The sequence below is a fragment of the Oncorhynchus mykiss genome, chromosome 24 (assembly GCF_013265735.2).
Source record: "Oncorhynchus mykiss isolate Arlee chromosome 24, USDA_OmykA_1.1, whole genome shotgun sequence".
Classification (NCBI taxonomy): Eukaryota; Metazoa; Chordata; class Actinopteri; order Salmoniformes; family Salmonidae; genus Oncorhynchus; species Oncorhynchus mykiss.
Genome location: NC_048588.1, coordinates 12075461 through 12219639, shown reverse-complemented (window position 1 = coordinate 12219639; position 144179 = coordinate 12075461). Strand labels below are relative to the sequence as shown.

The 144179-nt window shown below is 42.3% G+C and overlaps 3 protein-coding genes and 1 long non-coding RNA gene across 18 annotated transcripts; all 4 read right to left on the bottom strand.

Moving 5' to 3' along the window:
* Positions 1–76670: 76670 nt before the first annotated feature.
* Positions 76671–115194, bottom strand: ubash3bb (ubiquitin associated and SH3 domain containing Bb). The gene is made up of 14 exons (XM_021582276.2): positions 114746–115194; positions 97631–97684; positions 96796–96982; positions 96003–96201; positions 94774–94943; positions 94238–94446; positions 93841–93988; positions 88571–88694; positions 88262–88384; positions 88051–88143; positions 82981–83125; positions 81648–81754; positions 79587–79696; positions 76671–79350 (listed from the first exon to the last, which is right to left on the bottom strand). The coding sequence occupies exons 1-14, from the start codon at positions 114871–114873 to the stop codon at positions 79213–79215; spliced, it is 1935 nt and encodes a 644-aa protein (XP_021437951.2). The 5' UTR covers positions 114874–115194; the 3' UTR covers positions 76671–79212.
* A 153-nt stretch (positions 115195–115347) lies between these two features.
* On the bottom strand, positions 115348–126200 carry gkup (glucuronokinase with putative uridyl pyrophosphorylase). 5 transcript variants are annotated; one of them, XR_005039396.1, is made up of 23 exons: positions 125983–126200; positions 124425–124531; positions 123148–123192; positions 122804–122957; positions 122629–122700; positions 122410–122498; positions 122109–122265; positions 121748–121825; positions 121436–121527; positions 121200–121305; positions 120986–121065; positions 120828–120896; positions 120606–120666; positions 120312–120328; positions 120055–120112; positions 119870–119962; positions 119679–119739; positions 117268–117407; positions 117015–117072; positions 116492–116560; positions 116130–116193; positions 115957–116028; positions 115348–115695 (listed from the first exon to the last, which is right to left on the bottom strand). XR_005039396.1 is itself a non-coding variant. In XM_036961921.1 (23 exons), the coding sequence occupies exons 1-23, from the start codon at positions 126037–126039 to the stop codon at positions 115597–115599; spliced, it is 1872 nt and encodes a 623-aa protein (XP_036817816.1). In that variant the 5' UTR covers positions 126040–126198; the 3' UTR covers positions 115348–115596. The 5 variants fall into 5 exon arrangements, 4 of the variants coding, with proteins under 4 accessions (XP_036817816.1, XP_036817819.1, XP_036817818.1 ...); XM_036961921.1 differs by having other exon boundaries at positions 117294–117407; positions 125983–126198; XM_036961924.1 differs by lacking the exon at positions 125983–126200 and adding an exon at positions 124765–124783 and having other exon boundaries at positions 117294–117407.
* Positions 126201–127094: 894 nt separating this feature from the next.
* On the bottom strand, positions 127095–133491 carry LOC110503757 (upstream stimulatory factor 1). Of its 11 annotated transcripts, none has more exons than XM_021582271.2 (11): positions 133344–133491; positions 132527–132592; positions 132293–132342; positions 132062–132180; positions 131738–131851; positions 131299–131452; positions 130620–130707; positions 130309–130367; positions 130042–130154; positions 129713–129841; positions 127095–127637 (listed from the first exon to the last, which is right to left on the bottom strand). In XM_021582271.2, the coding sequence occupies exons 2-11, from the start codon at positions 132532–132534 to the stop codon at positions 127548–127550; spliced, it is 924 nt and encodes a 307-aa protein (XP_021437946.1). In that variant the 5' UTR covers positions 132535–132592; positions 133344–133491; the 3' UTR covers positions 127095–127547. The 11 variants fall into 11 exon arrangements, with proteins under 11 accessions (XP_021437946.1, XP_021437941.1, XP_021437939.1 ...); XM_021582266.2 differs by having other exon boundaries at positions 132029–132180; positions 133344–133362; XM_021582264.2 differs by lacking the exon at positions 133344–133491 and adding an exon at positions 133240–133339 and having other exon boundaries at positions 132029–132180.
* Positions 133492–136490: 2999 nt separating this feature from the next.
* Positions 136491–143395, bottom strand: LOC118944089. Its single transcript, XR_005039397.1, has 4 exons — positions 143276–143395; positions 140766–140828; positions 137672–138025; positions 136491–136686 (listed from the first exon to the last, which is right to left on the bottom strand). It is a non-coding gene; the product is annotated as an uncharacterized LOC118944089 (long non-coding RNA).
* Positions 143396–144179: the final 784 nt, after the last annotated feature.

The window sequence follows — 144179 nt, the reverse complement described above, 5'->3', positions numbered from 1 at the left end:
GACAGCTTGGCTGTGCAGATATGTCGGGAGAAGTATTCCCCTTAATTGAGACACTTCACAAATGAAGCTGTCAAGCCTAGTACAAACAGAATACAGTCCGAGTTGAAACTGGATTTCGTGGAAAGAGCTACGTTGGAGTCTTCACTCTTCACACATGAAAAAGTACAGCGTATAAAGTGCTAAAGTGAGGTTCGGAGCTGATCTTACAGAGCCGTTAGGCCGTAGCGCACAGATTATCTCTCCCTACCTTGAATATAACCACTGGCAAGTGTACATGGCCCATAAGCAAAGCAAAAGAATAGGGTGTTATTTATGCTACTGTAACGGATGTGAAACGGCTAGCTTAGTTAGCGGTGCGCGCTAAATAGCATTTCAATCGGTGACGTCACTTGCTCTGAGACCTTTAAGTAGTAGTTCCCCCCAAAAGTCACGGCTTTTGTGGAGCGATGGGTAACGATGCGTCGTGGGTGACTGTTGTTGATGTGTGCAGAGGGTCCCTGGTTTGCGCCCGGGTATGGGTGAGGGCCGCGGCTTTTGTGGAGCGATGGGTAACGATGCTTCGTGGGTGACTGTTGTTGATGTGTGCAGAGGGTCCCTGGTTTGCGCCCGGGTATGGGCGAGGGCCGCGGCTTTTGTGGAGCGATGGGTAACGATGCTTCGTGGGTGACTGTTGTTGATGTGTGCAGAGGGTCCCTGGTTTGCGCCCGGGTATGGGCGAGGGCCGCGGCTTTTGTGGAGCGATGGGTAACGATGCTTCGTGGGTGACTGTTGTTGATGTGTGCAGAGGGTCCCTGGTTTGCGCCCGGGTATGGGTGAGGAGACGGTCTAAAGTTATCCTGTTACACTACTCCAAAGAAAAAAAACGTACCTGTAGAAGTGGTATGAAATGGGGCTGAGGAGTATCTCTGTCTATAATAAAGCCCTTTTGTGGTGAAAAACTCATTCTGATTGGCTGGCCATGGCTCCACGGCGGGAGGGCCTTTCTGCCAAGTGGACGGACCTATGTCCTCCCAGGCCCACCCATGGCTGCACCCCTGCCCAGTCATGTGAAATCCATAGATTAGGGCCTGATACATTTATAAAAACGTCCTTATTTCCTTATATGAACTGTAACTCAGTAAAAATATAGAAAATGTTGCATGCCGTGTTTTTTACATTTTTGTTCAGTATATCAGAGTCGAGGTGGAACTTGTCTGATTGAAACAGGTGTAAAAGGTGCAAAAACCAGCACATTTCTACCAAAGTAGCAACCTGTTCTCTATTGTCATTGTTTACATGAAGTCAAGCCTTGAAAACAGCAAACTAGCTCAAAGTGTGATTCTCCTTTCTACATGCAACACAAAGAGGGCGTAAAATAGGAACTATGATTACATTCAGTACAATACGTCACAAAACATGGCGTGTGCGTGTCCTACAGAAGGCACCTTAAAAAACTGGAGCGCCAGCATCAATAGTTCTAGAGGGAGATACTGAGCATCAGATGAGAGGATTGACGGACCGACGTCAGCGTCCTGACCCAGGCAAACATCCCCAGCAAAGAATCCCAAATTATCGGTCACTCCAATGGACAGGAACGGTGTCTGCATGCTGACTCAAGGCTGCCCGAACATCTTCAGGTCCATGTCCACGCCAGTGTGGGAATCTAATTAGCATAATCCCCATCAAAAAACGCCTGTTTAACCCTCAAACTACCGAATGGGGTCATTTTGATCATAGCCCAAAGGTGGTTTATTCAATTCTTCAAATTTTTCATGACTTGGTCAATAAAATTGTTCTTAATAAATCCAAAATAATTGTTTCGTGATTCTGTATTAGTATGGACTTTTGGGGGAATTCCTAAATACCCTTCAATATTCTATATTTGAAACTTGTTATGGTATTTGGGTTGCTATAACATTTGGTTTGACGTGACTGAGGATTTGGGCAGGCTTTTTGAAGGATCCTGGCTCTACCACTCCCATTGTTTCACTAGCAGTGAAATCATTTGTTATTGGGGTCAAAATGACCCCAGTTATTAATCCATATATGCTAAATATGTTGGTATTAAGATGGTCAAAGGCTTAAACTCTTAGGGGTTATGAGGACACCTGCACCACACTGGCCATTGAAAAAATGACAGAAACGCACAGACCAACCCGCCAAGAAACCCATTCCCCTCCCCTCCAAAACTCACTTGCAGCGTCTGTGGACAGGTCTGAGACTCCAGAATCGGCCTGGTCAGCCATAGCTGGACCCACGACAATCAAGGCACCTAAGAAACCTGTGAGGAAGAGATTATCCTTGAGGGATTGCCGATGATGCGCATGTGTATGTGTGTGTGTTTGTGTACATGTGTGAGCATGTACAGTAAATGTTTTCATGCATGCATGTGTGTGTGTGTATGTGCATGCATTTGTATGTGTGTGTGTGCATGTGTGAATGCATGTGGACTGGAATGTTTAAGTGTGTCCATATGTGTGTGTGTGTGTGTGTGTGTGTGTGTGTGTGTGTGTGTGTGTGTGTGTGTGTGTGTGTGTGTGTGTGTGTGTGTGTGTGTGTGTGTGTGTGGTATATACAGTAGAACATAAGTGGTGCAGGGCAACAGCAGATGAGGGGAAGGCCAGAAAACAGGTCTGAGAAAAATGAGGTCTGACAGAAAACAGACCAGCCAGGAAGAGGCAGTGCTGTGGCCTGGGGGGTATGAGTGTTGTGCAGGGGGACAGACGGAGAAAACTGAGCAGCTCTCACTGGGAAACAATATGCAGTTTCATCTGGGGGAGACATTTTGCAGCTCTCTCTCTCTCAGAGCCAGAGAGCCGACAGCACAAAGAGCTCCATTGTCTCTTCTGCAGCAACCTCACCGCTCCCAACTAGAGCAGCAGGGTCGAGGCCACACAGGACCTGCCAGGGGCTGTTAGAACCTGCTCCCACTGTGTGTGTGTGTGTGTATGTGTGTGTGTGTGTGTGTGTGTGTGTGTGTGAGAATATTGTTTCTCTTCAATATAATGCTTCATTCTAGTTCTTGGTCAGGATTATCATACCGTTACAGTACATTCAGAAAGAATTCAGACACCTTAACTTTTTACAAATTTTTTATACGTTACATACTTATTCTAAAATCCATTAAATAGTATTTTTTTCCTCATCAATCTACACACAATAACCCATAATGAGAAAGCACAAAAAGGTTTCTAGAATTTTTGGGAAAAATACAAAAAAAAAACTGAAATATCACATTTACATAAGTATTCAGACCCTTTACTCAGTGCTTTGTTGAAGCACCTTTGGCAACGATTACAGCCTCGAGTCTTCTTGGGTATGACATTACAAGCTCGTCATACCTGTATTTGAGGAGTTTCTCCCATTCTTCTCTGCAGATCCTCTCAAGCTATCCGTCAGGTTGGATGGGGAGCGTCTCTGCACAGCTAATTACAGGTCTCTCCAGAAATGTTAGTTCTGGCTGGGCCATTCAAGGACATTCAGAAACTTGTCCTGAAAACACTTGTGCGTAGTCTTGGCTGTGTGCTTAGGGTCGTTGTCCTGTTGGAAGGTGAACCTTCGCGCCAGTCTGAGATCCTGAGCGCTCTGGAGCAGGTTTTCATCAAGGATCTCTTGTATTTTGCTCCGTTCTTCTTTCCCCCGATCCTGCCTAGTCTCCCAGTCCCTGCACCTGAAAAACATCCCCACAGAATAATGCTGCCACCACCATGCTTCACCATAGGGATGGTAATAAGTTTCCTCCTGAAGTGATAGTGACGCTTGGCATTCAGGCCAAAGAGTTCAATCTTGGTTTCATCAGACCAGAGAATCTTGTTTCTCATGGTCAGAGTCCTTTAGGTGCCTTTTGACAAACTCCAAGTGGGCTGTCATGTGCCTTTTACCGAGGAGTGGCTTCCATCTGGCCACGCTATAAAGGCCTGATTGGTTGAGTGCTGCAGAGACGGTTGTCCTTCTGAAGGTTCTCCCATCTCCACAGAGGAATTCTGGAGCTCTGTCAGAGTGATCATCAGGTACTTGGTCACCTCCCTGACCAAGGCCCTTCTCCCTCGATTGCTCAGTTTGGCCGTGCAGCCAGCTCTAGGAAGAGTCTTGGTGGTTCCAAATGGCCACTGTGTTCTTGGGGACCTTCAATGCTGCAGAAATGTTTTGGAACCCTTCCCCAGATCTGTGCTTCGACTCAATCCTGTCTCAGCTGCTCTACAGACAATTTCTTCAAATTCATGGCTTGGTTTTTGCTCTGACATGCACTGTCAACTGTGGGACAGAGCTCAATTTCGAGTCTGAGCTCAATTTCGAGTCTCATTGCAAAGGGTCTGAATACCTATGTAAATAAGGAGTTTTCTGTTTGTTTAATCCATTTTAGAATAAGGCTGTAATGTAACAAAATGTGGAAAATGTTAAGGGGTCTGAATACTTTTTGAAGGTACTGTATCCTGTGTTTTTTCTCTACTGTATAAATGGAAGCGAGTTCTAACACTGTGCCACACACTGTATGTGGTTCTAATGTTTCATACAGGGATGTGTTTCAGCGGGTTGTGTCAGTATCAGATCATGAACAGGTAGGACAGATATGCCTCCCTCTGTCCGTCTATCGCTCTCTACCCTGGTTCACCCTCTACCACCGTCTCTCTCTAACACACACTTACAGTACTCGAGCACACACACACTCACACATATACACGCGCACACACACACACACACACACACACACACACACACACACACACACACACACACACACACACACACACACACACACACACACACACACACACACACACACACAAGGCTACAGGACATAATGGAAAATCCTTTCATAAAGAAGTGCAGGTCACATCCTGAGAGGATCCAGCAGAATTCTAGTTTATAATGCTCTGGCAGGCAGGCTCGGTATGTGGAGAGTGGAGGGGAGGAGAGGTAGAGGGAGGGAAAGGGAGAAGAAGGGAGGGGTGGTGAGGTCAGGAGAGGGAGAGAGGGAGGGAATAGATAAGATCAAAGGCTCGATGAGAGAATTCTTCAAACTCAAGGGGCGATGAGAAAATTAAGAGACATGGAGGGCCGCGACTAATCAGCAGTCGGAAAATCCTAATGTTCCACGACCGGGTACGACCGTACTCCCCGTAAAATGTAGAGAGACAAAGGCTTGCATCATTCAGTGAAGTCGAATTCCAATTTCAGAGAGGTGAAAACTAGTATGAGTGTAATAATGAAGGTGATTCGGTGAGCCACGGTAGTGTGTTGAGTAACCTTGTCTGAGACTTGTTGTTCGCTCCCCGAACGAATGCCTAGGCATGAGCTCAGCGAGCTAACAGAGTCGAATAATGAATACAAGTTTTTCTTCAGTACATACAGAGGAAATAAAGGTTTCTGCTATCAATCATGGGTTGATAATTCTGTTTGATCAACTAGTTTAGCAGATGGGAAGTAGTTAGCTGTGTGTGTTAGGAACGGTGCGGTAGTGTTTAGCATGTTAGCCAACACCCAGTATTTTGTCCTCACCAACCAAGACCGTGGTTTTGGTAGGGTAACGGTTAGAATGCTAGCTTCATTAGCACAAAGTCTCATTGTTGTTGGTGATTGAATCCCGGGTCGGCCTTAAGCATTTATCAGATTCCAAGAACGTGTCCGTATCTGTACAGCACTGTTCTAGAATATCGGACCGTTGGCTTTCATACTTTCCCGAAGCAATTTCTCCAACCTTCACCCCATTCAAATGAATAGAAGAGGCGTATGCAGAACCCCACTGGTTGGGAATTTTGGGGGTGTACGGGGTCAGGCTGTGCGGGGTCTCAGAGCAGTGCACCGTAGTTAGAGTACAGTGCATTCGGGAAGTATTCCGACCACTTTTTCCACATTTTGTTACGTTACAGCCCTATTCTAAAATGGATTTAAAAAAGTATAATCCTCATTAATCTACATACAATACCTCATATTGACAAAGCGAAAACAGGTTTTTATACATTTTAGGAAGAACATGTAAATGCATATGGAAAGGTTCAAGGGGTCTGAATACTTTCCGAATGCACTGTATGTCACAACGGGCAACAGACTATGAGGTGTCCGCATCTTTGAACTCAACTGAATTACAGTTTACAGGCATGGTTCACTTCAGGGGTTCTCAAAGAAGGGTTCACGGACCCCTTGGGGAGGTACGGCAGGGGGTCCGTGGTCAGTAAATATATATATATATATATATATAAAATATGAATTACATAAATGTTTTTATGAATATTACTAACAACAACAGATTCAACTAATTTTGGCAAAGGTATCATGGAACAAGTTTTGAGGTTGTAATACAATACAACTTAAAATTATTAAAGGAGCTATATATTTGTTTTGATTCATTTAACTAGGCAAGTCAGTTAAGAACAAATTCTTATTTACAATGACAGCCTACCCTGACCAAACCCAGACCAATTATGCACCTCCGTACCCCGCCCAATTACAGCCAGATGTGATACACTCTGGATTTGAACCAGAGACCTTTTGCCCTGAGATGCAGTGCCTTAGATGGCTGCACCACACAGGAACCTGCATTGCCGTGGGAGGTTCACAGGGATATTGGCTTCCACAGTACTCCACCAATAATAAATTGTTCAACTCAATCATTTTCATAGTCCAGTTAAAATAATAATAACATCAATGCAATGTAATTTAAGCTTTAAAACTGTATGTCTTTTTCTCTGCCTCATGGCAAAAAAATAAATCATTGCAGGATATTTGCTTTAAAGCCGTAACAACAAAGAGTCTCTCTGCCCCATGATAAAATTTGTAGAATTGAAAGAAAAAAAATAGCTTGAAAACTGCAACATTTCTCTCCGATGCCAAGAGGCGGGCCTTTAACATGTTCCTTCCCAGGGAACCAAGACTTGGTTTGTCCGGCCATGCACTGCCAAAGTCATAGTAGAACTCCTTGTATGCTATTTTTTTTTATCTCACTCGAGTTGTGTTCTGATTATGAGGGGTGCCCTGATGAATTTGCTATCACAAAAGGGTTCCCTTGGACCCCAAAAGTTTCAGAACCTCTGGTCTACCTAACGTTACTCTACCAGTATCAACAATGTTTCAGGTCATGGTCTTTACTATTTCTTTCCTTAAATGCTGATTCACTCATGACAAACATCAAACCTTTGGTAAGTGACGTAGACGCTAGACATGCCACCCTCTTTGCCATTATTATCTGAATTAATAGTGTTTCCCTGACCACAGCATACCAAGTAGTTTGCAACATAAACCAATAAAACAATGACTGTATTGGGTATTAGGATTCTGAGTAGAAATGACAACCACATCCTCTGTCAAAAAGAAAAATGCAGACATTCTTGTTTTAAGAGGCAATGGAAGTTCCCCAGCTCTTATTGGATAATGACAGATTATCAGATTCTCTGACTGCCCTCACACAGGCAAGCACTTGAACACACACACACACACACACACACACACACGCGCACACACTCACACACAGGGAACTGCGCTGGTGGTCTTGCTATGGAGGCCTGGTAATGCACAGCACCATGCCAAGCCAGAAGAGAGAGTGCAGAGCTAGACGGATGCTATGAGGGGGAACAGATACAGTAGACTATATTACATTGAGCCCTTTTTAAACTGACAAGTCAACAGCTGTTCCCATAGTAATATCCTTCATCAGAAACATGCTCAGAACTGCTCTGTCTCAGTAGAGTTGTATGTTAATGCCAATAAAACGATGAGCACTAATCATAGTTGTTTTTTCTTTTCTTAATTATCTATTGTTGGAGCCTAGATATTTTGCTGCTTTGCAGAGGTTCGCCGCCATATCAGCGGTAACTATTCACAAAAGTTATGCATTACATGTTTGGTGCTTAACTTCTCTCATTAGGTTTCAATAACACATTTTCACTTTGCCAGGTTCATTAAAGCCTCTCGAAAATATTCTAAATGTGCCATTGTACATTTAATCTCCAACCAACGCTGCTGCTCCTCTCTGTTATTATCATCTATGCATAGTCACTTTAATAACTCTGCCTACATGTACATATGACCTCAATTACCTCAACTCTGTACCGTAACCCCCTGTATATAGCCTCGCTATTGTTATTTTACTGCAGCTCTTTAATTATTTGTTACTTTTATTTCATTTTTTTTTTTTAGGTATTTTTCTTAAAACTGCATTGTTGGTTAAGGGCTTGTAAGAAAGCATTTCACTGTTGTATTCTGCGCATGTGACAAATAAACTTTGATTTGATTTGAGATCCATGTCTCCCTGTAACCAGCTCCTCTCTGTTACCATTTCAAAGGCTCTCTCTAATTTCCTTTCTCTCTTCCTCTCTTTTCATTCTCTCTCCTCCTCTCTCTCATTCCCTCACTCCCCCCTCTCTCTTCCACCCTCTTTCTCTCTCTGCCACAAAACACAGTCAGCTCTTATTGGCTGATAGTCTGTCTCGAACCACGCCAATATTCCCTGACTCATGCGTGGGTATTGGCTGGTGCTGGCTCAGCTAATGGCAGGTGAGGCAGTAGCGCTGTGCTGTGCTGTTGTGTGCCACTTAATCAATGCCCTGCAGAAGTGCCAGACAGCTCAGCACTGGCAGCTCTCTCTGCGTTGGGCATGGCTAACCTTCTGGAGTCAGCAGCGCTGGGGAGGGCATGGCATTTCTACACACAAACAAACACACGGGCATACACGTGGACACACACATACACATTAGTGGTGGACGCACACACGCACACACCCAACCCCTTCCTCTTCAAAACACCCCGCCCCCGCCCCCAACCCCAAACCCCACATCAGCTCTAGTGGTGGGTTGTCGGGTACAGGCAGCGTATGCCAGGCTGGTCTGACGTACCCTACAACCCACGTCGCCCATCCTGCCTTGGATCAGGGACAACATCCAAGATGCCATCTCTCTCTCTGTCTCTCTCTCTCTCTAGCAGCTGCAGTAGCCATGAGCTGCAGTAAACAGTGGCTCTAGGCCCCAGACTGAAAACCCCTCAGCTTAAAGCTTGCAGCATTATCTCTGTAACCCCAAAGCAATTTGCTAGAGGCACTTGGCCTTTCCCGCCGTCATCAAAATGTATTCCTGGCACCAGGTCTTTATCCCACTTCTCTCTCTTTCGACGACGTGCTGCTGGGCTTTAACCTTGCAATGACTCCTCCTCCTCCGCACCAGGTTAATGCCTGGGATCGTTTGCCACGCTCATTCAGTCAAAGCCTTTCAAGCGTTCATCTGCTCAATTCATTGTTCATTTACAAAGAGTTGTAATGGATGTCTGTGGTTGCAAGTGTTGTAGACGACATGTACTTGAGGCTGGTTAGTGGGAGATGCCAAAAACAATAAACAGACTGCATTTTAAATTATGAATACTAAAGGTAAAGGACTCGTCCAGCTGCTGCTGTCAGGGGCAGCAGGCAAACTCTGCTGGTGTTAGCATTGTGTGTTGGTACAGGAATTGTGTTATCGCTCACAAATAACATCCACGTTATTATTATACAGTACTTGTGGTTTGGTATGGTAATGAATATACACAACATGACCAAAAGTATGTGGACACTTTGTTCGTCGAACATCTCCTTCCAAAATCATGGGCATTAATATGGAGTTGGTCCCCCTTTGCTGCAATAACAGCCTCCACTCTTCTGGGAAGGCTTTCCACTAGATGTTGGTACATTGCTGCAGGGACTTGCTTCCATTCAGCCACAAGAGCATTAGTGAGGTCGGGCACTGATGTTGGGCGATTAGGCTTGGCTCGCAGTTGGTGTTCCAATTCATCCCAAAGGTGTTCAATGGGGTTGAGGTCAGGTCAACGATCTCGAAAAGCCATTTCTGTATGGACCTCGATTTGTGCATGGGGGCATTGTCATATTGAAACATGAAAAGGGCCTTCCCCAAACTGTTGCCACAAAGTTGGAAGCACAGAATCATCAAGAATGTCAATGTATGCTGTAGCGTTAAGATTTCCCTTTACTGGAACTGAAGAGCCTGAAACATGAAAAAAAGCCCAAGATCATTACTCCTCCTCCACCAAACTTTACAGTGGGAACTATGCATTGGGGTAGGTAGCGTTCTCCTGGCATCCACCGAACCCAGATTTGTCCGTCGAACAGCCAGATAGTGAAGCATGATTCATCAATCCAGAGAACACGTTTCCACTGCTCCAGAGTCCAATGGCGGTGAGCTTTACACCACTCCAACCCAGCGATGCTTGGCATTGAGCATGGTGATCTTAGGCTTGTGTGCGCCATGGAAACCCATTTCATGAAGCTCCCGACGAACAGTTCTTGTGCTGTGGTTGCTTCCAGAGGCAGTTTGGAACTCGGAAGTGAGTGTTGCAACCGATGACAGACGAATTGACCGCAAGAAGCCCAAGCAGATATAATGATTGACTAAAACATCATCATTTCAAACCTTGCTTACAACCCCTATGTGAGAATGCTGTTCATTGACTACAGCTCAGCGTTCAACACCATAGTGCCCACAAAGCTCATCACTAAGCTAAGGACCCTAGGACTAAACACCTCCCTCTGCAACTGGATCCTGGACTTCCTGACGAGCCACCCCCGGGTGGTAAGGGTAGACAACAACACATATGCCACACTAATCCTCAACACGAGGGCCCCTCAGGGGTGCGTGCGTAGTCCCCTCCTGTACTCCCTGTTCACCCACGACTGAGTGGCCAAGCACGACTCCAACACCATCATTAAATTTGCCAATGACACTAGGCGGTAGGTAGCCTAGTGGTTAGAGCATTGGGCCAGTAACCGAAAGGTTGCTAGAGCAAATCCTTGAGCTGACAAGGTAAAAATCTGGCTTGCCTACTTAAACAAAGGTTATATTTTAAATAAAATGTCAAAACTATGGTACTATAGGCCTGATCACTGACAACAATGAGACAGCCTATAGGAAGGAGGTCAGAGACCTGGCAGTGTGGTGCCAGGACAACAACCTCTCCCTCAACATGAGCAAGACAAAGGAGATGATCGTGGACTACAGAAAAAGGAGGGTCGAATACGCCCCTATTCACAGCGAAGGGGCTGTAGTGGAGCAGGTTGAGATTTTGAAGTTCCTTGGTGTCCACATCACCAACAAACTATAATGGTCCAAACACACCAAGACAGTCGTGAAGAGGGCACAACAACATCTTTTCCCCCTCAGGAGACTGAAAAGATCTGGCATGGGTCCCCAGATCCTAATAAAAGTTCTACAGCCGCACCATTGAGAGCATTCTGACCGATTGCATCACCGCCTGGTACGGCAACTGCTCTGCATCCGATACAGAGGGTAGTGCCTACAGCCCAGTACATCACATGGGCCAAGCTTCCTGCCATCCAGGACCTATATACTAGGCGGTGTCAGAGGAAGGCCCAAAAAATTGTGAAAGACTCCAGTCACCCAAGTCATAGACTGTTCTCTCTGCTACCGCACGGCAAGCGGTACCGGAGTGCCATGTCTAAGTCCAAAAGGCTCCTTATCAGCTTCTAAGCCAAGTTTTTACACTGCTGTTACTCTGTGTTTATTATCTATGCATAGTCAGTCACTTTACCCCTACCTACATGAACAAATTACCTCGACTAACCTGTACCCCCGCACACTGACTCGGTACCGGTACCCCCTGTATATAGCCTAGTTATTGTTATTTTATTGTGTTACTTTTATTACATTTTTTACTTTAGTTTATTTAGTAAATATTTTCTTAACTCTATTTCTTGAACTGCGTTGTTGGTTAAGTGCTTGTAAGTAACCATTTCACGGTAAGGTCTACACTTGTTATATTCGGTGCATGTGACAAATACAATTGTATTTTATTTGATAATGTGTCTCTCTATTATGCGTGGGAATACTTGGGAACAGATTTCTTAAATTAAAATCACTTGGAGCTGATTTCCAGGTGTTTTTATGGTCTTTTATGTCCAACTTTTTTTTAATTGTATTTTTGGCTCAGAAAACTTGCGGGCCAAATAAAGACAAAACCTGTCATAGACGTTTCCACTTCACAATAACAGCACTTACAGTTGACCGGGGCAGCTCTAGCAGGGCAGATATTTGACAAACTGATTGTTGGAAAAGGTGTGCTCGATTATATACACCTGTCAGCCGAATCCACTCATTTGAGGGGGTGTCCACATACTTTTGTATATATAGCGTATGTGTGTGTCTGTGTGCATGTCTGTGTTTGTGTGTGTCTGTGGGTGTGCAAGTGTGTGCGTGTGCATGCGTGTGTGTGTGTGTGCAAGCGTACGTGCGTGCAAGTTCTTCTGTGCGTGCATGCATGCCTAAGTCTATGCATGTGCTTGCGTGCTTGAGAGTGAATGTGCATACGCAAGTGTGTATTTTCTGTGCATGCATGTGTGCGAGAGGGCATGCATGTGCTTGTGTGTGTGTGCGTGTGTGTGTCTATACATGTGCCATGGGAAGGCTGTCGGTGGCAGCTGTTGTATTCATAGGCTGATGACCACAGAGAGTGTATAGCTGCAGCAGCTGAACAGAGCTGAGAGGAAGACAGGAGACACTGAGGGAGGAGGCCCAGACCCTTCACCGTGTTTGTTTACCATCTCAGTAGACCGTTCAAGGTACATTCCAGCAGGGTGGCGAGCTCCAAGGACTGCTCCAATACAGATTCTACAGGCACACTTGAAATGCGGTCTGGTAAAAGTAGCCTTTTGAGAAGTGTATCTTGGTCCAAAGAAATGTTTGATTTCACCAAATGTAAAACATTCTGTCATAAAGAGCACATGTTCAACTTAATACAGACACATTTTCCCATCTCAAAAAGTCCAATAAAAAAATACTATAGTAATTGTCTATTAAGTGCCAAATAAAGTAACAGGGTTGATTTCATATTAAATCAAGTCATAAATCCCCTTCAATTGTTAAAACATGTCTAGCCTGTCTATCTATGGGTAACAGGGTGGGACGGTTTCTGCCACAAAACACCAGAAAATGGCCAAAAAGAGTAGAACCAGCTTACCTACCTTTTACACTATGATTTGATTTTTAGATGTTCAATGTTTTGTCTTTTTTTTTTTTTTTAAAGGAATAGTTTTACCGTTTTAAAAAGAGAGATCAGTTCAAGCAACAGGGTTGATCTTAAAATCAGTGACAGTAAATGAATCACTAATCACATTAAGTAAATAATACTCTTCAGAAATGACTTTGTCAAAGCAACAAAACAAAGAGGGCTTTACAAGGTTGTGGTTAAGTGGGTTAAAAGCCTGAAGTCACAGAGGAAAATGTAAAAATGCTGAATTTTGTTAATTTCTTTACTCACATTTCAAAAGTAGCGAATTCTCCAGGGCACTTAATTTAATATAGCAGGGTTTTAAATTAAATATTGGTGCACAATTTCTACTTAAAATATCAAAGGGATGCAAAAGGCACTCTTTTCGTGGAACGACCCAGCTAAGAATACTCACAGTCCAGAAGTGGTGCGAATGATCTTGTGAGGCTGCTCTCTTCCGCTCATGGCTTCTGTGGATACTGTCTCTGGTTCCTGAAAGACACACAACATGAAACAAGCATATATCTTATCATCATGCCACTACGTTGATATATACTGAGTGTACAAAACATTAAGAACACCTGCTCTTTCCATGACATACTGCCCAGGTTAATCCAAGTGAAGCTATGATTCCTTATTGTTGTCACATGTTAAATCCACTTCAATCAGTGTAGATGATGGGGAGGAGATGGGTTAAAGAAGGATTTTTAAGCCATGCAACAATTGAGACATGGATTGTGTGTGTGTGCCATTCAGAGTGAATGGGCAAGACAAAATATTTAAGTGTCTTTGAATGGGGTATGGTAGTAGGAGCCAAGCACACCGGTTTGTGTCAAGAACTGCAATGCTGCTGGGTTTTTCACGCTCAACAGTTTCCCGTTTGTATCAAGAATGGTCCACCACCAAAAGGACATCCAGCCAACTTGACAAAACTGTGAGACGCATTGGAATCAACCCCTTGTGCCCCGATGAATCGAGGCTGTTCTGAGGGCAAAAGGGGGTGCAACTCAATATTAGGAAGGTGTTCCTAATGTTTGGTATTCTCAGTGTATATCGCATAAAGGGACTAAGACAGATGAGCAGTGTCTGTTTTCATACACTTCTCCCTTGATGCTTCACTAGGTTCAGTTTATGCACAGAACTGCCGAATCACATGCAGAGAGAAGGTGGTTTACACAGTGCACTCATTTCCATAGAGGAAAAACAGACACTTTCAAAATATGATCTTCACATTGACAGAGTGAACATTTCATAAAACAGCTCTGATGCTAATAATCATTGTTGTAAATGATTGTTGCATGACACACTACATTCTCGACTACATTAGGCAGCCACGATGTAGAATACAGTGGAAACAAGTAGTGGTTTATGGCTATCATCTTGATTGTAATAATTACAACCCAAAGAAAAATGAAATTCCGTTCATTCCTGGAAAAAATCTGTGAATCCTTCAAAGGGGAAATTCAAATTTTGAATGTTTTTCTCCGTACATTTCTGAAGACGAGTGGTCTATTCTGGGCACCGCTTCAAAAACACAGAGAGAAAAAACCTCTCTCTCTCTGAATTAGCCGGCGGTTCCTTTTATTGGAGTGGATTCTGTTCTAATTTTAAAGCCTTTTGTAATAAAAGGTCTTAATTATGACCTTGAATTCCAAGTAGCGGCGGTGTAACCAGAGAGCTATTACAGTGAGGCTCCTACTGGGCGTCCATTAGCCAATAGCCAGGCACTACACTGCTAGTCTCCCACTAGACAGCCTCTCTGCTTTACTGACAGCCTCTGCGTGTTCCCTCCCAGCCTACCTGGTAACACAGGTAATCAAAGTAGCAGTTAATGCCATGTACTTTGAGTTAATGTCTATAGCGTTGTTGTGTAATTATGTGTGGCCTGGTCATGACTCAAACACGGCTCGACTGTCAACAGTAGAGCGCTCCTCTGTCTGGACTAGAAGACACAGCCACCGGTGTAAGATGTAATGGTAATGTACACCAGAGCAGGTAATGATGTCATACTGAGTGTAGGGTAAACAGGGAAAGGGGGAAAAGAGTGAGTATTTCAGGAACATTTTAACTGTGAATGTGTGTGTTCTGTAGATCCCCACAGGTATAACAGCTTGTCAACCTGATTGTATCCTAAATGGTACCCTATTCCCTAATATTGCAGTACTTTTGACCAGAGCCCTGAACAAAGTACACTACAGTATATAGGCTTTGGAATAGGGTTCCATTTCAGACAAAACCCCTGTCCCAATTTTGTGGGTGGTGAGGACTGAGGGTGAGGATGGCTCCATTCTGAAGCCGAGGTGTAATGAAGTCATCATGGGGGCTGTGAGAGATGTCAGTATGAGAGAAGTTTTTTTGTGTGTCCTCAAATGACCTAATGTTCCCACTCTCCTCTGTGCCTCTCTTTCTCCACTCCACCCTCCCTCCCATCCTATCTTCGTCGCCTTCCTTCGTTCCCGACTCCTAGTATCGCTTCACTTAACTCTCCATCCTTTCTGCCAACCTTCCACCCCTGTTTCTCCTCAGCATCTCTTCTATCAGAGGTTTCCACACCTCTCCCCCCGTCTATCACTCTATCCAATGAGTGTCAAACATAGGGGCTCCAATCCAGCCCGAGGGTGGTTAGATAAAAAAAAATATATATATACTGTACTGTATATTTTCTGGGGGAAAACAAACTCAATATACTTTAAAATGAACCACTGAAATTAAAGCTAGTTAGGGAGTATTGAAAATTCCAAAAAGTATGTATAGAATACAATTTTTTTGCTAATGTTGATGACAAGGAAATATAAACAATTTTCAGTGGGGCCCTCCAGACCTCGTTGAAGACCGAAAGCAGTCCGCAGGGCAAAATGAGTTCGGCACCCCTATCTTTTATAGGACACCCACCCAGAGCACAGCGCTATAGCTAGCTTGTAGCTACCTTCAGGCTCTCCTTTCCTCTCCCTCTGCTACAGTATTCAGATTCATCGCATAAAATATCCCAATAGATTTATTTACATTCTCAAATATATTTTTATCTATAAGGCTAATATAGACATACCTGTACCCCCCACCCCACCTTCTATCGCTCTCTCACACTCTCTCACTATCTGCCTGATGGAGGGAGGGTGGGGTAATCCACACTAGTTGCCATGACACCAGACAGCCCTTGCTCAGTGAAGGCTCTCTGCTCTATTTCCCCTGAGCCTTCCACAGAGGAGTGAGTGTGTGTGTGTGTGTGTGTGTGTATGTCTGTTTGTTTATGTGAGTGTGTGTTTGTGCTCTCCCTGTATGTAGCTCCATTCTTGTGTATTAAATTACTATTTTTATTTTCTTCAAATTTTTAAAACTCTGCATTGTTTTGAAGGGCTCATAAGCAAGCATTTCACAGTAAAGTCTACACCTGTTGTATTCGGCGCATGAGGCAAATATAATTTGATTTGTGTGTGTGTGTGTCTGACTGAGAGTGACAGAGTGAGAGCGCATCAGAGTGAGAATGCATGTCACCCATATAAAGGGACAGAAGGACAGAATTATGTCACTTGTATGTACAATGCTTTCAGAAAGTAGTCATACCCCTTGACTTATTCCACATTTTTCTCACTCATCTACACACAACACCCCATAACGATAAAGTGAAAACATGTTTTTAGAAATGTTATCAAATGTATTGAAAATTAAATATTCACACCCGTGAGCCAATAATTGTAGCAGCACCATTGACAGCAACCATTGACAGCAAGTCTTTTTGGGTAAGTCTCTAAGAGCTTTGCACCCCTGGATTGTACAGTATTTGATCATTATTCTTTTAAAACTTCTCAATCAAGCTCTGTCAAGTTGATTGTTGAGCATTGCTGGACAGCCATTTTCATGTTTTGCCATAGATTTTCAAACCAATTTAAGTTAAAACTGTAACCAGGTCACTCAGGAACACTCAATGTCGCCTTGGTAAGCAATTCGCCCAGTGTCTGTTGCAAAACAGACTGAACCAAGTTTTCCTCTAGGATTTTGCCTGTGCTTATAGCTAGCTGTATTCCGTTTATTTTTATCCTGAAAAACTCCCTAGTCCTTCCTAATGACGAGCATACCCATTACATGATGCAGCCACCACCATGCTTGAAAATATGAAGAGTGGTACTCAGTGATGTGTTGAATTTGCCCCAATCATAACACTTTGTATTCAGGACAAAAATGTATTTCCCACATTATTGCAGTATTTAAGTGCTTTGTTGCAAACAGGATGCATGTTTTGGAATATTTTATTCTGTACAGGTTTCCTTTGTTTCACTCTGTTATTTAGCTTAGTGTTGTGGAGTCACTCCAATGTTTTCTCATATCACAAACATTCAACTGTTTTAAAATCATCATTGGTCTCATGGTGAAATCCCAGAGCAGTTTCCTTCCTCTCCAGCAACTGAGTGACTGGGTATATTGATACACCATCTAAAGCCTAATTAATAACTTCCCCATGCTCAAACGGATATTCAGCATCTGTTGTTTTTTGGTTGTTGTTTTTTTACACATGAGCCATTGAAAACCCTTCCTGGTCTTTATGGTTGAATCTGTGCTTGAAATTCAATACTCGATTGAGGGACCTTACAGATAATTGTATGTGTGGGGTACAGAGATGGGGTAGTTCTAAAAAAATATATGTTAACCACTATTATAGAACATGAAATGAGTCCTTGCAACTTAATATGCGGTTAAGAGGTGTGAATACTTTTTGACGTCACTGTATGTCTGTCACAAGGGAGGTAACTCCGACCCGAGTTAAATGCACGTAAATGGAACGGAGTTCCCTTTTAATGCACTTTTCTCTCCAAGTGTATTCTGACCTTGATCTTAAACTCCACGAGAAAATCTGTTGGCCAGCAAGTAGGAGGGTTTTCAGGGGTTTTCAGCGCTCGCAAGCGAACCATGCCTGCAAAGCCCGTTATGCACCTGCATAAGATAACAACTATCTGGAAGTGTGTAGGGAAAGCGTGTGTAGGAAAAGCGTCTGAATCGGGCCCAAGGTAAATAAGAATACACTTAACGTGTTGTGCAGCGGATGCAGCAAGGAGGGGAAATGTATCATGAATAAAGAATAATGCCATATTACTTAAACACCATGTAACAAGCCTCGCTTGAAACATTGTGTATAACCACGCTCATCCCATTTACAGTAATGCAGACAACATGCTTAACAGTAAGGGGCCGATTCTGACTTAAGAAATGTTCGCCTTTCCTAGGCTTTTCTCAGATGAATACCTTATTCAGGTGAGTAACGGGCTTTGCAGGCGTGGTTCCCCTGGCGCACGCTGAATACATTTAATTAAACTGCTGAAAACCCTCCCACTTAGTGGCCATGAGATTTTCTCGTGTAGTTTTCAGTACATTTATCTTAACCCATCCCTTTAAATACAATGTACATTAATTATAATTTTGTCGACAGACTAGAATAGATTGAGAGAAGAGTTCAGAAAGTAGGGATCAATGAAAGAATGCCATTAATTCATCTTTGCCTCCGTTTCAGCACCAACTGGTAGATTAATAAATACTCTGATCTTGTAGATTATTTTAGGCACATTTTCAAAGTTAAAAGTTGTGTCTATATCCTCTTTCGTTGGCCTAGTCTTGTTAAATGTTTTTAGAATGTATAGTTTTTCATGAACTATTGGAAGGTGGAAAAAAAGTGCACAATAGAGGTTGAACAATAGTCCTATAAATCTACCCTCATTCTGACTAATCATGGAACTGTACGAACCATACGCCAGGCTCCAGGTTTAACCTGCTACGTGTGGTCTGTTCCATAATGATTCTGATAGGCTACATGTCCTAAATTACTGTACAGCGTTAGCCTAATATGATCCAGTAATGCTAGTGGCCCTCAGGAACAACTGCACAGACGTGACAGAGGAAAGAAAGGTCAATGGAATGGAATGATGCGAAATGTAAGCTACAAATTGAAGAAAACTAACACTAAAGTTACAGTTATAAATGTATGTGGGTATTACTGACGGTGGCTCCCGATAGTGGCTAATATTTAACATGCTAAAAATTGTACAGTAAAATGGAAAAAACCCGTGTATATAATTGAAACATTCTAAAGCACATGCATCAACTCGGCAAGTTCAGCACAATAGAAGCCTATATAGAAGCCTATATCTTGTCCATATTTCATCCACGCAAATTATGAGGGCACACAATTACAATTCGGAATAACGCCACATCTATTTATAGCCCATTTCACTGTGGAAAAGGGGCCCAATACATGTGGCTGGTTTCACATTGATCTCCAGGGATCATAAGGAAAAATGATCTAAAACAGTTGCTGTGTGTATTATCACTAGCTCTTATCTTATCAACTTAGAAATGATAGTGCATGGAGAACGCTGTTATTCAGTTTCGAAAAAATTAAGTAGATGCTTTTCCCAATTGGAAGAGGCAGGTTTGCTCGACCTTGCGAGTGAGGTCAGAATACAGCGTGTCTGTAGACAACTTCGCCACACCTTCACTTCTTACATCTCCAAGCCAAAATAATAGTGTGAATAGCAAGTTATTTTCAGCTTAAGTTCAAGGTCAGACTACACACAGAGAGAAAAGTGCATAAAATGGGAATGATGTTCAATTTAGTCACACTTAACTATGAGTGCAGAACAGCTTGTATCTAGACCGTCTACAGTATCTCTCCCTCCCCACTCTCTCACTCCCTCTCCCCCTCTTTGTCTCCCCCCCCTCTCTGTGTCCTCCACCGACTCCTAGCTAATAAAACCGTCCACTCTAGCTAGCTTCCCATCCATCCCAAGGCTCCAAACCTGATGAATAATTTAGCAGTCTATATTTCCAGCCATCTGGTTCTCTTTGCCTGGCCATCAGTCCTCCTCCTAGTCTACGGTCACTGGCTGCTTGCATTGGCTTCAAACGTGCACATACATATTTCACACTCATAGACGTATACAGTACATAGGTACATTCATATACATTGACATACATATTCATACTCAGTGTTAATATGCATAATTTACTTGAAATGCTGTGCTTCTCATTCGCATAGCCGCAATACAAGGAATCCCGGTGTAAAAGGTTTGAGGAGGAAGGTAGCCAAAGATAATTATAATGATAAAGCCATGACAGCCATGTCATGAATATTTATGAAGGTATATTTGTATGGATTAACTATACTTCTGTGAAGTAGCTGACTTTTACTCAACATGCTACAAAAGTTCAACTTAAGGGAAATGGACAAAAAGTGCAAGAATCATAATTTTCCCTCTGTAATGAAAATCAAAAGGAATCGCTGTCATATGATCACCTTAAAGCTATATTGACTTGAACCAAATTATACCGAAAAGGAACACATTCACCAGGTCATGAACCTGTTGCACTGGCCAACATCCACCAGCAGAGGACAGAGTAACCCCTCTGTCCCCTTTAACAAATTATTCTCCAGGGAGGACCATACCAGGTTCAAAGCTATACAAAAAAAATGGGTTAGGCTTCTGATCAGTCAGGTTCATGATGACAACAACAATCATAATCTAAAAACATAATTACATACAATTTAACAATGACACAGCATATGGTCTTGAGCAAATAAAATTGGCGGACATTTTGAAATTACTGTTTAGATAGGGTTGCTGTGCTGAGGTTTTGCTTACTGAAAAAGATAATGTGAGAAAAATCATATGATGGGAAAATCTGGGATCTTTCCCTCTTTACATCCCTCTCTACATCCCTCCCTCCATCCCTCTCTACATCCCTCTTTATATCCATCCCTCCATCCCTCTCTACATCCTTCCCTCAATCCCCCTTTACATCCATCGCTCCATCCCTCTCTACATCCCTCCCTCCATCTCTCTCTACATCCCTCCCTCCATCCCTCTTTACATCCATCCCTCCATCCCTCTCTACATCCTTCCCTCAATCCCCCTTTACATCCATCGCTCCATCCCTCCTCCATCTCTCTCTACATCCCTCCCTCCATCCCTCTCTCCATCCCTCTCTACATCCATCCCTCTATCCCTCTCTACATTTCTCCCTCCATCCCTCTCTACATCCTCCCTCCATCCCTCCCTACATCCCGCTCTACATCCCTCCCTCCATCCATCCCTCTCTACATCCCTCCCTCCATCCCTCTCTACATCCATTCCTCCATCCCTCTACATCCCTCCCTCCATCCCGCTCTACATCCCTCCCTCCATCCCTCTCTACATCCCTCCCTCCATCCCTCTCTACATCCATCCATCCCTCTCTACATCCATCCCTCTTTACATCCATCTCTCTCTACATAGAGATATCAGCTGATGTACGAAGGGCTATATAAATACATTTGATTTGATTTTGATTTGATTTTGTATTTTGATTTGATTTACATCCCTCCCTCCATCCATCCCTCCCTCCCTCCATCCATCCCTCTTTACATTTCTCTCTACATCCCTCCCTCCATCCATCCCTCTTTACATTCCTCCCTCCATCCCTCTACATCCATCCATCCCTCGCTACATCCCGCTCTACATTCATCCCTCCATCCATCCCTCTTTACATTCCTCTCTATGTCCCTCTCTACATCCCTCCCTCCATCCCTCTATATAATCCCACCCTCCATCCCTCTCTACATCCCTCCCTCCCTCCATCTCTCCCTCCCTCCATCCCTCTCTTTATCCATCCCTCCCTCCATCCCTCCCTCTACTGAACACTGTCCTTTTCTCTGTTAAATGACAGCTCACAGAGATCAAGCCCCTGGTGGAGTGTCAACACAACCAGCCTCTTTGTTCAGGTGAAATTCTTCCCTGGTATCTCCGGCTCCCAAACTCCCGAGCTGCGTTTACTCAGCTTAAAGAAATGAGACGAGTCTTGTAGCTAGCTGCTTGGCGCCCACCCTCTTCCCCAGCCATCTCCATAGACAGAGGATGCGTCCCAAGTGGCACCCTATGTCCTATATTATGAACTAAAAAGCATACAGGGTGCCGTTTGGCAAGCAACCATAGACAGAGAGGATGTAACAGCCAAGATAATCCAGTCATACTTAGGGTGTAGGCCTACACTGTAAACATGATTTAAATGGTGATGGCATAACGTAGACATACTAGTGGAAAATTATATTAGGGATCATAAAATGCGCCGTAGAATTGTAACATATGTCTTTGTAGGTTCATAAAATGAAATCCCAGGGTAAATAATGTTCATAAAATGAAATCCCAAGGTAATCTAGGTTCATAAAATGAAATCTCAAGGTAAACTAGGTTCATAAAATGAAATTCCAGGATAAACTAGGTTCATAAAATGAAATCCCAGGATAAACTAGGTTCATAAAATGAAATCCCAGGATAAACTAAGTTCATAAAATGAAATCCCAGGATAAACTAGGTTCATAAAATGAAATCCCAGGGTAATCTAGGTTCATAAAATGAAATCCATGGATAAACTAGGTTCATAAAATGAAATCCCAGGGTAATCTAGGTTCATAAAATGAAATCCCAGGGTAATCTAGGTTCATAAAATGAAATCCCAGGGTAAACTAGGTTCATAAAATGAAATCCCAGGATAAACTAGGTTCATAAAATGAAATCCCAGGGTAAACTAGGTTCATAAAATGAAATCCCAGGATAAACTAGGTTCATAAAATGAAATCCCAGGGTAATCTAGGTTCATAAAATGAAATCCCAAGGTAAACTAGGTTCATAAAATGAAATCCCAGGGAAATCTAGGTTCATAAAATGAAATCCCAGGGTAAACTAGGCTCATAAAATGAAATCCCAGCCTAAATTATGGTCATAAAATGAAATCCCAGAGTAAATAATGTTCATAAAATGAAATCCCAGGGTAAATATTGTTCATAAAATGAAATCCCAGGGTAATCTAGGTTCATAAAATGAAATCCCAGGGTAATCTAGGTTCATAAAATGAAATCCCAGGGTAATCTAGGTTCATAAAATGAAATCCCAGGGTAAACTAGGTTCATAAAATGAAATCCCAGGGTAATCTAGGTTCATAAAATGAAATCCCAGGATAAACTAGGTTCATAAAATGAAATCCCAGGGTAATCTAGGTTCATAAAATGAAATCCCAGGGTAATCTAGGTTCATAAAATGAAATCCCAGGGTAAACTAGGCTCATAAAATGAAATCCCAGCCTAAATAATGTTCATAAAATGAAATCCTAGGGTAAACTGGGTTCATAAAATGAAATCCCAGGGTAATCTAGGTTCATAAAATGAAATCCTAGGGTAAACTAGGTTCATAAAATGAAATCCCAGGGTAATCTAGGTTCATAAAATGAAATCCCAGGGTAATTAATGTTCATAAAATGAAATCCCAGCGTAAATAATGTTCATAAAATGAAATCCCAGGGTAATCTAGGTTCATAAAATGAAATCCCAGGGCAAACTAGGTCATAAAATGAAATCCCAGCCTAAATAATGGTCATAAAATGAAATCCCAGAGTAAATAATGTTCATAAAATTAAATCCCAGGGTAAATATTGTTCATAAAATGAAATCCCAGGGTAATCTAGGTTCATAAAATGAAATCCCAGGGTAATCTAGGTTCATAAAATTAAATCTCCGGGTAAATTGTGATGTGTATGAAATGACAGGACCTAAGGAAACCACAGTGAAAACACTTTTAGCGAAGTGAAAAAACAAACACATTTATCATACCTGTTTATTGTATGAGAGGTAGCCCAGTGGGATGAATGTGTGGCTCACTGTGCTCCCTGCCCTGACAGCTTCCCCACCCATCCCAGACACATTAACTATTAGCCCTCCAGCCTCGGCAGCTGTGTGTGTGGTGTATGTGTACAAGCATAAATCTGTGTCTACACACGTGTGCGAGCGTGCATGCATGCACATTGGTCTGTGTGCATGTACAGCATGTGTGTAGGGATGGCTTGCTGTGTCTGCTAAAAAATGGCCGAGCCCAATCTGGCTGGCTTAGACAGAGGGAGAGAAAGAGAGGTCAAGCATTCATTTTACACTACCTTTACACACACTGACAGGTGAGGTCTGCTTTGATCTAACTTCAGCTGATCCACTCCTGTCTGTCAGTTCGCTGGTGGTGACTGCATGGTCAGGAAGCAGCTTAAAGGTTCTACTTCTCCTGCGCCACAGAAAGATAAGCTACGCAATCTAACACTATGGGGAGAGGTCCAAATCACAGGCAAATACAAACACCAGTAAGGCAGTAACCCTTTGCTTTTCAATGCTTTACAGCTGCCTATCAGTGCACAACCAACCGCCCAGGCAGGGACACTACCTGCGTCTCCGTACCATATAGCATATCTCCAGGAACCGCAAGCCACTGTGAGCCACTGCGGTGGGGCTCGGTGTGGACGTAATGGGGAGTTGTGGGGAGTGACAGTTAAAGGGGAGAGGGAGAAGGGGGGCATTGGGGAAGGGGGTTTGCAGTGTGCAGAAGTGTGTGGGGGGGCTGTTCATGTGTGCCATGCACTGCACACAATGGGGTCCGCCCGCTACGGAGAGAGAGCAAGAGCAGGAAGGAATCTGGCCGCTCTGTTTCTCTCTACCGCCCTCATTCATTCTCTCTCTCTGTCTCTCACTGAGTCAAATAGGAGAGGAGTGGCGAGGGGAGAGGGGCGAGGCGAGGGGAGAGGGGCTGGCTGCACTCGGAGCACAGCACGGCCAGGCTGAACCGAGTGAACTGCACCAGAGTGTTTGCTGTGAGGTCAGAGAGTCCAACATTCCTCTGGAGCTGTGTGTTTACACTGCTCGGGAGAGAGAGAGCGAGAGAGCGAGAGAGAGAGAGAGGGGTGGGGCGCCAGGGGGGAACGAGGGGGCTTACAGAACGTGGAACAAATCAACGTCCCGTCCCTCTTTGTGCCATACAGTCCCGTCCTGCTCTACTCTACTCTACCGCTGAGCCAATGCAACACTACACTATCACTTCAACCAGGCTTTTGAATCATCACAAACTTTGCATTATCTGTGAAGAAAAGCAACAGGCTGATAGGGTGTTTATTATCTACAGCCTGGGATCTAGTACAGATTTTTGTTTGTTTGCTAGATGTGTGGTTTATTTAACGTTAATCATTTATGTGTTGAAAAGTTGGGGGAAAACTCTAAGGAGCAGAGTTAGATCTGGTAATCAAACACATATTTCTCTGTGCCTCTGGAGACACACATGGAAAAGGACGTCCAACACTCCAATCATGTCAAAAACAATTGTACATTCTGCAGAGTGAATTTCATAATTCTCACAAAGCGAGATTCTACATAAAAACTAGCTTGGCTTAACAATTCTGAAAACCCGGAGCCTATGGTAAAAGTAGAAACTATTTATATTGGTATTTATATTTATATTGATTCTGTTTATTTTACATTTACTGTAGTATTTAAAAATATATATATATATTTTCCATCGAACAGTCTTCAGTATCATTTTATTCCATTCACTACAAATGTAATGCTATTTGTTAGTATGTCATTGTACAATTCAAACCAATTATCTGGTCAAATAAACAACATCGGCAGCAACATTCCATCTCCTTCATAAAGTTTTCATTTCTAATGAAGAGACCGAGTACAGTAAGTAGTTCCTATGGAATAATCTCAACTTTAAAACTAAACTCTTTACAAAATCCTTGTATTATTATTATTAGAAATATGTGTTAAGTAGAAATTCTATATCATGTTCTTGACTAAACATGACTATGGCTTAATAGTAGGCAGAAATATGCCATTCACCATTCTTGTATATTGCTCACAATTATTGAAGAAAGGTCAGTTAAAAAAAATGATATTTAAGAAAAGGTTATTTAAGAAATGTTATTTAAGAAATTTTATTTAAGAAATGTTATTTAAGAAAGCATAAAAAAAAACTGCTTGGCCAAAGATACAATTGTTTCATGATAGAGCCCCTCTACCAATAAATCAACCAGGCTTCTCTCAGATCTGGGCCTGTATTCATAAAGCACTTCATAAATTAAAGGACATGGGCAGGGAGGAGCTGATCCTAGACCAGCACTCTTAAACTGAGAAGTTTTGTGAAAATGAGTACTGGTATGCTGTACTGGGACTAAGAGCTGGGACGATCAGAAGTGCAGTTCATCGGGGAGATTTCTATTCATTGAATAAAGATATCCTTTCCCCCTCTCCTGGACAGTCAGACATACTACACTCTAATCACAGCACACTTCTGCACTGCAGATTCCACAACGCTGAGCACTAACACTTTCGGTAAACGAAATGAATCTGTCCACTTTTGTAAATAACATGTAGTATTATCTCTCAGTTGAAAGTATTCTTACAATATCAGAGGCTACAATGAAGAAAGTATATAGTTTACTGACTATACACTATAGAATTCTAACGGGTTTTTTTCTACAGTAATCCAACAAAATTCAGTGAGTTAAAAGAATACGTCAATGTAAAGATATTTTCTTTATGCTATATTTACTCCTTTAAAATATGTATATTTAATTGTACTTCCAATTTGTAAAGTACAAAGGTTTCTCTCCCCCCTCTCTGTCTATCTCTCTCTATTCTCCCTTAGTTTTCCATCAAACACTGTTTTTTGTGGCTAAACTATCCCACAATTTCTCAACAAAAGAAAAGGAAAATGTATTTGCCAGTGTTTTAGTAGTATATATAACAGGGGTCACCTCAGAACCAAAGAGTTCAGATTGCTCTCTTTCGGAAGCCTTAGCAATTGTGATAAATAAATCACATTAAATCCACATAAAATAATCAAATGTTTTTATTCCAAATGATTTATTCCAGAAATAGTCTCTGTTTCATCTGCCATGCCATTATGTGCAATAATGATCAGGTTATAAGGATCAGGCTATGAGGACTTTGATGCAAAAATGACCGTTTGAAAATCATCCCATCTGGCATCAGCTAGAATGTAATTCCAGCCAATCAAACCTGAGTGTGAGACTATCGGTTGTCTGGCATTCCAGACTGTTTAATCAATTTAGCTTCAGACTGCTGCATTGCAACACCAGTTGGTAGGAGCTCAACTGCGCACGCCCTGACAAAAAAAAACAAATCCAATACTGAACTGCAGGGGAGAAATATGGCAAAATCCTGAAAAAGATTTAATCAATTTGAAATCTGCTGACTAAAGCTGAGGAATATCACGAGTTACAAAGTTGCTTAGATCTATTTTACATTTCAGAAGCTGAAATATAGGAGATTGAAAAGGCATTTTACTAGCTTCAGATATACAGCTACAATGTCACAGTATATTTTCATTCAAAACTGGGTTTAAAAGAACAGTAAACATTTAGAAACAAAAACAACAGCAGCTTATGGGGAACAAACAGGCACCAGACTATACAAATTTACTGAACCATCAAATTCTCTCACTTTTTTTTTATACCAACTTTCAATTTCATCAACATGTTTCAATATCACTGTAAAACAAACGTTTGCTCTTTGGTGTAACACGTAATTCAATTCAGAACAATTTGAGTTGGTACCAAAACATTTGGCTCTGTAAATCTATCAGTTTACTTGAGCTCTGTCCTTCAAATTATGAACGTCTACAGCAATAGAAACAAAGTCACAGTCAGAGACAGGAAATGAGAGGAGGAAGTGTGCTTTGCATCCAAAGGTTGAGCTATCCTTCATAGTCGTCTATTCTTTGGTAAAAGTCCTCATTTACAGTAACAATACAAAAGATCCCAACTTACACATTGTGTGTGTGTGTGTGACTGGTGGTTGTGTGGATACGTTTACCAACGGCCCCAAAATGCTCACTGATTTACTAAACAGAAGCATGCACTCTTTAGTCCCACGGCCCCTATAGGTGAACGGCTCTAACACTACATTTTAACACTCAATTGAAGGGAAACATGCACTTAAAAAGCACTTAGTAACTACTGACAGGTAAGAGATCATTAAAACGTATCTTAACCCAGTGAAGAGCTGGAAAAGGGGGATGAGAGAAAGAGACGGTGGTGGTTTTGGCAGTTCAGCTACCGGCTAAGGGGATAGGGGACGACGGGAGAGCAAGAGGGAGAACTCACTCAGGCTCCGAGCAGTATACCTGGGGGCCAGTGCCTCAGAGCTCTGGCCAGACCACCATTCCTCAGCCCCCTAGGGGGTATAGCCACATTTACAGCCCCAGCAGCCAGCCCTGCCGCAGGGGAGCGTAGCCAGACACCCACTCAGGACACCCGTCGACCAAACAAACCACTCCGGGAGGGAACTACCGCAAAAGAAGAGGCGGCAGGAGGTTTCCAATGCAGCTGGGCACCGGGCAGCTGCCAAATTGACGCCACGCTTCTCTTCTTCCTTTCTCTCACTCTCTCTATCAATCCCTCGCTCCAGAGCTGAGAGAGGCCCAGGATTGGGAGAGCGGAGGGAGAGAGAGAGAGAGAAGGAGAGAGGGAGGGTCAGGCACACAGACACAATAGATAGCCGTGGCTTTGACAATGCCTTCCCCAAACACCAGAACCTTTGCTCCCTCTCCATGACACCCGCATTCAGCCAGAAAGACTACGCTGGACACAGACAATGGCAAGAAAAACGTAAGAACAGAAAGAATAGAGAGAGAGCAAGCAGGGGATACTGGAGGGGGAAAAGGGGGTTAGGATGAATGGTAGGGTAAGATCGGCGAACTGCACTCACCTTTTGTCCGACTCTTTGTTGTTTGTGTGTTTCGTTCATTTTCCGAATTTTTGCATAGTAATCCGTCACAAAGTTTGGGACAGAGTACCGCGACCGTAATGCGATGAGTACTGTTACGTATTTTCATATTCAGCCCTGCGCACTTTTTGGAATATGGGAAGTGTTTTTCCCCCTGCTTGCGGTCATTGTCCAGTCCTAGTTGGAGATGACATAGAAAAGGAGTGTGAGATGGTCAGCTCAGCTGTTGATGTTTTGCTGTTGTTTCCCCTGAATCCCTCCTGCTTCTCTACACAGTTGCGGCATAAGGACTTTCTTGTCCCCCTCCCTCCCTTTCCACTCACAAGTATAACAGCAAGTATAAGTAGTGCCAATGAGTGAGTGTGTGTGTGTGTGTGTGTGTCTGAGTGTGTGTGTGCCTGAGTGTCTGAGTGTGTGTGTTTGTCTGAGTGTGTGTGTGTGTGCTTGTCTGAGTGTGTGTGTTTGTCTGAGTGTGTGTGTGTGTTTGTCTGAGTGTGTTTGTCTGAGTGTGTATGTCTGAGTGTGTGTGTGTGTGTGTGCGCGTGTGTGGGGGGGCGTGATTGCGTGTCTGAGTGTGTGTACCTGTGTGTGTGTGTGTGTGTGTGTGTGTGTGTGTGCTTGTCTGAGTGTGTGTGTTTGTCTGAGTGTGTGTGTGTGATTGCGTGTCTGAGTGTGTGTATCTGTGTGTGTGCATCTGCTCATGCGTACATCCAGTGTGTTTTAATAAGGCACCGGGTCAGGTGTGAAGACCTGTCCTCAGCAGCTCATTACATTACTCACACCAATCATTCAACAGGAGCCTATAGAACATGGGAAACTGGGAAACACAGGAGAACAAAGGTATGATGCAGACAATAGCATCTCCGCTACGCTACCCCGACAGAACAGACACACTTCCCTTTCTCTCAAACAATCGCAGCTTGGCTGTGCACTATGGGCAGTAACAATTCCCTTGGTAAAAGTGTAACAGACAGGTATGCCCGCTCCACAATATATTGTAGCTACAGGGGCTTTGCATACAAGTGTAGGAACTTATTTTGAACACCCTATTGCAGGAGAACTTTCCTGAAATGCAGAAAATGTAAAAATGTAGATTTAAAAAGCCTTCTGAAGTTTGTAATTTCCACTTTGAAATTTCAGGCTTGATTTTCTCTTACAAAAAATGCATCAACCCCTACAAAAATATCCAATAAATATAATTCACATAATTATTCACATTTCATGTTGTTGCAGGATTATTTTCCTGCTGTAGCAAAACTGGCTCAAATTAAGATCCTGCATCTGCAGTTCCATACAGACAGACCAAGCCGAGAAAAAAGCTTGGTTTTAACGGTTCAGCAGAGAGAGGAAGCCAGGAGGAAATGTGTTACATTGCGGGAGGAACTTTTCTAGTGAACTTGGTAAGGCAAATACTGTACATGGCAATGGAGGAGAGACTATGTAGTCTGAGCATTTACCGTCTCTCAATGACTAGGATGTAGGATTTGATTAGAAAATGATACAAATACATAGAAATACACAGTAGCCAAGTCAAAACTATTCTTACCTGCTCTTCATGTTCAACCTGTGGTCCAAAACAGACCAATACAATATTTATGGGATTTGTTTATCAGGTCTGTGTTAAATCTACAATTTCAGAAGAAATGACTGTCAGTTGTAACTATCTGTGATCCATACAGTATAATTGAATTAAACATACATATCTTATAGATCGTATATATAATAGATAGATATATATATATATTTAATTAAAATGCATGTGATCTAATTATTCCCTTTGAATAATGTTACTGCTCTCGAGTGGTACAGCGGTCTAAGTCACTGCATCTCAGTGCTTGAGGTGTCACTCCAGACCCTGGGTCGATTCCAGGCTTTATCACAACTGGCCGTGATTGGGAGTCCCATAGGGCGGTGCACAATTGGCCAATGTTGTCCGGGTTAGGGTCTGGCTGGGGTAGACCGTCATTGTAAATAAGAATTTGTTCTTAACTGACTTAAAAAGTTAAATAAAATAAAAATACAAAATAAACTACAAGGCATGGTCTGACAGCGTGGCCATATCATATGCATGCAGGTTGTGTACAAATATGATGTGTGTGATGATGGGGTCAGTCTGTCTCCAAAGACAGGGAGAAAGAGGAAGGGAGAGATGAAGAGAGAGAAGAGACAGGAAGACAGAGGGAAAGAAAGAAAGAGAGATGAAGAGAGACAGAGGTAAGGAGACAGCGAGAGAAAAAATGAGAGCGAGAGAGAAAGGGAGGGAAAGCGGGAGGGAGAGTCAAGGCGAGGCCAGGAATAAATGAGGTGTCTGGTGCACATGCCCAGAGGAATAAGGCTGCTCGATACTTCTAAAGTCTTCACTTGTACTCCATGTATTATTTATATTCCCCACTGCAGCTGTCTCAGAGGAAAATTGAGATGTGTCTCTGTCTGATTCACAGCAGCTATGGGCCCCGACACAGTGCACTGAAGAGCCATCGCCAGCCGTTTGACCAAAAACACAGTTTGTTGAGGGGGACATAGACTCATATTAATGAGTTCTACTCTTCGGGGTGTTAGCCAACTTGCTTACTTTAATGCTGGCATAATGTATTATGATTCAAATGCGTTGTAAGACTTGTCATAAGCAGTATGACCTCCTCACGATATGTTATTATCATCTCACAATGATTCGGGATAAATAGCAGACATTTTGAGTCAAGTGACATAGAGGGGGATAACATATTATAAGATTTATCATAAGACATTAAAAAAGGCTCATGCATGTTTATAACAAGTAGGCCTAATGAAGCATTATACATATCGCCATTAAGTAAATAAAGTGTTACCAGTGACAAACTTTCTGTGGTTCTTTTCTCAGACAATCTTTCATCACCCGGGAAGGTGATGGAACTTTCCGCCCCCTTCTAAAATATGTTGATCCTACTTTAATTAGTTATTAGATCGTGATCATTCATGAGGATGACGACATCACAGCAACATTCCGCGAAAACGTAACTTTTTTTATTTTTATTACCAGAGCTTTCACTTGAAGACCACTGAACACATCACAAGACCTGCTATTATTACAATATCATAGCATGATCATATATGTCATGATGTTCTGTCACCTTCTCATCTACAAACTCAAATCACCAAATTACTCACTACAATTTTGCCCATATGCGACAAAAAAACAAAACATAAATTCCCCCCTGTCTGTACGCTCTGCCCTCAGGGAACTGCTGGCACACTTGTCCATAGCCTGGAAGTACCCAGAGGTTTTCTCCTTCATCATTATCAGGCATTTTGTGTTCACTGAATTTAACATACAAGCAGAGAAGGATTTGCCAGCTAAACAGCAGCCAAGAGAATGGTTGCCTTACAATGGCAAGCCCCACACACTCAGCACCATCAGAAATGTATTTATTTATTCATGGACATACTGTTGCTCAAGTTGAACTGCATATTTCTTGACTCCATGGTACAAAATCTGAGAATATTAACATATGGTCTATTTTTTTGTATTTTGTTTCTTGTGAAGTAAAAAATGTGAAAAACGTTGATGTATGATGTTCCAGCGAACCCACAGCTCAGCGGTTGAGGCAAGCCTCATAAAACAACTGCTCTAAACATGATTAGTCCAGACCAGACAGAAGAGGGATTTCAATGGATATTTGGGTAAAAACGGCAGGGAAAAAAGCCGCCCCAAAAAAGAGAGAGAACGAATCTCCTTTATGTCTGCTCAAATCCCTCAAAAAGGAGAGTTCATTCAGAGTTCGCACACAAGTCGACAAAAAACAACATTCTTGGTAAACATAGCATGGGTAGAAAATTGACTTGGTGCATCTTTCACGAATAAGATTCTCGCTTTTTGGGATCATTTTGGGGCAGCAGCTAAAAGCCAAGCTGTGTTCGAAAACATCAAATCAGGTGGAGGCACTTTGAAACTAAGTGTAATTAAAGTAATACATCATAGCTAAACAGGCCTCATTTCATTACAACAGGCCTTGTACATCGCACAGGCAGACTATTGTCTTTGCACCAAGGTGACAAAAGCACTGCAATAATTAGCATGAAGACAAGATGGCCGCCCGTATTGGTGGTGGTGGTAAACGAGCAGTGAGCTCATGCAGTGTTGACCACCTTCCAGATGTGTTGATCGATACAGTGTCTTTTGACTGGACAGCCGTGCGGGCATTCTGCATTCAGAGCCTGCCGTTCCCCCAGCGCTGGGGAGAATAAGTAATAACAATGGTGGGTCCCGAGTGCAGGCTGCAGAGGAGAGCAGCACATCTGCACCCAGCCAAAGCGGAGTGTGTTTGCCGGTGTGTGTGTGTGTGACGCACTGTGTGTGCAGGGCCATCAATCACACCCACCACAGCCCCTACACACACTTACATGCACACGCACACGCTCTCACACACACATGCTCTCACAAACACACGCTCTCACACTCAACACGCTCTCTCCCTCTCATTGGACTAACACACACAAACACAAATGCAATCTCTTATCTCCCAACACACACACATACAATCCTGCACTTAGTGTCACTGTAGTCAGATCGATTAAAGTGAGAGAGGGGTCAGGCTTTCCTTCGCATTTCTGCACCTATTAATTTGCTGACTAACTCAGGCTGACATGTTTGGGGGGAGAATCCAGTTAAGTGTGTGGGAACCATTAAAGCTACACCCAGAGACATACAGTAGACCACTGTTCTACAGAATGCCTCTACTTTGATGAAAGAATGAGGTACTTTGATCAAAGAACAGCAGTAGCTTTTCACATGTGAATCCTGAAAGCCTGTGTTCCATACAGAATGTGTCTAGCAGGTTCTGAAGTAGGCATACAATCTCAGTGAGCTTCTTTGAGATCCAGTAGAAAGTCAATTAACTTCAGTTTTCATTATATATCTTGACGCTGGTCCTTGAAAACATACTCCTTAGATGCACTTCATCTTACAGCTATGGCATACACTACCTTTCCAAAGGTACCTTAGACTGCTCTGTGTGATTTCCATGCTACGTGTGAAGTGACTGAGATATGCAACATAAAGACAGACGGACTCAGACAGACAGATAGACTCAGACAGACAGACGGACTCAGACAGAGAGATAGACTCAGACAGAGAGATAGACTCAGACAGACAGACGGACTCAGACAGAGAGATAGACTCAGACAGACAGATAGACTCAGACAGACAGACGGACTCAGACAGAGAGATAGACTCAGACAGACAGATAGACTCAGACAGACAGACGGACTCAGACAGAGAGATAGACTCAGACAGACAGATAGACTCAGACAGACAGACGGACTCAGACAGACAGACAGACTGTAAACGCTGTAAAAAAGAGCTCTGCTTTTCCCGTCCTTGCCATCGCTCCTTGCCATGCGTCGGAGGCACTACCACACAAAGCCGTCTCTCACCGCACTCCTCTCTCTCTCTACAACCTGACAAACAGCTGGAGCCAGGAGGAGTTGCAATGTCACCAGCAGTCTACCAGCAATGAACCGACTGACCGGCCCTCTGCTCCTCTATCTGTGTCCCGTGTCCCTAATGTCCAAGAACCCATCGGCAACAAACAAATCACATCTGTCCCCTGTTTAAGTATCATCAGTCGATTTGGGATTGGGGAGAAACCTGATATGAGCCCCTGAGGCGCTGTACAAAGAGACACTTAACCTGGGGGAGCCGACTGTTCTCTGGTCTAGACTGCATCTCAAATGGCACCCTATTCCCTATATAGTGCACTACATTTGATCAGAGCCCCGGGGAGCAATTTGGGACTCATCCCTAGATCTGTTTACACCAAATATAAAAATAACATACGAACAACAACTTACAGACGAACACAAACAACGACTACATCTCCTCTGCCCAGACCCGCATGTTCACACCCCCCTCCCTAGTGCCTGCATGTTCACACACCCCTCCCTAGTGCCTGCATGTTCACACACCCCTCCCTAGTGCCTGCATTATGGTTTGCCACACGGCCTTAAATGTTGATGTTGCTTTAGAAGGCACATATTCATACAGTATCTACTCAGACTCTGGGAAATGCTTTTGACTCCATATAATGAGAGGAGGGTGACTGTCACTGATTAGCAACATTTTCGTCCCAGTTTCTCCCTCCTCCCTTCCATCTCTCACTTCCCACTAAACATATGATAAAATATGAGCAGGAACTGGCCCAGGTCCACAGGCCTCCAGGCTCCCCTATCCCGGTGACAGGCAAGGAGAGGAGACCAGGACCCACACACCAAAAGCAGCACCCACCGCTGCCCCACATTCCTCTCACTTATCTGGGGCAGCTGTGGCTGAGCTGAAACTCATTTGCCAGCCAGGGCCTTGAGAGAGATGGCTGGGGAGGAAGCAGAGGAGGAGGAGGAGGGAGGTGTACGGCTGGAGCTCCAGACGTAAATAATTACCTGTCACGAAAGCGATTGTCTGAGTAGCAGTCATTTTTGCATGGGGAAATAAAAAAAAATGGTCCTGGAGATGAATGGCTCTCTCGTTCCTCTCCTTCACTCGTACTGATGCTGTCAGAATGGCCGCTGCACATTGAGACAGCTGAACAAGTTGAATATGGAGCACACAAGATGGACGCTAAACGATCTGATATGATAGGGCTTATGAGTGGCAAGGACCTATTATCTGAACGAATTACACAAGAAAAACACACACACACACACACACACACACACACACACACAGTAAAGGCTGTATATAAAATCATATTGACCTACTTTGATATATTGTTCAACCTAGGCCTGTAGTGTTATTGTCTCATGAAATGTTGGTCCTGAAGGGTATATTGTATATGGTGAGCTAAGAGAAGTATTTTATGAACAGTGGTGTGTCTTCATGCTCTGAAGTGCTGTATGTGAGCGCCGGTGTGTGTTTGTGCGTTTGTGTGTGTGTGCAGTTGAAAATGAGCCTGCTGGCTAAAACCGGCACTTTTAGAGAAATGTCGATTAATGTGCATGGTCCCTGTAAAAATACATGTAATAAGGTCAAGTAAGTAAAGTGTATACGTGGGTATGTGTGATGTTGGTCTATAGACGGCAGCTGTGTTGGGGCGGGAGAGCACATCAGTCATTCCACAACGCCCTCTGAGACAGATTCGGTGCCCATTGCCGCTCACGCCCTATGACAAAACAAACATCATTTGTGATGTTTGGTCCGCAGCCAGGATTTCAGAACAAAAAGGAATAAATATTTCCCAATCAGTCTCGTGCCACCCTGCCTAACCGCCATCAGAGAGTTGTCGCGGGGTCGAGATCAGCCCCCCCCCCCCCCCCCCCCCAACAAACTCCATCAGGACGGGGGAGGTTTGTTATTTATGTTTAAGAATGCAGCTAGTTCACTTTTCTTTCCACCAAACCAAAATGGGCTGCCTTATAAAGGCTCCTATAGTCTTACTGCACGTTGTGTGGCTCGGGCATAAATATTCCAGCATGGTAGGTAGCACACTGCGTACACACAGTGGTGTAAAGTACTTACAGTCAGTAAAAATACTTTAAAGTAAGACATAAGAAGTTTTTTAGGGTATCTGTACTTTACTTTACTATTTACAGTATAATTTTGACAACATATACTTCTTTCTCCACTACATTCCTAAAGAAAATAATGTACTTTTTTCTCCATACATTATCCCTGACACCCAAAAGTACTTGTTACATTTCACATGCTTAGCAGGACAGGAAAATGGTCCAATTCATGTACTTACCAAGAGAACATCCTGATCTGGCAGACTCACTAAACACAAAATATTCATTTGTAAATTGTCTGAGTGCTGGAGAGTGCCCCTGGCTATTTCGTGAAATAAAATAACAAGAAAATCGTGCTGTCTGTTTGCGTAATATAAGGAATATGAAATGATTTATACATTTACTTTTGATACTTTAAGTATATTGAAAACCAAATACTTTTCGATTTTTACTGTTGAAAGTTCGCAACAAAGACCGTAACAAAAAAGTTAGTTCCTAACAAATTTAGTTCCTAACAAAGACCGTAATTCATTTGCCAGAATTGTACATAATTATGACAACATTGAAGGTTGTACAATGTAACAGCAATATTTAGACTGATGGATGCCACCCATTCAATAAAATACGTAACGGTTCCGTATTTCACTGAAAGAATAAACGTTTTGTTTTCGAAATGATGGTTTCCGGATTTGACCATATTAATGAACAAAGGCTCGTATTTCTGTGTGTTTATTATATTATAATTAAGTATATGATTTGATATTTGATAGAGCAGTCTGACTGAGTGGTGGTTGGCAGCAGCAGGCTCCTAAGCATTCCTTCAAACAGCAGCTCTTAGCAATGCCTGAAGCACAGAACTGTTTATGACTTCAAGCCTATCAACTCCCAAGATTAGGCTGGTAATATAAAGTGCCTATAAGAACATCCAATAGTCAAAGGTATATGAAATACAAATGGTATAGAGAGAAATAGTCCTATTATTCCTACAATAACTACAACTTAAAACTTATTAACTGGGAATATTGAAGACTCATGTTAAAAGGAACCACCAGCTTTCATATGTTCTCATGTTCTGAGCAAGGAACTTAAACGTTAGCTTTTCTACATGGCACATACTGGTCTTTTACTTTCTTGTCCAACACTTTGTTTTTGCATTATTTAACCAAATTGAACATGTTTCATTATTTATTTACTAAATTGATTTTTATTTATGTATTATGTTAAGTTAAGTTAAAATAAAAGTGTTGATTGTTCATTCAGTATTGTTGTAATTTGCATTTAATACAAATATATATATAAAATAGGCCAATTAATCAGTGTCTGCTTTTTTTGGTCCTCCAATAATCGGTATTGGTGTTGAAAAATCATAATCGGTCAACCTCTATAATAAACATTCAACCACTTGTGGCTGGGCAGCCTTGTTTTCCTTCTAACTAAGCTTTAATGATACCATTCAGTTATTTAACTTCTCAACTCCTGGCGTACGCAAACACGGGTTCTATATCACTATATTATTGATAGATACCACTAGTGTAGCCTCAGGGCAAATGCAGCAATCACTGCCTGTTTCAGCACACCCAAGGGCATGGGCAGTACTCATGCAATTCATGTTTCCCTACTGAGGAATTATCTGATTCCTCAAGGTAACACAGAGAATGGACTCTCATAAAACTATTTTTGTTCTCCTAAAATGTAAGTATAACCTAAACAAGTACTTTTACAAAACCACCACTTATCAGCCACCAACCTTCAGCTGACTGCCTTTATGACCAACTCCGCTGAAATTTCACGTGTCATTTGTCTCTTACATACTGTATAGGCCATGCAATTCTGACGCAGTTTCTAAAAATGACCCACGATTGCGAGGCTTGGCAAAGTGGTTAATCATGCTTACAAAGTTAACTTAAGGACAACCCGTCAGAACTGAAATGGATGCAAACTCCTAACTCCAGAAGCTATTTAGAGGCCTATGTACAAGAAAAATGTAGGAGCTCAAAATATGTATTTTGTTACCGTATTTCGGGCTCCAGAGTGGCGCAGGGGTCACTACAGACCCTGGTCCGATTCCAGGCTGTATCACAACCGGCCGTGGGGAGTCCCATCGGGCGGCGCATAATTTCCCCAGCGTCGTCCGGGTTTGACCAGGTGGGCCGTCATTGTCAATAAGAATTTGTTCTTAACTGACTTGCCTAGTTAAATAAAGGTTAAATAAGAGTCCTCTTTAATTCTGTGGATCTGCAAGCATCCACAGAAACACTAATCATCACCAATCTGCTGTTTAGCTACTGATCTTCCTTTTTCTCCCCAATTTCGATCTTGTCTCATCTCTGTAACTCCCCAACGGGCAAGTCATGCGTCCTCCGAAACATTACCCACCAAACCACGCTTCCTAACACCCACCGCTTAACCCGGAAGTCAGCCGCACCAATGTGTTGGAGGAAACGCTGTTCAACTGATGACCGAGGTCAGTCTACAGGCGCCCGGCTCGTCACTAGGAGTCGCTAGAGTGCGATGAGCCCATCCCGGCCAAACTCTCTCCTAACCCAAACGACGCTGGGACAATTGTGCACCGCCCTATGGGACTCCCGATCAAGGCCAGCTGTGATACAGCCTGGGATCGAACCCAGGTGTGTAGTGACGATCTCTGCGCCACTCAGGAGGCCCCGTTCTTCCTTTTACTGAATAATAATTACAAAGTCAATGGACCTTTGTCCAAAGTTCCAACATATCCCTAATAGGTTCATCCTTGGCAGCTCTAGAGCCTAAAGCCCAGCTCCAGCCCCCTACCACAACCCCAGCCCAAACCCCAGACCCCTGCCTCTGCAAAGTTCCAGCCCAAGCTCAAACCCCAGCTCAACCCAAACCCAAAACGCAGACCAAATCAGCAACCCAAGCCCAAACTTAGGCAAGTCTAGAAAAGGCCAACCCCGACCAGACCTTCCCCAGGTGGTCAGCCCCAGCCTGTAAAGCCAGCCCATGCCCCAGCCCAAGGCCAATCCCATTGGGGAATTTCAACAGACATTCATTTCAACTCTGGCTTCTGTCCCAGCAGCTTGAGCCACAGCCACACAAAGGACCCAAGTTTCAAGTTGAACGTGAGAACCACCTCATCTCCTGACCTCTATTAGCATTTGAATGGTCCAGAAAGGAACTAAAAGCAAAGAAAGATGAGGGAAAGGGAGAGTGACCAAACACAGCTCACAGTGTGCCCTTGGCCGACTCTCCTCAGTTTCAGTTACGGTGAAAACAAACTATGCCCTTTCATACAGATCTCTTTACAGGGTGACACGCTCTGACAAAGAGCTACGCCCAATAACATGTTGCTCCAACGTTGCACACACATTTTGGCAAATATGATTGGATACACAAAAACTTTGCAAAGGTTTTTTTTCTCACTGTTAATATGTCTGAAATTTGGTTGAATGTATCTAATTAAATGAACCCTGTGGAAAAACATCAGCGCAAAGACCATACAATTCCTGAAGAAAGTGCCTATTGGAAGTAATATTCAACACGTCTAAATCAAAGACCATACATTTCCTGAAGAAAGTGCCTATTGGAAGTAATAATCAACACATCTAAATCAATGTCATGACAGTTTAGTTGCTCTTATTTTCAGTTGTGTTAATGGTGGTAAAGCTAAGGTGAAAAAGGCCAAACAATTCCTGGTGTAGTAATATACTGTGAGAGACTCATTGGTTAATCTGCCTACCCAGCAGTCCCCAGGACGATACTATTCATTGAGTTTATCTGGGAGAGGGCGGGGGAGTCAACCACACGGACCTTACTCTCAGCCCACTAACAAAAGGTCACGCTCTCTCCGCCCTCAGCTCCAGCTGGTTAGAGGAAGAAATGGAAAGGAAGATAAAGACACAGAGAGATCACTAACTCATCAAAGAAATTCTATCAGTGCAAGCGGGGTCCAATGTCATAAGCAAAACAGTTCATTCGGAAACCAACGACAACCACAATGCCCATGTGTGGTAACAACACATCCAACAGTGTCACAAAAAAAATGCAATGACCCAACTTTAAGTGAGAGACTGGGGCAGGAGTAGAGAGAGGAGGAAATTACAGCAGAGGTGTGGACTTGAGTCTCATGACATGGACTCGAGTTTGACTCGTCAGAAATTTGATGACTTGAGTTTCAACTAGAAAGAACAGAAAATAACTTGAGACTTGAAGCCTCAAGACTCGAGACTTTGACTTGAGACCGATGACTTTAAATTACCTGTGGATTACTCTCCACGCAGCTGTAGACTGCAGCCACAGCAACGCACTTGCCAATTGTTCTTACAACAGATTGGCTAGTGAAACGCACATTGGGCATTTGATTGGACCAGCAAACTGTCAAACAACACAGGTTGGGTAGCTATTGAACATATTGCTGATGTGATCGGAAGCAGCGCAAATGCCAAATTGTAGGGAGAGAGGATTGCCATAAATACATATGCAGTTCCAAACATTTTGGGGGGTCAAGAATATAAACTGTTTAATTGGGAAGCTCACCAGCAATGAGGCATCAAGTGTCAATTACAGGTCTTTTGGTATGTCAAAATTTGCTTGAAATTGATAATTTAATTTTGAAGCTTGCATTTGGAATTGTTAAAATGTATTATTGAATAATCAAAATGTGTTGTAAACAAAATAAATAGACAAATATTTGTAGTCATTGCATGTATACATTTTCTTTAACTTCACTGGACTCGATTTGCTCTTAGAATGCACCACTTGGATTGAACTCAAAACTTGACTTGTTCTAATTGAGACTTGGACCTTGTGAATAGTGACTTGGTCCCACCTCTGAAATATAGCGGCAGGCAGGAAGAGGCATATGAACGTCAAAGACATTGGCTGCTATGGACATACAGTATGTTTTATGTTTGGTCTTCCAGTCCTCAACAGGAAACAAAGCTCTGTAAATATGTTCCCTTCGTGTCCATTATCCACCTCTCTCTCTCTCTCATCCCCCCCTATCCTCACCTTGCCTGCCAGTTACACACCACTCCTGCATTAAAAAAATGATTCATATTATTGTCAGAGAAGTGAGAGCAAGAGAGTAAGCTGAGAGCAAGAGAGTGAGCTGCAGGGAGAGGCAACATTTCAAAGGCACAATACATTTCAGTCTTTGTTACATATTATCTAGTTGCTATCTTCTTACATTTTTTGAAAATCACCAGTATCGTTTTACCCAGACAAGCACCTGATGCCCACAAACGCCTTTAGTGGCACAGAAAAGTATGTCTGTCTGTCTGTGGTAGATTATGTCCTGTGAGATGTGAGTGGACAGGGCTTGGAGGAGCATCCGTCTGTGCTGTGCCATTATTGCTCTCCTCCACTGCTTTTATCATCTCTATAAATCTCCACTGTCTGAGCACCAGCCTCCCCATAAAGAGCCAACCTGTGAGTATCACCCCAAGCAGAAGAGAGAGAGATAGAGAGAGGGCAAAGTAGCCCAAACCCAGACGCATTCCATCTCACACACCTCTGTCTGGAACAGGCAGACAGACGGACACGCCAGGTACAACTGAGATATGAACTTTATAACATTTATCACATACATCCAATAGTATACCACTTTAGACCCAAAATAATCAAATCAAACTTTATTTGTCACATGCGCTGAATACAACCTTACAGTGAAATGCTTACTTACAAGCCCTTAAACCAACAATGCAGTTCAAGAAATAGAGTTAAGAAGATATTTACGAAATAAACTAAAGTAAAAAATAAAATAAAATGTAACGCAATAAAATAACAATAACAAGGCTATATACAGGGGGTACCGGTACTGAGTCAATGTGAGGGGATACAGGTTAGTCTAGGTAATTTGTACATGTATGTAGGGGTAAAGTAACTATGCATAGATAATAAACAGTGAGTAGCAGCGGTGAGTAGCAGCAGTGAGTGAGTAGCAGCAGTAACAGTGAGTAGCAGCGGTGAGTAGCAGCAGTGAGTGAGTAGCAGCAGTAACAGTGAGTAGCAGCGGTGAGTAGCAGCAGTGAGTGAGTAGCAGCAGTAACAGTGAGTAGCAGCGGTGAGTAGCAGCAGTGAGTGAGTAGCAGCAGTAACAGTGAGTAGCAGCGGTGAGTAGCAGCAGTAACAGTGAGTAGCAGCAGTAACAGTGAGTAGCAGCGGTGAGTAGCAGCAGTAACAGTGAGTAGCAGCAGTAACAGTGAGTAGCAGCGGTGAGTAGCAGCAGTAACAGTGAGTAGCAGCAGTAACAGTGAGTAGCAGCGGTGAGTAGCAGCAGTAACAGTGAGTAGCAGCAGTGAGTAGCAGCAGTAACAGTGAGTAGCAGCAGTAACAGTGAGTAGCAGCGGTGAGTAGCAGCAGTAACAGTGAGTAGCAGCAGTAACAGTGAGTAGCAGCGGTGAGTAGCAGCAGTGACAGTGAGTAGCAGCGGTGAGTAGCAGCAGTAACAGTGAGTAGCAGCAGTAACAGTGAGTAGCAGCGGTGAGTAGCAGCAGTAACAGTGAGTAGCAGCAGTAACAGTGAGTAGCAGCAGTAACAGTGAGTAGCAGCAGTAACAGTGAGTAGCAGCAGTGAGTAGCAGCAGTAACAGTGAGTAGCAGCGGTGAGTAGCAGCAGTGAGTAGCAGCAGTGACAGTGAGTAGCAGCGGTGAGTAGCAGCAGTAACAGTGAGTAGCAGCGGTGAGTAGCAGCAGTAACAGTGAGTAGCAGCAGTAACAGTGAGTAGCAGCGGTGAGTAGCAGCAGTAACAGTGAGTAGCAGCAGTAACAGTGAGTAGCAGCAGTAACAGTGAGTAGCAGCAGTGAGTAGCAGCAGTAACAGTGAGTAGCAGCAGTAACAGTGAGTAGCAGCGGTGAGTAGCAGCAGTAACAGTGAGTAGCAGCAGTAACAGTGAGTAGCAGCAGCGGTGAGTAGCAGCAGTAACAGTGAGTAGCAGCGGTGAGTAGCAGCAGTAACAGTGAGTAGCAGCAGTAACAGTGAGTAGCAGCGGTGAGTAGCAGCAGTAACAGTGAGTAGCAGCAGTAACAGTGAGTAGCAGCAGCGGTGAGTAGCAGCAGTAACAGTGAGTAGCAGCGGTGAGTAGCAGCAGTAACAGTGAGTAGCAGCAGTAACAGTGAGTAGCAGCGGTGAGTAGCAGCAGTGCGTGAGTAGCAGCAGTAACAGTGAGTAGCAGCAGTGAGTGAGTAGCAGCAGTAACAGTGAGTAGCAGCGGTGAGTAGCAGCAGTGAGTGAGTAGCAGCAGTAACAGTGAGTAGCAGCAGTGAGTGAGTAGCAGCAGTAACAGTGAGTAGCAGCAGTGAGTGAGTAGCAGCAGTAACAGTGAGTAGCAGCAGTAACAGTGAGTAGCAGCGGTGAGTAGCAGCAGTAACAGTGAGTAGCAGCGGTGAGTAGCAGCAGTGCGTGAGTAGCAGCAGTAACAGTGAGTAGCAGCAGTGAGTGAGTAGCAGCAGTAACAGTGAGTAGCAGCGGTGAGTAGCAGCAGTGAGTGAGTAGCAGCAGTAACAGTGAGTAGCAGCAGTGAGTGAGTAGCAGCAGTAACAGTGAGTAGCAGCAGTGAGTGAGTAGCAGCAGTAACAGTGAGTAGCAGCAGTAACAGTGAGTAGCAGCAGTAACAGTGAGTAGCAGCAGTAACAGTGAGTAGCAGCAGTGAGTGAGTAGCAGCAGTAACAGTGAGTAGCAGCAGTAACAGTGAGTAGCAGCAGTAACAGTGAGTAGCAGCAGTAACAGTGAGTAGCAGCAGTAACAGTGAGTAACAGCGGCCATTTGATTAATTCTTCAGCAGTCTTATGTCTTGGGGGTAGAAGCTGTTAAGGAGCCTTTTGGTCCTAGATTTGGCACCCTGGTACCGCTTCCCGTGCGGTAGCAGAGAGGACGGAGTCTTTGATTCCCTGTTCACACCGCTACCATCCAGAAGGCGAGGTCAGTACAAGGGAATCAAAGCTGGGACCGAGAGACTGAAAAACAGCTTATATCTCAAGGCCATCAGACTGCTAAACAGAAATCACTAACTCAAAGAGGCTGCTGCCTACACTGAGACCCAATCAGGCCACAGGCCACTTTAAATGGATCACTAGTCACTTTATACAATGCACTCTAAATAATGCCACTTTAATAATGTTTACATTATTCATATCACATGTTTATACTGTATTTTATACCATCTATTGCACCTTACCTATGTCGCTCGGCCATCGCTCATCCATACACTTAAATGTACATATTTTCATTCACCCCTTTAGATTTGTGTGTATTAGGTAGTTGGTGGCGAATTGTTAGATTACTTGTTATATATTACTGCACTGTTGGAACTAGAAGCACAAGCATTTCACTACACTCGCATTAACATCTGCTAACCATGTCTATGTGACAAATAAAATTTGATTTGATCATATTTGGGGCCTTCCTCTGACAATGCTTAGTATATAGGTCCTGGATGGCAGGAAGCTTGGCCCCAGTGATGTACTGGTCCGTACGTACTAGAGGTCGACCGATTATGATTATTCAACGCCGATACCGATTATTGGAGGGCCAAAAAACCTGATACTGATTAACTTCTTCGATATAGGGGGCGCTCTTTTAATTTTTGGATGAAAAACGTTCCCGTTTTAAACAAGATATTTTGTCACGAAAAGATGCTCGACTATGCATATAATTGACAGCTTTGGAAAGAAAACACACGTTTCCAAAACTACAAAGATATTGTCTGTGAGTGCCACAGAACTGATGTTACAGAAAAAAAACAGATACAAATACAATCAGGAAGTGCCGCATTTTTTGAAACCGCCTCATGGCAATGACTCCTTATATGGCTGTGGAGGAGCTAGGAGTCAGCTTACCTTTTCCACGTTTTCCCCAAGGTGTCTGTCTGCAGCATTGTGACGTATTTGTAGGCATATCATTGGAAGATTGACCATAAGAGACTACATTTACCAGGTGGTCGCTTGGTGTACTCCGTCGCAATTATTGCGTAATCTCCAGCTGCAGTATTTTTCCGTTTTCTTCTGATGAGAAGCCAGCTGCCACCACTGATAGATTATCGAATAGATATGTGAAAAACACCTTGAGGATTGATTCTAAACAACGTTTGCCATGTTTCTGTCGATATTATGGAGTTAATTTGGAAAAAAGTTTGGCGTTGTAAGTGACTGCATTTTCGTTTTTTTTTCTTAGCCAAACTTGATGAACAAAACGGAGCGGAAAACGGAAAACGGAAAAAATGAACATTTGCTATCTAACTGAGTCTCGTCATTGAAAACATCCGAAGTTCTTCAAAGGTAAATTATTTTATTTGAATGCTTTTCTTGTTTTTGTGAAAATGTTGCCTGCTGAATGCTAGGCTTAATGCTATGCTAGGCTATCAATACTCTTACACAAATACTTGTGTAGCTTTGGTTAAAGCATATTTTGAGAAAATCTGAGATGACAGTGTTGTTAACAAAAGGCTAAGCTTGTGTTTCAATATATTTATTTCATTTCATTTGCGATTTTCATGAATAGGAAACGTTGTGTTATGGTAATGAGCTTGAGGCTATGATTACGCTCCCGGATACGGGATTGCTCAACGCTAGAGGTTAATCGGCCGTTTAAAAAAAAAAACGTTTTTATTTATTTGTAATAATGACAATTACAGCAATACTGAATGAACACTTATTTTAACTTAATATAATACATCAATAAAATCAATTTAGCCTCAAATAAATAATGAACCATTTTCAATTTGGTTTAAATAATGCAAAAACAAAGTGTTGGAGAAGAAAGTAAAAGTGCAATGTGTGCCATGTAAGAAAGCTAACGTTTAAGTTCCTTGCTCAGAACATGGGAACATATGAAAGCTGGTGGTTCCTTTTAACATGAGTCTTCAATATTCCCAGGTAAGAAGTTTTAGGTTGTAGTTATTATAGGAATTATAGGAATATTTCCCTCTATACCATTTGTATTTCATATTCCTTTGACTATTGGATGTTCTTATAGGCACTTTAGTATTACCAGCCTAATCTCGGGAGTTGATAGGCTTGAAGTCATAAACAGCTCTGTGCTTCAGGCATTAACCTTTGACTATTGGATGTTCTTATAGGCACTTTAGTATTGCCAGTGCAACAGTATAGCTTCCATCCCTCTCCTCACCGCTACCTGGGCTCGAACTAGGAACACATCGACAACAGCCACCCTCGAAGCAGAGTTACCCATGCAGAGCAAGGGGAACAACCACTCCAAGTCTCAGAGCGAGTGACGTTTAAAACACTATTAGCGCACACCCCGCTAACTAGCTAACCATTTCACTTCGGTTACACCAGCCTCATCTCGGGAGTTGATAGGCTTGAAGTCATAAACAGCGCAATGCTTGACGCACAACAAAGAGCTGCTGGCAAAACGCACGAAAGTGCTGTTTGAATGAATGCTTACGAGCCTACTGCTGCCTACCACCGCTCAGTCAGATACTTGTATGCTTGTATGGTCAGTCAGATTATATGCAACGCAGGACACGCTAGATAAACTAGTAATATCATCAACCATGTGTAGTTAACTAGTGATTATGATTGATTGATTGTTTTTTATTAGATAAGTTTAATGCTAGCTAGCAACTTACCTTGGCTTACTGCATCCGCGTAAGAGGCAGTCTCCTCGTGGAGTGCAACGAGAGGCAGGTGGTTATAGCGTTGGACTAGTTAACTGTAAGGTTGCAAGATTGGATCCCCCAAGTTGACAAGGTGAAAATCGGATGTTCTGCCCCTGAACGAGGCAGTTAAAACTTATTGTAACTCCCATCCCGTGAACGGGATTGTTGTCATCATCTGACACTAATTAGCATAAGGCAACGGACATAAATATTACTAGAAAATATTCCTATTCATGAAAATCACAAGTGAAATATATTGAAACACAGCTTAGCCTTTTGTTAATCACCCTGTCATCTCAGGTTTTCAAAATATGCTTTACAGCCAAAGCAAGACAAGCATTTGTGTAAGTTTATCGATAGCCTAGCATAGCATTATGTCCAGCTAGCAGCAGGTAACTTGGTCACGAAAATCAGAAAAGCAATCAAATTAAATAATTTACCTTTGATGAGCTTCGGATGTTTTCACTCACGAGACTCCCAGTTAGATAGCAAATTTTCCTTTTTACCAAAAATATTATTTTTTTGGAGGCAAAATAGCTCTTCACGTTTGGCTGAGAAATCGACCGGAAATTGCAGTCATGACAACACCGAAAAATATTCCAAATTAGCTCCATAATATCGACAGAAACGTTGTTTATAATCAATCCTCAAGGTGTTTTTCAAATATCTATTCGATAATATATCCACCGGGACAATTGGTTTTTCAGTAGGAGCGAGAGGAAAAATGGCTACCTCTGTATTTTACGCAAGAATCACTCTGAGAGCCATCAGGTGACCACTTGCGCAATGTAGCCGCTTACGCTTATTCTTCAACATAAAGGCGTGAAACTACGTCACAATGCTGTAGACACCTTGGGGAATACGTAGAAAACGTAATCTGGTTGATAGCCCATTCACTGCTCAATAGGGACGCATCGGAACGCAGAGCATTCAAAACATGAGTCACTTCCGGATTGGATTTTTCTCAGGCTTTCGCCTGCAATATCAGTCTGTTATACTCACAGACAATATTTGTACAGTTTTGGAAACTTTAGAGTTTTTTTCTATCCTAAACTGTCAATTATATGCATATTCTAGCATCTTGTCCTGAAAAATATCCTGTTTACTTTGGGAACGTTATTTTTCCAAAAATGAAAATACTGCCCCCTAGTCACAACAGGTTATTAACCCACTGTTCCTAGGCTGTCATTGAAAATAAGAATATGTTCTTAACTGACTTGCCTAGTTAAATAAAGATTAAATAAATATGTATATATATTTTTAAATCGGCCAAATCGGTGTCGAAAAATACCAATTTCCGATTGTTATGAAAACTTCTGATTAATCGGTCGACCTCTAGGACGTACTACTCTCTATGGCGCCTTACGGTCAGATGCCGAGCAGCTGCCATTCCAGGCGGTGATACAACCAGCCACGATGCTCTGGATGGTGCAGCTGTAGAACTTTTTGAGGATCTGGGGACCCATGCCAAATCTTTTCAGTCTCCTGAGCGGGAAAATATTTTGTTGTGTCCTCTTCACGACTGTCTTGGTACGTTTGGACCATGATAGTTCGTTGGTGATGTGGACACCAAGGAACTTGAAATTCTTGACCCGCTCCACTACAGCCCCGTTGACATGAATGGGGGAGGGCGTGTTCAGCCCTCCTTTTCCTGTAGTCCACGATCATCATTTGTCTTGATCACATTGAAGGAGAGGTTGTTGTCCTGGCATCACACTGCCAGGTCTCTGACCTCCTCCCTATAGGCTGTTTCATTGTTGTCGGTGATCAGGCCTACCACTGTTGTGTCGTCAGCAAACTTAATGATGGTGTTAAATTCGTGCTTGGCCACATAGTCATGGGTGAACAGGGAGTACAGGAGGGGACTAAGCACGCACCCCTGTGGGGCCCCCATGTTGAGGATCAGCATGGCAGAGTTGTTGCCAACTCGTACCACCTGGGGGAGGCCCGTCAGGAAGTCCAGGATCCAGAACCAGAAGGAGGTGTTCAGTCCCAGGGTCCTTAGGCTCATTGTCAAGCAGGGTCCTTAGACCAATTTTCCACCAGAAAAGCGCATTTTGAACACTTGGACTGATTATATCAGTGCAGAATTACTGGTATGATGATGTTATATGACACGCTACAGCAGTACAGTGAAAGGGAAAGAGCAGATAATAACAGAAGAGTGGATTGATACAGGGTTCAGAGGAAGTGCATTGCCACAGGATCTCTCCAGGGTCAGTCAATCAAAAAGGCTCAGCTCTCTGAAAATGAGAAGCCACACAGATAAGTGACCCAGGTGCTTCCGAAGATTGTTTCGCCTTTCACAAAGCCCAGATAACTCCTACACAGCGCAAACCGCAACCAAGACCAATTGACACAATCTATACCAAACGACTGTTGAAAACGACCTGTCGTTGTATTGTGTGCGTCAAATATGTCCACCTTCTGTTAGCAAGTAGAAAGTAGAACCTAACTAAGATGGACCAATGTTGACCTCAAACAAAGCACAATATTCTGTGTTTATGTTCCCTCTACAGGCATGCCGTTAGCTTTATGTCAACAGACGACTGAATCCTTTTACCCCGCATTCATAACACAGCCCTGATGTCACTGAGATAACCTTGCTTAACCACTGATGTGGATCTGCTAACTAGACACTGTTCGTTTTCAAGCCTTGCTCCCGCTCACCACTCTGCTTCTCATTAAATGTTCCTCCAGACAGTAACAGCCACCGCGTCAGATGGAGACTTGCCGTGCAGCTCATACTGAAATAAAAATAATCAATCCACTCCACCATCTTCCCACCTATGAGCCTCTTTCTACCCTTCAATCTCATTACCACACGACAATTCTCTGACAAGCAGGAGAAAACATGGTTTAAAACATTGAACAAACCCCCTTGAGGTTGCAATTTGAATATCAGCCACATGTACCGAGACTCAGGACTCCCCAGATGGGATACTTCAGTATCTGCCCATCTAAGCTCTGGCTTCATTGTTAGGATCACCATGGTGATGAGAGGCTGCCCTGCTCCCATCATGCATCTGTCTACCCATCATGCCCAAGCCTTTGTCCTCTCCCCAGGAGAGATGTGGCATTAGATTGATGCATCTATTTCCAACCATCAAACAAGCCCTAGTCCCAATGAATGGAGGCCAATAGTCATTGGAGCATTTCAATGTCCCTCTCCCCGGGACTGAAAAGTAACAAACAGCGAAATGTGACAGGGAGCCGAAGGGAGTTGACAAGTTCACAGCACTTTCAGAGAATATGGCTTCATACTGTTTGAATGATCCTGGACCTGCAGAGGGCAAAGATTGGGTTGGCATTCACTGTGCACTTCAGAACAGGGTGGCATCCCTAATGGCACCCTTTTCCCGACATAGTGCACTACTTTTGACCAGAGTCCAATGGGCCAAGGTCTGGCCTCATGCCTCCCCAGGCCTCTGGCCTCCATTCTCCTTCCTCTGGCTCGCTCTCTGGGGTGATGTTTAATGAGGATTCTTTATTGGAGTTCTCTGGGAAGAGTTGGGCCACGTGAGGTTTCTACTCATCCCAAGTTTAATTGTGAGCTGCTTGCCTGGCTCATGGCCTAAGTGAGGCTACCCAAGTACAGTGCCTTGCGAAAGTATTCGGCCCCCTTGAACTTTGCGACCTTTTGCCACATTTCAGGCTTCAAACATAAAGATATAAAACTGTATTTTTATGTGAAGAATCAACAACAAGTGGGACACAATCATGAAGTGGAACGACATTTATTGGATATTTCAAACTTTTTTAACAAATCCAATCATTATTCAGCCCCCTTAAGTTAATACTTTGTAGCGCCACCTTTTGCTGCGATTACAGCTGTAAGTCGCTTGGGGTATGTCTCTATCAGTTTTGCACATCGAGAGACTGACATTTTTTCCCATTCCTCCTTGCAAAACAGCTCGAGCTCAGTGAGGTTGGATGGAGAGCATTTGTGAACAGCAGTTTTCAGTTCTTTCCACAGATTCTCGATTGGATTCAGGTCTGGACTTTGACTTGGCCATTCTAACACCTGGATATGTTTATTTTTGAACCATTCCATTGTAGATTTTGCTTTATGTTTTGGATCATTGTCTTGTTGGAAGACAAATCTCCGTCCCAGTCTCAGGTCTTTTGCAGACTCCATCAGGTTTTCTTCCAGAATGGTCCTGTATTTGGCTCCATCCATCTTCCCATCAATTTTAACCATCTTCCTTGTCCCTGCTGAAGAAAAGCAGGCCCAAACCATGATGCTGCCACCACCATGTTTCACAGTGGGGATGGTGTGTTCAGCTGTGTTGCTTTTACGCCAAACATAACGTTTTGCATTGTTGCCAAAAAGTTCAATTTTGGTTTCATCTGACCAGAGCACCTTCTTCCACATGTTTGGTGTGTCTCCCAGGTGGCTTGTGGCAAACTTTAAACAACACTTTTTATGGATATCTTTAAGAAATGGCTTTCTTCTTGCCACTCTTCCATAAAGGCCAGATTTGTGCAATATACGACTGATTGTTGTCCTATGGACAGAGTCTCCCACCTCAGCTGTAGATCTCTGCAGTTCATCCAGAGTGATCATGGGCCTCTTGGCTGCATCTCTGATCAGTCTTCTCCTTGTATGAGCTGAAAGTTTAGAGGGACGGCCAGGTCTTGGTAGATTTGCAGTGGTCTGATACTCCTTCCGTTTCAATATTATCGCTTGCACAGTGCTCCTTGGGATGTTTAAAGCTTGGGAAATCTTTTTGTATCCAAATCGAGCTTTAAACTTCTTCACAACAGTATCTCGGACCTGCCTGGTGTGTTCCTTGTTCTTCATGATGCTCTCTGCGCTTTTAACGGACCTCTGAGACGATCACAGTGCAGGTGCATTTATACGGAGACTTGATTACACACAGGTGGATTGTATTTATCATCATTAGTCATTTAGGTCAACATTGGATCATTCAGAGATCCTCACTGAACTTCTGGAGAGAGTTTGCTGCACTGAAAGTAAAGGGGCTGAATAATTTTGCACGCCCAATTTTTCAGTTTTTGATTTGTTAAAAAAGTTTTGAATATCCAATAAATGTCGTTCCACTTCATGATTGTGTCCCACTTGTTGTTGATTCTTCACAAAAAATACAGTTTTATATCTTTATGTTTGAAGTCTGAAATGTGGCAAAAGGTCGCAAAGTTCAAGGGGGCCGAATACTTTCGCAAGGCACTGTATATTACTATGTCTAAAACAATGCCAATGATGACTTTTACAACTGTAGATAAGCTTATGAAATAGACAATAATGTGTGATTTGATCATGTCCACTGTCATATCCGAATAAAATCAGTTTTAATATTTTACTCTACTCATAATCCCTGCTGTCATTTGGTCAAAACCAGCCTAACATGTCTCTGCTTCAAGATTAACTATTTTTCTTAAATGTATGAAATGATTCAAAGATATATAATATCCTCTTGGGGATTCATCAGGCAATAACAAGCCTGCCATCTGTCAAACCTATGCCTAGTGGTTAAGAGCATTGGGGCAGTAAGGTGGTGGAGGTGGTGGAAACATTTGCTGTTCTTGTCACGCCCTGATCTGTTTCACCTGTCCTTGTGATTGTCTCCACCCCCTCCAGGTGTCGTTTATTTTCCCCAGTGTATTTATCCCTGTGTTTCCTGTCTCTCTGTGCCAGTTTGTCTTGTATGTTTCCAAGTCAACCAGTGGTTTTCCCATTCTCCTGCTTTTTGCATTCTCCTTTTTCTAGTCCTCCCGGTTTTGACCCTGGCCTGTTTCTGGACTTTGTACCCGCCTGCCTGACCATTCTGCCTGCCTTGACCATGAGCCTGTCTGCCACTCTGTACCTCCTGGACTGATCTGGTTTTGACCTTTTTGCCTGTCCACGACCATTCTTTTGCCTACTCCTTTTGGATGAATAAACATTGTAAGACTAACCATCTGCCTCCTGTGTCTGCATTTGGGTCTCACCTTGATAGTTCTGCCCTTGAGTAAGGCAGTTAACCCCCAACAAAACATCTTGGTGCTGTGAATGTCAATTAAAGGCAGCACACTGCACCTCTCTGATTCAGAGGGTTTGGGCTAAATGTGCAAGACGCATTTCAGTTGAACGCATTCAGTTGACCAACTGACTAGGTATCCATAGTGTCGATGGTGGTTCATGGTCATGGGAGTCTGTTGAACTAACACAAATACTCAGTGTAAAGAGGACAACAGGGTGTTTCAAAGAAATGCCTGTTTCAGTCAGAGCATAACCTGACAGTGGGGTAGCTGAGAAGGATAAATATGTCTGGTATGCCACAGTTACCGAACAGCATGTTCAGTGTACTGAAACCACCGCTCATCTCTACCACACCTTAGTCAATAGGAGGAAATGAGAGACACAGCTGTCAGTACCCAAGGTTTTTTTTTCCATTACCTTTTTCTGTCACGACCAAAGAAAGGAGTAGACTGACTTAGAGAATGGAAGGGCGATCATCAACAGGTTTCTCCGAAAATGGTAGTGAACAGGCGTCATAGCTGACTATGATACTAGGATATACCTACATCTATGTAGTAAGAAAGGGCACATCTGTTAGATACTATTGCATCCTCTGTATGTTGCTGAATTTCTGCCATAGTGTGTATTGGAAAGCTACAACCAGAACCACTATGAGCTTGGATTGAACTAAACAGATACCACATACCTCCTTTAGGAAGGTCTTGAAATACTATCAACGTTGCACGTTGTCTTGAAATTCATAAACCCACAAAAGCATGATGATTTTGTGGTGTTTAATTCTATGCCTTATTTAGTGAGTAAATAACAAGGAGGTTATAGGGTAATGTACACAATGTTCAGCTCTATCAGCACTAGCACACTCTCCCCCGGTGACATATTCTGCCCCAGTTCTAGAGGCATAAATTATACATCTGGCAACACAACATCCGTGGGGTGGTCACCACTGACACCAACCAGTAGCAAGACATGAAACATGCTGGGATATACATGGGTAGTGTTCATTAGGGCACACACCGGAAAACGATTTAAAAATGAAAAAAACTCAAATGTGCATTTCTTATGGAGGTAGTCCCGCTCCTGTTTGTCCCTTTTCTTTCATTTGAACCGAACGAACAAGACCCAGGAAATATACCTTCAGTATTCACACAGCCAGATAAACTGCCTAATGCCACGAATAGTAAAACGACAAGTTCATTATTGTATTCTCTCTCTCAGGCGATCATACCAAGATGCTGTTTATTACTGCAATACAATGACATGTTATTCAAACAAGTCTCACGATTTCAGGGCGATCTATTCCACTACTATGCTGAAGTTCTTGTAAAATTGGGAGAATACAATAGAATAAAACAGAATGGAATAGGGATGTAACATTGTGACATTGAGTGTATTAGGATAAATAATGTGAGTTGAAAATAGGCAATCGTTCAAGGCTGCAGAATGACTGTGTGTATGCCAACTATGATCATTTGTTTGAGGACATCTGAATGTGTGGTAGTGAATCAACAAAACAGTAAATGTGCTCTACACTATTAGAAAAAAGGGTTCCAACTGGGTTCTTCAGCTGTCCCCATAGGAGAACCCTTTTTGGCTTCAGGTAGAACCCTTTTTGGTTCCAGGTAGAACTGTACAACCCTTTGTGTAAAGGGTTTTACCTGGAACCAAAAGGGTTCTGCCGGGAACCACAAAGGGTTCTTCAAAGGGTTCTACTATGGGGACAGCCAAAGCCGAAGAACACTTTTAGGTTCTAGATGGCACATTTTTTTCCTAAGAGTGTAGTCAAGAAAAACAGTTTTCACTCATTCAATGACCACTGTCAAATGATATTGACCAGAGCCGTATACTATATCTCTACATATTGCTCTGCTAGTGCTATTAACCACGACAAGAAACAACCTCCCTGACCTCCATATATCCAACCTGCACGCCCACGCTGTAGTCATTTCTCAAAGTGATGTTTCCTCTATCACAACCACATGGTTTCAGTCAAGACACCAAGACAAATCCCTCTATGGCTAAGGTTGTGGACTCCTATTCCAAGACATGCAAACGTCTGAAGTCTCCACACAAATTGGTCACATAACGCGCTGTGGTAGAATGCAGGCAGCTAAACCAGTAACAGACTACATACAGTAGGTGCCACTCAGCAACATTGAAGGGCATAAAGAGAGTCCACGTGTTCGTCCGCCCACCCTGTAACACTGCACAATTCCTAGCCAATAAGGATTTGCACCACACAAGCACCCTATAACACCACATACAAGTAAACATGAGATAAACTAACTTATACTGTGCAATAACCAGGAAAGATGCATGAAAAGGGAACTCCTGTCCCTTGCTTGAGAACCTCATAGTACTGACCTGAACAGAAGATCCCATGTTTCTCATCTCTCCTTCCTGCTCATATTTCACACCAGCTCCCTCTTGCCTTTCTTTTGAAGTTAGTCCCTCCAGATCCACTGTTTCTGAGGCAAAGTCAATGCGGGAAATAAACAGACAAACTCTGTTCATTTTTCTTCTCTTCATTTTCTTTCTTCATTCAGTTGTTTTGTCTAGTTGAAGCTGTCTTCCTCCCTCAGCCATCTCTGAACACCAAAAAAAAGGGTTAAATAACACAAAAAGAGAGAGCTGTGCAGCGAGAGAGCCTGACAGAGACAGAGAGTGTGTGGCACTAAAATCTGCTCGGACACAGTCACCTCACCTCCCTCCTGTTCAAATTTAGAGGCTGGAGCTGGTAGAGCAGAGCCAAGCCCCACTGAGCATGCCCAGAACTGAGAAGCACACTTTTAAATGAACATTACTTCCTTTCCAGTCCCTGGCTTCTCCCCCCCTCTCTCCAATCCCTAGCTTCTCCTCCTCTCTATCTCTCTTTCTAACAATTCAATTCAAGGGCTTTATTGGCATGGGAAACATATGTTTACATTGCCAAAGCAAGTGAAATAGATAATAAACAAAAGTGAAATAAATAATACAATATTTACAGTAAATATTACATTTACAAAAGATCCAAAAGAATAAAGAATGTCATATTATGTCTATATACCGTGTTGTAATGATGTGCAAATGGATAAAGTACAAAAGGGAAAATAAATAAACATAACTATAAGTTGTATTTGCAATGGTGTTTGTTCTTCACTGGTCGCCCTTTTCTTGTGGCAACAGGTCACAAATCTTGCTGCTGTGTTGCACACTGTGGTATTTCACCCAATAGATATGGGAGTTTATCAAAATTGGATTTGTTTTTGAATTCTTTGTGGGTATGTGTAATCTGATGGAAACTGCCTCTCTATCTCCCTCCCTCCCTCCTCATGCCTGTCTCTCAGTTGAACAGGAATCAGGAATGCTATTCTCATACCAAAGTCAAGCAATTTGCCTTACCCACCAAGGAACATGCCAACCTCTCTGGATCAACGAGCATAGCCCTCCCCTGACAGACAAACATACAGACAGACAGTGGAAACAGTATTTTAGTAATATTGGAGCAAGACATGCTCTACTTACTGGAACTCATAGCCTCAAGCTAATTTTCAATCCAGATCACTTGCAACAGTCTTTTCATCTCTCTGTGAAGTCTAAACAGGAATGATAGTTGATGTGAGGGTCTCTAAGACTAGAACCAGCCCAGTGTTCCATAGGTCATAAATAAAGTCAGAATGATGTCAAATGTGACCTTTCTCATTTTCCCAACATATCTCCTCACACAGCTCCTTCCTTGTTAGTCATCACAAAAACACAATTGCTTGCAAATGCTTTATAAAAACAGAACATTTTAAACAATCATATATCTATGTATCTTTCTCTCTCATTCTCTCTCGCTGGTCCCTTATACCTGGGCTTGACTGATAACAACATAATCTTTTCCTATGTGTGAGCCCCCTATATGGCATCAGACTGGTGATCCAGCAGGACTTCAGCTTTCTGTTCACTGTGTCCCACACCACTGCCTCACACAGATGGGTGACTTACTCCCACCACTTATCACTGTTCCCCTGAACACACATACAGACACACACAAACACCCTGGAATCAGTACAGTGTACGTACCCACACTGGGCTGATAGCAGAGGCCGGGGAAATGGAGAGTCATTCTGAAGAGAGGGATTACATTGCACAGTGAGAGAAGAAGCGAGCTACAATCCTGAACAGGGAGCACTAATACTGACCAGTACACATGGCACATAATGCACTAACAAAAACCTAAGAATTTTTTAAACACTGAGCCACCTTAACACCATTACATAAAACAATATGTCTTCCAGAACTAAATTACTTAACTGCCTAATACAGCCGAAAGGTAGAATTATTGGTTATTCATTTAAGTTGTTTATCTTCTGAGACCATGTTATGCAGTTAGGTGCCTGTGTAATCTCAAGACTCCTCCATGCTGACCCAAGTCCGTTAATATGGGGGGGGGGGGGGGGGGCAAGATGGGGAAGAGGGTCGGGGGAAGGGGGTATCAGTCAAGCCTGAGCTCCAGACGGCTGTGGACTGGTCCTAGAGATCAAAAGTCAATGAAAGGTCGTGGGAAAGCACAGGTCAATATGGTGATGTCAGGCTGGTGCTCCAACTTGCCAGGGAGCAGACAGACAGACAGACAGGCTAGGGGGGAGAAGGGTCCTAGCTACTAATTAATTACCCTCCCCCCTTCATTTTTGACGGTGTGTGTTCGAGCTGCTCGTCCCCTGCGGTTTTCTCAGAGCCGCATCACTACTGTATGTCACAATGGGATGCCGGACTAGCGCGTCTCGGCGTCTATGGACTATGATTTACGCTTTAAGGATTGATTAGGATAGCTGTTTGGGGTATTTTGGGGCATTGTGAGGTAGTTTTGGTCATTAACAGGACCTGGGGAGAGAAGGAGGCGAATCGTCAACAAAGTGACTGAAGCTAAGACCCTGAGCCAAGAGGGCTTCAAAGGTGGGGCTTGCTATGCCTATCTGAGCTTCAGGAAAGCCCCAGTAGGAGAGTGGCCAGTTCCTCTTAGCTCCATGCTGCCTCATTAGCTTTCTTTTACAGAGGTTTGGGGGCAGGAGGCCGAACATGACCTCTGACATTGTGTGCCGACAAGCTGTGCATCGAGAACAAAGCACTGTCATTAAGAGCAGCCCAGAAGGGGCTGAGCCTTACAATGTGCAGCAGTGTCAGTCTGTAATTAAATGAAATGGCCGAAAGCATTAGTTCACCCAAACGCACTGCTTGTCAACTCAAGTCTGGCACTGAAAAGGGAAGGCAGGCGGCAACAACATGTTGTTAATGGACCACACTTAACGTCCACCTGTTCCTGTGCAAATACATGTGTAAAGTCCATTGTTTGTTTGTTTTTGACCATCCAGTGCCTAAAACCCCATAATCATGGTAGTCCACAGTAGTATATTTCCCTCTCTTTAAATCAATAAATCAAGAACCAAGAAAAAGAATACATGTCTAAGCGATGTGCAGAGAATCTAAAGTCAAGAGCCATTTAAATTGGAGCTCAGAGCAATCTGATCTTAAGAGTTTGTGAGCAAGCCTAGTGCTGGTTGTCGAGAGCGGTAGTTGAATTGAAAACATTGAGGAGAAAAACATGTTTGGCATTTCAATGACCACTTCTACCATAAAGAGAGACGGGGTCAAGAAAGGTTCACTAAGGTCTGCTGTGTTTTCTATGTGAAAAGTCCCCATAGCAATAGTAAAATGAGGGAGATGGAGAGGAAATTCATTGCGTTCTACTGAAAAATGCTACTGTATGAGGACCTAACCTCAGAGTCCACTGTATGTATTGAAAGAGCAATTAATTGATATACAGCTATTGATATCTGTGTTATTAATGAACTGCATTGATAATGTATTGATAATGCACAAACATTCCCATTAGCCACAGATCTCAAGTCAACATCTCCAACTTACTTTACATAACATTGCTGCAATATTTACTTCTGGATCAATTTAGTGTCTTAAGGAAATATTATTTATACCATTATCTTGATATAGGGCATTGTTTGTGAAACACCAAGCTCACAGCTTAACACCTGTAGTTTTAATGCATTATATTGCATTGCAAGACTTGACAAGAGCATGTTTACTGAACAAAAATATAAACGCAACACGCAACAATTTCTAATATTTTGCTGAGTTCCAGTTAATATAAGAAAATCGGTCAATTCATTAGGCGCTAATCTATGTATTTCACATGTCTGGGCAGGGGCACAGCCATGGGTGGGCCTGTGAGGGCATAGGCCCACCCACTTCAGCTCATGAAAACATGGAACCAGCACTTTACATATTGCATTTATATTTTTGTTCAGTGTATAAGCCCATGATGTAAGGGATAATCAACAAGAGACTATGCGTTCTATGGAAAATAATGAATGACGTGCAACCAACCTTCCACAGAGTTGCATTATTTTCCAGAGAGCGCAGAGAGCCACGACTTGATTATCCCTTCTATACCATGGCTATAATTTAACACTTTTGCCGCTATAAATTATTACTAGATAGACAGTAGTTACCTTGTAGAAACCAAACAAACAGACTTGCTAGTTTAGCTAACCAAACCATCAGTCCCAGCGTGCTATTATGAAAATCGAATTCTACAATGACAATAATGTTCTCAATTCACTATTGCTTTCAAAAGTAACTCAAACATAGAACATGTAAGAATGAACTATAACCATCGAATTCTCACGAGCAAATATACTGTGGGTTATGGAAATAATGCACGCTCTAGAATGTCCTTCAAGCCAATCAGAAAAGAGTATTCAACAATACCATGGTATAAATGTAAATATAAACTGGGTAGTTCGAGCCCTGAATGCTGCTTGACTGAAAGCCGTGGTATATCAGACAGTATACCATTGGTATGACAAAACATACATTTTTACTCTTCTAATTACATTGGTAACCAGTTCATAATAGCAATAAGGAACCTCGGGAGTTTGTGGTATATGATCAATATTCCACGACTAAGGGCATGTATACTGTTCTAATTACGTTGGTAAACAGTTCATAATAGCAATAAGGAACCTCGTGAGTTTGTGGTATATGGTCAATATACCACGGCTAAGGGCTGTATCCAGGCACTCCCCGTTAATTATCTCATAGTGATCCAAGCCATTTTGAGTCATTTGAATTGTCATACAGAAATATTGTAGGCCTATTACAAAAAAAATGTCCACCTTTATTTAACCAGGTAGGCCAGTTGGGAACAAGTTCTCATTTACAACTGCAACCTGGCCAAGATAAAGCAAAGCAGTGCGACAAAAACAACAACATATAAACAAACGTACAGTCAATAACACAGAAGAAAAGAAAAATCGAAAAATCTATGTACAGTGTGTGCAAATGTAGAAGAGTAGGGAGGTAAGGCAATAAATAGGCACCAGAGGCTAAAATAATTACAACTTAGCATTAATACTGGAGTGATAGATGTGCAGATGATTATGTTCAAGTAGAGATACTGGGGTGCAAGAGGGTAAGTAATAATACGGGAATGAGGTAGATGGGTGTGCTATTCACAGATTGGCTGTGTACAGGTACAGTGTGACAGCTGATGCTTAAAATTAGAGAGGGAGAAATAAGTCTCCAGCTTCAGAGATTTATGCAATTTGTTCCAGTCATTGGCAGCAGAGAACTGAAAGGAAAGGCAGCCAAAGGAAGTGTTGGCTTGGGATGACCAGCGCAATATACCTGCTGGAGCGCGTGTTACGGGTGGGTGTTGCTATGGTGACCAGTGAGCTGAGATAAGGCGAGGCTTTACCTAGCAAAGACTTAAAGATGACCTGGAACCAGTGGGTTTGGCGACGAATATGTAGTGAGGGCCAGCCAACAAGAGCATACAGGTCGCAGTGGTGGGTAGTATATGGGGCTTTGGTGATAAAATGGATGGCACTGTGATAGACTACATCCAGTTTCCTGAGTAGAGTGTTGGGGGCTATTTTGTAAATGACATCGCAGAGGTCAAGGATCGGTAGGATAGTCAGTTTTACGAGGGTATGTTTGGCGGCATGAGTGAAGGAGGCTTTGTTGTGAAATAGGAAGCCGATTCTAGATTTAATTTTGGATGTGAGTCTGGAAGGAGAGTTTACAGTCTAACCAGACACCTAGGTATTTGTAGTTGTCCACATATTCTAGGTCAGAACCGTCCAGAGTAGTGATGCTAGTCGGGCGGGAGGGTGCGAGCAGCAATCGGTTGAAGAGCATGCAATTAATTTTACTAGCATTTAAAAACAGTTGGAGGCCACAGAAGGAGTGTTGTATGGCATTGAAGCTCGTTCAGAGGTTTGTTAGCACAGTCTCCAAAGAAGGGCCAGATGTATACAGAATGATGTCATCTGCGTAGAGGTGGATCAGAGAATCACCAGAAGCAAGAGTGACATTGTTATATACAGAGAAAAGAGTCGGCCCGAGAATAGAAACCTGTGGCACCCCCATAGAGACTGCCAGAGGTCCAGACAACAGGCCCTCCGATTTGACACACTGAACTCTGTCTGAGAAGTAGTTGGTGAACCAGGCGAGGCAGTCATTTGAGAAGCCAAGGCTATTGAGTCTGCCGATAAGAATGCGGAAGGTACGGTTGGATTTGTAATGGTCGGTGATCTGTTTATTAACTTGGCTTTCAAAGATTTTAGAAAGGCAGGGCAGGATGAATATAGGTCTATAACAGTTTGGGTCTAGAGTGTCTCTCCTTTTGAAGGGGCACTTTCCAATCTTTGGGGATCTCAGAAGACACGAAAACTTTCCAATCTTTGGGGATCTCAGACGATACAAAAGAGAGGTTGAATAGGCTAGTAATAGGGGTTGCAACATTTTCGGTGGATAACTTTAGAAAGAGAGGGTCCGATGGGGGACAAAATGGCGCCGTAGATAGAACACTGTGTTTCAGCGAGCTCCCGTGGCATTCGTAAATGTATATTTTTACATTAATCTCCTAGCTTGAAAAAGTGGTATAATTGGCTAAATAAGTTATCCTACAATGAGTCTTGACGGCTATTTCTCAAAAATCTCTGACAACGTGCCCAACAGAACTACTAAGAACTCGACCAAAACCATCATCCCTGTAGATGTGCAGGAGGAGCTAGCTAACGTTAGCGAAGCTAACACCATTGCGGATCCAGGCACAATGGACCTGGTGATTCAAAAGATGACTGATAACATTACTAAAGTGATCGATGTAAAGATAAGAACGGTCTTGGAAGCAATAGCAGGCCATTCAGTTGAACTACAGAGGGTTGTGAAACGTGTTGATGAGGCGGAAGGAAGAATTGCTGCAGTGGAAACTTCAACTACATCTATGGACACTAAGATAAAAGCACTTGAGAAACAGGTGCGTGAAATGGCGGAGCACATTGACGACTTGGATAATTGAGAACGCAGATGCAATATTCATGTTGTGGGACTCCCGGAAAATTCTGAAGGGACACGTTCAGTAAAATTATTTGAGGAATGGATCCCTGGCTACCTACAAATGGACACTAAGGCTGGTCGTGTGAAGCTGGACAGAGCCCATCGCTCTCAAGCACCGATACCCAGTCCCAACCAGCGCCCACGGCCGGCGGTTATAAAGTTCCACAACTTCACCAACAAGCAGCGCATCATGGATGCGGCTAGAAACATTGGCTCTGACGGTAGTCAACGTAAAGGTCCAAAGGTCTCATTCTTCAATGATTATTCCACAGCAGTTGTACAAAGACGCAAAGCGTTTGATGAGGCGAAGGCTCGACTCAAGAGAATGAAGATGGACTACACACTGCTGTACCCGGCCACATTGAAGATTATGTTCAACGGATCGCCTAAAAAACCCTACACACCTGAAGAGGCTGCTGCGTTTATTGACTCTCTCGGGTAAATAACTTTAAGCTGCACCTCCGCAGCATTGGATACCTTTTTTTATTCTTAGTTGAATCTGATCATGAAACAGTGGTGTGAGTTCTCACATACTCCGGTTCAGTAATATTTGAGTAATAGCCACTATAGCTCAGGCTGAGATATGTGTGAATCCATATTGGTGCCCAGGCTTGGTTTTAGGTGGAAGATCCTCAATCTTCTTCTATTGATTTTCATTTCCATATATACAAAGGATGAGGCTATTGAGTGGCAATGCGGACTTAAGAGTCTACATTGGAAAGTTGAAATCCCCTGCATGTTAGCTAGTGGGAAAACCCCCTTTTGGATCTTTACATGTTTAATTTTTGGGTTTAGTATAGTTCGAGTTCAGGGTTTATATCGTTTAGATAGAGGAGAGTTCAACACATGGAAAAAGGTACCACCCCACTTTTACAGTAGGATTCAGTCTGGATATTGAATGGTCAAGGCACAGTGGCAGGTAACAGACTGCGTGTATGTACATGGAACATTAGAAGGAGCCATAACCCCATTAAAAGGAAGAAGGTACTGCCTTTTTTGAAAAAATAAAATATTGATATTGCCCTGTTGCAAGAACCTCATTTGGATGATAAGGAGCACCTGAAATTACAACAAGGGGGGTTTGGTCAAGTGTTTTTGTCATCATTTACATCCAGAAGGAGAGGTGTAGCAATTCTGGTGAAAAATAACTTACCACTTAAGGTCTTGAATTGTGTGAAAGATAAATTTGGTCGCTTTGTTATAAAATTGCTTTCTAAACTTCTAGCCACAAGATTAGAGGACTCACTGCCACTAATTGTGAAAGGAGACCAAACTATCTTCATTAAGGGCCGTAAGTCATGCAACAATGTCAGGCGGCTTCTTAATGTAATTCAAGCCTACCAACAAAAGCTATGGATGGTCTTGTGCTCTCCCTAGATGCTGAGAAAGCATTTGATTGTGTGGAGTGGTCTTACCCATTATTTGCTCTAAATAAATTTGGTCTAGGGGACAACTTTATAAAATGGGTGAAAGTTTTATATGATGATCCTCAGGCTGCTGTCCTTACTAATGGGCTACGATCAAATAGCTTCTCTATACACAGAGGTACCAGACAGGGCTGTCCTTTGTCTCCTCTCCTCTTTGCACTCGTTATGGAACCACTGGCCGAGGCCATCAGGGTAACGCCTGCTATACAGGGGCTGCTCATTGGTGATGTTCACCATAAAATAAGCTTGTATGCTGATGATGTCCTGATATTCATCCCGAGACTTCAATTACAACTCTTATTAATATTATTGAATTATTCAGCGAATTCTCAGGCTGCAAGATTAACCTAACTAAGTCAGAGGCTATGCCACTTGGTAGCCTACACTCTATACCTAATACTTCTCCCCCTTTCCCTTTTAAATGGTCTCCCTCAGGTTTCATGTATCTGGGTATATTTGTAACTCCTAAATTCCTGCAAATGTACAAAGCCAATTTTGTTCCCTTGTTTGATACAATAAGACAGGAGCTGGAGCGCTGGAACTCTCTCCCGATTTCTTGGTTGGGTAGAATATCCCTCTTGAAAATGAACATTTTACCTAGACTACTTTACCCAATCCAAATGATCCCAGTATTACTCTCCAATAAGGTAATAAAGGATGTAAATGGATGGCTAAGTTCCTTTATATGGAGTAAACACAAGCCAAGACTTAAGATGGCAATATTGCAGCTGCCAAGTTCTATGGGCGGCTTGGACCTGCCCAATATCAGGTTCTATCAATGGTGTGCCCACCTTTGTTATATTTCTGACTGGATCACAAATGATGACTCCTCTATTTGGTTAGACATTGAGACTTCTCTTTCAAAATACCCCTTACAGGATATTATATTTTTCAGAAGTTTCAAGTCTGTAGAAGATCACTGCAATAATCCCGTTACACTTAACACACTCAAAGTATGGAGGTCAGTTCAACGCTTCCTGGGAAGGTCCAAACTAACCTCTGCTCTTACCCCAATTCTTAACAACCCAGATTTTAGTCCAGGATTGCTGGATGCTGGCTTTAACTTATGGCTTAATAAGGGCATACACAGACTAAATGACTTATTTGCTGATAAGATTTTATTGTCATTTAAGCAGATGGTCGAGAAATATCGACTGCCAAAGCAGGACTTTTTCCGCTTCCTACAAGTAAGACATTATATTCTGAAGAGCACCACCTTAATTGGTAACCCTGATGTGTCTGTCATTGAAATAATGCTTTTTTTCCCACAAAGCATAGCATAAAATGTCAGCATAAAATGTTTGTAAGTCTGTTTTATGATGGTTTAAGGTCCTTTTCTGCTGTCAACAAACAGAGGGTGAAACAAGTGTGGGAGAAAGAATTGTCTGTTACTATTGACGAAGAGATGTGGGAGGACATTTGGAGATATGCAAAAACAATCCCTATATGTAATCGTACTAGAGCAATCCAATTAAGAATAATACACAGATTGTATATTTCCCCAAATCGCAGACATGCTTTTAGCCCCACTTCCTCTTCTCCTCAGTGTCTTAAATGCAAAACTGATACAGGCACCCTAACACATTGTTTATGGTCATGTACCAAAATACAAAGATACTGGTCTGGTGTTCTGCAAGAAATTGAAAATCCTAAAGGTTGATCTAGAATTGGACCCAGTTTCTTTACTGTTAGGTCTCCCTAGTAGGTCTCCCTAATCTCTATTAAAGATTGGCATAAGATACTATTTGAATGGGTGCCTCTGAAATATCTGACATGTACATTGCATTCTAAAACAGACCAGTTCTACAAAGTATGGGAACCTTATCTAAATTACCTAGAACCTGAGGTATCAGCTATTATGCTGCAAGGATTCTCTTAGAATGGCGGGGATCTATGTATTTCAGAACTACGCTGTACGTTCCATGTGTGGAACCTAACTTCTTGGTTTAAACTGAGCTTTTTTGTTTAATTTCTGTTTGTAAGTTTGTTTAAAATGTATGTATTGAGAGACGCAATGATGAGGATGGGGTGAGAGAAGCACCGAGCGGGAAGAGGAAAATGGTGTACATATGTATGTGGGTGTGTATGTATGTATGTATGTACAGTATGTATGTATATATATATATATGTATATGCATGTATGTATATATATATATATATATATATATATATATATATATATATATATATATATATATATATATATATATATACGTAGGTATGTGTAAGTGAGTGCTGTTTTTTTGTTGCTTTGTCTCTGTTGTTGTATCTCTTAATATGGGTGAAAATTGTGAAATTACAATAAAAAATACTGTTACAGAAAGAGAGGGTCCAGATTGTCTAGCCCAGATGATTTGCAGGGATCCAGATTTTGCAGTTCTTTCAGAATATCAGCTGTCTGGATTTGGGTGAAGGAGAAGGAGGGGTTGGGCAAGTTGCTGAGGGGGGTGCTGAGATGTTGGCCAGGGTGGGGATAGCCAGGTGGAGAGCAAAAATGCTTATTGAAATGATTGATTATCGTAGATTTATCAGTGGTGACAGTGTTTCCTATCCTCAGTGTAGTGGGCATCCTGGGAGGAGGTGCTCTTATTCTCCATGGCCTTTACAGTGTGACAAAACTTTTTGGAATTAGTGCTACAGGAAGCAAATTTCTCTTTGAAAAAGCTAGCCTTAGCTTTCCTAACTGACTGAGTATTTTGGTTCCTGACTTCCCTGAAGAGTTGCATATCGAGGGGGCTATTCGATGCTAATGCAGAATGCTACAGAATGTTTTTGTGCTGGTCAAGGGCAGTCAAGTCTGGCATGAACCAAGGGCTATATCTGTTCTTAGTTCTACATTTTTGTAATGGTGCATTAAGATGGAGAGGAAAGCACTTTTGAAGAGCAACCAGGCATCCTCTGCTGACGGGATGAGGTCAATATCCTTCCATGATCCCCGGACCAGGTCGATTAGAAAGGCCTGCTTGCTGAAGTGTCTTAGGGAGCATTTGACAGTGATGCGGATTGGTCGTTTGACCGCGGACCCAGTACGCACGCCGGCAAGGAGGCAGTGATCGCTGAGAGATCCTGGTTGAAGACAGCAGAGGTGTATTTAGAGGATGACATCTAAGAAGGTGCCCATGGTTATGGATTTAGGGTTGTACCTGGTAGGTTCCTTGATGATTTGTGTGAGATTGAGGGTATCTAGCTTAGATTGTAGGACGGCATGTCCCAGTTTAGGTCACCTAACAGTACGAACTCTGAAGATAGATGGGGGGCAATCAATTCACAAATGGTGTCCAGGGCACAACTGGGGGCCGATGGGGATCTATAACAAGCGGCAACGGTGAGAGACTTGTTTCTGGAAAGGTGGATTTTAAAAGTAGAAGCTCGAATTGTTTGGGCACAGACCTGGATAGTATGATAGAACTCTGCAGGCTATATCTGCAGTAGATTGCAACGCCGCCCCCTTTGGCAGTTCTATCTTGTCGGAAAATGTTATAGTTGGGGATGGAAAGTTCAGGATTTATGGTGGACTTTTTGGTGGTCGGGCTCCGTGACGGCAGAAGAGGTATTGAAGCCCAGGAATTATCTGATGGAATTCTTCGGCTAGCCGGGAGAAGGGCCTAGCTCGAGGTTAGCTCCAGGCTAACTGGTGCTTGCTTGAGGGACAGAAACCCCCTCGGAAGGTTACGTCGGTAGACCAGTCATGATGGATTGGTGGGGCTCTGTGTCAGCAGCAAAGGGTCCAGGCCAATTGGCAAAAGTGGTAATTGAAGCCCAGGGATCGTTTGATGGAATCTCTTCGGACTAGCTGGGAGATAGGCCTAGTTCGAGGCTAGCTCCAGGCTAACTGGTGCTTGCTTCGGGACAGAGACGGTAGACAGGAGTAGCCACTCGGATAGCAGCTAGCTAGCTGCGATGATCCGGAGTAAAGGTTCAGAGCTTGCGGTAGGAATCCGGAGATGTAGTAGAGAAAAGCTGTCCGATATGCTCTGGGTAGATATCGCGCTGTGCAGGCTGGCAAGAGTTGCCCGGGCTGAGGCTGGCCTGTGCGAGTAACGGTGATGACCGCTAGCAGTGGCTAACTGACTACTAGCTAGTAGCTAGTTAGCTGGCTAGCTTCAGAAGGGGGTTCTGGTTCAAAAGTGTAAAAATAGCAGATCCACACCACATTGGGTGAGGCAGGTTGCAGGAGAGTATGTTCAGTCAGTAGATGGAAAATGAGATTTAATAAAATTATACAAATATATACAAAATATATATGAAGAAAAACGATGCATACAAGGGACGGGACAAGACAATCAAAACAGATATCCCCACTGCTATGCCATCTTGGAAGACAAATAACAGTATTATACATACAGTATTATGCCTTGTTATAAGACATTATAACAAGTTATACAACATTAATGCATACCTGCATGCTAAAATACAATTCCACAACCAAAAAAATTTTGACCACTGAAATTTTGGCCAATCAGTGTCATTTTGTAAAGGCCGGATCTCTATGGCAAGACAGATACATCACTCACCCAAGTTTCGTCAAAATCGGGCCAGCGGTGTCTGAGATATTGCGTGTGACTAACATACGAACGAACAAAGACAGATCCATAGTACCCCTTCGGATTTCATTGTGATGGACAATAACAATGTTTTACCCCTCCACCATTAAAATAGAAATAAGAAAGAAATTATGTAAAGAAAAATGACACAGCTCTACACATGACCTCTCCGATCAGAGAGCTTGGTGACAGCTTGGTGAGTACTTTCTGCCTCGTATGACTGCAGGATGTATCAATAACCATGATCAAAAAACGTCAACATGTAGTCCCCCACTAATGATGCAGTTCCCCCCTTGGGCCAATCAGCGTAATTTTGTAAATGAGTGATCTGGATGGCAAGGTGCATCATTCACCCGGGTTTTGTCAAAATTGGGTCAGTGCTGTCTGAGATATCACGTGTGACTTATGTACAAAAAGATGGACTGAGACCAATCCACAGTCCCCTCCCCAATTTCATTGTGGGGGAAAATACAAATGTAGGCCTACTTACTGTACATTCTTTCCAAGAATACAGTGCATTTTGAAAGTATTCAGACCCCTTGACTTTTTCAACATTTTGTTATTTTACAGCCTTATTCTAAAATGGATGAAATTATTTTACTTCCTCATCAATCTACACACAGCACCCCATAAATGACAAAGCAAAAACAGTTTTTTTTTTAAATATCACATTTACATAAGTATTCAGACCCTTTACTCAGTACCTTTTACTCAGTACCCGATCTGACATGGTAAAAATTGGTTGTTCTGCCCCTGAACAAGGCAGATAACCCACTGTTCCTAGGCCGCCATTAAAAATACGAATTTGTTCTTGCCTACTGACTTGCCTAGTTAAATAAAGGCACAATACAATACAAAATCTTTACTGAAGCACCTCTGGCAGCAATATCAGCCTCAAGTCTTATTGGGTATGACAGTACAAATCTTTGCACACCTGTACTTGGGGAGTTTCTCCCATTCTTCTCTGAAAATCCTCCCAAGCTATGTCAGGTTGGGTGGGGAGCGTCACTGCACAACTATTTTCATGTCTCTCCAGAGATGTTCGATCGGGTTCAGATCCGGATTTTGGCTGGGCCACTCAAGGGCATTTAGAGACTTGTCCCAAAGCTACTCCTACAGTGTATTGACTGTGTGCTTAGGGTAGTTGTCCTGTTGGAAGGTGAACCTTCGCTCCAGTCTGAGGTTCTGAGTGATCTAGAGCAGGTTTTCAACAAGGATCTTTGTACTTTGCTCCGTTCATCTTTCCCTTGATCCTGACTAGTCTCCCAGTCCCTGCCGCTGAAAAACATCCCCACAGCATGATGCTGCCACCACCATGCTTCACCATAAGGATGGTGGCAGGTTTCCTCCAGACATGATGCTTGGCATTCAGGCCAAAAAGTTCAATCTTGGTTTCATCAGAACAGAGAATCTTGTTTCTTATGGTCCTTTAGGTGCCTTTTGGCAAACTCCAAGCGGGCTGTCATGTGCCTTTTACTGAGGAGTGGCTTCCGTCTGGCCATTCTACCATAAAGGCCTGATTGATGGAGTGCTGCAGAGATGGTTGTCCTTCTGGAAGGTTCTCCCATCTCCACAGAGGACCTCTAGAGCTCTGTCAGAGTGACCATCAAGTTCATGGTCACCTCCCTGACCAAGGCCCTTCTCCCCCGATTGCTCAGTTTGGCCGGGCAACCAGCTCTAGGAAGTCTTGGTGATTCCAAACTTCTTCCATTTAAGAATGATGGAGGCCACTGTGTTCTTGGAGACCTTCAATGCTGCAGAAATGTTTTGGTACCCTTCCCCAGATTTGTGCCTCGACAGAATGCTGTCTCGAAGCTCTATGGACAATTCCTTCGACCTCATGACTTGGTTTTGCTCTGACATGCATTGTCAACTGTGGAGCCTTAAATAGACAGGTGAGTGCCTTTCCAAATCATGTCCAATCAACTCAATTTACCACAGGTGGACCCTATCAATTGTAGAAACATCTCAAGGATGGTCAATGTAAACAGGATGCACCTGAGCTCAATTTCGAGTCTCATAGCAGGGTCTGAATATTTATGTAAATAAGGTATTTCTGTTTTTTTTTTTTTTTTTTCATTTGCAAAAAAAAATCTAAAAACCTGTTTTCGCTTTGTCATTATGGATTATTGTGTGTCGATTAATTAGGAAAACGTAACAAAATAAAGTTTTTTTTACTGCAGTAATTTTGCAGTATAACTGAAGTTACAGTGCAGTTATTCTGCAATTACTGGTCCAAAAAAGTTGACTGCAGTAACTGCACTTTTTTTTTATAAGGGTAACAACAACATGCACAGTTGTGCAAATCTAATGACATAAATTACCATGAAATAACAGTTCAAAGATAATCAAAACATAAGCCTTCATCAGAGCCAATTGAACAGCATTCTCAACAGTAAGGTCCTAAAGTCCACGACAGCCGACAACATAGTTCGGACCAGAGCAACCAACAACACTGACTGGATTGTTGAGGGCAGCCAGCTCGCCGAGAGGGGTTGGAGCGTCATACCTACCTCACAAGATGGCTCTCCAGTGACCCCCACTGGATTCAAATTGCACATAATTTCACAGGCATTTCGCTTTCAGATTTTCTAGCACTCATTTGTCATTTGACAAACGTCCATGCCTGATCATTTATCGATGTCATCGACAGTGAAAGCCACAAAGTTCATTCTAGGAAAAACTAGAAATATAAATTATAACCTCACACCCCTCACTGCATTAGAATACCTGCATATACAACCAGTCTCTCCACTGATGCAGTCAGCACCCAAACATTTGCAGAAAGTCAATTCAATAAGAGGGGGCCTTATGTCAAATGTATCAATGATGTACTGTATGTAAAGTGTACACCTTTATTATTGTCAAAATACCCCTTTCATCTTGAAAACCATGTATTTTGCAAATATGAACTTTGCTGGAAACAATCAGAACGTTGAGACACAAAAAGTCGAAATGATGCTGAAATGACCTCTTGATTATGTTTGCCATAGCCACCTGAATTCCAAAAATATAGGCAGACAATGAACATAGAACAATATTTCGACCTACATTTTAGCTTTAATTGCCTGATTTCTGAAACTTTAATTGATTAATAATTAGACCGTTATTATTATCATTATCAGCATTATTACCATTATTATTATTGCAGCCAATAATAATCAAATTGGCCTATAAATCAAGAATGGTATAGCATTACCTACCTGGTAATATAGCCTATCGCTTAGCCTACGCGTCAAGTGCAGCGCATAGTTTGGTCCTCTTTTGGTCCCTAATTTTGTCAGAGAATGGTCAGGTTGGTCACTTGCTATGGTAGACTAGCCTACAACTGAATTTGCCAGCATCACTGATGCAGGCTAGCCTTTATACTGCTTGAAAAACGAAGTCCACTTTTATAGCCTATCCTAAGGCTCGAGGCAATGCAATTGGCGAATAGATTTCCAAGACAGACAAAAGCAGACCTCAATTGATCTAGCGCTGAAAACAAATTCATTGTCATTGACGACAACCATTCTTAATGCTTTACTTAGTGGGAGAATGGCGATTCACATCCAAATAGCCCACATCATTGAGAGCAACTCCTGTCACGTGCCGCCTGGAAAGGGAACAAGTCCAGGGGTTCTTGAGCCAACACTTTTGACACACTGCAATCAATATTTAGGCAATTAGGAGTCGTTTCTTTTACCATTTCACTGTGATATTGGTACATGTTTAGCGATCTTCCAGGTCTAGGATATTTACCTCGGAAGCAACAGTAGCCTAGGCTATGGAACCATATTCAATTGTAATAACGATGCAATACTGATGTATTTCATTCTAAATGGTTAGGTTATTTAGCAGTGCTTACCATTATTGCACCATCCAGCAGGTAATATTGGGTGCCTGATGCTTTATTGTTGTGAAACTACCTTCTTTATTGGGAAAGGGCACAATGATTATTCAAACGTCTTCAAGTCTATCGACTTAACCAAACAACGAGCAGAGTCGACCGTTTGAAAGTTATAGCTCTTTCAATCAGAGAAAAGGCGGGGATGTTTGAGGTGGGAAGTACAGCTGTCTCGAGAGGCTCCGTCACCGATAATTAGCGATCAATCACGAATTAGTTTAAAAGCTTGAGAAGAACACCGAGAGCACTATTAGATTGCAAAGATTCACTGCTCTCCGATAATTACTTGTTTTTTTTTTAGAGGAATGAAATCGCCTGTGCTTTTATCAGCCTCTTCTGTGTCCTATCACTCCATAAATCAAGAACTTTAAGGCAACAAACAATTCATGTGACTGTGGAGTAGGCCTATGGAAAAAGGTTGATTGCATATGGAGCAAGGGCTTAATAAAAACGTTCTAATCAACTGCAACTACTTCATTATTTCATGAGGATCTATTATTTATTTTCTGATAATCAATACCTGCCTGAAAGACATCTGTACAAAACCACTAAGTCAATATCATAAATGTTCAATCTAAAGCCTAGTAGTTCTTCAGCTGTGGATGCTTCAGTTAATTGATAGTGTTGTATGAGAAAAGCTACCTACTATATTTGCATTCACACATACAACATGATAGTACCATCATGAATACATAGTCCAGGCGATATGTGAAAAAAGATATATACATTATTTCATAAAAGCATGAAACTTGGTACAGGCATGATTCCCAAGTGAATTTTTATTTAAAAAAAATATTTTAGCTTTATTTAACCAGGTAGGCCAGTTGAGAACAAGTTCTCATTTACAACTGTGACCTGGCAGTTGTAATAATACCGTTGCCATGATTCTATCTCAGTCACACCTTTTCAAAACCATTATTTGGGGTGTAGACAAAATGCGATAAACAACTTCCAACATTTTCCTTTTTTAAATATTTGTCAATAAATGACCATAGTGTATTCTTGTGGAAGTTCCCTAAAAATAACCCTCATCCTGTATCTTGTCCAATACAAATTAGGTTTCAGGCAATAAGAGAAGATAAACAGTGAGACATTTATTTTAGTCCCTCAGACATCCGTGAAGAGTTGGTGTGGTTTAGAGCTTGGCATTAAACAAAAGGCTAAACAAATTAATCAACATCAGACTAATGAGAGACTGGAATACAGCAATCACAGAGGATAAACACGATCAATGGAAGAGCTTCGGAAATGATACCGACACAACCCAATCCAGTGGGGATAGGAGTTTTTTCAAAGTCAAATCAAATCAAATGTATTTATATAGCCCTTCGTACATCAGCTGATATCTCAAAGTGCTGTACAGAAACCCAGCCTAAAACCCGAAACAGCAAGCAATGCAGGTGTAGAAGCACGGTGGCTAGGAAAAACTCCCTAGAAGTCGACATTTTTACTTTATCTAACTAGGCAAGTCAGTTAAGAACAAATTCTTATTTTCAATGACGGCCTGTACTGTACTGTAAACATTGGCATTACTAGAAACATGCAAAAACATAATTCTTCAGAGGCAGCACAGGTCTGCTCTTCCAGGTGGAGTTTGTGGAGATTGAACCCCTGGTGGGTCCCTGTAACTGGTTGTACACTGATACCAAAGCCAGCATCTATCCACAGAAAACAACCTGTCTATGAGTTCACTACAGAGGTGTTGAGTGAAGTTTTCCTTGTTCGACATAGTGCAATTTTGTTTTCTAACCTAACTTCAACCCATAACCCTAAACTGAACGAATCACATTTGTTTCCTAAAATTAACACAAGCATTTCGCTACACCCACAATAACATCTGCTAAACACGTGTCTGTGACCAATAAAATGTGATTTAATTTAATTTAAGGAAAACTCCAATCTGCAACAGAGGCTGGACACTGACAATGATGTGAGACAGACATACCACACTCACACAGGTGTAGGGGTCGACTGTCCCTTAACTGCATGCTAGACAGCATTGTCAACTCAGGTCTCCCTCTGGTTCCAGTTAGGCGGCAGCTGGGGGAAGGTGGTGGTGGTGTTTGTGTTGGTGGGGACTTCCCCTTCCAGCAGCAGGCCCAGAGTGGACTAAAAGCGCAATTGTAAGTAGCTCAGGTAGCTTGTTAGTCAACAGGCACAGTTGTGGCAGACCTTGACCAACTCCCGTCTCCAAGGTGACCAGACAAGGGGCAGGAGTCTACAATAAATCAAGTAGAGGACAACAAAAATGGAAGCACAGCAAAGCAAGTTCAATCTTAATAAACTAAAAAGACACCATTTCTAATAAAAAAGTAACTGCAAACCCAAAACAATTAATAGATACACATAAAAGTGCTGGTCTTCAATTTGAGGGGAAACAAAGGAGGGGAACATGTGACCCAGACACCCCGGCTCTCTATACTACTGTAGATGGGGAATAGATTAAACACTGAAAGACTTTGAGAGATTATGTCAAAGGTAAAACATCACTCTTGTTTTGACAGGAAGATTAGGACACAAAACACGAAATGTCCTTACATCAACTTGTTCAACAAAATTCTTAATTGAACTGTATATTTATGTTGAATATCTACCTGAGTATATCTAACTGATATCTACCTTGATATCAATTTCCTCAATAAAATGTTTTGTTGATGACCTATTTCTAGGTTTTCAACAAAGTTGTATATTCAGCTAATCATTTTTTCATGCATCAATAAGCATCTGCCCGGGAGATTTAATAGAAACGTGTTTGTTTTCAGATGGTTGCTGAGTTTTTCTGCACTGCAGTAGTAGATGATGCTTTGCTAAGTGGAGATTTTAGCCCTAGGTAATAAAAAGTCCTGTTTACATCCAAGTGGGTCAATGCATCACTTCTCTCATTTCCTAGTCTACTTTAGGTATTTTAGAAGAGGGCAATCATAGCACATACAAAAAAATCTAACTAATACGTTTAATTTGGCCTCCAAATCAGAGTTCTGTTGGGGATGGGGGAGGACTGGCTTATTAAAGGAGAGTTCAGGTTAAATCAGGACAAGAGTGGCAGAGATCGAATATCCCCAGCTCGGATAAACCCGTTGGCCAGGCTTTTTAAGCTGCTGCTGGTGCTGAAACAGTGTCTGAAACCAGATCCCCAAAGCCCCAGGTGTATTTATACGCTGGAGTAAATAGGGGTGAGCAGGCCACAAAATATAATTGGAAGTCTGTGCAACAATAACCTAACGTCAGAGTAAATAAATGTTGCATTTGGGTCTCTAATTATACAGAGATAAGGACTCAACAAGTGAGAAAGATGCTATTGATAGAAGGATGCTGTTTGTTTCCCCAAAAATTAAACAAGATGATTGATACACAATTGACTCATGGAAGTTTTATGCACATAATCAGAGGTATGAGTTGGTTGTCAGATTTGTAGTCATACCATAGAGTACCACAGTATGAGGAAATGGTTCCAATCGTATTTCCACCATTCCCATTGGGTATTTTAGGAACACTTAAAATAAGGGCTGTATTTCGTGTAGGCTTAACCTGGCGTGACATTTTGATAACCATGTGAATCTCCTTGGACAAAGCCTGTATTTACCCCCTTCAAAATGAAAGGCTAATTAACTGCTAATGTGGCTATCATAAAGAACTACAAATGCCATGATGATCTGGACAAGACTGCAGAATCGAGGCAAAGGTAAGAATCTCTGGATTAACAATCTAATGTTAGCTACATTTAGTAATGAATACATTGGCAACATTTCCTTAAATTGACAACTCTGGGAACTGTCTTGTGCAAGTTCTATATTGACACAATACCTGAAGGCAAAGGTGTCAGCTAGAGATGACGTGCAGGAGCTTGCAGGGATTTGTAGTCTTGCATGACATCTTCTTTGATGCTAATTAGCATTTTCGATTCTGATATTAAATACAGCCGAATATATTGACAAAAGTCACCTTGTCCGAGAGAGATTTACATGGTTATCAAAACACGCCAGGGTAAGTCTGCACAAAACATTTTAAGTGTTTCTAAAATTCCAAATGGGAAAAATTAATGGTGGAAAAATTATTAGAACCATTTCCCTGTTTGACCGCTAGGTTTTATGGGTATTATGACAGCTCCACAGTGGGCCTGTATAACTACTTGTATGCATGATTACGTGTGTTGCTAGGTACATTATCAGTGGTGCTGACGACATAAATGCATCATCATCGGGTGTGATATGGTCACGTTTGCCTGCTAAATCAGACTGACGGCAGAACTCATTCTGGTTTAACCCGGCTTGGGTTGCTTAACCTGACTTAAAGAGATACGTCAGGATTTTAGCAATGAGGCCCTTTATCTACTTCCTCAGAGTCAGATTCATTTGTGGATACCATTATTATGTCCCTGTGTGCAGTTTGAAGGAAGTTGCTAACTAGCGTTAGAGCAATGACTGGAAGTCTATGGGTACATAGACTTCCAGTCATTGCGTTTCGCTAGTTAGCATTGTCTCACAAAACTACCTCTAACTTCCCTTATACTGACAGAGACATAAAAATGGCCAAAATCCTGAAGTATCCCTTTAAAGGTCTAACACAGCTTTTTTTTTTATCCTAGTATCGTTTAATTTCTGGGTAACAATTAAGTACCTTAATGTGATTGTTTTCAATTAAAACGGTCAAAAAGAAACTGCTTGGCAAAGAGCACTTTCTCAAACAAGAATTTAGCTAGGACTGTCTGGGAGTGATCTGAGTGGGGAGGGGAAAAGTGAAAACTAGCTGTTATTGTCAGAGAGGTTTGGAACTCTCTTCCTTATTGGTCTAATGTACCTCCTCTTGATGTCACCTGGCAGGCCAAAAATCCATCCCACCAAAAGCTCGAAAGATTAGATTTTTTTATTTATTTTACACAATATCACAGTATTCTATTCCTTTCAGTTTGTTATTTATGTCTACTTCCAGCATCCCTTCTAAGGATTTATTTGTTTTTAAATCACTTCAGGCAGGGATGTCATGCACCTATTATTTTAAATGGGGCACAAAGTACGTAATAATGGAGAATTTTGCAAACACCTGAAACATATTTTTCCTGCAATCTAGATCCATAATCATTATGCCTAATTCTATGTAAAAATATGTATATTTTCCTGCATAGGTTATCTAAGCATACCTCTTTACCTGTTAAATTATATGTGGGAGGGGGTACTCTTTGCCTGGTCCAGTAAGTGTGCCCCCTCCACAAAATACAGCTGACAGATCATTTTTATAAATACTTCTGATAAAACGTGCACTTAAAAATTAAGTTTAGTAATTAATTTAACATCTGAAACAAAAAAAAAAACAAATCTGAGGGGGCACGTGCCCCCTATGGGCATGACGCCTCTGCTAAAATAGATACTGTATGTAGTCAACTCCAAAGGTCTTACACCTACACCTAGTGGCTAAACCATAATAATACGTATTGAACAAACTGTTGAAGGAATTGTCCACCCCCCCAAAAAAGATAACAAAACAAAACAAAATAACCAGATTTTTTTATTTGATATGTAACTTCGACATATCTGAAAAAGTGATACTGTCAGTATCATATAGGGGTGGGGGGGGTGTTATTTGAAACAAAATTTGAAACAAAATTAAGAACCCACCTCAGAGATGCTCATATCTGAATATACAGGGAATACTGTATCATCTCCTCCTTCAATCAGTTTGTTTTCATTTCAATCTTTTGCACATCTTAGCCCAGTAGTCCTCTAAACTATAGCATTTTGGTGAAAAGTGTATTTCTTAAATTAACGTTAATATACATTTGGAAATATAATATTGGAGAAAATAAATTAACACAAATTGACAGAGATGGCTTCCTCCTCAGTTTTTAGATTTCCTGGGTTTCCTCAACAGTGCATGTAGGCTTGCTTTGCTCCTCACTGACACCTTTATCACAAATTTGTAATTGTACTTGTAAGTATCGTACTTGCATGTATCAATGGAAGAACAGCATCAGAGCATTGTTTAAGAGCCTCCTTAATAATCAATATTTGCAGAAAGATTAGAGCAGATAGATTTAGATGAGGCTAAACAAAAGCTGACTCAATGAGCAGAGAACATCTCTCTGACATCACCGAGACATCAAGAGAAATCAGGTTCAATCTTAAGAGGCACTCCACCAATTTCATGGCCCAATGAAATGCACATACTGTAAAAGGTCACAATGAAATCTACACCTGAGAAAAACATGTATTTCCCTACCATGGGACAGGTCTTTTTTATATGATATTTCACAACTGGAAGACTGAAAGATGTTTTCTAGTGCAGTGGTCAACAACTATTCTGCCATAAGACCTTACATTATGTAAAACAAACACATACAAGTTCCTAACTACCGGTTATTCGACCGGCCTCACCTGTGATTGTCAATAGGGCACTTTGTGCCATCGAGACTGTTTCAAACAAACTGGGTGACAAGCCACCCAGTGGAAAACATTTGACACATGTTGTCTTAAAGACGTCATTTTCTGGTGGCAAACTAGTTGTAAACCAGTTTTCTGGTTGTGAAGAAGTCATAAAAGCAGATTTCCAACTAGTCTCAGTTACAACCACATAAAGATGTCTTTTTTTATGACGAGCTCAAGATGTCCTAGTAAATATGTCATATGTTGGTTGTTATCTTGTCACATAACACATTACAACCAGGCAAAGACGTATTTTTCTGGTTACTACGTTAACACAAAGTTTTTCTACAACCAGTATACAACATGACCATAAAAGACATCGTACTGACCACACTGCAATGTGGATAAGTGGTTGTACGTACAGTATTCAAGAGAGCATGGATTAAGTTTAGCAGGTTTTTTCCCCCCCAACGAGATCAACTTTATACACGCAGAAAAACAGATTCCACACAGGGAGACATCTGTGAGATGACTTGCGGCTACAGTCAAGGGCTTTTGAGGATAACATTTGCCCTCGTCAACAGTTAATCTGCAAGCGGGACAAGGAATGCAATTGCTTTTCCAAACACAAACAATTCTGCTAATTTTTTTTAGGTCAATGTTCTCAACCTTATGACTCCCTTCTGGCACGCTGTTGACTCGGTGTCATATGTAATGGCCCATGTGCTTGCTGTAGCCAGCTGAGTGATAGCCTCCACAATCAACCAGGCCCTGAGACTTACGGTAGCCCTGCCCTCTCCAACTTCACTCTCTTCTCTCTCTGCTCTCACTAACAACAATACTGTCAAATTAGAAATGTCAACAATACTGTCAAATTAGAAATATCAACAATACTGTCAAATGACAATATGTACAGTGCAGTACATCCAGGTCCAACCACCCATTGACTCTGGTGGGGTCTCTCCCTGTTATTTGAGCAGAAACTTAAGCCTCGGGATGGGGCTGAGCAAGTCTGCTCTCCAGGGAAGCGGATGTCATTCCTGAAGGAGGGTCTCCTTCCAGTTGAAGCTGTGGTTGGGTCCATGTGTGAGGGGCAGGATGGGCGGGTCCACCAGCTGCCAGATCCCTGTGTCGCTCTGCTCCTCGCAGGAACAGAAACCCAGGTAGGGGATCTACAGGAGGGAAAGAGGCTCTCGTCAGCCGCAACAAAGGCAGTATGGGTGGAAAAGCAGGGGGAGAAAGAGAAAGACAGACAGAGAGAGAGAGACAGACAGAAACACAGGCAGAAACACAGGTGCAGAGAGACCGGCATAGAGTGAAAGTAAGAGGAAAAAAAGAGTGAGGGGGAAGACACAATGAGATCAAAAGAAAACATCACATTGAGCGAGTAAAATAAACTCCAGCTGACCTTCCTGACTACTTGGATGAAGTCCTTGGAGGTCTGGGGGCTGCGGCCCTGGAGCTGTCGGGTGCAGGCCTCCAGAGAGGAAGCGTGGGCAACAATCAGTATGTTGTTTCCTACAGAGTGGGAGATGAGGAAATGAGGGAACGGAAGAACAACACGGACCAAATGAATCCCAATGTTCATCCCACACATGATGTTTCTGTATCACATCTGGGTTAGAAAAGTATTTGTTTTCTTTCAAATACCGTGAGCGTTTGATTGAGCCTGTCTAGAGTGGAGTGGGAGATGAGAAGTGTTTGCACTTTTGGGATCCATTGTGGAATCCATTGATTCCATTGCGCCAGGCAAGCTCAATCGAGCACAGCTAAAGGATTTGAAAGATACAGTGAGGCAAAAAAGTATTTAGTCAGCCACCAATTGTGCAAGTTCTCCCACTTAAAAAGATGAGAGACGCTTGTAATTTTAATCATAGGCAGACAAAATGAGGAAAAAAAATCCAGAAAATCACATTGTAGGATTTTTTATGAATTTATTTGCAAATTATGGTGGAAAATAAGTATTTGGTCAATAACAAAAGTTTATCTCAATACTTTGTTTATACCCTTTGTTGGCAATGACAGAGGTCAAACGTTTTCTGTAAGTCTTCACAAGGTTTTCACACACTGTTGCTGGTATTTTGGCCCATTCCTCCATGCAGATCTCCTCTAGAGCAGTTATGTTTTGGGGCTGTTGCTGGGCAACACAGACTTTCAACTCCCTCCAAAGATTTTCTATGGGGTTGAGATCTGGAGACTGGCTAGGCCACTCCAGGACCTTGAAATGCTTCTTACGAAGCCACTCCTTCATTGCCCGGGCAGTGTGTTTGGGATCATTGTCATGCTGAAAGACCCAGCCACGTTTCATCTTCAATGCCCTTGCTGATGGAAGGAGGTTTTCACTCAAAATCTCACGATACATGGCCCTATTCATTCTTTCCTTTACACGGATCAGTCGTCCTGGTACCTTTGCAGAAAAACAGCCCCAAAGCATAATGTTTCCACCCCCATGCTTCACAGTATGTATGGTGTTCTTTGGATGCAACTCAGCATTCTTTGTCCTCCAAACACGATGAGTTGAGTTTTTACCAAAAAGTTATATTTTGGTTTCATCTGATCTTATGACATTCTCCCAATCTTCTTCTGGATCATCCAAATGCTCTCTAGCAAACTTCAACTTCAGACAAGCCTGGACATGTACTGGCTTAAGCAGGGGGACACGTCTGGCACTGCAGGATTTGAGTCCCTGGCGGCATGATGTGTTACTGATGGTAGGCTTTGTTACTTTGGTCCCAGCTCTCTGCAGGTCATTCACTAGGTCCTAGTGTGGTTCTGGGATTTTTGCTCACCGTTCTTGTGATCATTTTGACCCCACGGGGTGAGATCTTCCGTGGAGCCCCAGATCGAGGGAGATTATCAGTGGTCTTGTATGTCTTACATTTCCTAATAATTGCTCCCACAGTTGATTTCTTCAAACCAAGCTGCTTACCTATTGCAGATTCAGTCTTCCCAGCCTGGTGCAGGTCTACAATTTTGTTTCTGGTGTCCTTTGACAGCTCTTTGGTCTTGGCCATAGTGGAGTTTGGAGTGTGACTGTTTGAGGTTGTGGACAGGTGTCTTTTATACTGATAACAAGTTCAAACAGGTGCCATTAATACAGGTAACGAGTGGAGGACAGAGGAGCCTCTTAATAAAGAAGAAGTTACAGGTCTGTGAGAGCCAGAAATCTTGCTTGTTTGTAGGTGACCAATTACTTATTTTCCACCATAATTTGCAAATAAATTCATTAAAAATCCTACAATGTGAATTTCTGGATTTTTTATTCTCATTTTGTCTGTCATAGTTGAAGTGTACCTATGATGAACATTACAGGCCTCTCTCATCTTTTTAAGTGGGAGAACTTGCACAATTGGTGGCTGACTAAATAATTTTTTGCCCCACTGTAAGTACTAATTGAACCCAGGACTGTTATTTTTATTCACATCCCATCCAAAGCCACAGCAGTGACTGAACCCTGCGCCATAATTACCCATGTTTTTGCAGTCAGACAGAATGTCTTTGGTCACTTGGTAGCTCCGGCTCATGTACGTGTCATAGGACTCCGACACGCTAAGTTTGGTTATCGGTATGAGAGGTCTGTGGGAGGAAACAGTGAGAACATGTGAGACAGAGGTATGGCTGAAAAGGCTGTCCAGTAACAACCCTTAGCCCCTACCTTTACCACTTCATTTACATAGGTCAGAAGGAATTAAATAAGCATAGGCAATATTGTAGTAGCTCCATAATCTTCTATGATAGTCTTAATGGAATGTTGACCATATTATTTGTATATATCTGGTTTCTTTATAGCTGTGCCTAGGTCCAAGGCTATAGGGACTAGGGGTTGGGCCTAACTCTGCGTTTACACATAGAAGCGGCATCGTGCTGTGAAACATTGGAAGCCATTAATTTTCAGTGGGGTGAAAAGTACCCTATTGTCATATTTGAGTAAAAGTAAAGATACCTTAATAGAAAATGACTCAAGTAAAGTGAAAGTCACCCAGTAAAATACCAACTTGAATAAAAGTCGAAAAGTATTTGGTTTTATATGTACTTAAGTATCAAAAGAAAAAGGTATAAATCATTTACATTTCCTTAAATCAGACGGCAACATTTTTACAATTTTCTTTTTTTTAATGTACTCATAACCAGGGGCACGGCACACTCCAACACTCAGAACTTAAGTTACAAACGAAGCATGTGTTCAGTGAGTCCGCCAGATCAGATCAGAGGCAGTACGGATGACCAGGAATGTTCTCTTGAGAAGTGTGTGAATTAGACAATCTGTCTGTCCTGCTAAGCATTCAAAATGTAATGAGTACTTTTGGGTGTCAGAGAAAATGTATGGAGTCAAAAGTACATCACTTTCGTTCAGAATGTGTGAAGTAGAAGTAAAAGATGTCAAAAATATAAATAGTAAAGTACAGATACTCCAAAAATAACTTTCAAGTATTTTTACTTAAGTATTTTACACCACTGTTCATTTTAAATGTAAGGAAAGCAAAAGAAGCGGAGTGGGCGGGGGACTGTTGAGCGATGCAAGCACGGACGTGGAAGCTGAAAAGGGCAGGCAGAATTTTCTTCAAATCCTCGGTGATATCGCTATGCGAGTGACCAATCGAATCTCACCATAGCTTCCAACCCCTACTGGATTGGCTGACAATAGCTGTTGATACGTAGCACTACCTAGCATGCTTTCAAGCTTGTTAGCACCCACATGAGGGCGAGGCTAGCGTGGCTAGACGAGTGACGCTTGTTTAGTGTAAATGGCCAGTAAGATTACAGGTTGGAGGTGAACCAGGAAACAGTCTTTCCTGTATCACCTGTATGTTGTGTCAACAGTGAAGTGGGATGCAGCCAGGTCTGTGGGAGGGATCCAGGCAGGAAGAGAGCTCCCAGAGACCCACTTGGTCCACTCGAATAGCCCTGGCTCCACTCTGATCTTCAGCTTGCCATCCTGCTGCAGACCTGCAAGTGGAGACAGAGGCACATCAGCAAAAGAGGAAGACTGCAGTCTCTGCTACACACAAAAGCCCTGTCCAAAAACAACCCGTAGCACCCTAGCCCCTAGGCATTTTTGTAGATCTGAAAGCATTGGATTAATGTAAGCGATATGGAGACAATTTCCCTTAGCCTATCAGCAGTGGCGTATATTCATGGATGGAATCAGTAGGTGTGTCCAAACTCTTGACTGGTACTGTATATATAATAATAATTTACTAATATTTTTTATCTTTCAGCTCTCTGTGCTTCATAATTCTCCTTCAATTCACAAGAGGCTGAATGTATTTCACCGGAGAAAGCATCCGAGCGAGCGAAACATCGCCCTTCTGTCTCTGTATATGTGTAGGCCATTTATCTGATACTGTTTGATCCAAAACAGTATGACATTGTTGCCACCCATATAAAATAATATCCAATCAGCATTGAGCTAAACTGAGTGAGCTCAACTGTGAATGGTCCTGACGCACCAAAAAAAGTCTCAAGGGAAGCCAGTTTGGATTTGGCGTCAAATCACATTGAGAGCATACTCATTGACAGAAAAAAAATGAATTGTTGCATCTCGTTGTGTTGTTGTCCTCTGGTGGCAAGCTAGCTAGCTAGCTAAACATGTTTCCTTTCCTAAATTAGCCATGGATGGAGTTAGGGATTTGGACTTGTGGTTTTACTTAATTGTCTGTACTGGCCAATGATTATAACGGAAATTCTGATCCAACCATTCATTCATACATTGTCCCCTTGGCCTGAGGGGATGGAAGTTCAATATGTAGCTAGATGTAGAAGGTTTATGTTAACTAGCTAACGTTGCCCATGAAAGGAAGTTAGGCTAGCGAGTAAGCATTTTAGCCAGGTAGCCTTGGAAAAGAAAAAAGAAAACCGTGTACTGTAATAGACTGTTTCGTCAACATATTTTTTTATGTACCTTTATTTAACTAGGCAAGTCAGTTAAGAACAAATTCTTATTTTCAATGACGGCCTAGGAACAGTGTGTTAACTGCTTGTTCAGGGGTAGAACAACAGATTTGTACCTTGTCAGCTCGGGGGTTTGAACTTGCAACCTTCCGATTACTAGTCCAACGCTCTAACCACCACTCTTTTTTACTTGCACAAACATGCACACACACACACACACACACACACACACACACACACACACACACACACACACACACACACACACACACACACACACACACACACACACACACACACACACACACACACACACACACACACACACACACACACACACACACACACACACACACACAAATCAGAACCATGGACAGCCACATCATATTTAGCTTACGTTAATTGGACTATATTGTTTTTGGTCTCTTTTAGACTGTATTAGACTAACCATAGGTGATTTGATGATGTTGATATCTTGAAGTTGAAATGGTGCTGTTATAGTGGAGGCAGCTCGTGTTTTATTTGCGACTTGCGGTAACTCACCGTGGTTATAAATCAATAGTTGTTTAGTATTCTGAACATTTTGGAACATTAACTTGCTGTTGGTCACTGTTTGTTACATGCACTATGCCTTGTGGAGTCCGGTTTTGTGATGAAACAAAGGTGTAGTTGAATTTATTCTGCCACTGTGTCTTCTTATTGTCTGGGCCTTAGGCCTAAATATCACGGTGTTAAGGCATATGAACTAACCGGTTATAGAGCAAAGAACGCAATTATCACAACACATAGGTTTTAATACCCACGCACCGCTACTGCCCATCAGAAGGAAAGGGAAATACTACCATATTGACTAATGGTATCAAACCCCTCTCAGATCTACATACAGTAAGTGCATTTCTACCACTAAAGGGGCAATCCACGGTTGAAACAATAACAAAGTGTACTCCCTGCCACTGTTTCTGGGATGGGGCCGGAGAAAAGGTAACCATTTTCAAAGCTATGGACACAGGTATGGATGCAAGAACTGACCATCCATGATATAATATGATAGTTTTAACCATGTTTGTAGGCTATACAGTGTATGTTTACATTTACTTGTTTAGAAACATTGGAGTAAAAAAAACATATTTTGGTTCTGATGGGGTATGACAGTTGCTAAGCTTATGAAGCATTTATAAATTAGATTGTTTACATATAATTCCAATTCAGATTCACATCAACTTTATTATCCCATCATTATCCCGCCAAATTAATTTGGTCATGTGTTTAAAAAGACATAAAACATGAAAACACAGAAACTACACAAAATAATTCATTCAAAGTGCAATAGCTTCACATTTAAAGTGAAAGTGCAATATACTATATACTGGAGGGACAAACAGACTATCTATTATACAACCTAATGGCTGTTGGAATAAAATAGTCCCCATATCTATCTGTTTTAATTTTCTCTTGAAGAAGTCTCTTTCCTCTTGTCCGAATGCTGCTGTGACTGAGTTTTGAGTGAAGGGGATGAGTACCGTCCTATAAAATGCTTTCAACTTTTAGGAGGATGAGTTTTGTGTACATGTTGGTGGCTGATTCTTGATCTATACCAATTATCCTTCCCGCCGTCTTAATCAAGTGCTGAAGCTTGACTTGGTCTTGCACTCGCATGTTTCCGAACACACATATCAGACCAGAGTACAGCACACTCTGGACAGATTTATAGAACATTTGTAAGATACGGCGGTCAACATTAAACTGGTTCAGTTTGCATTAAAAAAATACACTATCTGTTGCAATTTCTTTATCTTTGCAAAGGCACAGTCATTGAATTTCAGTGTATTGTCAATTTAGATTCCCCATTTATTTTCGTAGGTGGTAGTGGAGTTTTGTTCCTTCTGAAATCAATTTCCATCTCTTTTGTTTTCTTAACATTTATTTCAAGAAAGTTATTTGCACACCACTGGACAAATCTTGCAGTTCCTCTAACAAAACCTTGAATAGAGGCTTGGTCTGGGTGGAGGAAACGCTCCACAGCGGTATCATCTGCATATTAAACAAATAAATGTGGGCTGCGTCAGAGGCTTGACAATCGTTTGTGTACTGATGGGTTCTGGCTAAACTTGGAATATTGTTAATTATCAGGTATCCTATTGAAATATTGAGTGCTATAGTCTAGAGTCTACACCAGAAGTTAATGGTTATCTGTAGGAGGAATGTTTATGGTGGAGGCAATTAAGCTTGGACTGTAATGAGTAAAGGAAGGGCAATCACATGTGGCAGACACTGATAAGGATGGAGATATGTGGTTTTGCGAGGAAGGGGGTCGAGGTCAGGTCAGGTCACATTAAGGGAGAAGGATCAGTTTATTGCCCGTATCACTTAACTTCCTGCCTAGCAATAAAGATTTCACGTTTAGAGAGGAGACTCCACCCAAATTGGGGTATATATACTATCGCTGGTGGAAACACATTTTTATCTGTTCAGCTGTTCGATCAATGGGGTGAATAAACTTGGTTGGAGCTTTCATAGTGTCCGTCAACTTCTTACTCTGATATTTAGAACCTAACAGTAGAGTGTGTACAGTATCGGTGAAAGCACGCAAACCTGAGGGGCTCCCGTATTCACCGTTCAAAATGTAGAGATGGCGGAGGTAAACTTCAATTGTTGAGTACGGTTCAAAAGGAAACTATTAATCCACTTAATCAGTAGAGAGTTGACACCCAAATTCACCAGCTTATCCACCAGTAGGTGGGGTTGGATGGTGTTAAACGCGCTACTGAAGTCAATGAATGCAATTTTGATTAGGCTATTTGTCTTTTCTAAATGTTGGTCGATATTGTTCAGCATGTCCAGTAACGCAGCATCAACACCCCAGCTGGACAGTTGGAACAACTTCTGGAACGGTAATGTGGTATCCGCTGCCTCTTACAGGTCATCGGCGCTGTCCGTCAGGGCCGCTCAGTCAGTGGACTCAAAACAGTCCTGGAGGCCTTCAGTAGTTTCAGGAGTCCAGCTTTAAAAAAAAAAAAACACGGTGCACCTGGCAACCTTGGTTAGCACGCACTGTGCCCGGCCCGCCACAGGAGTCGCTGGTGCACGATGAGACAAGGATATCCCTACCGGCCAAACCGTCTCTAAACCAGACGACGCTAGGCCAATTGCGCGTCGCCCCACAGACCTCCCGGTCACGGCCGGTTACGACAGAGCCTGGGCGCGAACCCAGAGTCTCTGGTGGCACAGCTGGCGCTGCAGTACAGCGCCCTTAACCACTGCACCACCCGGGAGGCCCTGGAGTCCAGCTTTTAATCTCCACCTTTTCAGCCTTCTCTCCCTGCAGACGCGCTTTGTAGACTGGCATGAGCTGAACCATGTTATAATCTCAACCCCCAAGATTGGGTAGTGCTTTGGAAAAATACGCACCTGGGATGTTACCTTAACAGACGTCCAGACAGGCTTCATTTGGGGTAGGACATGTCACATATTGCTGATATGATGGTAAATGTTCAGATATATTGCACACGTTACAGTCTCCCATGATTAGCTCCAATGCTTCAGGTGACTCTGTCTCAGCCTGCGATACAAGGTCATGAATCTAGTCGGCAGCTATTTGGATGTCAGCGGAGGACGCTATGTAAACAATAAATAATCAGACCTGATTTATTTCCTGTGGCAGGTCGTATGGCCGTAGGTTAAGAGCAATGAGTTCAATGTCTTTAGTGCAGACCTTGTGCTTAGTTGTAATGTGGGCAGGATTGCAGTACTTCGCAACTTTAAAACACTTTAAACAGAAAAACAAAAACAGGAAGAGACGAGCACAAATGACCGTGTCGCTGCAAGAACAGACGCCACAACACTCCAACCTCAGCCCCAAAATGGATGTAGCAACTGCACATTGCCCCTTTAAGTCTTCATCAAATGTTAGAGAGGATTGTGGATGTTTTAAAAAAATCCTAAATAGGATTTGTAGTGGCAAGTAGCTACAGGCTGGTTACCTTTGAGGATGTTCTGAGCAGTCTGGACACAGCGCAGAGAGGGCGAACAGTACACAAAGTCTATCACTGTGTTGCTCTCCAACAACGCCTCACCTGCAACACAGACAGACAGATAGACAGGGGAATAGATTGTTATCACGCTGCAATGAAACATGAGATATGGAATTGGGCAGATAACATAGCCTACTACTATGTGTTGACAACCACATACCCACTATTCGTGCTTGTGTGGAACCAAACACAGTGATGGGGGTGTCCATGTTGTAATCTCTGTGTCCTCCACTCCACATGGGCAGGCTGACTGGCATGTTCAGGTTAGTGCGCACATATCTACCTGTAGAACAGAACACCACAATCCAGCACACTACTGTTATGGTTTCAAAACCTACAAAGAAAACTGCTCTTTTATCTATCCTATCAAAAACATCAGATTCATCCAAACTCAAAATGTATGACTCCTTTGAAAGCACACTTGCTTTTAGGATTGCACCTCCAGTACCATTGGTCTGACTCTGCTCACCTTTGGAATCAGAGCACAGTGAAAGCCAGTGTTTCCCAAACACCACATCCATCCGCTCACCGTGCCGGCAGACAAACAGGGTCCGCTTGGGCAGCCGAGAGTGATTGCTGCTGACCCGAAGCACCTAAGAAACAATACAGTGAATTGGGGACTCAAATCCATAACATTTCCCAACATTTTCGAGAATTGATCAGTACACAAAGATTCCTTGATGCCCTTCCAGACTCCCTCTGCCTACCCAAGAACGTCAGAGGACAAAAATCAGTTAACCACCTATGCAGTTGCACCCCTAAAAACTAAAAACATTTCTCATAAGAAACTAGCTCCCTGGTATACAGAAAATACCCGAGCTCTGAAGCAAGATTCCAGAAAATTGGAACGGAAATGGCGCCATGCCAAACTGGAAGTCTTACGACTAGCTTGGAAAGACAGTACCGTGCAGTATCGAAGAGCCCTTACTGCTGCTCGATCATCCTATTTTTCCAACTTAATTGAGGAAAATAAGAACAATCTGAAATGTATTTTTGATACTGTCGCAACGCTAACTAAAAAGCAGCATTCCCCAAGTGAAGATGGCTTTCACTTCAGCAGTAATAAATTCATGAACTTCTTTGAGTAAAAGATCATGATTATTAGAAAGAAAATTACGGACTCCTCTTTAAATCTGCGTATTCCTTCAAAGCTCAGTTGTCCTGAGTCTGCACAACTCTGCCAGGACCTAGGATCAAGAGAGACACTCAAGTGTTTTAGTACTATATCTCTTGACACAATGATGCATACTGGACCCTATTCCAACTAAACTACTGAAAGAGCTGCTTCCTGTGCTTGGTCCTCCTATGTTGAACATAATAAACGGCTCTCTATCCACCGGATGTGTACCAGACTCACTAAAAGTGGCAGTAATAAAACCTCTCTTGAAAAAGCCAAACCTTGACCCAGAAAATATTTTAAAAACTATCGGCCTGTATTGAATCTTCCATTCCTCTCAAATTTTTTAGAAAAGGCTGTTGCACATCAACTCACTGCCTTCCTGAAGACAAACAATGTATACAAAATGCTTCAGTCTGGTTTTAGACCCCATCATAGCACTGAGACTGCACTTGTGAAGGTGGTAAAATACCTTTTAATGGCATTAGACCGAGGCTCTGCATCTGTCCTCGTGCTCCTAGACCTTAGTGCTGCTTTTGATACCATCGATCACCACATTCTTTTGGAGAGATTGGAAACCCAAATTAGTCTACACGGACAAGTTCTGGCCTGGTTTAGATCTTATCTGTCGGAAAGATATCAGTTTGTCTCTGTGAATGGTTTGTCCTCTGACAAATCAACTGTACATTTCGGTGATCCTCCTATTGTTTTCACTATATATTTTACTTCTTGGGGATGTCATTCGAAAACATAATGTTAACTTTCACTGCTATGCGGATGACACACAGCTGTACATTTCAATGAAACATGGTGAAGCCCCAAAATTGCCCTCGCTAGAAGCCTGTGTTTCAGACATAAGGAAGTGGATGGCTGCAACCTTTCTTACTTTTAAACTCGGACAAAACAGAGATGCTTGTTCTAGGTCCCAAGAAACAAAGAGATCTTCTGTTGAATCTGACAATTAATCTTAATGGTTGTACAGTCGTCTCAAATAAAACTGTGAAGGACCTCGGCGTTACTCTGGACCCTGATCTATCTTTTGATGAATATATCAAGACTGTTTCAAGGACAGCTTTTTTCCATCTACGTAACAATGCAAAAATCAGAAACTTTCTGTCCAAAAATGATGCAGAACAAATAAACAATGCTTTTGTTACTTCTAGGTTAGACTACTGCAATGCTCTGCTTTCCGGCTACCCGGATAAAGCACTAAATTAACTTCAGTTAGTGCTAAATACGGCTGCTAGAATCCTGACTAGAACCAAAAAATTTGATCATAGTACTCCAGTGCTAGCCTACCTACACTTGCTTCCTGTCAAGGCAAGGGCTGATTTCAAGGTTTTACTGCTAACCTACAAAGCATTACATGGGCTTGCTCCTACTTACAGTGCCTTGCGAAAGTATTCGGCCCCCTTGAACTTTGCGACCTTTTGCCACATTTCAGGCTTCAAACATAAAGATATAAAACTGTATTTTTTTGTGAAGAATCAACAACAAGTGGGACACAATCATGAAGTGGAACGACATTTATTGGATATTTCAAACTTTTTTAACAAATCAAAAACTGAAAAATTGGGCGTGCAAAATTATTCAGCCCCCTTAAGTTAATACTTTGTAGCGCCACCTTTTGCTGCGATTACAGCTGTATGTCGCTTGGGGTATGTCTCTATCAGTTTTGCACATCGAGAGACTGAAATGTTTTCCCATTCCTCCTTGCAAAACAGCTCGAGCTCAGTGAGGTTGGATGGAGAGCATTTGTGAACAGCAGTTTTCAGTTCTTTCCACAGATTCTCGATTGGATTCAGGTCTGGACTTTGACTTGGCCATTCTAACACCTGGATATGTTTATTTTTGAACCATTCCATTGTAGATTTTGCTTTATGTTTTGGATCATTGTCTTGTTGGAAGACAAATCTCCGTCCCAGTCTCAGGTCTTTTGCAGACTCCATCAGGTTTTCTTCCAGAATGGTCCTGTATTTGGCTCCATCCATCTTCCCATCAATTTTAACCATCTTCCCTGTCCCTGCTGAAGAAAAGCAGGCCCAAACCATGATGCTGCCACCACCATGTTTGACAGTGGGGATGGTGTGTTCAGGGTGATGAGCTGTGTTGCTTTCACGCCAAACATAACGTTTTGCATTGTTGCCAAAAAGTTCAATTTTGGTTTCATCTGACCAGAGCACCTTCTTCCACATGTTTGGTGTGTCTCCCAGGTGGCTTGTGGCAAACTTTAAACAACACTTTTTATGGATATCTTTAAGAAATGGCTTTCTTCTTGCCACTCTTCCATAAAGGCCAGATTTGTGCAATATACGACTGATTGTTGTCCTATGGACAGAGTCTCCCACCTCAGCTGTAGATCTCTGCAGTTCATCCAGAGTGATCATGGGCCTCTTGGCTGCATCTCTGATCAGTCTTCTCCTTGTATGAGCTGAAAGTTTAGAGGGACGGCCAGGTCTTGGTAGATTTGCAGTGGTCTGATACTCCTTCCATTTCAATATTATCGCTTGCACAGTGCTCCTTGGGATGTTTAAAGCTTGGGAAATCTTTTTGTATCCAAATCCGGCTTTAAACTTCTTCACAACAGTATCTCGGACCTGCCTGGTGTGTTCCTTGTTCTTCATGATGCTCTCTGCGCTTTTAACGGACCTCTGAGACTATCACAGTGCAGGTGCATTTATACGGAGACTTGATTACACACAGGTGGATTGTATTTATCATCATTAGTCATTTAGGTCAACATTGGATCATTCAGAGATCCTCACTGAACTTCTGGAGAGAGTTTGCTGCACTGAAAGTAAAGGGGCTGAATAATTTTGCACGCACAATTTTTCCGTTTTTGATTTGTTAAAAAAGTTTGAAATATCCAATAAATGTCGTTCCACTTCATGATTGTGTCCCACTTGTTGTTGATTCTTCACAAAAAAATACAGTTTTATATCTTTATGTTTGAAGCCTGAAATGTGGCAAAAGGTCGCAAAGTTCAAGGGGGCCGAATACTTTCGCAAGGCACTGTATCCCTCTGATTTGGTCCTGCCGTACATACCTACACGTACGCTACGGTCACAAGACGCAGGCCTCCTAATTGTCCCTAGAATTTCTAAGCAAACAGCTGGAGGCATGGCTTTCTCCAATATAGCTACATTTTAATGGAATGGTCTGCCTACCCATGTGAGAGATGCAAACTCGGTCTCAACCTTTAAGTCTTTACTGAAGACTCATCACCTCAGTGGGTCATATCATTGAGTGTAGTCTGGCCCAGGAGTGTGAATGTGAACGGAAAGGCTCTGGAGCAACGAACCGCCCTTGCTGTCTCTGCTTGGCCGGTTCCACTCTTTCCACTGGGATTCTCTGCCTCTAAACCTATTACAGGGGCTGAGTCACTGGCTTACTGGTGCTCTTTCATGCCGTCCCTAGGAGGGGTGCGTCACTTGAGTGGGTTGAGTCACTGATGTGATCTTCCTGTCTGGGTTGCCCCCCCCCCGTGGCGGAGATCTTTGTGGGCTATACTCGCCCCTGTCTCAGGATGGTAAGTTGGTGGTTGAAGATATCCCTCTAGTGGTGTGGGGGCTGTGCTTTGGCAAAGTGGGTGGGGTTATATCCTTCCTGTTTGGCCCTGTCCGGAGGTATCATCGGATGGGGCCACAGTGTCTCCTGACCCCTCCTGTCTCAGCCTCCAGTATTTATGCTGCAGTAGTTAATGTGTTGGGGGGCTAGGGTCAGTTTGTTATATCTGGAGTACTTCTCGAGTCTTATCCGGTGTCCTGTGTGAATTTAAGTATTCTCTCTTTCTTTCTCTCTCTCGGAGGACCTGAGCCCTAGGACCATGCCTCAGGACTACCTGGCATGATGACTCCTTGCTGTCCCCAGTCCTGGAAAAGCTGGCTAAGGGAATCGAGGTGAAGCTAGGCCTATTATTTGACCATGCTGGTCATTTATGAACATTTTAACATCTTGGCCATGTTCTGTTATAATCTCCACCCAGCACAGCCAGAAAAGGACTGGCCACCCCTCATAGCCTGGTTCCTCTCTAGGTTTCTTCCTAGGTTTTGGCCTTTCTAGGGAGTTTTTCCTAGCCAACGTGCTTCAACACCTGCATTGCTTGCTGTTTGGGGTTTTAGGCTGGGTTTCTGTACAGCACTTTTTGATATCAGCTGATGTACAAAGGGCTATATAAATACATTTGATTTGATTTGATTTATACCAGAAAAACAGCTTTGCTATTGAAGCAAGGGTATTATAGTTTTGTCGTTTTATATTTGTTTTTTTATTAAAAAAGGTACTGTGAGAAAAAAAAACGTACAAACTAAAACTGAACATAATTCATGATTGTTTTTATTATATTTGAGTTCGTTTTGGAGTCAAAGATAATATTTTCCATGTAGTTTTAGTTTTTCAAACCTGTTTGTTAATTATTTTATTTCAGTTTACTAAAATAATTTTTTCATGATTTGTTTTCATCTACTATAATAACCTTGAATTGAAGTAATTCTTCAAGAATAAGAATAATCCTTTTTTCAAGATTAAATGCTAGGCACTAGTTATCCTGGTCAGGAAAAGCTCCTGGCCCTAAAAATCACAAATGTATAGTTCAGTTAAAGAGACTTCCTTCTGTCCAGTACCTGCATGGGATGACAGATGAGGCTCAAGGTGGGTGTGTCCCCAGGGCTTGTGTTGTCGAGGAGACGGCTGTCCAGCAGCCCATCGAATAGGCCCCTTTCCCTGCTCACTTTGTCCGAGGGGGCGGAGCAACTGAAGAAGGAGTGTGATCTGCACAGGGTAGAGGACACAGAGGACAAGAGTAGAGGACAGGGTAGAGGACACACATACTCACTACTACTCATTCATCACTACTGACTACTGAGCAGAACTCTCCAGGCTCTTCTACAGTTCCTTCGGGATTGAATGAATTGAAATGGAATTGACCCCAGCACCCATGTTGTGGACCGAGAGCTGTAAGTAAGAAGCTGGTAAAAATAATACATTCTCAAACTGGCACAGCACATTCTGAGGGCTCACCCGTGGAAGACCCAGGTGTCACACTCGTCTGCCCGGCTGACGTAGTTCTCAGGCAATAGGCCGGACAGCCCCGTGGCCAGGGAGGACCCGTAGACCCAGCCCTCGCTAGTGTTGTTCTGCTCCAAGGGAGACATGAAGACAAAGTCGCCCGGGACCAGCTCCAGCTCGTCCTCATTCTGAGGGGCGTAGGGATACATCACGCGCAGCGTCTGCAACAGAGGGAGGGAAGGACACAGCTTGAGAACACCCATGCCTTATCTAGCACCATAATACAGTACAATGCAAGGCTATAGGTGTAAATGAGCAAGCCTGTAAAGGGTCACTCTGATATTTACAGCCATTTCTAAATTAATTATACTGTATATTCCCATTGATTCTTGAAGAATATAACTTATTATAAATGCCTCATGAGCTTGTATTGTAAAATGTACAAGGTCCATGTCATGGTATTGATTAGTAGAAAGTACAAGAGTAGTATTGGATATGAAATGAAGGTGGACAGGGTTTGCGTCAGAAAACAAGGTGGTTATTATTACCTCATGATTGGCAAACCGTATGTCCCGGGAAAAAAGGACAGCCAGCCAATCACAGCCTAGCTTCACCTCGATTCCCTTAGCCAGCTTTTCCAGGGAGGTCAAGTGACTGGTGGGGAAGTGGTAGGCTAACGTCACATGGAGCTGCTTCTTATGGGGCTCTAAATGGACATCTGAGACAGAGAGAGGAGGAACGAGTGAATAAAGGTAAAGAATATGAAGAAAGTCACCTGTGTGCTTGCGCACACACACATTTTCTTAATGGGTGTTATGATAAAGACCATACACTCTTAGAAAAAAAGGTGCTATCTAGAACCCAAAAGGGTACTGAAGGCTGTCCCTATAGGAGAACCCTTTGAATAACCCTTTTTTGGTTCCAGGTAGAACCCCATTTGGGTTCAATGTAGAACCCTTTCCACAGAGGGTCCTAACATGGAACCCAAAAGGGTTCTACCAGGAACCAAAAAGGGTTCACCTCTTTTGGAACCCTTTTTTCTAAGATTGTAGGCAGCTCATGAGTTTTTTATTTTGGGGAAGCTTACAATTTATCCTACCATTTTTACCTATCTGCGTGCCATGGAACTATAGGCCAATGCAGCAGTGAGCCTATACCTTCCACTTTCAACTAAGTAAAATACATAGGCCTAAAGCCAACGAATAAAAACAGTAGAAAATCTCTACTCCACCTATCTGCCTCACTTTCTATCTGTCTTGAGCTATCCTTAGTGAAGTGCAACATTGTATCAACTCAGCAGGTTGCGTGCTCAGGCGTGTGCTCGCCCTCAACGTTATCAGACCAGAGAAACTACACACATGCTCATTGTTCACATGGAGCACACCAAACAAAAGTCAATGAAAAAATTGATAAAACTCCTAAATGATGGTTATGAAATAAACCAAAACTTGTTTCTCACAAGTGTAGCAGGTTGTGAACTCTGCAAATAACGTTTCCACTCTGAGAATGAGAGCAGTAAATTACTGTAATACATGCATTAACAGAAATGTATGTAACCAAATGAAGGAGATTAATGCTACATTTACTAGGCCCACTGGTTACATATGTAATGTCAATTGATAAAAAATAAACAATCAAAAGGCCAACAATTCACACAATGAAACAATGAATGTGCAACAATTCGCGGGAGACAGCTGAGAATATTCTGGAAAGCTGAGTGCATGCATTCTGGAGATTGGGTGTGTGTCCAGGTGTCACAGGCAGAGAAAGTCCCTACCAGCTTTTCTGGCAGCCTCGGAAGCAAAGTCAGCAGCAAACTGCTTGAGGACCTCTGCGATCTGCTCCTCAACAAAGAGGCCTATGAAGTTGAAGGAGGTGTAGAGCTCCAGGGGCAGGGGGCTAGGGAAACGACCCCTCCATTGGTCCACCGTGGCCTGCAGGGCCTCCAACAGGGCGTCCACCTTGTTGTCTGCACACTGGGGGTCAGGGTAGAGTCTGAGTACCACACAAACACTGAGTCTTACATCAACAATAGTGCCAGTTCTCCAAACACAGACAGTCTAGTCCTGGACTTAGAAGTCTGCTCAATTGAGAATTGCCATTAAAAGCACGTTTTTGTCCGGGACTAGGATTCATCTGTGTCTGGGAAACTGGCCCGTACTAGACAGATGATACAGTCTCTTGACCTCAATGGGACTTCCTGGATAAATACACACTTAGAAAAAAGGGTTACAAAAGGGTTTTTCACAGTCCCCATAGGAGAACCCTTTTCAGTTACAGGTAGAAACATTTTTGGTTACAGTTAGAACTATTTTGGGTTCTGTGTAGAACCCTTTTAACAGAACTCAAAAGGGTTCTACCTGGAACCAATTAGCGTTTTTTAAAGGGTTCTCCTATTGGGACAGCCAAAGAACACCTTTGTGAGTGTAGGCTCAATTAAAATGTTAAAATAAAGAGTCATACGTCAATGTTAAGTAACATAATCATAATACTTAATGATGAGCTGAATTAGAGGAGCATCCATGTGTTGATGTATGACCGTGAGGCGTGTCATTTCCCCCTGGGCTCACCATGAAGAACTGGCAGAGTGTGATGTGGGGGAAGATGTTGTGGGCCTTGTTCTTGCCGCAGGTGACGCGGGACTGCTGCCAGAAGTGATGGAGCTGATTCTGCAGGGGTCCGCTGGGGCGCAGGTACAGGACATACTCTCTGGGCAACGGGTCATCCAGGAAGGGGTCATCCACATGGGAGAACAGCCTGAGGAAGAGCAGGAGAAGAGGAGGAGGAGGAAGAGGCTTAACAATGACTGAGGTAGAAGATGGGTGGGGGTGGGGGGGCTCCAATGTAGCTGTTTTTATCTCAATATAAAATCATTTCCGGGTAACAATTAAGTACCTTACTGTGATTGTTTTCAATTAAAATTGTCAAAAGTAAAGCAAAAAACTGCTTCTTAGGAAAGAGCCAAGCAAGAATTTAGCTAGGACTGTCTGGGAGTGGTCTGAGTAGGTAGGGGAAGGTTTGGAACTCTCTTTCTTATTGGTCTATTAACAGATTTACCACCTGGGGATGTCACCATTCAGGCCAAAACTCCATCCTACCAAAACAAGCTGACATTTCAGGCAGTCTTTTCAAACAACTCGTACACTAAAAGGGCATTATCATAACTTTCACAATTTCACGGTATCATTTCAACCTCATAGTGTGGAAATATATATAAAACACAGGAACATCTAGTTTTTGACTGCAGTGAGCCTTGAAAGAAATATAGTCATTCACACCTGGCTAAATAGTAAGAGTACACACATACGCAGTACAGCAGAGGGCAGCATCACACTTACCATAACATTATCACAGTTCAACATGGGTCATCTCTGGGAGTGTATGTATGTGTGTGTTAGAACTCACCAGTCACATGCTGCCTGTACATTCCTGCCTCCTGTTGATACTAGTGCCTTCAATCTGCAAAGACGGAAAACAGTGATGGCTACAATGCTTCCCTTTGAAGGTTTTATTTCCAATGCTTGTATGCAGTTTCCTTATTTGCATCCACTTATGGTATATTGTAACATTGTTACTAAAATATTTAATGAGATGTTGTATGGTGAAGGCATATATAGCCTACATATCGTGCATTGAATCTCACTTCTCTTTATAGCCATACCGAGAGGGACAAAGTCAGAGTTGACGATCTCTGTTCCCTATTTGTCTCAGATAAGTGACAAAAGCTACATCCCAAATGGCACCCTATTGCCTATTGGAACCCAGCAAAAGTAGCGCACAATATAGGGAAAAGGGCGCCATTTGGGAGACACAAATTCACACAGTGGTAATAAGCAATACTGAGGGAGAGTTCACGAAATGCATTCTTTGAAATGTTGGTCGATATTGTTCAGTATGTACAGTAACGCATCATCAACACCCCTGGAGGCGCGGTGTGCCAATTGGTTTGGCCTGTTGTTTTTAGGTATTGGGAAAATCAGCCACTTCTTCCATGAGTCTGGAATTATCCCACTGTTCAGTGACAGCTGGAAGAACTTCTGGAACGGTAATGCGAGCTGGTCTGCGCATGCCTGAAGTGCCTTGTTCCTGATGCCATCAGGACCATGTGATTTTCGTGGGTTCACACATTGAAAGTGTTGCTTGATGTCATTCACGGAGATCTGTATATCAACAGCTGGTATGCTTTCTATACTGTCCAAGGCCACTTTCTGCTGTGATTTAGAATCACACATGTCAAACCTACAATTGAAACTGTTCAAATCATCAAGGTCATTTTCGACAGTCATACATTGTCTCTTTGGTTTGTAGCCTGTGATGGTTTGTAGCCCTTCCCAGGCTTTCATACTGTCCTTGTCCTTGAAAAGGTTTTCTATTTTTTTTGTTCTGCCTTGCACTCTTTCATTTTGCTTTTGAGTTGCCTCTTAATATTTTTCCCGTCCTTGTTACTGCCACCTGATTTAAACACTCACTTTTTCGGGTTGGGAAGCTCTTTTAATTCCTGAGTTACCCACAATTTATTACTGGGGAAGATGTTGCCTTTCTTTTTGGGAATAACGAGATCCTCACAGAAACGGATGTACTCTTCCACGTCATCGGCGCTGTCCGTCAGGACCGCAGTCAGTGGACTCACAACAGTCCTGGTGGCTGTATCTTTAGTCATGGGGAGTATGGTTTAGCAGGAGTAGCACAGCCATTATTATTATAATTATTTTTTATTAAACTAGGTAAGTTAGTTAAGACTCAAATTCTTATTTCCAATGACGGCCTAAACAGTTCAGTCTGATTTAGTGGACAGTCATGCTAAGCTAATCATACAGTTTTAATAAGAAAGGGTGGAGGAGATTACTCAATATTGTATGAGTGTGACTGAAACACAGAGGTGTGAAATAAACAACCCACCTCACATAATTTCCACTCAGCCATTTCAAATGTCAAAATCAATTGATCTACGAAAATAGACACACGTGCTCAGTCACTCCCCAAAATGGCAGACTGCACAGTATGTGACGAAATGACTACCTCTACTACTGCGTTGTGAGACAGCTTCCTAAATCCGGCAGCACCTGGAGGCCTGGTTAACAAGCAGTGGATGGAGCATGCTGATTCAATTATTCTTCTTAGACCCTCAGAATCTAATTAGAGACTACTCAAGGGAAGGGGGGGAAAAAAGTGGAAATTGCTAATGCAATTTTCCACTCTGGGGACTATAATCTCCATGGCACCCGCAGTGGTGGAGAACAAGAGAGGACCTAGTTCCGAGACCTGGCGGACACTAGTAGTGAGACCAGGTGGTGCAGAGACCCTCTCCAATGTAAATGTTTATCTACATTTCTGATTAACGGGAGGGATGCAGAGCGTCTCAGGGCTCTGATCTAGGTCTGGTTTGGACAGGGCACTTAAAAGTGGTCTGGCACTAAATGGCACAATATTGCTCCAGTTCAGCTGACTTCTGTACCCGCACACAGGTCGACGCAACAGTGTCAAAAGGGTATGGGAGAGCAAATACATAGGAACAACAAACTCAATGTGTGCATGTGTATCTTCAATATTTCATCATACTCCATGCAATAGAGGTAGAGTGCCCCAGAGATGTGTTGCCTTCTTCTCCCGCATCACACTTTCCCCAGCAGAAGCCCCTAGGGAACCCCCAGGTGCCAGGTCATCTGGAAGAACGACATCGCAGCTGAAAAGGGAGATTGTTCAGGTGTAATCTGCAAACAGAAACTTGAGTCAATAACCACAGCTCTGTGCTTCCGCTGAGGATCCCACACAGTCCCTGTTCGCTCGTTCCTCCTTCTCTTCATCCTCAATATTTGCCATTGTTATATTCATCTTGCCTATCAACAGAATTCCCACTCAAGTAACCGTCCAGTGGAAATCTCTGTTATTCTGTTAACTCTTACACCAATCATTTTGTTGACTTATCCTGTACTTGTATTTGTGGCCAAAGCATAAATAAATAAACAAATAAATATATATTTTTGCGTCTGTTTCCACACCGCCCCTGCTACATCTGTGTATATGACAAGCCCTGTCCAAGAGTGGAAGCTAAATGTGGCCTATGTACCAAGTGTGAATCAGAGAGGTGTAGCGATCTCATCACTCTAACTGAATATGTTAGGTGCATAACACAATCATACATACAAAAGCCACAGTTGTATGAGTTCAGCTACATTCAGCTCAGAATAGTTCCGACCGCAATGGAAAAAAACAGCCAGCTGCTTTTGACTTGTGGCTTGCTCTCTGTTCTAGAGATCCCCTGTGAACTGCACAGACCTCCTGGAACAGGTAGCGAGAGCCTTCTCCCTGTCAGGCTGTCTATGGGCTGCGCTGAAATCAAACCCCCAAGAGTATCGCAGTGCTTCCCCAGCCACACTTCATATGCTTCTGGCAGGAAAAGCCTCAGAAGTACATCAGCTGAGGACAACGTGGTCGGTCTTTCTCAGGTCTGAACGATGTGTAAAATAAGCTGCGGTCACTGGTATTTAAAGGTGAAGATCATACGCCTTGCAATCAGCGGGAACGGCTGGAATTAAGAGAGAAACAGCGTGACTGCTAGATCCCGGCCACATGTGAACACATCGTAGGCGAAGTTGGCAGAGACACTGAAGGCTGTGCTGTGCTGTGCTGTGCTGTGCTGTGCTGTGCTGTGCTGTGCTGTGCTGTGGTTGTCCACCACAGCAGGATGAGAGCAACCTCAAGTATGAACATGGTGTAGAAACTGACTCTTAACTGCTGTCTTTTCTGCTCCCTGAATTCATTTGAATTCAATTCAACTTTATTTCCCCCTAGGGCTACTACAATAAATAAAGTTCCCAGAATATACTTTTTATTGAGCGGTAAAGTAGTTTTACCAGGGCTGGGATGAATTTAGAAATGGATTTCAAATTAATATCATTATGACTGTATTTGAATTATTAGAATTATTAGACTGTTGTGTGTCTGTAGCATGGAAGAGCTTCATTGTGAGGTATTCATTTACACTATTACCCCCACACACCCATGTCTTGCTTCGCAGTTTCCCAACCTATCACATCTGTCCTACAACCACATGATATCAACCATCCCACAGGTCCATGTGCACTTGTAATCAACTACATTTTGCTCTGTGAGTTTGGGTTCAAGGCAACCGAGAGGTTTGGATCCGGTGGGATCCAGTTTCTTCCAGAACGGATGAAGTACAGATGCTGTACAACATTCTGTTTTGCGAGCTAATTAAATGTTTGTCCAATCTAGGAATAACAAAATAAATATATACATTTCAAAACACACGATGTTGTCTGCATCTGATCAAAGTACGGTGGAAATCAATGTAGAAGACCGTCCGTGAGAGCCTTCTCACCAAGTTACCACTCTCTAGCAGTCTCTTCGGATCATACAGTGCACTTGTAAAGTATTCAGACCCCTTCTCTTTTTCCCCATTTTGTCACATTACAGTCTTATTCTAAAATTGATACAAAAATCTACACACAATACCCCATAATGACACATTTTTGCAAATGTATAAAAAATGTAAAATAGAAATACCTTATTTACATAAGACCCTTTGCTATGAGACTTGAAATTGAGCTCCTGCATCCTGTTTCCATTGATCATCCTTGAGATATTTTTACAACTTTATTTGAGTCCAACTGTGGTATATCCAATTGATTGGACATGATTTGGTAAGGCACCTAGTCTATATAAGGTCCCACACTTGACAGTGCATGTCAGAGCAAAAACCAAGCCATGAGGTTGAAGGAATTGCCCGTAGAGCTTAGAGAGGATTGTGTCGAGGCACAGATCTGTGGAAGGGTCCCAAAAATATATTCTACATTGAAGGTCCCCAAGAACACAGTGGCCTCCATCATTCTTAAATGGAAGAAGTTTGGAACCACCAAGACTCTTCCTAGAGCTGGCTGCCTGGCCAAACTGAGCATTCGGGGAGAAGGGCCTTTGTCAGGGAGGTGACCAAGAACCCAATGGTCACTTTGACAGAGCTCCAGTGTTCCTCTGTGGAGATGGGAGAACCTTCTAGAAGGACAATCATCTCTGCAGCACTCCACCAATCACGCCTTTATGGTAGAGCGACCAGACAGAGCCACTTCTCAGTGAAAGGCACGACAGCCTGTTTGGAGTTTGCCAAAAGGAACCTAAAGGACTCTCAGACCATAAGAAACATGATTCTCTGGTCTGATGAAACCAAGATTGAACTCTTTGGCCTGAATGCCAAGCATCATGTCTGGAGGAAACCTGCCACCATCCCTACGGTGAAGCATGGTGGTGGCAGCATCATGGTGTGGGGATGTTTTTCAGCAGCAGGGACAGGGAGACTAGTCAGGATCAAGGGAAAGATTAACAGAGCAAAGTACAGCAAGATTCTGCCCCAGAGCGCTCAGGACCTCAGACTTGGGCAAAGGTTCCCCTTCCAACAGGACATTAACCCTAAACACACAGCTAAGACAACGCAGGAGTGGCTTCGGAACAAGTCTCTGAATGTCCTTGAGTGTCCCAGCCAGAGCCCAGACTTGAACCTGATCGAACATCTCTGGAGAGACCTGAAAATAGCTGTGCAGCAATGCTCCCCATCCAACCTGACAGAGCTTGAGAGGATCTGCAGAGAAGAACGGGAGAAACTCCCCAAATACAGGTGTGCCAAGCTTGTAGTGTCATACCAAAATAGACTCGAGGCTGTAATCACTGCCAAAGGTGCTTCAACAAAGTACTGAGTAAATTGTCTGACAATTTATGTAAATGAGATATTTCATACATTTTTTTACAAAAAATTCTCAAACCTGTATTTGCTTTGTTATTATGGTGTATTGTGTGTAGATTGATGAGTAAAACAACAACAATGGAATCCATTTTAGAATAAGGCTGTAACGTAACAAAATGTGGAACAAGTCAAGGGGCCTGAATACGTTTCGAATGCACTGTAGATAAAAATCTCTCGTGACAGCCTTAAACATCTAGTGGCTTGGTTGTGGGTGCCGAGAGTAGTGCAATAATAACTGTTCAAATAGCGTAGAAATACATCCTCTGCTACAGTGTATTGAGCGACATGGGAAGTCAGTTGCTCTCAGTCCATGCTGATCATGATCTGTTCTAGTGTATTTCTATACCCATGGAAACCCACACACAGTACTAGTGCTGGGAATTGCCACGGACCTCCCGATACGATGTGTACAGCGATTCTCACGTATCGATGTGTATTACTGTTATTTTATTGCGATTTGATGTCCAAACATATTGCTCATCATGTGTCAGCGGCCGAGGGACAAGAGAGAGCCATAAGAAAACACGTTTTTTGATCAGTCACGGAAATAAAAGTGCTGAAAACAAAATTGGCTCCTTTAAAAAAAAAAAAAGAAGATGGGGAACAAGCTATGAAGGAGAAATACTGGAGTTTGGTGCAGGTACAGCACGCCAGCGGCAAAATAATATTGTCAAAATGATACAATACGATATATCATCAACAATAATATCTCGATATATAACTGGATCGATTGTTCCCCCTATCACTCTACAGTACCCTGCAATACAATAAACAGTGCATGTGCATTGGAGAACAGTTTGTCCTTATTAATAGTAAAATGCTTACAGCCTAGACAGATAATCTACCATTCCATAATCTATTGATATACCACTGACAATGCAGCGTAATATACAACCTATATAATACTTTTCAGTTGATTGTTTCGCCTTGTGTTACATGGATTGCATGTTATTAAGATCACACTCAGTGGTTGTAAATGATTGTATCACACAAACTATACATTCTTGAAGGTGAGAAAACCACTCGCCTTAACGCCCACTACGTTATGAAAGTGAGAGAGATCCTGTGAGCTTCTCCAGACAGGAAGAGGAACAGACAAGGCACTAAGCAGGACGCCCCCACAATCAGCTCACTTGTGTACGTATTGTGTAGTACGCCGAGTGAATGTGTGTGTGTGTCTGTGTGCGCGCGCTCGCCGTGCGCGTTTTTGAGGTGTACAAAATAACTAATAGGTCCTTATGCAGCACTGCAGAGAAATTTACATTACTCCGTCTGACAAACACAATGTGTGACGGCCCACATAATGCAGAAAAACAAGTACACATGGAGACAATGACTAATATTGTCCAAAGGTTCTGAAAAAGAATTCACTATGAAGTTGAGGAAACCAGGGGTTTAGTCAGCCTTTAAGCTGAACTTTAGTCACTTTATTTCCATGTGTTGAAAGACTGAATCATAAGGAACAATTGATACCTAAAAGGTGTTGTGAAGACCACAAGATGAACAAGGAGACAATGAAATGTCAAGGGGATCAGGCCAGGTTCAGACAGCAATAGCAATATAGGGCATTAAGGCTGCGTTTCAACTCAGGGAGCGTTTTCGTCGGGCAGCACAATTGACAGCTGACAATACGCCTTTTAAAAGGTAAGTCATGTTTGAGCCGATATTTCCAGTGTATATCATGAATACGATCTCCTCAAATGTGGAGGAAATTACTTTTAAAGGGGGGACTGTCAGCTGTCTAGTGTGCTGCTTTAAAACGCACCTTGTATTGAATCATGGCCTAAGTCAACGAAAAGAGGAGGGAAAGGATGTATGTCTTAAATATTCAAACAGGGCCCTTGTTCAATTCCAAAGTTACCATGTGCACTAAAGCCTTCCAATGTAATATTTACAGCTCAGAATGCTACTGCGTTTATGATTATTCCCCCTGGCATCTTCTCCTCCCAGTCTACTCTTGGCCAACCAGGGCAGCAGACAGACAGTGTGATGTCACATGACACATGACTCACCAGGAAGGAAGGAAAAAAGCCACAAATGCAGACACTGCATGGAATGGCCAAGCCTTAAATTAAGTGCCTGAGATATTTCTGATCTATCTCTCTCTGGCACTTATCTGTTTTCAAAAGGGTGACACGCTGATCATTACTGCACTATAAAATAGACAACTGTATTGCTGGAAATTGGTGAACTAAAGAGAATGGAGGTTGAGTTAATATTTATTATAGCCTGTCAGTATCAGACGAGTGAAATCTATTATAAAAATGTGTGAAAAAGTGCTTTCACTTTATAACTCTGGCTATCTCAGTGGGGGATGATCGGAGCAATGGGAAGGCTCAAATGAAAGTTGTCTGTATGCTAGAAGATTTTGGATATTCAATGGCCCCACCTCATTGTCTGACAACAGTTGTGCTCCATCAAACCCATCCACTCATTCATACACACATCACCAATCAACGATTTACAGGAAATGTCTCCTCAGGACATCCCATACCATTTCAACACCAAACGCCACCACCCAGACAGACGCACTCTCACCCCTCCCACCTCAGCTCTATGGGGAAATCCCATGGCTCTGGCCTCTGCATCCGGACAGTTCCTGTTTACAAACCTGCCAGAGACCTTGTCACACTGAGGCTAAGCCACTGACCATGAGATCTAGCTCTCCAGCTCTCCAGCTCTCTCGCTCTCTCTCTCTCTCTCTCTCTCTCTCTCTCTCTCTCTCTCTCTCTCTCTCTCTCTCTCTCTCTCAACTGCTTTGTTCTATTCACAGAAGATTGTATTTGTCCTAGGAGACTTTGTTTCCCTCAGTATTGTGCTGTGATGGGGGGAGAATTCCGTCCTCCTAACATTAATAGAACCAATCAGATTTGTCATGTTTTCCTGTCCATTGTTACAACCGCTATGTGTCTGCCTGCCTCTACACTCAGACAGCCAAACAGAAACACAAGGAAGTAGTATAATACCTTGAGAGAGGTCTTTGTTGATCTACTCACAGGAGCTGTGAAGAAGATGTGTTTTGAATTGAAAGTTAGAGGTTCTCAATTTAATGAATTGAATTAAATTGAACCAATTTAAAAGGCATTGTAACATTGGAATAACACTTATCATTGCACTGTGGCTTACACACATTCCCGCAGGCAGGCAGGCACGTACACACAGACATTATTATTAATAACAACGTGTCAATGTAGAATATTGTAATCCCTCACTCACATGCAGACTCTCGCTGGATTCAGTGACGCTTTTACTGACGACTAATTCTCTGCTGTGTTTTCCTCTCATTATGCATTTCATTGATGTCTAGAGGAACGACTCGAGGGGTAAATGAAAGACCTACTGTTCAGACAAAATTCCCCCACTGTGCTCTACCACACTGACTGCAATTATCTACCATGCTACAATTATGCTCTAATTATTTGTGAGGGAGGCCTTCACTTATCCACAGTTTTTTTCTCACAAAGCTGTCATCCATAAACTGCCAAACGATTCACAAAAGTGTTTCTCTTGCCTCATTATATCTACTAATGCAGTCGGTGCCAATTTGTGTCTCCACAAAACCAGTGACCACAAAACAAATCACAGGGGTACACACAACGGTGGTCAAACAATTTGACCCAGACAAAAATTGTGCTTAACTATGTAGTATTCCAAATATATAACATTGAGAAGGGGCTACTGTTGAACTTCTTCACATGAATATAGGAACACAACCATTCGGCCTTTCTTCTCAATTTGACATTTATGTGTAAAAACAATATTATACTGAAATATTCAGAACCATAAAACGTGTGCATTTTCTTCACCTTGAACTGTTTTTGCTTTTTAAATTATTAGTCAAGTGTAAAGGAAAACACATTTATTATCCAGGTATGATGAGCAATTTTCATTTAATGCTGTATGCCTGGGAACAGACTCAAACAGTCAGTGAACTGTTTATTACGAACTAGAGCACTAAACACAGCTTTCCTTCCCCCACAGACAATATAGTCCACCTGAGCACCTCGGCCTACAGTAGAGCATTTCGGCCTACAGTAGAGCACCTCGTCCTAGAGTAGAGCACCTCGGCCTACAGTAGAGCATTTCGGCCTACAGTAGAGCACCTCGTCCTAGAGTAGAGCACCTCGGCCTAGAGTAGAGCACCTCGGCCTAGAGTAGAGCACCTCGGCCTACAGTAGAGCACCTCGGCCTACAGTAGAGCACCTCGGCCTACAGTAGAGCACCTCGGCCTAGAGTAGAGCACCTCGGCCTAGAGTAGAGCACCTCTGCCTAGAGTAGAGCACCTCGGCCTAGAGTAGAGCACCTCGGCCTAGAGTAGAGCACCTCGGCCTAGAGTAGAACACCTCGGCCTAGAGTAGAGCACCTCGGCCTACAGTAGAGCACCTCGGCCTACAGTAGAGCACCTCGGCCTACAGTAGAGCACCTCGGCCTACAGTAGAGCACCTCGGCCTACAGTAGAGCACCTCGGCCCACAGTAGAGCACCGCGGCCCACAGTAGAGCACCTCGGCCCACAGTAGAGCACCTCGGCCTACAGTAGAGCACCTCGGCCTACAGTAGAACACCACTCTAATACACATGGAATTAAATCAAATGCTGTTGCATGTCTCTATTGTATGTTATGGTGTTAAATAGATACTCTTGCATATTTTCTGAGTAAGGGAACTGCTGTATAAAAATAGGAACGCATCTGTACATATGGCATGTGTTATACATTCAAATGCTAGCCTATTTGATACAAATCAGATGAAGAGACTGCTGGTTAAGGAAGGAACCATCCAGTTCAGAAATGAACCATCGAGTTCAGAAAGACAGTGTGCACAGCCACAGCCCGTAAAAGATGCCCCACAACTGTAAGTACCTTGTGCTTGCCAAACCAAGCCTCAAGCACACTTTCCTTGTCATTACAGCTCTACCACAGAGCCAAGAAACCACCTCTGGTTCAGTGCCTATTCTACGGACACAGAAAACAAGGGTACCTTTGTAACTAATGGCATTATTTAGGCTATAAAACACATTGCTGTTTCTCCAGTGAGTTGTTTTTGACTCTGGGTTGGTACACACCTTTGTTTTTCACATTGCTAGTGGGTTGGTAGGTGAAAGCTGGATACAGTGTGCTGGACATAAAATATGTATAACAATATTACCAGCATACATAGAGTAGCCATGTACTGTGTACATAAAAATAATAAAGTAGGCTGCCTCACATATGGGCATCAGAATATCGTTGCATAGGCACACAGTATGAGGGCAAATGCATTTTGATGTAATCATTTCATCATTCACGCACCGTCTGCATATAAAAGTGCATCCATTGTGATTTCATTTCTGATCATTTGGACCCAATCTACAGAGAACTGGCAAGGAGTTGGAGCTCCCTCACATAGTGACGCCAGTCAGTGGATGGATGCCGTATGAGGCTGGAAGCATGAGGCTGGAAGCATGAGGCTGGAAGCATGAGGCTGGAAGCATGAGGCTGGAAGCATGAGGCTGAAAGGACACAAGCTCTTGGATTGGCTGTCGCAGTTCTGGCAAAGGTAGCACTGACACATATGGCCCGGCCACAACTAAACACACACACACAGACGCACACACACGCACACAGACACACACACACAGTCAAATATATAAAGGGGGGAAAAGGATGGCTAGCAAAAACAGCAATTACCAACAGACCAAATTGCATCCACACATTTCCAAGCAGGATTAGCTCTGCTACTGCTCGTGCCTGTGTGAGGGGAAGGGACAAAAAGGCTGGACTGTATATGTGCTTGGTCTCCCATGTGTCTACTGCAAAGCTCCAAGTGGTCTGTCGCTGGTGGCATCACTGAACAGATGCAACACTGAACGAGCCCCGTATGCCTTAATGCAAACAACAGCTGCCTCGCAGGCCACGGGGACTGAGAGAGAGGGGCAGAGACGGTACTAGTAGCAGAGGGGACAGAAGGAGCACAGCTGCCAGTCCCAAAATATGCCAAGGCGGGCACCTGCGGGTATGTCAGCAACTGTGGCCAGGCCTCGTCAAAGTCGTCAGCCTGGAGAGACAATAGGCAGCATTGAGGAGAGCAGACTGGCACACTTCTGCCTTTGTGCAGGTCACCCAGAGTCTTCTTAACTGACCCTACTGATTGATATTGGAGACAACAATGACGACATGATTTGGTATCTGAGCGTCTGGACAGAGCAAAGATACACTATGGAGGTTTAGTTGTTTGCTAATAATTTACGTTCAATTTTGGCTTCAATCTTGGCTGAGGTTCATGATATAATATGAATCAATTTCTTATCTCATGAAAACACATTCATTCTTAGTTTTAATCAAATAATATATATTTTGCTCATGGGTGTGGGAAGGTGTGCCACTTGCTGGCCAATTGAGGTCATTTCAGGACAATATTTCTATCCAAATGTTCTGTATAGCCTCTTTAACTGGTCCTGGTGTGTGATGTTGGAGAACAATGATTCCATTATCTGGTGCCCTGAGTTTCCAGACTGCGTTTGAAAGGCATTAGGGACATGAGGGTTATGTTCAGTAATGTAACTCTCTTAGGAAGGAAACACATGACATGTACACACCCGAGCATGATCCTCCCGATAAAGAGCGACAGTGATGTGGCGTTAATGCAGCGTTAGTGCATTGGCCTGTAAACTTAACTCCGGCTCTTAGAATTTGAATATGCATGATGAAATGCCTGAAGGCTCCAGTGGTAAACATGTGAACCCGGCTGGCACGTCAAACAAAGCAATCCCAGGAACTCTCATTTACAAAACTATTTCAAAGACAGAGAAAATGACCTGAACAACAAAAAAAATAACAACAAAAAAACATTTCCATCATCTTTTGTCATCGTGGATAATAAAAGTGTTCTTCTATATCCAATGTTGCTGCCAGAAGAAGGGGGCGTGGGGGCAGCTACAGCAATCTCCTTGAAAGTAGACAGGTTCCACTGTGTCAGCCCCTGTGTTGTCCACACATGTTCCAACGCTTCAGACTTTCCAGCCACAGCTAACAGATATGGCTTACTGCTGCCTCAGCCTCACAAAGTCCCCCTCATCATCACAGCAGAAGGCAAGGCTGGAACAGCACATAGGGACCAGCATATTTCCACAATTTTCCACAAACCTCCCCGGCAAATACTCAGAACATTACAAAGGTGTGGAGAGTTTTTTTTTTAAGTATAAACTAAACTGCTCAGACACAGGGGGAAATGTGCTGAGACAGCATTCGTAGCATACTGTGTTACTTGAACTGCCACTACGCTGCAATGTTCAGAGATCTCAAAAGCAGTGTTCGCCTGCGCTAAACCAAATCGTATGTGCCAGAAATATCCCTGGAAGCTGCAGTGCATTGCAATTTTGGATTATGCGGTGAGCGTAGCTAATTGCTGAAAGTCGCATTTACTACTACACAGGATATGTGTGGTGAACATCCCTGGAAAAGAGTCACGTGCAGAATAATGAGATATTATACACCTACTCTTTTCCAGCTTTTCCTTGGAGTAAATATAATCATCAGAACATGATAAGACATACAGTACATAGTTATAGAGAATATAGATATAGAGTAAATGTATTGTTATAAAGACACTGTATAGGTTATGTCTCACTAAATATATGTGTGAGGGAGGCCTTTAGAAGAATAATGTGCCATTCCAGACTAGCTGTCGCCATTGGTGTCGGCTAATGGGGATCCTAATAAATCAAATCAAAAATCTAAATGATACCAGGGCTCAACTCTGTCCCGTGTTCCAATCAATTAACACCTTTTAGTTAGTCATAGCAGATACTGAGGGAGAAACGACAAACCTCAAGGGCAGCAGTTGACAAAAGCATCTCCGAGGCTGTATTGTTTTGAGCCCTTGATGTAAATGCAAACCAAAAGAGTGATTTGTTTGTAGACTGAGATAAAGATGTCAGTCAGTGGCAGAAAAAAGGGTATCTGGTCATTGTTTCATACCCTCTGGTCATTGTTTTATACCCTCTGGTCATTGTTTCATACCCTCTGGTCATTGTTTTATACCCTCTATTCTTGTGTTGTATGTTGAGTGCATCATTTACTATCAACCAAATCAAAAGGAACTAACACCAAACCGACATTGAAGTGAAATGAGAGAGGGCTTTTCCCCCTAAGGGCAGAGTTGTACATTAGATACAACAACTACACCAGTATACTGAGTCTCAGTGTCTCTACAGAACCAACCGAGTAGCCTCAGGTACAGGGTCAAATCATTGGCTCTTGGGGGTGCCCTAAAAAATGTATATACATTAGGGGTTCAAGCAGCGAAGCTGTGTTGTATTTGTAGGCGTGTATTATTCTGGTTCTCTGTGGATTTAGTCAAAGATGTGAATTCCAGTGAAATGGCAAGGCCTAGGAGGGTGCAACTTGGCATAATGGTAAAGGCCCATGGGCCACGCTCTCATGCAATGCCATGCCAATTGGCGAGATGGTGGCGCTATAACAGGCAATTGAAAGGTCAGTACATAGGTCCCTCTGTCGCGCCTTATGGTCAGATGGTTGCCATACCAGGCGGTGATGCAACCGGTCAAGATGCTCTCGATGGTGCATTTGGATAACATTTTTATGATCTAGGGACCCATGCCAAATCTTTTCAGTCTCCTGAGGGGGTAAAGGTGTTGTCATGCCCTCTTCACAACAGTATTGGTGTGCTTGGACCATGATAGTTTGTTGGTGATGTGGACACCAAGGAACTTGAAACTCTCGGCCCGCTCCACTTCAGTCCCGTCGATGTTAATGGGGGCCTGTTCAGCCCTCCTTTTCCTATAGTCCACGATCAACTCCTTTGTCTTGCTCACATTGAGAGTGAGGCTGTTGTCCTGGCACCACACTGCCAGGTCTCTGTCCTCCTCCCTATAGGCTGTCTCAACGTTGGCAGTGATCAGGCCTACCACCGTTGTGTCGTCAGCAAACTGAATGATGGTGTTGGAGTAGCTCATCCAAGGGAAATGTGGCCAATTTGTCTTGATGGTGGAGCTATGGGGCCAAAGCGTGAATGGCTGCTTGCAGCTATATTTATCTTTGTTTTGGGAGTGCACAGCACGCACCCCTGGTTACAACTGGAATAAAAACCCTGCTGAAGGGTTGTATGTTTGGCAAAATGACTATGTGCAGAAAGCAAGTCTGAAAAACTGCACCTCGTGACTGTGGGTTTCAACATCCCAGATGTTATTCGGTACATTGCTTTTGCTCTTTCACTCCTCAGTGATCTCTCTCACACACTGTAGCTACTGTGGTTCATCCCATCAGAGGTTCTAGTAAATGTCTGTTGATGCTAACCCAGCTTTGTTCCCCATCTGCATTGTCCCCCTCCCCCTCCCTGAATCAAAAACACTAGTCAGTGACATTGGTGGCAGGCAGACATGACAAATCTCCTAGGGCATGTCCCTTTAAGTCAGTCAGGAAATGTAGGGGGTCAATACTTGAGAGAGGGAGGAAGATGCTATTCATAACTTGCTCTGTCAGGGCCAAGCAGTCACGGGCTGTCCAATGTAAAAGAGCTTGTGGCGTCTCTCACAGCTTCTAGGCATTCTCTCTCTCTCCCTCCCTCTTTCTTTCTTTCTTTCTTTCTTTCTCTGCTGACAAAGGGAGCCTCGAGGCATTCCTTCTGACGTGTGTGTGTGCACGCGCATGCAAAATGTCTGTGTCCATTCAGCATGTAAGTCACAACAGACTCCCTATGACATCTGACCTCAATGTCTTGGAGATAATACAGACTTGAGCCGTGACTTATTCACAATACTATTGTGAATAACTATGATCATAACCACTGGGAAGCACATTTATTATTTTTACTGAAAAAGGATGTGGGTTGTGATCCTGATCACATAGAAATTATGCAATTGATGTAGGTTTAAAAGTTAACAATGTATTTACCCTCTATAATGGTGACATTAGGAAAACTGCTTCCTTACATGGTGGGTCTGTCTGTGAGTCTCTCCTAGTGAGGACCCAGCTGACATAACAGTTGTACATTGTGCTGCAGTAATTTGGTCACATCAAGAACAGTCAGTCCATTCAGATCAGATTGAGCATGATCCATATCCTCTCTCTCCTATAGTTACATAGACAGGAGGTTACTTACAACCTGGACTCATTGATAGATGTAATATAGTAAATGAACATCCAGGAAACTCAAATTAGTATGATATGTTACATTTGGTATTGTATGTATTCATTTGTGAATTCATTTAATGTCACAAATTACAATTTGTATAATATGTTACAAATTACAATTTGTACAAATATATTCCGAATTTGCAGTACGTATGATACATTATGAATTCCGAACTGTTGTGGCTAATGTTCGCTAAACTAGGGGTTGGGCGTTAAGTTTATTAGACAAGTTAAAGGGTTAAGGTTAGGGGAAGGGTTAGCTAGAAAGTTGTAAGTAGTTGCAAAGTTGCTAATTAGCTAAAATGCTATAGTTGTCCACGATGAGATTCAAACACGCAACCACTAGGCTACCTGCCGAATAATAAAGGGGTTGAACACAAGACATTTCAGCTTTACATTTTTTATTAATTTGTAAAAATATCTAAAAGCATAATTCCACTGACATTATGGGGTAATGTGTGTTGGCCGGTGACACAAAATCTAAATTGAATCCATTTTAAATTAATGCTGTAAAACAACAAAATGTGGGAAAAGTCAAGGGGTGTGAATAGTTTCTGAAGGCACTGTACTTATTGCAAATTTGTAACATATTGTACAAATTGCAGTTCACATAGACTATATGACCCAACATATGTGAATACCTGCTAATTGAACATCTCTTTCCAAAGTCATGTGCATTAATATGGAGTTGGTCTCCCTTTGCTGCAATAACAGCTTCCAGTTCAATGGCGACGAGATTTACACCATTCCAGCCAACACTTGGCAATGCGCATGGTGATCTTAGGCTTGTGTGTGGCTGCTCAGCCATGGAAACCCCTTTCATGACACTCCAGACAAACAGTTATTGTGCTGAAGTTGCTTCCAGAGGCAGTTTGGAACTCAGTAGTGAGTGATGCAACCGAGGTCAGACGATTTGTACGAGCTATGCGCTTCAGGACTCAGCAGTCCTGTTCTGTAAGCTTGTGTGGCCTACCACTTCTCGGCTGTTGCTCCTAGACGTGTCCACTTCACAATAACAGCACATACATTTGACCGGAGCAGCTCTAGCAGGGCAGAAATTTGAGAACTGACTTGTTGGAAAGGTGGCATCCTACGACAGTGCCACGTCAGTAAGGCCATTCTACTGCCAGTGTTTGTCTATGGAGATTGCATGGCTGTGTGCTCAGCAACGGGGTGGCTGAAATAGCCGAATCGACAAATTTGAAAGGGTGTCCACATATTTTTGTATATATAGTTTATCATTCGAAGTGTAATTCGTAACACATCATACAAAATGGATCAACAAATGAATACCATACCAAACGCAACATATCATACTAATTTGAGTGTCCAGGATTTTCGTTTACTATGTTATGTCTACCCATTACCCCCGAGTCCATATTGTGTGAGAGTTTCTGGTAATGAGGAAAAGTAGGACGCTGCCAGCCAATTGCACATGGTGAGGAAGAATATGGGGATCAATAAATTGCCTCATAGGTGAAATACGACAGCGCGTCAGAAAACATTGTATTTTTAACCAAATATAAATTGTAATTTTAACAAATGCCAAACTGTACCCAAAGCGCTAGTGTCCACCTCTACGAGTGACTCCGATAAAGTGTCAGTAGAGCGTGTTATACACAGTAGCCTACTTACGCCCTGGTTTTGGGGAAACCCATCGATAAGAGGACGTCCAAATTCGATCCATATTTCACAGTGCCAGGTACTTTCGGCCGAAGTCTTCGCGGGATGATTTTGCTGTAGAGATCCTCTTTTGCAGCCATGATTCAGGATTACATTGGTTTTCAGATCCAGTCTACGGTACTGTAGCGAGCGGTGGAGAAAGATAACTAATAGACTACAACCGATTATTATTGTGAGCAGTGTGGTCGCGGGCGCTCCCTCCTCCCCGCCCCCAGAAACTCAAATGATGTCTGCTGCCTCGTTTTGTGTATAAAAAGCAGAGTTACGTGCAGAGTGCACAGGATCTATTATGAATTTTCGCCTGTACTCTGGCAGCGGCCCAAGGAGTGTCCTAATTACAGTAGCCTAATAATAATTGGCAGAGTGGAATAATAATAGCCCATTCAGTATAGCTTTGATGTTTACATTGTGTCCTCAAAATGTTAGGTTACGTTTGATTAAAAAAATAAAGGGAATTTTAGATCAAGTGAGCAATATGTAATACAGAGTAACGTTAGACACCGCCTAATATGGTAGATTCAATAAATAAGTGAAATTAGGCTACTCACACTGCATTTGCATAATAAATTAATAAACCATATTTATTCAATGTTCATAAAAATACAAATGTGTTCAATTTATAAAATTACTCAAGCCAGGGCACATACTCAAACCAAGGCACAACGGTCTCATCATAATCCATTCATACAGGAAATCATGGGCTACAAATTTGCCCACATGAACAGAAAAATATGTTGTGTCATCTTAGCTACAGATTTGACACTTGATTGATTATTAAGATGCTCATTATAGATCATTTAAAATCAGTCTTGGCTGTTGGTTCCAATGGTACCAGATGGGTTATATGGCACAATCACACAGAACACACAGCCAGCCTCTTGGAACGCTCTCCTCATCTCCACCTAGTGTCAAAGCAAAGACATGCACACCCGTTTATAAATGCTTAAGTAACTATCAAACCTTAGCCCTAATCCTAGGAAGCTGCGGTGTATCAAGTCGAGTTATATAACAGAGTTGCAGTTGATAGCTTGAGCATCAATTAACCATTTATACGGGACTATCAAAATAAAGTGACCAAAGTATGAAACACAATCTCTTTTCCAATGATTCCACAGGGCATACAGTATACATTGCTGTTTAAGATGTGAAAGTATAAGTCTTACCAGTCTTACTTGGTCCAGACACAAGCCCACTACAGCACCACCACTGCCAGGTAGTTTCGCAGCTGAGCCAAACTGCATTGGCAAGCAAACACACCGAACGATAAACAAAAACTACAAAGAAACATCATAGGAAAAGATGAGATAATCATGGAAATTTTAACTCTATTCTTTACCTGTCTTGCCAGTTGCACCATCTTGAGATTGCCTGGTCCCAAACAGTCTTCTGTGTACACAGACCTATAGGACAGAGATCGTTACAGTATTAGTGGTTTCCTGTGTGAACAATGAGGTGCACTTACTGTACATCTTACTACGTAAAATCATGCTGTTCGGTGATGAGAATTAACTCTTTAGGGCCAAGAGTTTTTGCTGATCAAGTCATGTGGGTCAGGAAAATCTTCTGGTCCTATATGACAGTTGCTGACCATGTTTTATCTTTCCAAGGTCACATATTTAAAAGCCCAACAACTTCATGGGGGCAAAGAGATTAACTTCCTCAAACCAATGACAGACTCAAAAGGATGTCACGCTATACAGTCGCAGTGCAAAGTTCTCATCCATCAACTGTGCCAGTCTGCTCCAGTCCATTCCCTGCAGTGCAACCCTGTGGAGGACAAGAGAACCAAACCGTTTCATTACCAGGTAATGCTCACTTAAAGATGCACTCTCAAATGTTTGTATAATTTCAGCCAGTAGTTTTGAATGGTGCTTACGAGCCAAAAGTGGTGCCCGTTTTTGCATAACTAAGTCATCAAATTTTGTACTACATACGAAATGTATGATATGTTGATATGTTACGTCCTGCAAATAAATAAATGTTTTACATGTTACGAATTTGTTGTGCTTAAGATCCTGGATGGCATGATTAAGCCATATCAAAGAGACACGCAATAACTTTGTGGGGGGAGTATGGAGACAGAGGTTAGATGGGCAGACCAGCACCGGAGGGCTGCTGGTTCAAATCCCATGACTACCATCCACTGGTGTTGTGCCTTTGCTATCGCACCAGGGGCACTACTGCCACTGATCCTGTGAGCCTCCAAACATCTTACACAAACCTGGCTTGATCTGTGAGCCCCGCAAAAGACTTCATGGCTTCAACCACTTCAGCTTCTCCTGGAAAAAAGGAGGTGAACAGAGGGACTAAATACAGATAGAGAACAAAGGAATCCCTTTTTATTATCTGATTCCTCTAGCCTACAGTTTAAAATCTATGAAGAGATAATTCCGTCAATACAGGAAGTAAACTGAAATCCCAAATGGAATTGACCCCGACCTTGGTGAACATTGCTGCCTGCCAACCGAGCTTACAGTGTGTGTGTGTGTGTGTGTCTTGCCGTTGAGCCAGCGCTGTCTGACGTTGCTGTGAATCCGACCAGAGTCACTGGGATCACTCAGATAAGCTAACCAGAACGGTGGCAAGCTGCTCATGTCCATAGGAATGTAATCTCCTGTGTACAGTCAACACACAAACATCAACATGTAAAAGGTTCATTGTAAACTCAGTTTCATAATGTATACATAAACGTTCAGCTCCAGATATATGTAAGAGGATGCACACAAAGATATGCACAGGTGCCTTAAACTCGCATGCAGCAAAACTCCCATACCCCTAAAGAATGAATTACCTTTCAGAAATCATTAATCAATCATTAGGCCGCAGATGTGTCAAACTCATTCCACGGAGGGCCGAATATGAGCGGGTTTTCGCTCCACCCTTGTACTTGACTGATGAATTAAGGTCTTAATTGAAAGGAAAAACCAAAAACCTCAGTGGAATGAGTTTGACATCCCTGCAGGGGTTCACAGTTGTTAAGCATTGATTGGTAACTTTTTTCCTAATTTGACACCCCGAAATTAGAGGCCATGAGTAACTTGATCAAAAAGAATAGTATTGATTGGCCTATAGGTGGCACTATTTTAAGCAGTCTCAATTTAACCCTAATGTCTGTTGCCAGTTTGACCTAGAGACTTGAATCTTTGTATGTAGGCGTCTTTCCTCATGTTGAACAAATTTGCCTCAAGGACCCATATGGTCCAGCATAATACATTTTCCCCCATCTTGTAAATTTGAGAAAATATTTAAAAATAACTTCCTCTCATGAACCAAATTCGGTATGTATGTCCATGGTACATTTCTTAACTTAGTTTGAGAAAAGATAAGGGATTAGATAAGAGATAGCTGAGTTATTAATAAATAAGGAAAGCAGATTTTAGCACATATGCACATATGCTAATGTGCTACAATATGTAAAAGAAATACTTCAAAAATCTTCTTCTCATGAACCATAGGACCAAATGACACCAAATGTGGAATGAAGGTCTTAACTAGTTTGAGAAAAGCTACAAAAGATGGCTGAGCTATTGACAAATCAAAAATCTGACTTCATGCGTCCACTTAAACTACTGTAAATCAACACCACAGTGGCCTATCAACTTGAAACGCGCTGTCGCTATTATGGATGTCCCTAAGATGAACCACACTGAATTTGGTATTGATATCTCATTATATCAGTCTTACATGGTTTTGAGAAAAGAAAATTGCATTCAAATATGGCCGCACTGTACCTTTAGATTTGCATTAGCACATATGCTAATGCTATAAAATACTTTATAAATCTTCTCATGAACCATACGTCAGATTGACTCCAGATTCATATAGACTCAATGAATTAGCCTCTAATTATTCTGAGAATGATTAGTTGCTGCATTCAAAGTTGGCCATGCCACACCACTAGATGGCAGCATATCACACCAGGGCTATAAGAACTGAACCGATGGACATGGGGCCATGACATTTGGTATGTAAATCTTATGTATATGTCCTTAGAAGCTGTGTGAATATGAAGTCACTGCAACCTTAGATGGCTGCACAAGACCGGTTGGTGGCACTATAGATGGCATTGGCACCTGTGGCACCAGAAGATACTAAAGCAATATCTATTGATCAAGTGGACTTTGTCTCATGCAAATTAATGTTAGATTTGAATTATGCAGACAAACAATGTGAAATATCATGATTAGTACATCTGTATAATCACATATTGTTGCCCTATTATGTGGTGTGAATGTAGTGAAAAGTGGATCTTTTATTTTGTAAAATAAGAAACTGGAAGTCATGCGCAGTGAGCGTATACACGAAGTGTACAAACATTAGGAACACGTTCCTAATATTGAGTTGCACATTCCACTTTTGCTCTCAAAACAGCCTCAATTCGTTGGGGCATGGACTCTACAAGGTGTCGAAAGCATTCCACAGGGATGCTGTCCCATGTTGACTCCATGTGTTCTTACGGTTTTGTACACTCAGTGTATATAGTATATATTTATAAATATTCATATATACAGTGAACTCAATACATTTAAGTATGATTACCTGCTGCATTCCAAGATAACCAACCTACAGCACTAGACTTAACTTCACTTGCATCCTCCTTGTAGTACTGAGAGAAACATGGTAATGCTTTCACTGATTGCACATAAAGGAAGATGGTTCCTACAGGATAGAGTGCTTGCTTTGTTATGAGACTGATCTTATGTCATTTCTGACATCCTGTGAGCCCTGTCTGTGAGCCCTGTCTGTGAACCCTGTTCATTGCTGCTCACTGCTGTATTCACCATTATTATTAGCGTTAATATACTGGCGGTCCTTGTTATGTATAGGTGTTCCTAAAATGTGTTTATGTGCCATAACAGCTATTGAGACTGCACATTTCAAATACCATAGCCCTGTTCATCCATCAGTTGTTTGCTAAAGTCCATGTAGACCAAGCCCTCATAGACCTGCAATGAAAAGAAGAACATTTGTCAGAAAGAAAAAAAAAGTACAGTCCAGCTCGGCTTGGCTCAGCTCGGCTCAGCTCGGCTCAGCTCAGTAGTGTGAAAAGGGGAGTGTTGTCTTTTCATTGCTGACCTGCACAACTCTGTCCTGAAGACCAGCAGTGATGAAGAGTTCATCCGTCTCGACGTTGAGGATGAAGTTGGCCCTGGTGGGTTTGGGAAGGTCCTAGGGCAAACAGAACAAAACAACTTAAACACAGGTTGATCATTTGGCGCATGAATAGAGTGAACTCCAGAGTAACATGTTCCTAATCTTACACTTTCTGTGATGTTGTAGAATTTCATCAGACACTTCAGAGTGGCAGACACTATTGCACTGTTAGAGAAGAGAACGTTATAAAATTAGATAAATAAACAGAAATGTAATTATGAACAAAGGGAGTTTGAGCTACAAAAGATGACAAGACCAAAAAAGGCAAAAACATATAAGCATATGACTCAGACGAAATATTGATTAGTATGTGGTTAACCTTTAAATATAGAAGAAAAATAACAGTTCACCAGGCAGCACTTACCTACTTCCAGCCAGGCCCTTAAACAAAGCAGAAAGAGGGGAAATAATAATTAAATCAGTCACTAACATTATCACTAGCCTTTTGGCCTAACATAATTGAAAACAGCATATACAGACACATACAGATCTCTCAGGGACTTTCTCAGGATACACTGTCATGAACTAGGCTCATGAGACATTTATAAGTGATATTCTTCAAGAATGAATGGGTATCATTAATTCAAATGAACAAAAACACCTACTAAATATCACAGAGTGAGCCTTTGAATATAGAGACTGTAGTGTAGACACTTACCACCTGGCGAGGAATGTTGGTATCATACTTGAGAGTGAAGTTCTGCTTTGTCAAAGCGATACTGCCAAAGAAAGCGTGCAGGGGACTCAAATGAGCATTAACCATGTCAGAATAAGAATGTTCAGCTGTACCCCCCCCCCAACCCCCCACACACACACACATCAGAGTTATTGAATACTCTGCATTTGCTGTTACTGGCTCCAATAGACATTTTCTTCTCACCCTTGTTTTGAGCAGAATTGGTAAAACTTCTTACAGGTAGCCTGGAGTAACCGTAGACCTCCCAAGTACCTGTAGATCAAAACAATATCAATACGGTTTGGGAATTCATCATGCCAACATCCTGCATGCATGTGTGGCATTGGGGCTTATACACTGACCCCTCCTTACGGCTGATACAGTACAGATCCTGCAAGCTTCCAAATTCAGTCGGATCATTGAGCGGATGAGGCAGAAGAACCTGAAGAAAACAGAGCAAATGTATCAATCATACTATCTTTATGTTTGAATACATTAACATTTGATCAGAGAAGACACTACGCATGTTGTATTGTCCTGTCGTGTATATTAACTGGAGTAAAGCCTGACTGTTACCAGGGCCTGGCTCTCCATGAGTGTGACCTCAGCCCAGAAGTTGGAGATAGTCATGGCGATTGTTTTTCCATTGAAGCCGTCAGAAGGGTTCCCCATCAGTCCAACTCTATGAGGACGTGAAAGATGATGTTAGCTCACATTCACTGAAATGACATATCCCTGAAGATAGTCCAGAAGGTGAGAGAACAACCCATCAATACTATTTTTCATAAAGTCTTTGTAGCGGTGCAATCTACCTTGCATATGAGCGGCATGTTATGGGTTTGGCAGGGCATTGCTGTTGCTGGGCAGAATAGTGGGCAAGCCACTTGGTGTAGTCTGACAGCCCCTGTGATATCCAGAAGATAAATACATATCGTCAATATACAGCATCATCAAATTACTCTTTCCAATCGAGCTGATAATCTAAATGATTGTCAATCTATTCACATTCTCTCCAGGGGAGAGTTTACATATCTCATGTCATAACAACTTGACCTGAAACTTACACAATATTTGGTTAAATCAACAGTAGTCTGTATGGATGGGGGGGGAAAAAATCAACCCACCACTTGTCCAATGAGCTGGAACCCTGTGGGCAGTTTCATGCCAAACACAGGTAACTTCTCCTCATTGATGATCCACTCCTGGGTGAAAAGACAAACAGTGAGTCTCGTGACGCGAGTGTTAGTTGCTAAACAATTTGATAGATAGTACTAGCGATACTGAAATAAAACTGGATTGACCCCAACCCTGGTTCAATTCAGAAAGTGAATTGATATTCAAATCATGAATAGAAAATCCTCATATAAAGCAACAGACAATTTTCAATTAATTAATTGAATTTCAATTCCCTTCCGGGAAGACACTGAATTGAAAACTGAACTGAGCCCAAACCCAAAGATTCCCATGTTCACAGTCCTTACTGACCCAGAACCTGCCGAAGGTCCTGTCTTGAGCTTGGGGCTGCAGGGTGAGGAAATCTGAGAGGTAAGGCAGTGTGGCTTTGCGAAGGCAGTAGAACACCACACTGGCCAGACGCAATGCTGTCACTCCCTCCTGTGGTTTCTCGAGAAAGCGAGATATCCTAAAATACACAGAGATACCCGTTCTTTTAGACTTTTCTGTTGGTGGCAAATTACCCATTCAGTGATCAAATGGGAGTACTGTTATCAACAATATACTGGCATCAAGATAAGTTCTGCCAAAGATTATGTTTCCTGTTGCCTACCTGTGGGTCTCAGGGCATACCTCCACTATACCCCTGGAGCTGCTCTTCTCTCCCTCCTCTAGCTCATAGTATATGGCCAACTCTCCAGGCTAAGTCAAATACAGAGATACTAACATGTAAACAAGGCCAAAAACCTACTCTGCTATGAGCGTGGTTACAGTTTCTCAGAGGTGAGGTATATGTTGTTATTCACCAGAAGGAGCACATATGTTATCTTACCTTGGACCTGAAGAAGCGGAGAACCTGAGCAATATCAAAGTTCTGGTCTGCACAGAGCATATCCCCTGCAATCTGTCCACAAACATGTTGTTTGAAAAATAATCCCCACACAATGGAACATTTCAATCCACACAATTAAGAAATTATGAAATGACATCTAGGATCAGTGCCGTACCACCATGATATCGTCTTGCAGCTTGCGGCTGCGGATGGCGAGTTCCAGGTCAGCCACTGCTCCTAGCCGGCCCTCAAGGGTTGTGCTGCCGTCATTCACTACATTCTCCACAGGGAAGTCATTGGCCGTTGCCCAGCGCTCATAGTGCTTATACCTAAAATGGGAGACAAAAAGGGGAACAGCTAAGCAGTAACTGGTAGATAATCAATCATTTCCAGCTCATAGGACAACATTTCCCAATACAATTGGCTTAAATGTAAATACATGGGAGGCAGGTTCAGTTCAGTCTGCTATGATGTAATACAGCAAGTGTCAACACTTTTACCACATGTTACTGTACTTACTTGTCTGCGTTTGTGACCAGATAGACCTCACTGAACAACTGCCGCCTGGAGAAAAATACATAAATACAGTGCATTTGGAAAGTACTCAGACCCCTTGACTTTTTCCATATTTTGTTACGTTACAGCCTTATTCTGAAATGGATTAAATGGGGGGGGGGTTCTGCCTCAATCTACACACAAAATAGCCCATAATGACAAAGTAAAACATGTTTTTTTTTTTTTTTATCAGGTTCAAGTCCGGGCTCTGGCTGGGCCACTCAAGAAAATTCAGAGACTTGTCCCGAAGCGACACCTGCATTGTCTTGGCTGTGTGCTTAGGGTTGTTGTTCTGTTGGAAGGTGAACCTTCACCCTAATCTGAGGTCCTGAGCACTCTGGAGCAGGTTTTCATCAAGGATCTCTCTGTACAATGCTCCATTCATCTTTGCCTCAATCCTGACTAGTCTCCCAGTCCCTGCCGCTGAAAAACATCCCCACAGCATGATTCTGCTACCACTATGTTTCACCGTAGGGATGGTGCCAGGTTTCCTCCAGACGTGATGCTTGTTTCTCATGGTCTGAGAGCCTTTAGCCAAACTCCAAGAGGGCTGTCATGTGCCTTTTACTGAGGAGTGGCTTCCGTCTGGCCACTCTACCATAAAGGCCTGATTGGTGGAATGCTGCAGAGATGGTTGTCCTTCTGGAAGGTTCTCCCATCTCCACAGAGGAACTCTAGAGCACTGTCAGAGTGAACATCGGGTTCTTGGATACCTCCCTGACCAAGGCTCTTCTCCTCTGATTGCTCAGTTTGGCCGGGCGGCCACCTCTTGGAAGTCTTCGTGGTTCCAAACTTCTTCCATTTAAGAATGGTGGAGGCCACTGTGTTCTGGGGACCTGCAGAAGTGTTTTGGTACCCTTCCCCAGATCTGTGCCTCGACACAATCCTGTCTCGGAGCTCTACGGACAATTCCTTCAACCTCATGACTTGGTTTTTGCTCTGACATGCACTGTAAACTGTGACAGGTGTATATAGGCAGGTATGTCCAATCAATTGAATTTACCACAGGTATACTACGATCCTATACTACGAAACATCAAGGATTTTCATTTTACAATAAGGCTGTAACATAACAAAACGTGGAAAAGGTCAAAGGGTCTGAATACTTTCTGAAGGCACAGTATTCCAAAGTTAAAGGGATTTAATAATGTAATTATGTCAACTGGGACTGAGTATAAGACATGTTGTACAGGAAAACTGTAAGGGCAGTCGACAGTCATTAAATTTGACCGATTACTCACGTGTTCACCGTCTCCCACCAGAAGTCCAGGATTTTCTTTCCTCCTATCCCAGGCAACAATGCCTTTGGCACCCCAGTCAGCTGTCCATACAAACCAGTGGCATCATTCTAGAGAAATTACAAATAAGGATTGAAGGGATGTGGGTTTGGAAGTTGTTGCACACCGTAGAACTTTATTTACTCCTCCTTAAAATAATATTCTCCAAAGGATGTTGATACTTGGACATATTTCAGCAGGCCTATAGCATAGTGACCAGTTATCACTCTCTCCCTCACTCACACACACACACAGCTCAGCCTGCCCTACAGTCATACAGGTGAATAGGGAAAAAGAGACTTACAGTGCATTCAGACCCGTTCCCTTTTTCCACATTGTGTTATGTTACAGCCTTAAATGGATTAAATATTTATTTCCCCTCATCAATACCACATAATGACACGACAAAAACTGTTTGTTTATTTTAGACCGTTTTGCAAAAAAATAAAGAATCAAATAAATACCTTAAGTATTCAGACCCTTTGCTGTGAGACTCAAAATTGAACTTAAGATGTTTCTACAATTTGATTGGAGTCCACCTGTGGTCAATTCAATTGATTAGACATGATTTGGAGAGGCACACACCTGTCTATATAAGGTCCCAAAGTTGACAGTGCATGTCAGAGCAAAAACCAAGCCATGAGGTCGAAGGAATTATCCGTAGAGCTTTGAGACACGATTGTGTCGAGAAAGATCTCGGGAAGGGTACCAAAACATTTCTGCAGCATTGAAGGTCCTGAAGAACACAGTGGCCTCCATAATTCCTAAATGGAAGAAGTTTGGAACCACCAAGACTCTTCCTAGCGCCGGTTGCCCGGCCAACTGAACAATCGGGAGAGAAGGGTCTTGGTCAGGGAGGTGACCAAAAACCTGATGGTCACTGACAGTGCTCCAGAGTTCCTCTGTGGAGATGGGAAAACCTTCCAGAAAACCTGCACCTCCACCAATTAGGCCTTTATGGTAGAGTGGCCAGAAGGAAGCCACTCCTCAGTAAAAGGTACGAGACTAGTCAGGATCGAGGGAAAGATGAACGGAGCAAAGTACAGAGAGATCCTTGATGAAAACCTGCTCCAGAGCGCTCAGGAACTCAGACCTTCGATATCTTTGCAAATTTCAACAACAAAAAATGTGTGCTTTGTGTTTATGGGGTATTTGTGTGTAGATTGGTGAGGGGAAAAAAACAATGTCATCCATTTTAAAATAAGGCTGAAACGTAACCAAATGTGGAAAAAGTCAATGGGTCTGAAAACTTTCTGAATGCACTGTATGTAACACTCCAAGACTGACTGAACGTTGTGTCATTGAACATCCCATTTTCTTCCTGAAAAAACGTTTTGTTCGAAACTACATCTTTCAATTATTTTGGTAGTTAGCCTACCTTGTTCAGCGGTAAGTCTGATTTTGTATTATTTAAGTGCAGTGTATGTTTTTGTGTGCATTGACCTGCTTGTGTTGTGAAATTAACCATGTAAGTTATACGACCTCTGCACCCAAACCTCGTCTGCTTACATAAACAACTTACCTTTATCTGAGTTTCTAGAACAGTGCCGTGACCAGCTACCAATAAAATGCAGATCATTTTCTTGGCCCTTGTCTTATTCGCGTGTAAACGACATCAAATGCCTTGGTTTATGCGATTCGGTACAATAAATAGTAAAATCGTTTACCATACAATTTCACGTTGAACTGTGACGACAGTACTGCTACACTGTAGTCTCATTCTTAAAGCGCCAGTGTCTCCGAAAGATGACCCCCTGCCGGCGAGATCACAAATTGCATGCACTCAGGAAACAGTAAAACTATTGAAAATATAGTTAGTACATCCATATTACTCGTAAATTTGTTTTATAAACAATTCTAATGACAATCATACATTATGTAATAGGTTAGCCAATGATTAAATGAAAACTCTGAATGATACCACTAATGTTCTTTGTAGATTCAACCACCCGAGCCACTGCCTGTTCACCCCGCAATCATCCAGAAGGCGAGGTCAGTAGAGGTGCATCAAAAGCTGGGACCGAGACTGGAAAACAGCTTCCATCTCAAGGCCATCAGACTGTTAAATAGCCATCACTAGCACATTAGAGGCTGCTGCCTATAGGCATAGACTAGGAATCACTGGCCTCTATAAGGAATGGAACACTAGTCAATAATGTTTACATATCTGGCACTCATCTCATATGTATTATACTGTATTCTATGGTATCTTTTGTCACTTAATGGTTTACATAACTGACATTACTCATCTCATGGTGTTTTACATCTCATACTGTTTTCTATACTATTCTACAGCATCTCATTCACTTAATAATGCTTACATAACTCATATCATATGTACTGTTTTTTTCTATACTATTCTACTGTATCTTAGTCTGCTCCGCTCTGACATCGCTCGTCCATATGCATAGTCTTAATTCATTCCTACTTATATTTGTGTGTATATGTTGTGTAATTTGTTAGAGATTACTGCACTGTCGGAGCTAGAAGCACAAGCATTTCTCTACACCCGCAATAACATCTGCTAATCATGTGTATGTGACAAATAACATTTGATTTGATTCAATAAGTAAACTGAATAGAAAGCTCTCAATCCCATGAAGTCGTTCCACTCAAATATGAAGTTCCATCATAATTTATCAATACAAAGATCCTTTATTACGATATATATCATTATAATACATTTCCCGCTGACAAGTTTAGAAAAAACAACGTTCTGAGTCATTTCTGCAAGTGGGGACATCTGATACTCTAGATGTATCAAATGTAAAATGTATTTTGAAACCTATACTAAGAGTTAGTATATATATATATATACACACCTGATACAATGAAGCGCAATTGTGTCAAAAAGGTAAAAAAGCTAAACAAGTATGTACATAACAGCTGAAGAGCTGCGGGAAAAATCTTTACAAGAGCTAACATGGTTTTCCTTATGTAAAATGTGGTCATTTAATGACCTATCTTGCAAACTCCTTCAGACTGATTTTGTAGTGAAGTTTTTGTAGTGAGAATTTTCTTTTAGTTTGAGGTCAAAAGTTCCATTCCTTCACTGAGATATTCTCCCCCGACTACCCTTGCTGCTCCTCACTGAGTGTCTGCGTTTGCTGCTCCTACAATGCCATTCTGTCGCAGCTGGTTCCTCAGAACCTGGTTCTTGGATTTCCAGTCTTCTACCTGTGCAAAATTAGATGGGAAAAGCAGCTCAAACAAAACCTATTATTACATCTGATGCATGGATTTTCGTGAAAAGCTGTTGGTATTTTGGTTTGATATTTTGTTTGCAAGTTACATTTTCAGCATGTTTGAGGGGTACAGTTTGAGCACGACGAGGTGCAGAACCCCTAACCTCGATCGCTTTATAAGTAGTTAATAAGTAGTTGTTTGGATGCGAGGTGATTTGTACAGTCGAGGCAAAAAGTTGAGAATAACACAAAGTTTGCTGCTTCAGTGTCTTTAGATATTTTTGTCAGAAGAGGGACTTTGCAATTAATTGCAATTCATCTGATCACTCTATGGAATACTGAAGTATAATTACAAGCATTTCATAAGTGTCAAAGGCTTTTATTGACAATTACATGAAGTTGATGCAAAGAGTCAATATTTGTAGTGTTGACCCTTTTTTTTCCAAGACCTCTGCAATCCGCCCTGGCATGCTGTCAATTAACTTCTGGGCCACATCCTGACTGATGGCAACCCATTCTTGCATAATCAATGCTTGGAGTTTGTCAGAATTTGTGGGGTTTTGTTTGTCCGCCCGCCTCTTGAGGATTGACCACAAGTTCTCTATGGGATTAAGGTCTGGGGAGTTTCCTGGCCATGGACCCCAAATATCGGTGTTTTGTTCCCTGAGCCACTTCGTTATCACTTTTGCCTTATGGCAAGGTGCTCCATCATGCTGGAAAAGGCATTGTTCCTCACCAAACTGTTCCTGGATGGTTTGGAGAAGTTGCTCTCGGAGGATGTGTGGCAAAATTGTGAGTGAGCCCACTCCCTTGGCTGAGAAGCAACCCCACACATGAATGGTCTCAGGATGCTTTACTGTTGGCATGACACAGGACTGACGGTAGCGCTCACCTTGTCTTCTCCGGACAAGCTTTTCTCCGGATGCCCTAAACAATCGGAAGGGAGATTCATCAGAGAAAATGACTCAGCAGTCCAATCCCTGTACCTTTTGCAGAATATCAGTCTGTCGCTGATGTTTTTCCTGGAGAGAAGTGGCTTCTTTGCTGCCCTTCTTGACACCAGGCCATCCTCCAAAAGTATTTGCCTCACTGTGCGTGCAGATGCACTCACACCTGCCTGCTGCCATTCTGTATCAACTTTAGGAGACAGTCCTGGCGCTTGCTGGACTTTCTTGGGCGCCCTGAAGCCTTCTTCACAAAAATTGAACCGCTCTCCTTGAAGTTCTTAATGATCCAATAAATGGTTGATTTCGGTGCAATCTTACTGGCAGCATTATTCTTGCCTGTGAAGCTCTTTTGTGCAAAGCAATGATGTCGCCACGTGTTTCCTTGCAGGTAACCATGATTGACAGAGGAAGAACAATGATTCCAAGCACCACCCTCCTTTTGAAGCTTCCAGTCTGTTATTCAAACTCAATCAGCATGATAGAGTGATCTCCAGCCTTGTCCTCGTGTCCTCAACACTCACACCTGTGTTAATGAGAGAATCATTGACATGATGTCAGCTGGTCATTTTGTGGCAGGGCTGAAATGCAGTGGAAATGTTTTTGGGGGGGATTCAGTTCATTTGCATGGCAAAGAGGGACTTTGCAATTAATTGCAATTCATCTGATCACTCTTCATAACATTCTGGAGTATATGCAAATTGCCATTATACAAACTGAGGCAGAAGACTTTGTGAAAATTAATATTTGTGTCATTCTCAAAACTTTTGGCCACGACTGTAGATCAGTGACGCTGCGCAGTCCGACAACGTTGTCAAATCTCAATGAAATGTTTTCTGTGGTTCTGTGTGATTGCATATACAATTAGTGTTGCAGTAAGTAGGTGAACAGGATTGATAGCACAAAAATCCCTCACTCGCTAATCCTACAGCCTGATCATCAAAATCCAAATCAGAACCTAATTTGAACCTATTACAAAGCATGAACAATTTAAAGTTGGCTACATTTACACAGGCAGCCCAATTCGGATCTTTCCCACTTTTTGGTATTTTGACTAATTAGCTCTTTCAACAATAATTGGGCAAAATATCAGAATTGTGTAAACACAACCATAGTATCTTACCTCTTGCCTCAGTAGTTGGTTGTCCATTTTGAGCCTATCCAGGGTGCTTAGGTCATCCCCCAGTCTAAGGTTGTTCTGCCGAAGCTCCTGGATATAGTCACAGGCTTTGGAGAGGATCCCACCTTTACTCTGGACCAAAACACAAAGACTGTGTCACCCTCTCCCATGTAGGGCCAGGAGGCTTTTCTTGAGAATGTGTTCTGACAAGAAAAAAACTCTTGGTACTACTTTTTATAGTTAAGTTTTTTCTAGTCAGGTGACATGGTCAGGAAAAACTCCTGGCCATACCCATGAGACTTGACAGTGACCCATTTTATGGTGATACTGACCTCATTGCTGATACTGACCTGCCCTGATTTGGTAGGGTCAATGTTGCAGTCTGGGATGGTCTTTGAGAGCGTGACGATCCAGTTGTTGATCTTGTCCCTGCGTCTACGTTCAACTTGAAGACAAATGACACAATAACACATTTGAGTAGGTAGGCAGGGCAACACATGATTCTGTGCTCATCGTGACATCCAAATCCAACTAGCATTTAAGAGACATTTCATATGAGGTATTGTATGAGTAATTTATGATGGGTATCTAGGTCTCACCCTCGTTGTGCTGGGCTCGTCTTTTGTCATCTCTAGAAGTGCGTGGGACCTCTGATTTTCTACAAGACACAATTAGTATAGACATTAATTAACAGATATTACCATAAAAACTTTGGCATACACAGCATACACATGCACACATCCATGTGTGCAGCTAAAACAGTAACAAGGCTAATACAATAGCCCAACACAAAGAAACTCATGAATGGACACAGGACAGTGTGACTAACTAGTATGGTAACTGTGACTCTCCTGGCTTCTCCAGGAGAGCCATCACAGTACCTACTGTACTGATCAAAATGGCAGCTTACGCGTTGTACGGTTGTGTGCGAGGTGCAATGGACCTCTGGTTGGCTCCCGTCAGCACTTCCTGGGGGGACATCATCACATACAACTGCCCTGAAACAAAGAAGTCCCTTGCTTTTTTCAATCCAAATTAACAATATACAGTACCAGTCAAAAAGTTTGGACACACCTACTCATTAAAGGGTTTTTCTTCATTTTTACCATTTTCCACATTGTAGAATAATAGTTAAGACATCAAAACTCTGAAATAACAAAAAAAAAAGTGTTAAACAAATCAAAATATTTTATATTTGAGATTCCTCAAAGTAGCCACCCTTTGCTTTGATGACAGCTTTGCACACTCTTGGCATTCTCTCAACCAGCTTCATGAGGTTGTCACCTGGAATGCATTTCAATTAATAGGTGTGCCTTGTTAAAATTTTATTTGTGGAATTTCTTTCCTTCATGCATTTGAGCCAATCAGTTCTGTTGTGACATGGGAGGGTTGGGGGTCCTATTTAGTAAAAGACCAAGTCCATATTATGTCCATATTTGACTGGTACTCTAACTGTATCAATATCAAATGGCATTCAAAATGGAAAGCCAATTGGAAATAAATGCCCAAGCTGATGGAACATAGAAATAGGATCTATTCATTCTATATAGTAATTATATTTCTATGTGATTGAGTCTCCATCTCCTCACCAGTGGGAGTGCTCTGACTTAGATGTGTATCAGATGCCTGCACCACGCTGGTTACCATGGTGCCTGGTGAAGCATCAGCGATGGTTGCAGGGTAGTAGGTGTAATGCGTCTCAGTGCCGTCCCCCTCCAACCCCTCAGACTGAGAGTACAAAGCCTACAGCAAGAGGACACCTTTGTCAGTGTTGAATAACAATCGAAACTGTATACAGTGAGTAGTAGAGGAATAGAATAGATCATCTTTGCTATCCCAGATTAAAAACAATGCTATGTTTGATTTGCAGAATCCGACTTTAATCAAATACTACTAGCCTGGTGGACAAAACTGGTTGAAATGTAAGTAATTACAACCAAAAACAGGCTGAAATTACTTATTTTGACATTATTTCAACCAGTATTTCCCGCTGGGAGGGCCCCAAGTCCTGCTCGTATAAATTCTCACCTGGGTCACAGGCTGTGTGGCTGCAGGAAATCCAGTTAGCACACTGACTGCTGTGGCTCCATCACTTTGAGCCTCCAACTGTCCATCAGACACCTGAATTACTCTGTATGTCACCTTAAGCAAAATAAAACACACAGGTTTGTTGAGCGAAACATAAAATCGTTCATTAGTAATGACAGAAGACTGAGCCTTAGAAAACCTTGGATGGGCATTGGCTGGGCTCAGAGCTCCAGCTCAGGGACTTCGGCTAGATCTAGTGAGCCCTGTACAGTATGCTTTTCCCAACTGTACCTGCCCAGCGGGAGGGTAGTACAGCTCCCCTACCTGCCCCCCAGCTCCCTCCGTCTTGAATAGATACTTTATCGGATGCTCTGAGGAGAAGGTGGCGGCAGACTGAATGGTGGCGATGGCAGCTGATGGGTCATCTGCTGTAGCCACTGCACCTGGTAGAGCAAAAATCAGAATACAGTCTCTATAATATCAGAAAGAGAATACCATGGGTGTCTTGTCTTCTAATGTTTTGAGGGTCGTTATTTCCTTTCTACATGACATTACCTTCTTCAATGACATGTGCACTTTCATCCGGCTCAGGGCTTTTCTGTTGACTACATAACAAAATGAGAAGAACAATGATAATATACAGTAACAAATATACAGTAACACACCGGTCTTTCAACTTGTGCTAGAATATGACCATCTAGCCCAACACTCAAATGTATTACAACAAATCATGTGGAAGTAGCTTTGGTTCAAATGGATTATGGTTAAATCAATGCATTGTTAGCTCACCCCTTCATTTTCACAGAGTGTCAACTGGAAAGAGAATCTCCTTCATTCACCCGGGAGCTAAACAGGCTTGAGGAAAAAGGTAAAGTTGGTAATCTTTTGGGAAAAACAAACTAGGCTATAGATACCCAATCACAAACCTGAAACCTCTGATTTCCAAAAAATCTAGAAAGCATTCAAGGAACCAGCTATACAGTATGTTTGATTGGAGTGATAACAGTACTCTTTAGGCCCCTTCAGTAGTTACAGTGGATGTTGCCCCCTACAATGTAGCCGCGAGCTTGGAACCTCATTCAGCAAATAACTACTGTTACCCTGTAACTTTCCAGATAATTTCATTGCCGAAAACGTCATGCAAACAGCTGAAGCTAAATGTCAAAATTCGAAATGCCAAATCCAGAGTGCTAAAGTAGTAGCAAACCAACACACATACCGATATTTAATTGTATAAGTTACGAATATGTAGCAAGCTGCATTATTCCAACGGTTCCTTCAAGCTGCGACAGGTCAGTTAAACAAAGCACCTTTGCTATAGCTAGCTGCTACTAGCTAATGTTGTGAATTAACGTAAACTAACCTTAGCTATTTAGACAGTAATAAAGCCAGGCAAATGTCGAACATTTGGCATTTGTACAACTCTGCTTGAAACATTTAATTGCATAGAGAATACAGTATTTGTACAATAGCTACATACAAGATCGGAATATTTCCCTTACGGTGCAATTGGCCTCTCCCCAGTTGTTTGTCAACATTACTGGCTGTCTGCGCCATTGACTGTATGGTCTGCGCATGTGCAACATTTTAGGTGCGATTTATTTACCTCGCGTGGCGCGCTCATTGAGAAGATTTGGCCTAGTAATACCATTCCACTGCTCCTAGGAACTGCGCCCGATAAAATAAATCAAACAGATCTAATGTTGTAGCCATCTTTACCGGGCTTCATCAACTGTGCAGATCTTGGATCAGCATTCTAACCACACCCTGGTATAAATCAGAAGGAGACACAATATATAACCGATCCTGAATCTGGGACCGTGGGCAAGTAGCCTACATTAGAAGTTATTTTGGCCGAAGGGGTTCACTGTTTCACAATTTTTTATCATAGACAATTATGTGAAAGTTAATCTAAATTCCTAAACGAATGACGCCTGCATGCACCGTAACTCTGTCTTGTTGTTGTCGTCTTTATTTTCCCACTCAAAAAAATCAAAGGTTCGCTACAGTGATGAAAAAGTGGCTGGCAAAACACTGGACAGCGCCCGTGGTTCGAACCCCTTTGCAGAGGTAGAGAATGTTTCTGATAGAGAAAGTGTTCGAAGTAACCACTGAGCTACACCAGTGCAGTATGTTATATGGTAAATGCGTGTATTAAACATAAACCGCGATGTCGTCAACATCCTGTTTCAATACATTGTACAGTGGGGAGAACAAGTATTTGATACACTTGATACACATGCAGATCTTGGATCAGCATTCTAACCACACCCCTGGTATAAATCAGAAGGAGACACAATATATAACCTCTGGGACCGTGGGCAAGTAGCCTACATTAGAAGTTATTGCGTGTGGTAAATGCGTGTATTATACAGGTACACTAACTGTGAGAGGCGGAATCTGAAACAAAATTCCAGAAAATCACATTGTATGATTAAGTAATTAATTTGCATTTTATTGCATGACATAAGTATTTGATACATCAGAAAAGCAGAACTTAATATTTGCTACAGAAACCTTTGTTTGCAATTACAGAGATCATACGTTTCCTGTAGTTCTTGACCAGGTTTGCACACACTGCAGCAGGGATTTTGGCACACTCCTCCATACAGACAGACATTCTCCAGATCCTTCAGGTTTCGGGGCTGTCACTGGGCAATACGGACTTTCAGCTCCCTCCAAAGATTTTCTATTGGGTTCAGGTCTGGAGACTGGCCTGGCCACTCCAGGACCTTGAGATGCTTCTTACAGAGGCACTCCTTAGTTGCCCTGGCTGTGTGTTTCGGGTCGTTGTCATGCTGGAAGACCCAGCCACAACCCATCTTCAATGCTCTTACTGAGGGAAGGAGGTTGTTGGCCAAGATCTCGAGATACATGGCCCCATCCATCCTCCCCTCAATACGGTGCAGTCGTCCTGTCCCCTTTGCAGAATAGCATCCCCAAAGAATGATGTTTCCCCCTCCATGCTTCACGGTTGCGATGGTGTTCTTGAGGTTGTACTCATCCTTCTTCTTCCTCCAAACACAGCGAGTGCTCTATTTTTGTCTCAGACCACATGGCCTTCTCCCATTCCTCCTCTGGATCATCCAGATGGTCATTAGCAAACTTCAGATGGGCCTGGACATGCGCTGGCTTGAGCAGGGGGACCTTGCGTGCGCTGCAGGATTTTAATCCATGACGGCGTAGTGTGTTACTAATGGTTTTCTTTGAGATTGTGGTCCCAGCTCTCTCCAGGTCATTGACCAGGTCCTGCCGTGTAGTTCTGGGCTGATCCCTCACCTTCCTCATCATCATTGATGCCCCACGAGGTGAGATCTTGCATGGAGCCCCAGACCAAGGGTGATTGACCGTCATCTTGAACTTCTTCCATTTTCTAATAATTGCACCAACAGTTGTTGCCTTCTCACCAAGCTGTTTGCCTATTGTCCTGTAGCCCACCCCAGCCTTGTGCAGGTCTACAATTTTATCCCTGATGTCCTTACACAGCTTTCTGGTCTTGGCCATTGTGGAGAGGTTGGAGTCTGTTTGATTGAGTGTGTGGACAGGTGTCTTTTATACAGGTAACGAGTCCAAACAGGTGCAGTTAATACAGGTAATGAGTGGAGAACAGGAGGGCTTCTTAAAGAAAAACTAACAGGTCTGTGAGAGCCGGAATTCTTACTGGTTGGTAGGTGATCAAATACTTATGTCATGCAATAAAATGCAAATTAATTACTTAAAAATCATACAATGTGATTTTCTGGATTTTTGTTTTAGATTCCGTCTCTCACAGTTGAAGAGTACCTATGATAAAAAATTACAGACCTCTATATGCTTTGTAAGTAGGAAAACCTGCAAAATCGGCAGTGTATCAAATACTTGTTCTCCCCAGTGTATATGCTACTCCATGTTTAAAAATGGACAGCAAGAATGTGACTCAGAAAATAAAATATGAGTCTTTGAACTGTAGAACGTAATCTATTTGATAAAATGTATGTTACTCCATACATTTCTTCATAATGCTTGTTGTGGATTGTTGTCTCGTGTGTATATTATCAGTGGCAGTTATATTGTATGGCTCCCTGGGTGAACCACCCCTCTGCACTAACTGTCATTTTTATTCAGACATTTGAAACAACACAAATAAATAATCATATCATGTAAAACTATATAAATATAAAAAATATATAAATAAGACTCATAAATATAAAAAAAGAACTAACAAAGACAAATAGAAACAAATTTGTGTTGATTTGGCACTCGAGCATCAATACATTACCCATCCACCAACACTGTCAACCAAGAGTCATGACTAAACCAGTTCACCTTGATGGTGTGCAGACTGGTTTTATATTATTCTTAACCATTTCGCACAAACCAGAACAAAATGCAGCAATATTTCTGTGAATCTATATATTCACAGTATTATGAATGAATTGTGGTTTATTTGGTAGCATTTCGTAGTGTGAGTGATTTTACTAATTGCATTAGTACTGTACAAAGTTAGAGGTGCGCTATTTGATAGATTCCCCCCCTCCCCCTACCTCGGGCTTCCAGTGGGGAGACCTGAGGTCAACCTACCCCCCTCCCCATCTTGTACTTCTGAGTGGGAGACCTTCCCAGGCAGTAGCCTGCCTAGCTCATAAACTACAATCAGGGCACCCACTCCGACAAGGTTAATTAACCCACAGTCCCACACGGTGACATGATATCATTGATGTGACGTGCAAATGAGATTGTTTTATTTTAAATTAGGCCACAGGAAGGCTAAATATTTATATTTCATTTTTATTTGTCATGTCATGAATTGTACAGAGTAGCCTAATTCAGACAGAGTTGAGCTTCAGCTTGTCAGGGTAGGTTGTGCATTCAGGAGAGGATCTTCCATAGTGACATGAATACCACAGGCCATAGCAGGGTGGGAGCTTGATGCAACATCCACCCCATGGTAGAGCAAGGTTTGATGTGTTCTGGGGAGAGGAAGGTTATTGTGTTCATTAACATGTACAAAGTCATCCACTTGATGAATATTGTCAGGATGAGTTCTCTCTTCAGCAGTGGGCCTCATCTGTGTTCATGTTATATAGTGGACGTTTGTGTTTGTTCCACTCAGCTATCATCGTTTGTTTTCATCCACCTAATTTCATCAAGCTTTTAGGGCTGCATTGCAACTTTCCTCAGTCATATGTGCCTTTTGACAATACATAGGAATGCATGCAGGTCATGCTAGATTTCAGAAATATATTTGAAATAGAGATCTTATGAACTTTGTCCATAAGACTGGAACAGCGTTTTTATTTAATCCACTGACATACACTTTTGTCTTTTGTCTTACAATGTCATAACGTAGCTGGCATTGCTTCAAAAGGCATATACAGGTAACTGCCAAAATAAAGGAAACACCAACCTATTAGTGTCTTGAGGGCATTCGGCCATCACGAGCCAGAACAGATTTAATGCACCTTGGCATAGATTCTGTAAGTGTTTGGAACTCTATTGGAGGGATGTGACACCATTCTTCCATGAGAAATTCCATAATTTGGTATTTTGTTGGTGGTGGTGGAAAACGATGTCTCACGTGCCGCTCCAGAATCTCCCATAGGTGTCCAATTGGGTTGAGAGCTGATGACTCGGACGGCCATGGCATATTGCTTACATCGTTTTCATGCTCATCAAACCATTCAGTGACCACTCATACCCTGTGGATGGGGGCATTGCTATCCCATAGCCATGGTAGCCAAAATAATGTCCTGCGCAGAAATTTTATACATGACCCTAAGCATGATGGGATGATAATTGCTTAATTAACTCAGAAACCACACCTGTTTGGAAGCACCTGCTTTCAATATACTTTGTATCACTCATTTACTCAAGTGTTTCCATTATTTTGGAGGTTACCTGTAGGTCAATAAGTAATTTCACCTGTATATATCTATTCTTTTGGTTGATACTCACGTTTTTTGTTTGGGTTCATGTAGTTTATAGTGATGTTCTTCCTCTCTTCTCTACCTCTCCGTATCAAAGTACAGTTATAACTCTTTGTCTCGTTGGAATGAGTTAGGGCATGGCCAATGAGAATAAGCTGACATCGACCTTTTGCTGTAATGTGAAAGGTTGAGTAATTTGTCATCTGAAAGTTTTTGTAAGAGCTCCCCAACAGGACCCCGTCCTCTGTGGTGAGGAAGTCACAATCAAAGGACGGTGACTCTGGACATGGTGGGTACTCGCATTCCAACATGAGGCTGTTGTTTTCAGTGATACAGGCATTAAGTTTTCCAAAATCGCCTTTCTTCTCTGGTGAACAGGTGACTGAAAGTACAAGACATACAAATACTTACAATAATACTTCATTTGGTTTTAATAACAACTCCATGTATTGATAGAGTAAAAGGTTAAAGGGACATTTCACTCATAAAGGAAAGTTTGTCCAATGTTTTTAGACCTCAAAAGTAGACTAATGTTGAGATACATACAGTACCAGTAAAAAGTTTGGACACACCTACTCATTCAATGTTTTTTCTTTATTTTTACTATTTTATACATTGTAGAATAATAGTGAAGACATCAAAACTATGAAATAACACATATGGAATCATGGAGTAACCAAAAAAGTGTTAAACACTTTCAAAGTAGCCACCCTTTGCCTTGATGACAGCTTTGCACACTCTTGGCATTCTCTTAACCAGCTTCGCGAGGTAGTCACCTGGAATGCATTTCAATTAACAGGTGTGCCTTGTTCAATGTTAATTTCTGGAATTTCTTTCCTTGCTACTATGAAGAATCTAAAATATATTTTGATTTGGTTAATACTTTTTTTGTTATTACATGATTCCATATTTATTATTTCACAAACTCAGCAAAAAAAGAAACGTCCTCTCACTGTCAACTGCGTTTATTTTCAGCAAACTTAACGTGTAAATATTTGTTTGAACATAACAAGATTCAACAACTGAGACATAAACTGAAATAGAAATAGAATAATGTGTCCCTGAACAACGGGGGGGTCAAAATCAAAAGTAACAGTCATTATTTTGTGTGGCCACCAGCTGCATTAAGTACTGCAGTGCATCTCCTTCTCATGGACTACACCAGATTTGCCAGTTCTTGCTGTGAGATGTTACCCCACTCTTCCACCCAGACACCTGCAAGTTCCTGGACATTTCTGGGGGGAATGGCCCTAGCACTCACCCTCCGATCCAACAGTTCCCAGATGTGCTCAATGGGATTGAGATCCGGGCTCTTCGCTGGCCATGGCAGAACACTGACATTCCTGTCTTGCAGAAAATCATGCACAGAACGAGCAGTATGGCTGGTGGCATTGTCATGCTGGAGGGTCATGTCAGGATGAGTCTGCAGGAAGGGTACCACATGAGGGAGGAGGATGTCTTCCCTGTAACACACAGCATTGAGATTGCCTGCAATGACAACAAGCTCAGTCCGATGATGCTGTGACACCGCCCCAGACCATGATGGAAACTCCACCTCCAAATCAATCCTGCTCAAGAGTACAGGCCTCGGTGTAACGCTCATTCCTTCGACAATAAACGCAAATCCGACCTTTCCCCCCTAGTGAGACAAAACCGCGACTCGCCAGTGAAGAGCTCTTTTTGCCAGTCCTGTCTGGTCGAGCGACGTGGGTTTGGGCCCATAGGCGACGTTGTTGCCGGGGATGTCTGGTGAGGACTTGCCTTACAACAGGCCTACAAGCCCTCAGTCCAGCCTCTCTCAGCCTATTGCAGACAGTCTGAGCACTGATGGAGGGATTGTGTGTTCCTGGTGTAACTCGGGCAGTTGGGGGGGGGGGGGGGGGGTAGCCCTTTCCTTAGGTAGCCCTTTCCTTCCTTTCAGTGTGGGAAGTTATCTTTGTTAGTGGCACTATAGCACTGTAAACTTCACGGTTGTTTCTTTCGTTTTTTGTTTTGTTGGTGACATTTTTTTTTAAAGGAAAATGTACACTCACCACGCTGCACCTTGGTCTTCTTCCAGCATCGGCCGTGGCAGTTCATTAATTGTTTATGGTTCATTGAACAAGCATGGTAAACAGTGTTCAAACCCTTTACAATTAATATCTGTGAAGTTATTTGGATTTTTACGAATTAGCTTTGAAAGAAAGGGTCCTGAAAAAGGGACAGTTTAGTTTTGATGTCGTCTTCACTATTATTCTACAATGTAGAAGATGTAAAAATAAAGAAACACCCTGTAATGAGTAGGTGTGTCCAAACCTTTGACTGGTACTGTATATATTATTTCAAATTAATTCCATTGCGAGTACTATGTACACTGTTTCAAACTGACAGGTGGTTTTGGTCTCACCCCTGTCAAGTACGTTAAAACATGGTCATCTTTAGTATCAACACAATCCAATAACTCCTCAGCTTTGAAGACATCTTCACTATTATTGTACAATGTAGAAAATTGTAAAAAAAATAATTAAAAAAACTTTAAAAAAAAACTTGAATGAGTAGGTGTGTCCAAACGTTTGACTGGTACTCCACGTCAACAACCTAGACCATCTGTTGTGTAGATCCAGCTATATGCCTCAATCACAAATGAATGGAAAAGATAAGCACCATCTAATTCTCTGGTTTTATTCAGTGCCTATCTTTTCCACTCACTTAGGGTGGAGGCATATAGGTGGATCAACACTCAGCCAATGTTGTGGGAAATGGTTTTGTCTTGACATTAGACTACTTGGAAGGTCTGAAAACGTCTGACAAACTTTGATTTGAAAGTGTAATGTCCCTTTAAGAGAATGTAACATAAATAATGCTTCATCACATGACTTGTTATAGTGTGCATGTGTAAGCCTGACATTTCTAATAGCCCCCACACAGGTATAAATGTGATGCAAAGAGAACGTATGTATCTTTATATGAAATAATGTCTTTATATGAATTTAACAAGTGGAGAAAAAAGAAAAGCATGACAAAGTCCAACATGCATCTAGCGAGGTAATTCAATCAGCAGACAGATTTGATTACAGGGATTCTCCTGATTTATGAGCTTGTTGTGCGTGCAGCACTGGTCTGCAGCTTCCTAGCTTACCCACCCAGAAACAGGAAGAGAAGTGTTGTGGAAAAGAGGAACATGTTCCCGACGCCCCAGTGTTGCTCTGTGGGAGATAAAACACACTGGTTCTGAATTACAACACGAGCCTCACCTCTAGGAACTCCCTGTAGATCTGAACTCTGAAACAATTGAATAGGTCTGAACATTTCCACCCATCACAACGTTGAAAGCAAATTGAAGCTATCCCCATAATCCTGACTATAATGAATAACTATGAATATCTATCATTTACATTTGAGTCATTTAGTAGACGCTATTATCCAGAGTGACTTACAGTGCATTCATCTTAAGATAGCTAGGTGGGACAACAACAAATCACAGGCATAGAAAGTAAATTTTTCCTCAATAAAGTAGCTATCAGTAGAGTTAGAACTAGAAGGGGGAGGGGTGGGGTGAGGAGAATTATTTAAGATACTGTTTGAAGAGGTAGGGTTTCAGATGTTTTTGAAAGATGGGCAGAGACTCTGCTGTCCTAGCTTCAGGGGGAAGCTGGTTCCAACATCGGGGTGACAGGACAGAGAAGAGCTTGGACTGGGCTGAGCGGGATCTGCCCTCCTTTAGGGGTGGGAGGGCCAAGATACCTGAGGTGGCAGAACGGAGTGCTTGGGTTGGAATGAAGGGTTTGAGCATAGCCTGAAGGGAGGGGCAGTTTCTCTTTCTGTTCCGTAGGTAAGCACCATGGTCTTGTAGTGGATGTGATTCACTGACTTGAATCCAGTGGAGTGTGCAGAGGAGCGGGGTGACATGAGAGAACTTGGGAAGGTTGTTGCATTGGTTTGATGGCACAAGAGGGGAACCCAGCGAACAGCGAGTTGCAGTAGACCAGACGGGTAGTCCACAGGTGATTGAGTATCCCCCATGAGCCTACATGTTGGTTGGGTCAACAATGCATTACCGTATCCAACATTGACTACAGCTGTCCTAGTCTTACAAATTTTCTCAATCGCGTACAAATCATTTTTGGATCTCTGTTGAAATGTATCTATAGCAGAACAGAACATGTATGCTATTTTACAATATTGCGGACATGTAGAGAATGAAGTTGGGTTACTTCTACATAACTTTTGGTTACTCCTAGGTTATACTCTCCAACATTGTGACCTTCCATTATTTGAGTGTAGATTGAGGCATATACGTTTCTCCATTGTATTCACCTTAGTGGAGATTACTGAGGAGAGAACAGCTCATAATAATGGCTGGAACGGCGCAGATGAAATGATATCAAACCACGTGTTTGACACCATTCCATATATACCACTCCAGCCATGACCACAAGTCCGTCCTCACCAATTAAGGTGCCACCAATCTACTGTGATTCACCTTTCCTATTTCTTTTGTGGATTGTGTTTTTGTGCGCAATTTGAAAGTTTACAAAGCTATGAACAAACCAGGCTATGTACTGAATACATGGAATTGTATTGTGATGATACCAATGAATGAATCCTGCACACAATGTGCTTATTTGTATTCATCAGGAATAATGCGATTTTTTTTTTATTTCACCTTTATTTAACTAGGCAAGTCAGTTAAGAACAAATTCTTATTTTCAATGACAGCCTAGGAACGGTGCGTTAACTGCCTTGTTCAGGGGCAGAACAACAGATTTTTACCTTGTCAGCTCAGGGATTTGATCTTGCAACCTTTCGGTTACTAGACCTGACATTGTTTGGTGAAATATGCATAAAAGGAGAGTAACTGCCCATAATTCTGAACTTTTGGATAGTTTAAGTCCCAATTTTTGATCATCATGATTTAGTGACTGCCAAGAAAATATATTGATCTACATGGATCTTTAAAGACAGACTAACTTTCTGTTTTGTCTGCGCCGAGATAAGTATGGTTGTATTAATCTTTTTGCAGGCAGTTGTGTTCTTTTGATGAATGTATTAGCAATTTTGACGGTATAATAATTTCGATTAATGTATTTGTGTTTTGAAAACACATTTATTGTTTTGCAAAAGGCAACAGTGTTCCTTGTCTTGTGGACTCTTTTGAAAATCGACATCATTGTTCCAAAATAACTTTTGGTTAGAATACAGTTGATTTCCTTTTACCCTTAAAAACAGTAACCACTGAATTGGGTGTGATATTCTTATCCATTGGTCTTCAAATCATTCAATAATTCCTGCCATTGTTTATTTAATCGGGATTAAATAGACAGGAAGTCAAAAGGCACTAGAAACTGTAAAATATGTTGTTAAAAAAATGACCAGAGCTGGGAAGCTTGTTAACAGGGAAGCTTGTTACCATCTCCATGTCTTTGCCCATTTGAGTATTTTAAAATTGAAATAGATATAGATATCCATGAGTTGTATTTATTACTTGTACAGCATCTCTGAAAAGCATGTTTTCCATAGTATTATGATCCCAAAGAGTACATGCCAACATTTTGTATTGTTTAGAATATGGCTGGAGTGTTTCCAAGATAGTTCCTCCATTCAACAGGTTTATTTCCATGCAATATTTCAATAGGGAAATGTCTTATCTTACCGTTGTCACTGTTGACTGTATTTCAGGGCTGTCTTCGATGTTCACTTGGATCTAGCTTCAGCAATGGCAATATAAGAGCACAGAAATCTGAGAATCACTGTTGTAGGCTGGGCAGGGCACAAATGAAGAGAGCAGGAGGAAAAATAAGAGGAGTTGGGAGGGGGGGGGGGGGGGGGGGGTTTAAAGAGCTACTGTCCAATCAAGTGGGCTTGAGTTGCATCTTCTCTGAGCAAAAAACAGGATGTATTGTATTGACATCTGAAGTGGAGTGTGATTGAATACTCTTTCTTGATATCAGCTCAGCAGGTACACTTGTTAACCCATAACAAGGACGTTTGTAATTTCCCCATTGTTAGGTCATGAAGAGTCTTGCTGCTCTTCAAAAGTACTGTTTTTCACAGCGTACTCATATGTCCATAATTCTCAGTATAAGTTTTGATATGTTTCGTGAGCTGAGTTATCAACAACAGGGCTCTATAATATCTGTTTTGTGGGTGTATATGTTTGTGTTCTCAATTGTTCTGTTACTCTTTCTCTAAATGGATTTGTGTTTTCGACTACATCTTTCCATGCCTTGTCCACACCATTAGCTCAATAAATTATTAGGAGAAATTCATAATGGAGATTATAGCCAGGACTCATTATGGGTTTGATCAGTACAGGACACATCCCCTTGTTGATGGAATTTAGAGTGAGTGGATTTCCTGGATCCCATTCCCTGATGAGAAATAAAAGAGAACCACGCCTTTATTATTACTACAGGGGTCCATGATGATAACAGATGGAGGAAGAAAAAAGATGAGAACTACAGGGGGTCCATGATGATTACAGATGGAGGAAGAGAAAAGATGAGAACCTGCAAAATTGAGAAAGAGCATTGGCCCACACACCTTTGTATATTTAG

Excerpts from the sequence above, each read along its gene's own strand:
- LOC110503757 (XM_021582266.2), bottom strand. Across the intron at positions 132,181-132,292 it reads TGCACATGTCATTGAAGAAG|GTGCAGTGGCTACAGCAGAT; the intron begins GTAATGTCATGT and ends TTGCTCTACCAG. Across the intron at positions 131,852-132,028 it reads ACTACCCTCCCGCTGGGCAG|GTGACATACAGAGTAATTCA; the intron begins GTACAGTTGGGA and ends ATTTTGCTTAAG.
- ubash3bb (XM_021582276.2), bottom strand. The coding sequence starts at position 114,873 with ATGGCTGCAAAAGAGGATCTCTACAGCAAAATCATCCCGCGAAGACTT. Across the intron at positions 94,447-94,773 it reads TACGGTTTGCCAATCATGAG|ACGCTGCGCGTGATGTATCC; the intron begins GTAATAATAACC and ends CCTCTGTTGCAG. Across the intron at positions 79,351-79,586 it reads TCATCCAAGTAGTCAGGAAG|ATCCCCTACCTGGGTTTCTG; the intron begins GTCAGCTGGAGT and ends TCCCTCCTGTAG.
- gkup (XM_036961921.1), bottom strand. The coding sequence starts at position 126,039 with ATGATCTGCATTTTATTGGTAGCTGGTCACGGCACTGTTCTAGAAACT. Across the intron at positions 116,561-117,014 it reads GGGCTCACAGATCAAGCCAG|GGTTGCACTGCAGGGAATGG; the intron begins GTTTGTGTAAGA and ends TGTCCTCCACAG. Across the intron at positions 116,029-116,129 it reads TGGTGCAACTGGCAAGACAG|TTTGGCTCAGCTGCGAAACT; the intron begins GTAAAGAATAGA and ends TTGCCAATGCAG.